This window comes from Manacus vitellinus, unplaced genomic scaffold (assembly GCF_001715985.3).
Source record: "Manacus vitellinus isolate BGI_N305 unplaced genomic scaffold, ASM171598v3 scaffold_15_pilon, whole genome shotgun sequence".
NCBI classification, from domain to species: domain Eukaryota; kingdom Metazoa; phylum Chordata; class Aves; order Passeriformes; family Pipridae; genus Manacus; species Manacus vitellinus.
The window spans coordinates 14854345-14971108 of NW_021939122.1; the positions used below are offsets into that span (position 1 = coordinate 14854345).

At 41.1% G+C, this 116764-nt stretch overlaps 1 protein-coding gene and 1 long non-coding RNA gene across 2 annotated transcripts in view; one reads left to right on the forward strand and one right to left on the reverse strand.

Annotated features, from left to right (window-relative positions):
* LOC108639036 overlaps positions 1-3401 on the reverse strand; it is a 9089-nt gene extending 5688 nt beyond the window's left edge. Inside the window, exons 1-2 of the long non-coding RNA XR_001920226.1 lie at positions 3328-3401; positions 712-771 (exon numbers count right to left, since the gene is read on the reverse strand). This is a non-coding gene — a long non-coding RNA (uncharacterized LOC108639036). The remainder of the gene's footprint in view (positions 1-711; positions 772-3327) is intronic.
* A 36504-nt stretch (positions 3402-39905) lies between these two features.
* Positions 39906-108983, forward strand: RBM20 (RNA binding motif protein 20). The gene is given in 15 exon segments (XM_018069304.3): positions 39906-39943; positions 81563-82542; positions 82545-82747; positions 84395-84456; positions 84613-84704; positions 85047-85138; positions 88981-89124; positions 90029-90160; positions 91973-92052; positions 92870-93557; positions 95386-95484; positions 96919-97588; positions 99997-100116; positions 100849-100970; positions 104875-108983. Coding segments are annotated over 15 exon segments (3618 nt in total). The 5' UTR covers positions 39906-39920; the 3' UTR covers positions 104986-108983.
* The last annotated feature ends 7781 nt before the right edge of the window (positions 108984-116764 follow it).

The following is a 116764-nucleotide window of genomic DNA, read 5'->3' on the forward strand; positions in this document are numbered from 1 at the left end:
TCATTAGCTGGCTGCCCCAGCATATTTGAGAGTCTCAGCCTCCCATGGTTGAATGTCTGATAGCTTGTCTCCAAAGCTTATCCTTCTGCATCTTGACCTGCTTGAATCTTGAAGGCACATGATCTGCACACTGCAGCAATCAGTCCAGCCCTGGAGTTCTGTCTTTCACCTTTCTCAGGTCTGTAACAAGGCTGTCTCTCTCAGTGCATCATTAATAAGCTTCATTTTCTGATTGTTCAGGGGGTGATTATTTTGCTTCTAACCTTTGCTTAGTCAAATTCTTCAGGTGATGCTGTTCTCCTATAAAACCATCTGCTTTATAGCCAAATACTTCTAAAGGACTAGATCTCCCCTGTATTTTCCTTTCAAACCATTAGAAAACTTTCTGCTGCTTTCGAGTGTCAGAAAATTTAGTTTGTTTGCTTGTTTGCTTATAAAGCAACTTGAGCTGAATTTTACCTGGTCCTTTGTAAATGTACCCTGAGTATTTCTGTGCACCAGCATTCCACTGACGTGCAGTCATGGGCAGCTCAGCCCACACAGGTGCAGGAAAATGCAAAGCAAGAGCAACTGCAAAAGAACCTACCACTTTTAGCCACCTGTTGCCATTCACACACAGTGAAAAGAAAATCACTGAAAACAAACAAGTGAAAAGTGGTGCCGACTGAAATATTTTTTAGGAGAAGCCAATAAAAGTAAATAGAGACTTACCCAAAAGGCAGATTTCATACACCCAGGCACTGTGAATTTCTGCTTCAGTCTTCAGTTTCTCTATCCAAACAACAATCAGAGAGAACAGGAAGAAAACATGTACAGCAAGCTCCAGAAACAAAAGGGTTCAGCATCACCTGGGAAAAGCTAATATGCTAATAATCATAATCTGCCAGGTCTGAAGTTTTTTTCATTTTTTTTTCTGGACTTTGTAGGTATTTTCCTTCATTAGTTTTGGAAGTCAAGTAAGAGAGCGCTTTCCTGCCGCCTTCCAGTGTGTTAAGGAGTATGATGTTGCCATTCTTCCTAGATGAAGTCTTTTATTCCTGCAACTGGATACTTATATTACTTCAATCCTATTTAAGAGATGACATCTCATTCTATATGAAATCATGTTTGTATTTTAATGACTATTGCTTCTGCAGAACCATCACAACACTATCTAGATCACGCTTTATAAATGTGAATTAAAATACCTGTGCACTGTAGTAACAGTGAAAAACAGAGTTCATTCTCTGCTTTGTCTGGGTGCCTCACCCACTTTGAGGATAAGCCATGTTCCACATGCAGTGGCACCTTGGCTAGCTCTGCGCTTTGCAGCTTAAGCGAGCAGGGCACTTACACTGGGGAACAAGGCTTGTGGCCAGGCCAACCCTGGCCCAGAGGTACTTGTGTTACCTGGGTTTTCCATCTTTTTTTTTTTTTTTTCAACCACATCTTTTCCCTGATAATGGAGAGATGATTACATATTAATTTTCAAAGTATTACATTTAAGGTAATTGATTCATAAAATATTACATTTCAGGCCACAGAATAGCAGGTTCAGGCACGAATCAACAATAGGTGTTACTCAGACTAATAGGCAGATTGACTTGCTATAGTCTTTTATTCTTAGATGTGGTTCCTTGCTGCTGTGTAATTCTATGGTTAGTTGAGCTCTTAAAGCAATGAAATTATAGCTGATTTTGTTATTTGATGCTGAACTATTTGGGGACACAGTATCCTGTGTGTTCCCATCTCCATCCCTTTTCTAATTTATGCTTGTCTTCTTTTTCCTGGGTTCTGCTGTTAATCTACCTCCTAAAAATGTAGTATTCGGGATGTGAGTTCATTTATACCAGAGACCTGCTTTTGATTTGTCCTCATGCAAATTAGAACAGCAATTAGATCAGGATTTCAGTTTTAGCATGCAGACTCCTACAACTGGAAACCTCAAAAAGGCATTATAAAACATGGGGATTATTTAGTTGTATTTGGAGATGCAGTAAGCATATTAATCTCAGCTGAAATTATTTGCTAGGACTGTTTTTTTGCATGAGCACTCACCCATGGCATAGATACTTTGGAAAAAATCAACAGTTTTAATCTAAAATCATAGATATTTAATACATAGGAAGCCAGCAACAGGAACGTCAGCGTTTTGCCAGTATCATTGACAAAATTCCCATTAGCTGACAGTTACACAAATACAGAATATGACTCTAGCTGAGGGAAAAAACATACAGATACAATTTCTCTATGTGCATAAGTAACCATGTTCACTATTAGGAGAATAGGATCTTGTGTAGCAGTTTGCACTTGTTCAGTTCTACTGCCAAAACCAGACCCTAAAACTATGTTGTTTGGCCCAGCCACTGTTCTTATGGCAGCGTTCCAGAAATACTGTAAGTCTTGGACAGAAAACTGCTTATGATGATTTCTTGAATAAGAGGGTCCGTGGACCTTACTCAGACTGTGCTTGCTCACACCCTCCCATTTATTTCACCGTAGGACACCCTCTGAGTGAGCCTTGTGCTGGTGCATTGAGGTAAGGCAGGGACCAGCTGGCAGTGAGGGGTCAGTGCTCCTGATCTGCCACAGCAGATCATGCCAAGCCAAACACTGAGGCATGGCAGAAAAAGAGAAAAAAACCTTGACAAGAAGCAGACATGGGGATAAGGACTGTGGCATTAGAATGAATGGAGAAAATCTTTCACAGAGTTTTAGGACCCCATGCTGAGACTGAATGCTGAGTTGTACACTGGATGCATTAAGTGCAGAAATAGTAGTGCCTAGTAAAACACACTCGATCCATTTTTACAAGTGATGTAATATGTCTGTGCGAAGTAACACGTTCTTGTGACTATCCACCTTCTAATCCAGGGCCATGCATTAGTGTCATAGCTGTGCTCCTGCTGCCCTCTGAGCCATGAGTCACCATCTTTCACTTCCTCAAATAATTACAGGCAGCAGAAAGGGCTGTCACTTGGTCTCTCGAGAGCTTTCTCTGCTGCTCAGGAAATTCACACAAAGCCGCTTTTTCTGTGAATGATCAGTGAGCACCTGAGATTTGCTTTAAACTTTGGGCAGAGATGGCCCTGCATCCTAAATTTTTGTTCCCAGGCATTGCCTCACCTGTCTGTCAGACCTTACTGCTCCTGTAGCTACACAGTGCTGGCCACCATTTGGTCCTTACTGAACCAGAAAACCCATAATATTGCAAAATTTCCTTCCTTGGGGAAAGAATGTGAAGCCTCATTGTTTGTATTTCTCAGAATATAGTGTGCACAAGTACATATGTCTAAACAAGTACTAATTGCCATTCATTTTTAGAAGGTGCATTTGGTCTTACGTTACCATTAAGTAGCTGTGCAGCCGAAATGCAGCTCAATTCTCCACTGCCCTGCACCTGGTTGGTGCTCTCCATCTGCAAAGTGCAAAGTACGTGATTAATGCAACTAACTTAAAATTTTCCAGTCACCGGAGGTGGCATTTTGTTCCCATTTAGAAGGCTACATACTTGTAAATGACTATGCCAGGTGCAGGGGGGAAACCTGACCCCCTTTAAAATTCATCTTTCCCCTGAATTAGGATTAATTTTTCAAAGAAGCCAGGATGTTTCTGCTTTCCTTGGTGCGTGTGTGAGTCTGTGTGCCAGGGGAGGGTGTGTGGCAAGGAGAGGCAGAGCAGGAGCAAGAACTGAAATGGTCCTTGACTCAGCCCTCTCTAATAGAGCACGTTACAAAGGAAGCGGGAAGACCTGGAAGGAACATTTTCCGTGTTACTTATTTGGAACAAGTGTACAATTTCTGCTTCACTGGGCACCTGAAATTTCCTCCCAAAACATGGGCAGGCAAAACTTTTCGTCCCACTGTCATCATGCTATGCAATTCCACTCCTTAATCCTGTGTTATTACAGCAGTGGGTAAAGCCTTCCCGGGTAGGTCTTGATCCTGCTCATGTATGTGTTTGGAAGGGGGTAGCCCAGGATAGACATCCTTTATTAAAAGCCCATGTTAGTTGGGCCCAGACTTGGGGTTTGCTACAGAGATGACTTGTTACTCGAGAAGGTTTATATTGTTGGCTAGGGGACACTCTCCCGTTTTGTATCAGCTGACAGAACCTATGTCTGATAAATGACTAATAACATTTCTGCAGAGGTGCTACCGGCGAGGGATTAGAACCATATGCGTGCTTCTCCCCCTGCCCTTGGGAAAGGGAGAGATTCGATGTTTGTAAACCGCTGCCGGAGCGCGCAGGGGCCGGTGCCGCTCGCTCTTCGCTGTACAGTCCGTCCTTTGCTACGCGCGTTCTCGCCCCCGGGCAGGGCCAGGTGCCCCGGACAGGTGCTCCCCGGCCACCCCGCCCGGCGGGGACAGGGGCAGAGCCTCTGGCTGCCTCGGCGCGGGTCCCTCCCTCCAGGCAGGTGCTGTGGAGGAGGAAGGGCACGGGCCCCGCGCCCAGGTGGGGCCGGGCGGGCGGGGGGCACGCACCGCCCCTCCTCGGCCCGCCGGGGCCGCGCAGCGCCGGCCACCCCCGTCGGTGGCCGCAGCCCCCCCAGGCGGGCTCAGCGGCAGGGGCTGCCTGTCCGCCGCCGCCAGCCCGGGGGGGGCGGCAGGGGAGTGCGGTTGTCTCCAGGGCCGCTCTCTCGCCCCCTCCTCCCTTCTCCTCCCGTCCCTCCCCTCCCTCCCTCCTGCGCCGCGGCCGCCGAGGGTGCGCGGCCACCCGCGCTCCGGGGCCGCCCCCGCATGGTCCCGCCCGCTGCCATGAGCAGGCCCCGGCTGCCCCGCGGCGCTGACCCGCCGGAGAGGATGCCCGCAGCGGGGCCCCCGGCGAGGGATGCCGCCGCCGCGCCCAGCCTGCCCAGCTCCTGCACAAGTAAGAGCCGCCCCGCGTTCCGTCGCGCCGGAGGGCGGGCGGCAGGCGCGGGTCGCTCTCCCTCCCCGGCGGCGGTGGCCCCCTTCCCTTCCCGCGCCCAGACTGACAGCCGGGCGGAGGGTCGGCCCGGCATCGGCCCCCGGCCCCGGCCGAGCGGTGCCCGCGGGGCTGAGATCTCCTGGCCGTGCGGGTGCGGGCGGGGCGTCCACTCTGATGGGGCACGAAGTGCCCAAAGACCGGCCCCGGCCCCGCTCCCCAGCAGAAGTTTTCTGCCCGAAAAGCCGCCCGTGTCGGTTTGCCGAGGGTTCACCCTGGCACCGCGTCTCTCTCCCCGGCCCGGGAGCTGGGCCGGGGAGGTCTCCTCCGCCTGCCCCGGGGCGGTGTGAGCCGCCGGCCCGCACGGCCCAGCCCCGCTCTGCTGCTGCGGGTCCCCCCGGCAGGCCTGGGGCGAGGGACTCGTGCTGTGCCAGGAGCGATCGCATCCCTGCAAAACTGTCACGGGAAAAGTAACCTGTATGTGCGTGGAGGACTTATTAATGGGCACAACGATGCGAGTGGCATTTTGCTGTTTCGTTTTCCATCCAGAAAGAGGGGGGAAAGCACTTCTGGTACACAGATGCAGTGGTGCCAGCGATACTTTTCTGGCTAAACGAGAAGCTTGAAGACAAGCCGAATGCTCTGTAGTTAGTACGTGAAGCATGAGTAACGCCTAAGTTGATCTGTGCTGATTCAAGGTGGTTGTGTGCACGGTATCTGACTTTTCCCAGGTCATACTGTATTAAAAGAGGTAAGGGCTTTTAACAGAGCGCTTGATCTACTAATGAGCGCCCAGCCTAAGAGCTGTTAGAATTGCCTTCTATTACTTTAAGATTTGCTGCTTGTGTTGACGGGCAGGACGCTGGGTGCTGCGCAGTGGTGAAGCGCTTTCGATATTATGTCCCAGACCACCAACTGGACTGAGCCCGTGTCCGGCCGTCAAGCAAGGCGCGAGTATGACAAAGCACTGTGGAGCTGCCGCGGCCTCGCCGCTGGGCTTGCTCTGCTTCCCTGCAAAACCCCTTCACGGAAGGCGCTGGCTTAGGCATCTCCGTCATCAGTTTGTTAACAAAACCAAACAATGTAACTAACAGCAAATTATTTCCATTCTCTCACTTACATTTGCAAAATACATAGGTACCTCTGTATAAATACATACGTGCGTGTATGCTTTTGCATTACAGCAAACTTGAAGTCATGAACGTTTTTTTAAGCTGAGAATCACATCAACTTTTATAAATATGTGTGTAGCTGGGCTTTTAGAGTTGCTGCAGAGTGAGGCCCATAAATTTGATGCTTGGTTTTATTTTAGTCTGTTTGCTTTTAAATCTTGGTTTATAACTTAATCGTGAAAACATTCAAGGTTCTCATTACCTACATTTTTATTTCTAATTGGAAGTACAGACTTGGGGGTTTGTACTGAAACTGAAACACTAATGGTCTCTTCCTAAGTCCGCTGGGTAGCTTCGGCGGCACATATGAATTATTGTGCAACTATTGTGCAAGGTGATTTACACTTACTCAAAATCAGTCTTAAATTTTAAACTACAGTCTCTGAAGACAGCCTTTATTTTTTCATGTTTCTCAAGACTTTATGTGGATGTGTATTGCGAGTCAGATAGGTAGAGCTGTTGAGAGCGCTTCACGATCGTATTTCTGGCGTGGCGCGTGTTACGTACGAGGGCATCACGTTTTTGCCGGTCACGCTTCCTAGCAAATTATAGGTAGGAAAACTTGAAATGGTTTCCTTTTGAGCCTATCTTTAATGGAAATATTTGAGAGAGGTGCCATGTTCTGACCGTTCTTTGTCATGGTAATGTGACGCCGGATGGCAAACATTGAACATCTCCATCTAAGGTCCTGCAACTCGATCGTATGGTTTTGTAACCGCGTGGTGGAAATTTGGTGTGAGTCTCCGTGCTTACCTGATAATTAGTAAATGCATTGCCTCGGAAATGCAGGCAATTTGTGTTTTGTTTTGCTGATAAGAACTTGGTACTTTATAATCTGAATTGGATATCAGTGATTTTTAGGAAGAGATATGTTGGGGAATGTCCAAAATTCTCTTTGGAATTAACTTCTAATATGCCGGAACAGGTATTATGACTGGTAAAATAGGATGATAAGGAAAGCAGTGATTCTTCTACAAAATGAAGCCATGGTTTCATTACTAGGAAAGAAAACATTGACCTCACTTCCTGAGCATTTTGATTTTCTTGCCTTTTTTTTTAATAACAATTGCTATCCTTTTGTTTTGCAAGCTGCAGTAAACAAGTGTGCAGCTGCAGAATGCTAATTCAGAATCATGTAGATGAGAATATTCCATGGTGTTTAACAGAGCACCTCTCTGTTTCAACATTTTCATTATAATATTGTATAAAATATACCTTTTTCATTATACCATTTAAACTTTAAGAGCTCTCTGGAACCTTTCTTCCCCCCCCCCCCAGTAGTTTTGTTAGAAAGTTTAACAGATTTTAGGTGAAGAGCAATGTAATTCTAAAAAATGGCTTCCTAGATGGACAGCTGGTAAACATTCACTGTGAGTGCTGAGTTTGAATAAGGATTCAAATTTAGCAAAACTGAAGATGTGAGATGTTTTTGGTAGCTGCTACATTGGCTAAACTCATGAAACACGGTAGCATGTACAATATCCATTAAATGTTTCTTTGCTTTAACATTTATAATGTAATTTTAAAAGTATTACTAAATCCTTAATTAGAAATTCCTTGCTGATAGTACCCAAAAATAAGATATAAATTGAAATATGCTGTGTACATTTTGTACTTTCCCCTCGAGTGACAGTGTCAATTCAGTTGATAATAAAGGTCCAACGATAAGATTTACACAGCAGTTAAAGCATTCTATCTATGCAGGTCTTTGTGATGTGTGATGGGAACATACTTCTTATTTTCTAAAACTGAAAGCTTTATTGCAGTCAAAGCCTGCAAGTTGTGGAGCTGAGAATTAGAAATTGCTGGAGAAGGGAGACCTGAATTTACATGTTACAGAGGATGACTTACAAAAACCTACCCTTGCACTTGAAATAAAGCAGAAGACTAAGAAGAACAGTTGTGGTGGTGTTGGCCAGTGTTCATCACTGCTTTCTACTGCAGTTGTGTGGAAGGAGTGGAAATGCAGGGTAGGGGCTGTAGTGCCAGCAAGTGAAACATGTATGGGAAATCTCTGAAAAAAACAATATGTGGTTGGAACTGCTGATTTGGAGGTTTTTTTCCCTCCTTTGGTAAGTCTACTCTTATGAGAAAATTGTTGTTTATGATTTGGAGGTTTTGTTTATAATTTTTGCAACTGAATTGCAAAATGTATTTTTTAGATGACAGGTTAGTGGGTGACAAATTTTAGCACCTGCTGTTAGATTGGTTGGAGTGTCTAAGCAGCATGAGAGAGTGGAGACTCCTATTAATAATTCCAGGTGTGTGATTCATTGCAATCTGAATGAGCAACTTGCTGGAACTGAAAGAAAGGACTGAGTGGCTGCTGTGGGTTAACTATAAAGATGTTGTATGAGGAGTCCTTTTTGTGAGAGTTCTTGCTTGAAACATGCCACAATTAAACTCCACGATTATAGGAGACCTAATTGTATTGAAATGTAACTCTTTGTATGCTTTTGGTTCTAATGATTTGTCAGGGGTAATATCTGTCCAGTGGAAATGGAGCAGTTTTTAACTGCCTGTGTTGATATAGAAAGATATGTTTGTTTTACAAATTTAATAAAGATACCTTAAAACAATGGGGGGGAACCAAAGTTAATATTTTTTTTCTTAAGGGGTTTTGCCCTGGAGATTTTGAGCTCCTCTGGAAGGAAGATGGAATTTCCAACATCTGTGCCCAAGTTGTCATCAGTTTGTGCCAGGTCTGGGGGCAGAGAGGAGTAAGCAGGCTGGTGCTGAATGCTTTGAATCCTTTATTTTCTATAGCAGCAAGGAGGAAACTTGTCAGGAAAAATTACCTCCAACTTATTTTTGTGGTGTTTTTTGGTTTTGTTTTTTTTTTTTTTTTACTTAAACGCATTATGTTAAACTTGCTATTTTTATTTGCTTTCTTGTCTGTTTGTTTTCTGTAGTGTGGGATTTCCTTTTTCTTTTTTCTTTCTTTTTTTTTTTTTTCCCCTCCAGCTCAAGGTCTCTCAGGAGAGATAAAATATGAAATGTACTCCCATTATATACATTAGTCATGGCAAATAGTTTGGCATATATGGCAAAGGCTAAGCTGATATTTAACAAGGGGACATTAGGAGAAACACTGGTTTTACTGTTTCTCTTCTTAGTTACTGATACAGGCTTTCAATATTTATTTACCTTTTAAAAAGTACATCTCCAAAATCCAAATTGCTTCCCTACCCGACAGAGCCCTGAAAACTCAAGGAGTTTATGTTGAAACAGCTGTAACAGCCCTGAAAGGAGATGAAAACAAAACAGAAAGGGCTGTAGCTGTCTTAGCTGAGCAGCTTTACTGAAACAAGGGGCAGGAGCTGCAAAAGCAGACTGGGTGGTGTGGGACTTGCCAGAGAATGTGGGAACTAAACCTGCATTATTAAACTCCTCCTTGGGTTTCCCATTCATTGTCTCCGTATGTTATGAAATATACAGTGAGGGAACTGCAGTTTTCCTGGAATTGTCTGGCTTCTTGCTGTGTAACTATTAAGACTCTTCTTAAACCTCACCTGAGGTTAAAATCAGGACTTAAAATGCATGTACCAAATTTCTGTGTGCATGGAGGGTGCAGGGACAGGGACCCCACGAGGGTGCTTCACTTTTAAGTTTAGTTGTTTTCAAAAAGTAGAAGCAGTGATGATGATGATGATCTTCAAGTCAGCTAATTAAATTTCTTTTTTATTCATTTATATTTTATTTATTTTCTGTTTTGATGGAAAATATTGATCCCTCCTGTAAATCAGGTGTGACCCAAAGCTTAAAGATGACTTAATCATATGGATGTTCTCTGTTCTAACAAAAAAGAATGAAAGTGAGGGGTTTGAGTTGGTTTGTTTGTTTGTTTTCTTTATCTCTCATTTAAAACCAAAATGCTTGTTGTAGAAAAGCACAGTAAGATTGAATTTAAGGCTTGAAGAGGGAGCATAGAGGTGCAAAGTGGAAAAGAGTCAGAACAAAAGAATTCAGAAGGAATGCTTTGCATGCAAACATTTCCATGTAATCTGACTTGTCTTATCAGTTATCATTGAATTCTTATTTGTCCAGAAATGTCAAAACTCTTTCAAATATTTTAGTGGAGAGACAGATAACAGTAGTGATACCACCTTTAGTAAAAAGTTAAATAATACGTAATTTATAAGAAGCAATGTAGTAACTGGCTTTTGGAGTACGACACATGGCAACGGAGTTCTCTTTAATAAAACTCAGTTGCCTGGATATTACTCTTTTATTGGAAATTTAATACTACTGTTCCCATCAATGGGAAGACTGGAAAATATGTTCTTTTGGTTTTCCTCTTAATTCAGCCCTTGTCCATCCAAAGCTGTGTGTGCCTAGCAGCGAGAGTTGTGTGTGACCTGCTGAGCCACTGCTATGCTATAGTGATGCTTCTAAAATCTTGTTGATCTCATTTGGAGGAAAGGAAAATTAGAGATGGGTAAAAACCTCCATAATTTCTAGTTCTGATCTGTTATGGGGGATGTCAAAACGGGATGAACTAGATCTTCAAAGATGTATTTTTAAAATACTCCTTCAGATAGAATCTGCTTTTTCAGAAGAGTAAGCTGTCTTGATTATTTTTTTGTTTAAATGAATTCATTGCATCTGATTTGCAGCTAGACGCTTTATCAGACTGACTTTATTTCCCTGAATATACTCCCCCCTTTTTTCCTCCTCTTCATCCTTTGTAACATTTTATAGTTGATTTAAGGATGTAATCTCTCTGTTAGCCTCTGCCCCTCTCTATGTCCAGCTGCTTTCTCTTTGTCACGCTAATGACCCGTCACAGTGAAGCTGTCACTTGACAAAGAGGGTGAAACCAGAAAACCTGCCCCTTTGGGTTTTAGAAACGTTTAATATCTGTCCTGTTCTGACAGCTCAAGCCTAGCCTATTTTACAAATGCCTCTTGCCTATTTAGAAAAAATGCCCAATAAAAGCCTTGGGTATTCTGTTGCAGGAAGAGGGCAAAGGCTTGTTTTCTTAAAGGATCAGTGTGAGCGCACAAGTGGTTAGTTTGTACCAGGCTAACTGCATTTTCATGTGTGGGGATGTAAACTTCTGAAATATGAGTTTAGCTGATATTAATTGTACCACGAGTTGTGTATTTGTCTCATGCATCTGAGGAACCACAAGGAAGATGAATTTGGTTTTTTTTCTGCCTGTCCCTGGTGGGAGATGAGCTGTGCAGGACCAGGGTGCAGCTGCGCCATGTGGCTGTTGCACGCAATGATGCTGTTCGGATTTGTCCTTCGTCAGCTCCATTGTTTAAAAACATGCAATTTTCTCAACAGCCTTTGCAGAATGCTCCAAAGATGCCATGAGCCCTGCCTGACTCTGGAGCTCTACTGGTTGTGAGGTGTAGCCCATCTCCTGCATGGTTTTAACTCCACAGCCTGTGTTACTTGAAACGCTAATGATGGTGACTGCCTTCAGAGGGATTCTGCTCCACCACTTCTGCATTACTTCTTCCTGGGAAAAGATAGGGACAGGATAAGGAAGTGTTTCACTCCCATTCTCTTGAGTAATGTCTTCTGCTGGCCAGGATAGACAGAAAAAATGGTATCGTGGACAGGTTATGAGCAAGCTCCCTGGCTGATTTCTGATCCCCAGGTCCCTTCCCTGGCTTACTGACTTTTGAGATAATAAAATCATCTGGTGTTACCTCATCTCAGCTCTCCTCAACTTGCTGTAAATCTTGTTATTTTCTCTGCAGTAGGATGCAGAGTATTAGAATTCAGGCAGTGGTAAATGTCTTGAATTTGGTAATGTCAAAGGCTACAGTTTTATAGATTGTGGCGCTTCTTTTTTCCTGGGTGGGGGAGATGTGTGAGTTGATGGTGTCTGTGAGCTAGGGCTACTTTGGAAATGTGCAGGAGTTGTGCTTGCATTTTTACTTTAATATTTGTTTCAAGAAACAGATTTTAAGTTCCTCTGCAACAAGTGGCTTGATGGCTGATGTTGCCTTTATTGAGATAACAAATACTCTTCTGTGGGCTTTTGCATGTTGTATAATTGAAAAGCATCAGTAAGTTGACCACATTTTATTTGTGCAATAAGAAATCTTATTTCTGTCTCTGCTGAATAACATGTTCTCCTCTTAGGGAAAGATGTGATAAATAATTTTATTAGATTGATGACACATACAGTTCATTACACTGACCAAGCTTTATTGTTCTCTTTTTGGCCTCGTTTTTTAAAAAAACTGTGAGATAAAATTGCAAAATATTTATTGAGAACAAAATGCCATACAGTGTTTTACTAGTGTCTTTTTCACCCTTCTTTCTGTTTTTCTTGGAAATAGAGTGAGAGCAGATTAACTTGGACACAGAAAAGTTTACTCCAGTCCCTGCAGAGCTGTGCATACCTGTGTGTGTTTGTGTGGTTTGTAGTCTGGATGCTACTCCAGAGATTGTCAGAGATTTCCTCTGCTCCCCCACATAAAATTCTGTCAAAGACTGTACACAATTCAGACTGAGGACAGGATCTGGAGCAAAGATGGCTCTTGTCTGCTGAAACCATAGAGAGAAATATTAGCAAACTAGGATGAGATTTTTTTTCCCCACCCCTAGGCTCTTCTTATCTTCTGAAGTCTTCCATTAACACATCTTAACATTCACACCCTTGCTATCCATGTACTCTGCACCATCCATTTGTGTCCCACTCGTGGCACATTCTTGTAAAGTCATCTACAGCTTTCCACCATCCTGCCAACTCACAACCAAACACTGGGCTCTTTTCTCTGTTTACTCTTTCATTCAAGGTCACTGTTCCATTATGTAGCAACACATTCTCATGGTGCAGGCAGGGCTTACCCTTTGGTTGGCATCTTTCTGTTGTCTCTCTCTGAGACGGCCCAAGAGCTCTGCCTCAAGTCACTGTGATGTGCATTACACTTAGGAAGGTGTCACTGATGTGTCTATAGGTGAGCATGTTTTTAAGTACTGTGGAAGAGTAGTGGTTGACTGGGATGGTGTTTATAGATACCTCTGTAGGCAGCATGGGCAAACAGGTTCACAGGTAAAGTGCAGTAAACAAAAGAATAGAAGTTCTGTGGTACTTGAATCCAGGTCAACTCCTGTCTTTTCTGCACTGGTCTGGATATTATTTGAACATATCTTCCCTTTTCCAGCTTCTGGAGAATTAAAAAGTGCTAACTAAATACTCCAAATTTGGCAATGAAATTTAAGTTCATTGCATACCACGTGTCTTTGGTGTATCAGGCTTCTAAAAGATATGGGATCATTGCTGTTTAACCTAGGTTTTGTAGGTTTTCTGCTTTGCAAAGTATTAAAGGATTGAATTTTCTTCTAAATAAAAAAAGGAGTTAAATCAAAATTTGCAAGGGCTAGAAGTGATTTTTGTAATTGTATGTAGATGATTAAAGTGCATCTGTGCAGAGTAAAGCAATGTGTCTTTATGTTATAAATTTATAATGTAATAAATAACATAAATATGTTAGGTGGCCAAGACTTTGCTTGTCAGTGGTAAATAAGACTTGAATTCCTCTTTGCAACTCATATATACTATGAGACTTATCTTGTAAAGCCTTATTCATACACGAGGATTATTTATGTGTATAAGGCTTTAGAGGATCAGATCCTATCATCTGAGTCTGCAAGGCTTCATGACTTTACTGCTTGGTTTTTGGGATAATTACTAATAGGAGAGACCTAATGGAGTAGAAACCAAAGAAAATAGTAGAAAGTTATCTAGTGTTCCAGCATTGAAACTTCTCTTTTGAAAGAGAACATGGATCTGTGTAGGGAGAAATACAGATCCGTGCTCCCTTGTGGTGCTTACTAGCATATTAGTACTCTGGAGTGTTGAAGCCTCACTAGCTGGAGGCATTTGTAGAGTCAGAGATGGAGAGGGGTTTACAAAGAGCCCATCAGCTCCTCTGCACAGCGCTGCACTTACAGGTGGCCATCAGTGCTGTCTTCCAATTTGTGCTGAGCATTTGGGAGAAATAAGGCATGGCCTTACATCTCTCATCTAAGTTTGGCTACTTGCTTTGTTTTCCCTGTAAGTTCTCAGGACTTTGTTTTGTTACATTTGCTGCAGTTTTTGAGGGAAAAACATGAAAATAAAAGATATAATTTCTCCCTATATTCAAAGAAGCTTTTATAAATTTTATGAAGATCCCTTTTTATCCCCATCCATACGGCAAGGACATAAAATATCAGCAACTAATATTATTTACTGGATTGCTGGGATAATTTATGGGGGGAATCTGCTCTAAACTGCAAGACAGCAGTTTGTAGCCTTTTCTGTACAACATACTGTCTCTTAGTGTTTATATTGGCAGTGCTTGTCATCTCCTCCTGCTCTGTACAATATAAGACTCTTTTACATAAAGATATAAACATGCAGAAGAGAGTCCCCACTCATTTCTTATTGATCTATTTAGTATGATAGATTTTTTTCCTTGCATGTCCTCCTCTAAAGCGTGAAAACCTACTATTTTGCTCTGATGTTTCTGTAGTTTCAAGCTGTATTATGTGGAAGTTGGTAGCAGTGTTCAAAGCCAAGGACTTGATTGGCAAGTTTTAGCTGTGAGTAAATTTTCACAGCTGATCCATAAATCCCCAACAGACCATTAGGAGCTTCAGAGCGGCTCTGGCAAACTCCCCTACAATAATTGTAGTTTTAAGTTTGTTATATTTAGTTTTCTCACCTCTTAGCTGGATGCCAGGGGGACCTCACTAGAAGCAAACCAGCTCTGTATCTACTTTTTATTCCAAGTTAGCAGTTTGCACAAATAGCACAGCGTGGGAGGAGGGCTCACTGGTTGGCTCCCAGTGGACAAAGCAGAGACTGACCAAGAGTGTGACTTGTGACAAATGGACCCCAGATCTGGGGTTAGACATTTCAGTTATTCAAGGAGACTTGGAGTATGTAATTTTTTGCCCTCCACCTCCGTGCCCTGTTCTCAAGAAATAACAAAACCATCAAGGGAGGCAGAAAAAATGCTTCTTCAATCTTGAACACGATAGAGTTCAGTATATAACCATGTGAGACAGAGAGGCAGCTCTTAATTTAAGTTCCCTGAGGTAATTGTACTTATTTATCTGTAGCAAAGCTGGCAGAGTGACCAGCTTTTAGGAGTGACCACTGCTCTAAGAACAGAAGTGCATGGGTGGCAGTGGTGAGAGCAACAGGCGTTGGTTTTGGGTGCCAGGGTTTGATGGTAGCAGTGTTTCTGAACCAGCTGGAAGCCTGGCTTCGAGAACACATCCCTCTTGGGTTCATTGCTCTTTACACATGCAGTAAAACCAGTGCTATAGTGACTATATTGCATTTTCCATAAGCCCTGGAGAATGCTTCTTATGGAGTAGCGCCCCACCAGAGAGCCTAATAAAGCTGGAGGAGAAGTTCCTATCATTCCCCCGGATTTGGATCCTGCTGTGTGGGTTCTGGAAGCAAACTCAGACTTGGCTGCTTGTTTGAGCAAGAAATGAGTATTTTGTACTTTTCCTTCTGAAATCTGAACTGCTTTGCCAAGGGTGTACTCACCACTTGGTGGAGTCTGGTGTCTTACCTTGCTGAAGGGACAAGGGGGCTGTGTAGAAGGAAAGACTGTATCTGCATGGGAAACTCTTTCAAAGGGATATTTTTCCTTTTCTAGAGGATGGAAAGATAAATTGAATCTCTTTATCCTCTTCCAGCCTCTCATAACTGTAACCCATAAATGGTTTGTTTACACAGGAGGGTGAAAGAGAAGCGTTATCTGAACTACTTAGGAAAGGAAATTAAGCATATCTGGTCTTTGAAAATTTTCAAAAATTTTTTTGAGCAGGAAAAGCAGAAATTTTATTGATATTAACAACTCCTTCAAACAAAAATGACTTCATGTTACAATTTTAATTTAGGAGGATCAGAAGCTTTGTTGATTAGGGTCTTGTTAGGATAAGGATAGAGTAAGTAGCTATAAATAGTGATACAGTGAGTGATGATCTCTCTCTACAAACTTTATGTTGAACTTAAGTAGGAGAAGGTAAAAATATCAGCCAACAACCTTCTTGCAAGGAAGCATCTCTGACTAAAATAAAGGGATCTTCAGTAAAACAAAAGGAATTGGTCATTTCTTCAGTCTTCAGTTTCAAGTGCTTGAACTTCATTTAATGCAATAAGTCAAGTGGAAGTTGTCATTCTTGTGGTGGGAGTAGAGTGCTCTTGATGCCTGGGCCAGTTTTACTATCTGACACTTAAGCTAGAAATGCTAGGAGTGATAAGAGTAAATGAGCTAATTTCATGTGTACAAATGAAATGCAGAACATGCTTCTGCTGGGAGAAAAGATGGTGCCCTTCATTTATATATCATAATGAAAAAAAGTTTTTAGAACTATATGGAGCTTCTAACATGGATTTGGGATAGGTTGGATTGTAGAAAAAATACAGTAATTAAAAATGCAAAGCGGTGTTAAGATTAAAACCAAAAGGTATCAGTTATGTGAGTGTGAGTGACAAACATCTTCCTGGGGTCACCTGTGTGAGTGTTGTGCTCTGCTTTATTTCCTCACGAGCTGAATGGATGAGAAGCAGGTCACTAAGCATGGACCTCCTATGCCTTGGGATACACAGTTCACCAAGATAAGGGGTTATAGATTAGAATGTCAGGGCATCCTCACCTAGGAACTGCTGACCAGCAGGAGGTTAATGCAAACTTCCACTAATTTGCTTCCACTAATTTCCACTTTCCCCTAATTTCACCTCCCTGGCAAATAAAATTTGCAAATGCTTGTTTCACAGACATAGGTGGAGTGAACCAATGACCAGTATTAATGTAGTATTCCTCTTTAGATGGAGCCTAAGGTGAATCTACAATTAAAGGCTAAACATAAGAGGGGGTGGGTGATTTTAGATTCTCCTGCTGATTGTTGCTCCAAAATACAAGCAAGAAAATGTAACTGTGGAAGATGAGGGGAGACTTTAGCAGGCTTGTTTTCACCACAGGATTAACTCCTGCCTAGGTTTTAACTGTTGCCACATATCAAGAAAATAAGCCTTAATTTAAAAAGTGCTTTTGAGGCAGTTGAGGATTTGGGGAGAATCTGATCTTCACTTGGATAGTTGACACTTTGGGAAGAATGTACCAGAAAAAATAATCTGCAAGCTGGTTATCCTCCATTTCCACCCTTCCCTGAAGGACAGAAAAGTTCTTTGGGTGATGCCATTGACCAGGAAGAGTTTCAGTTCTGCCCCACTGTGAGAATTTGCCAGCCCCAAACAGTGTTGGATGGGCAGGGACCTGCTGTGGTGAAGTGTGTGAGGGAGCCATACCCGGGGAATGGCTTTATGGGGGAGTACCTGTGTACTTCTCCCCAGCTGCTTTGGGAGAGCCTAGGCATTGTGCCAGGATTAAGTCAAACAACTTTTCTTCCCCCCACACCCACATGCCTTTCTGGTTGGTATTGACATATTTTTTTCCCAGCTGTTAATTAAAATGAGAATGAAGTTAAACTTATCTCAAGGTGCAAATTCAGTCATTTGCTTTTCCCCATGCTCATGACAGAAAATTACAGCTTTAGTAATTGCAAGAGATGACTGATGGGAAAACTAAGTGTTTTTTCCTGTGTGGATGTTATTTACCTGTGAAGTGGCCAGGGCAGTCGGGCTGTTCTCCAACTTTGTGTGTATGTCTTTGAGAGTGCAAGTGATTTGAAGAAATAAACCAGAACTTTTTCCTGTTTGAAAGGGTGCCTAGACTTATCTAGGGCTACAACAGGATATTAATAGAACATACTGCATTTCCTTCACATAAAAATACGAAGGGCACTTTGCTGAGAAAAAATCCTGCTGTCCCTTTCTGTCTTTGGGACCAGCTCATCACCCAGCTAAAATTAAAACGTGAAGTCAGGCAGTTCTTGCTCTCTATTTTTAAACTGCTTCAGCATATGAATGTGAGTGTGAAATCTTTCTTTAGGCCTCTCTTAACTTAATTACCTACTTATTCAAAATATTCTCTTCTCAAATTGCGGAGCTATAATTATATTAATCTTTTCTGTAGACACTTTAGCTACTTGATGTTTGTTTAATTAGTTTTATGCTTAATTTGTAATTCTGTAGTTATTTACAGAGATGGAAATCTCATGGTGTTTAAAATTATTTTGATATGTTAAAAATTAGCAAGTAGATAATGTTTTTGTATATCTGTTCCATGTTTTCTTCTGGAAAATATCATGAGGAAGTGCACTTAAAGTATTCAAATGAAACAAAAACAAATGTCTTGTTAGTCTTTTGTTTATTCGAGTCTTTTCTGCAAGCTCATTCCGATTTTATTTTGGTTTTCTGTCTTTTGTTTGTGTGGAAGGGGTGATGTGGTCCCAGTACAGGAGGTGCAGTGGAACTGCTTATAAACCGTAGATTTGTACCGTTTTTCTGCTGATTTGGATATCCTGAATTCTTCCTGCATTTCAGTCAGTCTAAGAAAAATCCCTGCAACTGCCTTTCAAATTGAGCTGTCTTTGCTTACATACAGCAGTCGTGTTTTCCAGCGCCGCAGTCTCAGCCTGCAGAGGGTGTGCTTCCTCCTGCAAACCCTCCTCTGCCAGCTCAGCTCCCTCAACACACAGTCCTATGATCACTGTGCTGCACCCAGAGGTACCAAGGGTGTCTGTCCACCTCTGTCCCCTGTGGCATCTGTCCCTTGATTTCTTTGACTATCAGCTGTTTGGATCACAGGCTGTAAGACTTAATTCCTAACTGACCCCTTTCACTGAAAAAAGACACTCCTGAGAGAACGCAGTGTTCCTTTGCGTACTCTTTTGGGACTGGCTGTTCCTCCTAACCATAGTGCAAAATGGAAATGGATGCTCTTTCCTTCTCAGTGTTTCCCTGGTTCCTTTGCTTTTGTCAGTGAGGAGATCTTGGGAAGAATTCTCCCTGCAGTTTCCCATGTCTGGTCAAGCAGTGTTCAGGCTCCACTGTGCTGGGTCGTTTGTGTTCTGTCAGGGAGATGAAGCTGGGTAAGGTGGGAAGTTTTGAAAGGCATTGCCTTCAACATCTGCATTCTCCTGGGGCATGCATATGGGACTCTATTTGTAGTCCTGCCTTTGATGTCTAAATGAGTAAATGGCCTGCTGCAAACTGTCTTTAGGGTGGCTGGTACCTGAGGAGGACAGTAAGTGTGGTTACATCTCCCCAGGCAAATCCCACCTGCTGTTCTGACTGGTGTATTTCCACATATTTCCTGCTTACCAGAAATACTGGAGATTTCATAGATTTGGGTATTAGATGACATCGCATTTGTATCACTGGTGAGAAACATGTTGCTATTCACGGTGTTTAGTGGCAGTATAATTAGATAGCTAGACAGTGATGTTAAGTAACACAAACCTGGAGCCAGTCTTTTGGACACATCTTCCCATGCCAATCTTGGTGCTTGGAACAGTTTGCTCATTAATTTGTTCCAAGCTTCCACCCCCGCCCTGCCCTCTCCAGAAAACCCTTTGGCAAACCATCTCTTCTGTAAATGCTTCTGCCTTGGCTGGCCACTGCCCCTCTGTTCCATATTCTCCCGTCCTGTTGCCCATTTTTTACTTCAGATTGAAAATATGTCAGCACAAAGATTTATATGAGCATTTTTGCATCCTGTAAAGAAATACACAGACCCCTTATTCTTTCAAAAATGAAAAGTTTCATATTAAGACTTAAATACAGATGTGATGTTCACCTAGACAATGGTTTGGGGTTTTGTTTATAATGATAATTATATTAAGAGATTGGCTTTTCTCCAGCTGGAGACTGTAGTTCCATATTAGAAATGCTAAGCTAACAGTGTCTGCAGAACTTCTGCTGCTATGATCTTTGTCTGCATCTTCTGCTGCCGTTTAGCTTTCAAAACTGATTGTTTTGTATGTTTGTTTTTGTAAATGGATTAGTGAAACACATTCTTGACAAAAGTATCTTGGCAAAATCAGTGGGTTTTAATGGTGTTCACATACTTCTGTGCTTGAAATGAAGCCTGAAGAATTTGTCCTCTGGAATGTTACATTATGTTTTGGCCACTGGAAATGAAGCACCTGACAGCATTAAGCTATCAGAAGGATTTCCAGTCATGGGCAAGCAGCCATTATGTATGTGTTGATCCACAGTAGGAGAGTTGGACAGCTTTTGATTTACTGGCGCTCATCTGTTCAGTCTGAGCTGACGATCAGCACAGCAGTTATCTTTAAAATTGATTGAAGAGTACTGAAAGGGAAAGGAGAATCTCATGGGTATGATGCAAATCTAGAAGAATTGCTGACTGTTCTTCTAGATAATGTTAAAAGTGCACTTCTCAAGGTGGCAAAAAGAACTGTTTTGTAATTTCTATGCCTGGTTAAAAATAACCTTGCCAGTTTTGTCTTATTTTAAAGCAGATGCTTTAAATTCTCTAATATCCTTTTCAATAGATTGGGTTAAATAACTGGAGAATTAGAAACTGTATCTGGTTTTCAGCAGCTCGAGCATTTATACGTTTGTTTGAATGCTGCAGAGTTCACATGAAGAGATTTATTAGCTGAGCTAAACATTTGGTTTTAAAACAACTATAAAAATTCTTATGTTTTCGTAATATTATGGCTTTAAATAGTTTAAATAGCTGTAATCTGAAGAATTTGAAGCATCCTCATTTTTATTTCCAAAAATGACGCATGAAATGTATTTATTTAAGTGGATAGTAAAACTAAAGAGCCAGGTCATAAAGTAGTGTTCACTGAAACCAACAAAAATAATGACAAGATTCCTGTCATGTGATCTGATAAGGAAACCAGAACAAATAATTTTCTTGTGTAGCATATCATTCAGATGGAATAGAAAACATCTCTTTCAACATTAATAATTAAGATGTATGTAATGTATTAGTATTTTTATGTGTGCGTGTGTTTTTTGGTGTCTATGTGTGCGTGTGTTTTTTGGTGCACTTACATACAGTTCTATTTATTTAAGGAGCTCCTGTTTTAGAGATTATGCAGGATTTTAGCTATTAATATTGCTAACCTTTCCCAACATATAAATACTCCACTGTGGTCTCCCACACGGCTGATGTGTCATCCAGAAAGGCCTGTGCTCCTTTCACCATGGAATTGTGTAAAAACAGTGTTAGGATGGTGATGTATGTGATAAACTATATTGTCCAAAAAGTCTGTGGATTTCTTACCATATTTCTGGGGCAACCTGGCTCAAAGCAATGGGATGGTGGAAACTGTCTATATTTCCAGGGCGTGATTTTAAAAACAAACAGACCTGAACTACTCCAAATCCCCTTCAGTGATCTGGCTTTTCTGTCAGTTGAGATTTCAGATTATTGCATGGCCTGTGACACGACCTAACTTCTACAGCAACTTCTAGAAGGTGCTCCTTCTATAAATTTTACCACATTATTAATACATTTGTGATGACGTTAGCCTGACCTGATTGTTTGGAGCGTTGGGGATTGTGAAAGAGTTGGGAATGTTGTATGAACATGGCTTTGTGTAGAATAGATAGATAGATAATGTTTTCTTGAGCTGTGGTTAATAACTTTGTTGCATATCTCCTCTGGAATACTAAAGTCTTGAAACTAAAATGAGAATGGCTGCCTGGAAAAGCCAATCCACAGTTTTCGATTACTGAGCTCTCCGTAGGTTGCCCTGTCAAAGGCTTGGCTTTGTCTTCCTGGAAAAAGATATCTGAAGGAGCATGGTGGGATGTGTCAGCCCAGGGCTATTTGTAAAGGTGATCCACTGTGAAACTAAACTGCTTCGTGTTGTTGACCCTTGTTGGCTTTCAGCCGTGGAACAGGTTTCACAGAAATGGATCTAAGTGGTGTTGTATAAACTTTGCTTTGCATGTCAGAAGCAGTGCTAGTCCCTTGCTGGCAAGGAGGAGGTCTGGCTTATCTTGTAGTGAGAGTGAGCCCTGCAGCACACATATCACGGGCCAGGAATAAGCTAGGATGCTGTGCGTTCCTACTGGGAAAAGTGGGTGATACTAAAGGCAGCTTTAACTATACAAAACACATTGTTTGTCTCTGAGTTGCTCTCTGGTGCGTTCTTAGGGTGGCATTTCTCTTCAGCAGTTGACCATGAGCGGTTTTTTCTGCCCCTGTCAGCACAGGAGCAGTGTATAGCCCAGGAATAACCTATAGCCCCTGTGACTGCAGTGGCTCTGCCTGCTGCCAGCCTGTCCCACCCACTCACTGAGCCGTGACCGAACTTTGTGTTGTCTAATGCCATCACGCCTTTGAATCTCGCTCCATACCTAATAGAAGGTGCTAACCAGTGACTAGGGAATCTTCCAATCACCTTGCTGGTCCTGGAGAGCTATATCCCAGTATGGTTTCTCTGAGCTAACTAATCCACCGCAAGAATGGATTTAGCAAGACAACTTATCGGTGGAGATTTGCATTGGTATATAATTGGTTAAGGATATAAACTGAAATTCAAGTTTGTACTTAGATATGGTTTTTATTAAGAATAATATCCTACTTAGGATTTCAGTAACATATTTTACAAATCACTCTTCAGATGCTCTTTCTGAAGCTCAAACAGTTACGTTATAAATGAAGAACGGATTCAGGAGGCTTCACAGTATTAGTGATTATCTTGTAATGTTTTCCAGATGGCAGAATATGATGTAATCCATACTGCCCAGTTTGTTTCACTGCACTGTATACTGTTATACCCAATAAGTAACCAAGAGACTTTAAGAAGCTCATCAGGCTGTTATGACGATAGCTGGTTAATCCATATGTTCTTTTTACATTAGGAAAACTGCAGAATAACAAATCACTTGTTGGTGAATTCAGGAAGATTGATTGCGACTCAAAGCTCTGAGAGAACTGGATATGCAACTCGGATTAGCTTAGCTCAAGCTACACACTGGTGAATGAATTCCATTTTCCTCAGGGCTATGAAGTAGTTTACATCTGCTCAATTGCAGATTTCCCTAGCTGCACTGGGTAGTTCTGATTCCTCTCTAGAGAAGTGGCAGGAATGTTTATTTGTTGTTGTTTGCATTGATCTGAAATAAAACCACAGCACTAGCATCACTGGTTGTGTGGGCTTGGTGGCTAAGGTCAAATTAATTGCAGCTTGCAGTTGCTCATAATTCTGCCAGTGTTCGTGCAGTAATGTTGTTTACTAACTGGTGCTTTTATTAGGCTGACAGACCATTATTTGAATGGCAAACCCATCAAATTTAAGTAGGCACTTAACTCAGGATTTTCTCAGCATTAATTGAAGGCGCCAGAGGTACTGTGTGGGACAGGTGCAGTCTTGCTGTGCAGAGGGAGGATTTGAGGAGTACATGGGGAACGAAAACTCCCTGTGCATCCTGACATCCAGCTGTGTAGGATTTCTCACTTGAACCCACATGCAAGAAGTCTTCAAAGGAGATTAGAGCTGGGGTTGGAGGTTTCGGTCTACTGGCAGCTATTCTGCAGAGTGGGTTTTGCAGGCACATCCTGCCCTTTGGTTAAATCTAGAAAAATGGGATGAAGAGAATAAAAAAGAGTCATAAATATATGGTATTAACTGGCTTCTGGAAAGAAGAAAATTTCCTGAAGTGGGTTTAGTACTTTGTGTCTCATCATCTGTGGAGCAGCTGCCTGTAGGTTGCCATAGGTAGGTACAGATCACTGGGCTGGTTGATCTGCTCCGGCAGAGCACTCTCTACTCTGTTTGTAGGCATTCAGGCAGGGAGGGTTGGAACAGGAGCTGAGAAACACTGGAAAGGAGAGCAGTTTCCAACACAGTTGTCGTTTTGATGGCTGTGCTGTGTTTGCTTGTGTTGCTGTTTTCCCCAGTGACTCCCTCATCTGGTTTTTATCATGTATGGCATTGATTGACTGGTAGCTTTTTTTATTTTTCTTTTATCATGTCTCTGGGGAATTCCACAGTTCAGTGTCAGAACATCCCCTTGTAGGGAGGGAGGGAAAGAGGAGAGGTTTGCATAATGTACCTCTCATTTTACAGTTTCCTGATGATCTTCAGTTTGGCTACTTGTAAGGAGCATTTATTGTTCATAGTCACTCAGCTTGGACTTGTTTATTGATTCAGGCCATCTTTGCTCACTGCAGTGTTGCTGGTGATTAACGTGCTTTGCCATTCTGATTGCTATGGCTTGTCTTGTGAAACAAAATTAATAACAGTGGCTTATGGAATTGAAGAATAGCAGAGACCTAATTACATTTTTCATTAAATATTCCTCTGAGACCAGGGGAAGAGCTGTAATGCTCAGTTTAAGGTAGCCTCTGCCTCTTTCTCTGTATCTTTTGAGTATGTGGAGAATCACTAGGTTGCTAGTGATTTAAGGGCTGGGAGAGGGGACAAAGAAGGGGAAAGAGTCCTGAAAGGATGGTGTTTTTATGCCCTTCTGCCACAGCCCTTCTCCCTTTCTTCCTCTTCTCCTTGGCACCTTTTCTTTCAGGTTTTCTCCAACACAAAATCTTTTAGTCTTTCTGATGTCCTGTTGTGTCCATGATCTGCCATATCCCTAATTTCTCCTTTACCAAACCTTCTTTGGTTTTAGCATTTTTTTGGTGTGTGTGTGTAATAATTGACTGCTTCTTCCTCAACAGCTGAACCTTGTATATAAAGCACAGAGAAATATCCATTGCTTCTTCCTGTTTGCAAGAAATGCCATAGAGAATCACAGCAGATTTGACACCTGGAAGGGTTTTTGCTCAGAAATCCAGCCCACTGACTTGGTTTGAGATGGTGGGAATGGAAATTCAGCATTTGATGGACTGAGGCCAGAGATTTTCAGACTTGAGAGAAAGAGAAAACTTTATCTTCTGGAAATGTAACATTTACCAGAAACCTGAAAATGCTCTATTAACAACAGCTTTCTAGCACTATAGGGTCTCTACTCAAAAAAATGTTACTTTCTTGATGAAGGCAGTAGCAACTGTAAAAGACATTACCTTCCTGGGGAGGAGTAGGGAACCCTTTCCTGTGTTTTAAAGAGACTATAAAATGAGTCGAAATGCTGCCTGGGAGGATTTTTGGCGTGCAGGGCGCTGCTGTAAGCATAGATTTTGTGTTGGCTCAGCGCTCAGACTGCAGGTCTCATAGCCATGAGCGCAAAAGGTCAGGATCACATTTAGCCCATAACTATCAACTCTGTGATACACTATTAGTCATAGAAACTTGAGAAATTTGTTAAGAAACCCTGAGTTTGGTTTTGATATCTCAGGACAGCGTTTAAAATTCTATCACAGTTTAAAGTGGTACTCCCAGAACAAAAGTTAGTTGATTAAAATACAATGTTTTTAAAAGATTTTACTCCTCTTATGCTTTTTTTCTGAATTAATAGTCATCTTCTAATTTTAAAAGAAAAAGATTTTCTCTAATTGTAAAACCTGTGTGTCTAGAAGTAAATTTTTTAGGCATAATATGGTTAAAATACTTCAATGGAATGATTTAGTTGCAGGAATAGTACAAGATCATTTTAGCAACAATAGGTTAAAAAATTTATTCAGATACAAATAAGATTTTTTTTTTTTTTTTAAATTGTACATTTTCCCTTAGCATTCTTAATTACATTTTGCATCTTACCTCAACCCTCGATTTCTAATCAATTCCAATCAGGCAGTTTTTGTTAATCAGTTGTGTGGTACCGTATTTTGTCATTGTTTCTTCGGAGCCGTTTCGTTAAGAGCCGCTCTTTATCTAAATCTGCTGTGCCAAACCGTAACTTTTATAGGAAAGCTACAGAGCAAACCATAAACCATGTCCTCTGCATAAATCACTTTAGTCTTTAAACATCAGGTTGTACATATTAACCTTGCCCTTTTGCCGTTTAAAGGTTTTATGAAGCAGTCATGTGACATGGTCTGTTCAAGACTTTTGTTCTAATAACAGAAAAAAAATAATTCTTGCAGAAATAACAGAACAGGATATCAAACTGTATTGTTTATTTTCTTCTCCTTGATAATAAGTAAGATCAAACCTATAACCATCAGAAAGTCTTGTCCTGTGCAGACAGTCTTTTGAGTAGGTTCGTGGGGAGCGATGGGGCACTGCAGTGGAAAATCACTCAAGTTTATCCATCAGTAAATAGTAATATACTGTGGCACATCAGATAATTTTACTGTAATTAAATATTTTCTATCTAGGTAGGTTAAACAAAATAGCATCCCACATTTGTTCGTATTATAGCTCATTCTTGCATACTACATCAGTGTATTTATTCTTTCCAAGGCAACTGCAAAAAGGTCCCATTTTTTTGCTTATTCTCCAGATAGGTTGAGCACAACAATTTAAATCATTAGTTCAAGTTACTTTATGAGAGATACTGGATCAGTCTTATTTTAAATTGTTTAACATCCATGTTTATATATGTAGGGCAGAAGGAAAATACATATTTTGGTTTCTATCCCATGAAAAAGATTGTGTGTCATATATATATATGTGTGTCACGTATAGGAAAAGTTTTGAAACTTTCTCCATTAAATGATGTTGGGTGTGTTTGGTTTTCATTTTTTTTTTTTTTTTTTCCAGATCAGGCTTGGAAATAATTCATTAATTTAATTTATGAATTATATGTGAATATGTGAATTTATGAATATGTGTGAAAAATATGTGAATACAAATCTTTTCAATAAGAGAGAGTGCACATTCAGGAACAAATTTAATGTAATAATGCCAATTTCATCTGGTTTAGTAGTGATTTTTATCCTGGTCTGTATGCTAATACTATGTCAAATGTGACTAGTTAAGTATTACTAAATAATACCCATCCTTTCAGATACTATTTACACATCATTTCCCCCCTTGATTTAATGAAATTTTTGTTCTCTCTGCAACCAGTCAATGCTTTAGAATTCCACTAAACCAACAGGTTTTGAAATGCAGATATTAAATATTTTCAAAAGCTTACTGATATTGAATTTAAAACACATTACGAAATTGATGTTATTGTGTATTCTTGAAAAAAAATCTGTCAGTACTCAGTTTATAGACTCTAGAATATATGATTTTAAAATAAAAGCAAAGATTGTCCTTTAAAAAGAAAAAAGCTTCTTACACAAAAAAATCTTTCACTGGGAAAAGCTTTGTTTTGTTGGTTTGCAAAGAAATCTGAATGTCTTGGCTTAAAAGCAACCCACTACCTTTTTATTAATTAAACTGCAAATCTCAGGAGCTGGTTTATTTAATTTTATTATGAAACTGTAAAATTCTGTGGTGGAGAAAGTGTGGGTTCAAAATCTGCCTATTTGAAACAGATGAAATGAATTGATCAATAACTGGTAGCTTCCTGGTGGAACCTGGCAGACAATCTTGTTGTCAACACTTTTACTTGGTCATTAATCTACAGTTACTCAACATTAACTTACAAACTGTCCTGGCCTGAAGTTCTGTTTCAAGCACCCTGTTCCCTTTCAAAAGATAAACTTTCCATAGACCAGTGCTTATCTGCCTGGCTTCCTGGCTGACTGAGTTTTAAGCTACACGGGCTCGGACAACGCACGCAGTCGAACTGTGCGAACTTACGTGAGTGCTCAGCGAGAACATGGGCAATTACTGATTTTATATCACAGGAAAGCAGACAAAGTTTTATAAGAGGAAAAACTCAAAAGCAAAGATAATGAATCAGAAAAGGTAGCGTATTTCATTTAACTTGATGATATTGTTTTGTTATAATTGCTTAGAGTAACGTGGTAGTTAATGCTATTTCTTTCCATGGTACTTAAAAAGGAGGAGAACACAGTGTATCTCACTGCTGCGTGTGGCTGTCCAATCGTTTGTTAGAAGCGTTTGTGCCTCCAATGTGTAATATTATTGTGTTAAGTAACAAAGGCAGAGGAAGGTCTATGTGTTTTGGTTTAAATTTTTAGCATGAATGGTGTGCTGGTGCTTTTGTAAAGAAGACACCTACTTTTATTGAAAGCCTAATGCACAGACACAAGAAAAAGGACTTCAGGGTAGGATTTATTTTTCTTAATTGTTCCTATTGCTCTTGAAAAACATGCTTTTTCTCAGACATCATTCAGAGTTGTTGTTCCCAAATGATTCCACAGCAGATATGGATGCTGTTACATGAAGTGCTTAATGCGGTTTGAAAAACAACTAAGAATGAGATAACTGTGGAAATGTTCTCTGCTGCTTTCAGATGCAGACAGTCTATTTTTGACCTGGAGACTAGTATCAAGCCCTGAGTTTTGCCAGGTCAGGGGGGTGGGCACCAAAGACCTTATCTCTTTTTTTCCTTTGTTGACAACATATCATTATCCTTCCTGGGTCCTGGGGTGACTGCTTGATAGTGCTGGTATTTAAAACACCTAGATAGGAGAAGTCACAAACTTTTTTCTATTTTTAAAGATGCACTTTTTAAAGTGGCTAGCAAGGCTCAGTGAGCTACAGGGCTGTGGGATGGGACTGGAGCAGAACACTGCTAGTGAGGCCAGGAAGCCATAGGAAACCATGCTGCCTTCAGCAGTGCTTTGTTAAATAGAGATCTATTAAAAGCATGAATTAGTGCTACATTAGCATTAACTTGAAAGTACAAAATATTTTATAAACTTCTTAATTAATTTATTTATCGTTTCTATTTATTAGGTCTACTTTCAGGAAGTGTTTCTCTGGTGCATTTGGAATTTTTTAAATTAAACAGTTAATTCTTCTGGTTGTTTTTCAGAAGGGCTGCTGCAATTGCATAGTGTTTTACATAAGGAAAACTTATTTATATGTGCATTGTTTTTTAAGATTTATTGTTATATAAGCAGTCAAAACTCAGTTCTATGCCTTCATACAGGTAGGCATTGAAGGAAGCTTTAAAACAACAAACAGAAAGAGGGCATCAAATTTCGTGCAAACCATTAGAATGCTCAGTGAAGGATATGGTCTGTGCTGGAGCATGCTAGTGGGCAGATTCACTCACATTATGTTAATTGATTGGTTTTAACCATTTAGTGTTTTGGGCTGACACTGCTCTCCTGCCCCAAATTCTTGGACCCTGCAGTGTTGAAAGAGCAAAGCAGTTTAACTGCAGAATTACTACTCTGTCTCTGTGGGTTAGTAATAAAGAATTACATAACTAAGAAACTGTATGTTTTAACTGGCTTTATTTATGTTGGGATTTAAAACCAGAACAAAATAATGTAAACAAACTGTAACTGTGAAAATTTATGAAATCTGCAGCTATAAATAATGCCCAGTTTTTTGGGAAGAAATTATGAATATTGACTTGAAGAAAATCCCATCAGAGACTGTGCAGAGCTTCTCATTGTTATGGTATCACTATGGATAAATATGGGTGGGTTTGGCAAAATGGTAGTTTTTCCTCTGTTTTCACTCTCTTTTATATCATAAATTCCTTTACTGGAAAGAAGGGAGCAAAGGGAAAGAGAAGGAAGAATTTATTCAATATAGGCATTTAGCTGGCAAATGGTTTCCTATCTAAAGACACATTTGCAAAATCTAAGCAGAATTTTGAAGGAGGAAGTGAAAATGCATGAAGTTCTGTGCTAACAGAAAAATGAAATGGTCTTTAGTGTGTTCAGACTGTATAAAAATGTAATTATTAATAATCACTAAGTTACCTCTATCTTTTCATCTTAAACATCCATGGAAAATATATTACAGGAATATTTTCCTCATGGAAAATATGGAATACTCTTTTCACTGGTTACTGAGGGTTGCTTATGCCATTTGTTGACATGCCTACTGACATGAGCAATCCTTGTGTAATTGGCAATAGTGGTGAATTATACCTGAAAAAGAAAATGAAGGTGACATATAATATTTGAACTTGTGTTAATGAAGCCTGACAGAAGTTCCTGTTTAATGCCTGCACGTGTATAATTTTATTAGGCAATGGATGCAAGTCTCTGCATGAGGAGAAAATACTGCTGTGAATGAAAAAAACCTGAAATTCTTTCTAAATAAATTCTTAATCAGAGAAAACATAGTCATGATTGAGACAGTTCACACAGTCCAGTAACTCATATATAAGGTCTCCCCAAACATCTTCAGTGTGTTAACTGCTGTATATATAAATATTCGTTATCTGTAGTATTAATCTCATGGGGTTAATAAAATGGTTGGAAAGAGTTTTATGAAATCTAACTCAGTATTTGTGTAACAAATGAAAAAAAGTGCTATAAGTTGGTATTGAGTAGGATTGAAAAGTAATTAGAAGAGCTGAACAGATATTCTTTGATATCATACTTCTTACTTATATCACTGTATATAGTTTCTCAATTACAATGTGGTGTGAAAACCAGGAGTTAAAACCACAGAGTAAATCATAGCCTAATTATGCTCCTGTTTTTCCTGAAGCAACAAAGATCATCATATCCTTTAGGGGAAATTTGACAGCCTATCTTCTTAATTACAATTACAATAAGTGGTTTCTGCTGTAGTCATCCTCATGAGAGATGCTCCTATATTAACTACAGTCCTAGTTATTAACTAAAAAAAATCTGAATGAGACAACTTGGTCACTCTATGCCCTGGGAGTTTGTAATTCTGGCTTCATAGATTTGTTACGTGATCTTCTAAAAATTATAAATTTAGCAGCACAAACCTCTCTGAAGCACTTTGTAATCCTATGGATTGTAAATGTAGATTAATCCCCACTGACTCCTAGGACTAGATGAGTAGATACAAAAATGTTTACCCGTTAAAAAGTGTACTGTCTGTTTTTCAGTGGATTGTATGTGGTTTCTGGTTAGAGATCTGTGGAGTTGTTGAATGGAAGTTTTTATCTTTTTTAGTGTCATTCACCCATTGTGCATTGTTGAAGAAGAAAAAGAAGTACTATGGTAAAGCTGGTTTGGTCTCAGCCAGATCCTCTCTACCTCTCCAGTTAGAGAGTTGGGATTTCTTCTTTAAGCCACATCTTTTCAAGGATTTTAACAGCCAAAACACTCTGTTTGAGTAGTAGAAACGGCTTAATATCTGCAACACACTGATATTTTCTATGTTAAAATTTGTCATGGTGACTTTTTAAATTTCCCAAAGCTCAGCTTTCAGCCTCTTTGTGTATCAAACAGGTAATACAAGTCAGCAGGGTATTAGAGCCATGCTGAATGTAACCGATTCCTTCAGTGGTATTTTGCTGTCCTTCACTTGGACTTTATTTCTAAAGCAATGACACCTTCTTTTTTTTTAATTGTAGTCAGAGTGAAAACTTGAGACGCTACTTTTTATCAGATCTTACTGCTGATCTTCAATATGGTTTGAATAAAATGTTTCCTGGTAAATGAAGTGGCAAAGAAAACCACCAATCTCGTAGCTGTTGCAGCGCTGTACGTCCGAAAAGTAGAGTTGCTACACTAGGAGCTAAACTTTTCAGTCCTGGCTGCAACCTGCTGTGTACAGCACTGTAAGCAAACCTGTGAAGGAGTTTAAGCTGCAAATTACTCATTTACACAATACCACATTAATGGGATGTTAGGTTTATTTATCTTCTACAAATACTCCAAAGCCATTGTTGAAGTACACTTAATAAAATCAGGATGGAATTATATTCCTTAGGAATAATTAGTTCTGGAACAGTTCTTTACTTGTGCCTTTTTACTCAGCGTTTATACATTATAGGCATAAAACTAAGCAAATCATGCAGTTTTAGAAATCTATTATGCCAATAAATATGTCCTATCCTGTTGCCCCTAAAGAGCAGCAGAGGCAGCATGAACTCTTCTGTTTCAGGAACACATGAATACTTTTTATATTCTTTTCTGTATCTTCAGCATATCTCACAGCAAGTTTGTACAAAAAAATTAATGTTTTAGAGACTTCTGTTCAAGTCTCTCGGAATTTTACTTGCATGCAAAGTTGCCAAAACCAGTTGGTTTGCGCTTTTCTCTCCGTTATTCATTAGTCCTCCTGGAATGTGAAAATTTCTTTCTTAGGATTAGCAGTTCTTTTTCTGAATCTTTGTTTGATGAAACCTGTCAGGGAATCCTCCATGTGCTTTCTGGTATCTAAGCAAAATGGATGTTAATGTCCACTATTAAGCTTTGTTAAAGAACCCACAGAATGCATAAATGCTGTGTTTCTCAATAAAAAAGGTAAAGAGAGAATGGGAATCTTGGCTTTGTTGAGCAGGAAAATTATCTCACTGTGTTCAGTTAGTGATTCCAAATACTCCTTTATGAATAGTTTATGTGGAACAATTTGAAGCTCAGGCCCAATTAATTCTCACCAACGGATCTTAAATTTTAGAGCTGTTTTTCATGGAAATTCGTTTGCTTACATTTTTGGGCTTGAGAGAAAACCAAAGCAAAAATTACCTTAAATTAAACCAACTGTCCAACCTGTGGAGATGTTGGTAACCTTGACCACTCTTATTGAAAAATGCTCCTTAAAGAGCCCATGGAATTAGTGACTTTTTTTTCCTTCATAACACAACTGGGACAGAGAAACCCCATTTTCCTTAGTGAGAATGCTTGGATACCCTCCAGTAGACTGGGAACAAAGAGTTGTCTGTCAGGGTCTCGGGAGCCCCCACATCTGCTTTTTAAAACAGGATGTGGGGAAGGGTAAAAATCCTCTCCATTTGTGACGCTAACACAGCTTTGAGAACACCTGGAATTACTAGACCCAGCATTTGATTCTTATCACTGGAGCTGGTTTCTGATAGACCAAATGCCTTTAGGGGCCAAGTTCCTGTGCTGTGTGTGAGATTGTTGTTCAGGCAGATTTTCCACTGGAGGATCTGGACTCTAAAATCTGAATCCAACCCTCTCTTGAAAAACTGTAAAATAATTTCAACAAATAGCTTCTGGGAGACTGTTTAGCCTGTTTCTAGCTTTTATTTAAAAAAAAACCCACAAAACCACAAACCAAAAAAAAAAAATAAAAAACCCCAAAATCATTGAGTAGTTTTTAGTGCATTTCACTGTCCGCTCAGAATTTTGTAAGCAAATGCATCAAATTTATGCCATTATTTTTGTTAATTGCATTCTGTTTTACTTGATTTCACTTGTGTAAATGTCCAATGGAGCGGAGAACATTAAGTACACAACCAGGTTGTTTAAGGAAGTTCCTTCTATGCTTGAAAGAGTGCTAAAAATTATCTGTGCATTTTCAGTGGAGCGTGAAAGTGTTTCCTCTGATCAGTGTGCAGTGAAAATGGCCCAGGTACATCATATTATCAGTCAGCTTTTAACAGAATTGATTTCAACTGTTTCCTTAGATAATTGGCTAGCTAATAAAAAGAAGAAATATTTTGGTAGACAATTTGTCATATTAATTATTCATCTGTCTCTGTTTTCTACTAAAGATGCTGTTGGTGAATTCTGTAGATTTGAAATAAGTAATGCTGTTTAATTTTACTAAATTTGGGTTTGGTTTCTGTGTATCATGTAAAAAAGATTTGTTGAGTATCTACTGTTTTGTTTGTTTCATTTGCAATGGGGAAACAATAATGGGCTTCCATTCCCTGGCTGTAACACTGCTACATTTAAGGAACAGCAATAACAAAACTTACCTGGGAAACTTATAAAAGACCTGCTTTCTATTTAAAATATTGTTTTGGTTTTTTTTAAATCAGTGGCCTAATTGCCTGCATATTAATTAGCGTAAAATTTCCTAATACAAAAATAATGAATCTGGTCCAGAATACGTGTTACAATAAATTTTACAAAGCAGTCATAATAAAAAAAAGTGGTTACAGTCATCTTTATTTCTGGAATTTTGAAGTTTACAGGAAGGCTCTGAAAGCAAAGGGTTGACAGTCATAATTGTCATTATGTGTTATTGAGACTAGTAGGTAAGTATGTTAACAAATGCTTTTTGTATTCCCTACTCATCATTTAGGATAGGACGTAATCTTGAAAGTTCATCAACTTGTGTTTGATGTTTTTTTGTGGAAACCCCCCTGCAATTAAAGAGGGTATGCAGTACTTAATGAGAGGCAACTGAGTGTGTTTTTTCTTGTTTAATTTTTATGATAAATACCGACAACTACAGATGTTTGCAGCTTTTTCTGTCAGGTGAGTTTCTGTTGGTTTTCTTGAGTACAAGTCTGAGTGATATGCTCAGAGTTTTAAAATTTGATTGTTTTAGAAGTCAGCTTAAGTTATTAAGAATGAATATTCAATTTCATCTCTTGTATAGTTTTCTCCTTAAAAAAAAATCTTTAAATTGCCACAAACTACAAAACATGTAATGTCTCAGATGGGTTAGATACATCTTTCTTAACACAAGAATCTGTGAAATATTGGAACTATAGAACTGGACATATCTATTTCTAAGTTAAAATAAAGATTATGATAGGATTGTTTCAAGGTTTAGTTTTAAATTTTAAAAATAGAGAATATTTTAAATGGAAAAAGTTAAGCGGTGGAAGGAAAATCCTGATGACAGCATTTGTGTTAATCTGGCTCACAGTTTGCCTTCACTCTCTTCCGACAGTCTTAATCCTCCGTAATATAAAACTGGCTATGCACTGCTTTTTTGTGAAATAAAATATCATCTAGAGGGAAAAAGAAAAGGAAGAGTGTAACAGTTATAAACAAAAAACCAACGTTTATAATAGAGGCTTTTCTAATCACTTGGGAGAAAGTATCATAGTCGCTATAACTTTTAGAATAATTTTCCATTACTGTACTGCTGGCCATCTATTCATCATTTAAGAAATTTGTATTTCTGTATTGCTGTTCTGAGAAGTTCGAGTTGCACATTCAGCTAGAAGCTGCTCTGCTGTTGGCTTGCTGGAATATAGTACAATATTAATTTCCCTAGTATTGGCTGCTATAGCAGTGTATAATTTCTGTTTCCTTGAAGTTAATATACTCATATTAATACTGACAATGAAGAAATTGTCTTGAAATCCTCACTGAGCTCAGTAAGTTCTGTACTGTCCAGAGGAAACGGGGTGGAAAAAGCAAAAGCATTTTGATGTTATAGTTGAATGTCAGTGTACTACAAAGGTTGAACAATATATGCTTTTCACATCAGAAAAATCTTCAATGTGTTTGGAACTAAATTTTGGGGGGTGGATATATATAACAGATCATTACATAAATGTTGTTAATTACTATTAGTCCACATGTTATGATAGACAAGTCAACTAATGATTGTTTAACTATTACGGTGTTTTTAATGTTGCATTTTAAAATTGCAAAGGATATAAATTTCTTTTCCTTTGCATGTGTTTAAATATCTTGAAGAGAGTTTAGTTTTCTTTCAGTTGTATAGCTGTATTTTTCCTTTCTGGAGCCATTTTTATTCTTGTAGCTTAGAAGGAAGTGTTTGCCACACAAAAATACCAAAGTGTGTTACCCCTTCACTTTAAAATGTAAAATACAGAGCTGTCTCATGTGTCATGAACTCCCTGTCTAAACACACACATATTAGGAGGTGAGTTTGGGAGGCTTGAAACTAGCTGACTTTTTTGAAAAATAGACTTTGTATTTGATTCCTTTCAAATTTTATTTCCAAACCATCTATCAGTGCTTTCTTTTCAAGTACTTTTTAAGGGATATACAAAACAAAAACATCTGAAAATTATCTGATAGCTCCTGTAAGATCTGTGTAGAGTAACGACTGGAATACAGGGAGGATGAAATTACAGACAGTGCAATAATCTGCCATGATACCACAATAACTAATTAAAAATGTAATAACTAAGTAAAAGCGTGAGGATGTTATCTTTCCCGTGATATTTAGGGAAGGCACGGTCTGTCGCTGCTAGGAAAAGAGTGGGCAGTTGCAGTAAACCTGCTGTACGACCCACCTGGCCTCAGGCATGTGGTGTGGGACTGGAGGTGTGAGGAAGGTTTGCCCCTGGCTCCACGGTGGCTCCACTCTCGAGGCTCCCACGGCTCACAGGGCCACGCGGCCACTTCGGAGCCAGAGCTCTGACCGTCGGTGTCGCCGCGGGCTGGACCGCACCGGGACCGAGTGGTCTCTGTGCCATTCCCCTTGGTGCTGTGCACATCTAACAGCAGTGGTTGCCTCTACCTCAAAGATTTTCTTAAGGATTAGGGGGCTTTAGCAAGGATTGTGTGGTTTCGTTGCTCTGAGCGTTGGAAAATGTGGTTGTGGCTTAACACGGGTAGAGGTTCCAGCCCGGTGTGAAAAATGAGCTACAAGAGGTCCCCTTAACACCATGAATTAAATAATGTGAGTTAAAGCACAAGAAAGAACAAGATAAAGGTGGAGAGAACAAAGGAGAGGAATAACACCAACGAGTAAACGGGGCACACAGGCTAGTTCTGGGAGTATGTTGGTTACCTTGAGTAAACAATTTAATAGTAATTTGCCAGTATATATTTGGCTACTGGAAGGCTCTGCAATGTCTTGCATCTTTTTTCATTTACATATTGATTAAAAATAGAACATATTACTCTCTCTCATGTGAATGAACTGGGATACTCCCTGAGTGCAGTTTAAGATCAGTATTATAATTTAAGCCATAGAAAACACAGGTGCAGAGAACATAAATAAGATTGCACATGCTTTTGCCATTCCATATCATGAACTGCTTCATTATCCTTCTTTGCTTGTAATTGAATATATCCAAACCAGGCTTGTGTTTATGAACAGCAATGGGTGGTATTTCTTACAAGATTCCTTGATGAGATTGCCATATTAACTGAGACTCTTGACCAAAAGTCATTTTATTACCTTCTAGTCCAAGATCAGTAGGTGGGGTTTTTTTCATGGATTGATGACAGATGAAATTAGTGCTGCACATGGGAATATTATTTGTGCTAAGATATAAATGAAAAAGTTTTATAGCAGAGAGTTAAGAAGGCTTGCGCCTTTTTCTTTTTAAACGAGCATGAAAAGCATTGATGTGCGTCATCAGTGGTAATAGTCAACTCCAAGGAAAAAAACACCTGCCTGGAAGCTTCATGGGGTAGTGAAAGACTGACTGTGTTCAGGCCCATTGTTGTTAGTATAAAGCCCACTTGGAAGTATCTGAGGTTGGACTTTTTGGTGATTTCTGCACAGCAAACTGATATGTCTGATTTGGATTCCCAGTGAATAAGCATCTATCTCACCAAGGCTGCCTATTGTTCTCAGCAAAGGGAGACTGCTGCATTACTTTAACCTCTGGAAGGAGCCAGCATTCTCTGTTGTGTGTCAGCTATGTGGGTTTACTTTATCCGTTTCTGGCTGTGTTGCTGCTGTTTGGTGCGTCAGTAGGATGCTGGTGGCTTGGGTGACTGTATTTTCTAGTAGTTTGGAGACCTCTGAATTTCAGCTTTCCTATCAGCTGGGGTTATGTGTGGCTTTCAATGGCCTTCTCAAGCTGCTAAAGTGGCCACATTTTGTTATGTGTTTGCCCATCTTGTCCAATTGCAATTGGGACTTCTCCATTACTCCTGTAGAAATTATGAGTGTATGGAAGAGGGATGAAACCCGCATTTAAACCAGTGGACCTCTGAAGTTAGTGTCAGAATTGCAGTCAACTTACTTATTAGTAATTAGGAGTGACATTTGAGAAATAACCTTCCCCCAAAACAGACAAGAAAAGAAACATCACCTTTTCTTGAAGCTCACTACATGGAAGCAACATACAGGCTTTAACACACTTTTTTCAATTTGGGGAGGAGCTAGGTTTGTTCAGGCCAGTGTTAGGCTGGAGAGAGAGGTTTGCAAAGAGGTTACCAAGCTGTTGGAAGAATTACTGTGACATTGTTGCAGTTAGTAAGTTTGTTGTGGTGGGGCACTGGAGTGACAACATGGCTGGTTGATCTCTTCCAGAAACCTCTGAACTCCGAGAATAAGTTTAGAGGTGATTATAGTAATGCTGTATCATTTACATAACTTATCTATCAGTAACACTTCCCATATTGTCAAGTGTGTGTGTTTATATATATGCCTGCTGAAAGGATCAGGTTCAAAGGATAAACTGTGACAGTGATGTGGACTCTATTTGACCTTGTAAAAAGGTAAGTACCTCCTCTTTGGCTGTAATGCTTTTCATAAAAGAAAAAGCAAATGCCTGCCTTGGCCGTTTCTTCTCCCCCCTACACAGGCAGTGCAGGACTTGCAAGAAAAAGGAGCAAGTCTGATTATAGCCCTTAAGCTTTTGATGACAATCTGGTTTGGTTTTTGTTCTTAAGCATTTTATGTTGTTAAAGACTGGACTCACATTTAGGATAAAGGGCTGAAATAACAAGGATTTGGGTCACTGTTGATAGCAACGTCCTAAGTGTGGCTTTTCACCAGGCTTCACGCCATATTAATCACAGTTTGAGAGCAGTGGTGGGACTTGTCTCCTCACCATCAGTGCCCAGCCTGTGTGCTGGATGTGTCAGCACAATGCTGCTGGCAGATGGAAGAGTTGCAGTAAATATGCAGAGTTATGGTTTAAATGAAAAAGCTGTGGGAAAGGAAATACATTAATCCACTGTGGCTGTTTTTTCTTTTAAGTAAGCCTCTGTAATAAATTGTGAGTTTTTCCTGGACTTACCCTTTAAATTTCTAGATTCCTTTCTTGAGCGGAGGACAGAATAGAACAGGAATTGAACTTAAGCATAAAAAAAAAAAAAAGCAGAAGCAACTGAAAATTAAATTAGGTCATGTATGTGGAAAGAAATTATCTTCCATGTGGCCTTTTTTCTGAACATACTTCAGGAAAACCTAGTCTAGCAGATCATAAAATATGCACTGTGCATACAAGTGCATCATCTGTTTAGGTCATCTGATGGTGTGGAAGTGATGTTTAGGAAGTGCTTTAAAGCCAGAAAAAAAATAGATCCCCCGAATATGAGAAGAGCTAAACTTGAGGAATGATTGAGTACAAGCTTGATCTTTGAAAGAATACTGGACGTTTGATCTTTTAATTTGTTGAGATTTAGGTACTTTCTTCCTACATAATCAGGAATTTCATGTCTGATTCTCTTTGTTCGATGTTCTCAGTTTTAAGAACATTTAGCATATAATTGCTCTCACGAAAAAGGAGAGGATGTTGAATATTTTACAAAACTTTTTTTTAAATTCAAAACTATTAATATAGTTTTGAAAACTCTCTTATGTCTCAGATGCCTAATTTTTGTTTTGATTCTTATGTCATCATTTTGTTATTTCCTTCAGTTGCCACAATTTTTGTATCCTGGAGGGACCAGATATGCTAAGAAGGCAATTTCATGTACCATACAAATGTGGAGAAAAATACTGTATTTTTCTCTTCCATGTCCCCATCTCCATTCGTTGTAAATCACCTTTGAGGTGCATGAAAACTTTATTCCTTACTTTTGCAGAGGCCCCTGCCCAGTGTGGCAGCAATGCAGGATGCTGTCTGTTCCAGTGCAGTGTCTCCAATGTCTCCATAGGGTTAGGAGGGGGAATGTTTAGGCTCTTGTTCTCTGTGCATGCCACAGCTGCTGTTGGGATATGTGGCACAGCCAGTTTGCCTGTTTGATGTCGATGTGGGTGTTGCTGCAAGGGCTGGTGACAAGTGGCTGTGCAATGAGGACATGGGTAGCAGGAGGCTAAACTTTCTGTGCAGAAGTGCTGTTAAAATGGAATAAAATGCCTGCTCAAAATGGGGTAGGAGTGGCAGAGCCCGCTCACAAAGCTGAGCTCAGAGGTGGGCACTGATCCAAGCCTAACGTATCTACAAGTTGTGCCAGTTGCTTTTGATCCTTATTGGGATAGATGAAGCTATGGCAGAGGTCTGTGTTGTTACATCTAGACCCATTTTTTGTGCTCAAGCCAGTTTATTTTAAGCTATCTTGAAATATCTCTATGCTGCACCATAGTGGGTAATGTATGCAAAGTCGTGCATCTCAGTGCTATCAGTTGCAAATTGCTCTTCTGTCACATGGAAGCCTTGTGAGGAAAAAAAGATAAATAGATGTAAATGGTGTAAAACTCAAACTAAACTGTTGCTGACTCTTAAATATTGGTCTCTTGCTTTCCAGAAATTTTGTGGAAGCTGGAAATACTCTAGGAAAAGGTGGCCAGCTAAGGACACTGCTGAATTAAGCCATGGCTTATGTGTGTTCTGTTGTGTGAGTAATTTCATATCCTCCTAAGAGCTTGTTGATCTTTTTACAAGGGTTTGATGTGAAAAAAATTGGAGCAGAGGATGATGCAAAATATGTATTACACAGCCAAGTCATGCACAGTGAAATGGGTAAACCCCGTGTGCATGTGCCCTGCAGGCACCTCCTCGTTGGTTAAATGTTATTTTGGTCAGGTCTGTCATGGTACTTATATGCATGATCAATTTTGTTCACCTTCTTGTGGCTTTTCAACACTGAAAACACATTGAAAAAATGCAAAGGTTACCTTAATAAGCTCACAGTCAGGAAAACCATAGCAGAACAGATTTTTTTTTTCTTTTTTTTTTTCTCTGTCTGGTGTTCTTTTTTTTTTTTTTTAATGTCACTGAAGTGCATTGTGAGCAGAATAGCTTCAAGTTCAGCTCTCAAAGCAGCTTTTGTCCTTAGACAAAATCCCTTCCAGAGGAAAGTTGTGTGCTGGCCAGCGCTAGCTCTGATGCAGATGGGGCACCTAATTCCCTTGTGAAGGAGAAATTGTAGTCATGTAAAAAAGGAGGAGATGCAGATGTTTTCCTTGTTCAGATCCTCTGCTCAGTTAATGCTGTACTATGCACCATGTGTGCACCGTGCCATGTGGATCCTGCAATTCTCAGAGAGGCTTTCCTTAAACATTCACTGCAGCATTCCAGAGCTGTGGCGACACGGATGCCCATCACAACCTTTCTCTTTCATGCTTCTTTTCTAGTGCTTGATCTGTGCCAGATACAAAAGTATCTTAGAAATTGGGCTTTTACAGACTAATTTTCCTTGTTGCTTGTGTTCTCATGTGGTCTTTAGTCCTTTTTCTTTCACAAGTTGCATTTGTTTGTTGTCAGATAAAAGGTGTGATTTTTTACTCGCAACCACAGGACTGCAATCCAAAGTTTCATTATTGTTTGCACAACTTTCTGCCACCGTTGCATTTTTGAGGTACAGAATGTGAATCTCTTCTACTCCACAAGTTGACAGATTACTTTCCTTTAAAGTGTTTAATTGTTCTGTAGCTTGTCAAAGTAAGATATCCCAGATCCTTCCACCCTACCAGAGTAGGTACTCAAGAACAGCCTAATGTCTTACTGGGACAGTAAACCATGATTCTAGCCTCTTGTTGGAGTGCTTTGAGAGCAGTGTACCTAGTGGAAATATCTGCTGACATGTATGGAGACTGAGAGGAAGGATAATACTATGTTACTGAGGCTATTTCAGCATCAAGGAAACAAATTCTTCAGCTGGGGCAATGAATTCCTCAGTCTGCTGTATTTTGGAAAATAAGCTTCAACTTAATTATCTAAAACATTTTAAAAGTACCTTTTGTTGCACTGGAAGAAGAGAACATAGCAATCTTACACCAGCTGTCTTTTTGATAAGTGTCCCTACATAGACTACCAGAGGCCGTGACATTCCTCTTACCCCATCTTGATAATCTGAAAATCTTCTGTGCTGGAGCATCTGCTCCAGGGCAGTAATGTAGGAACGTCAGATAAATTCTGTGTTTCATTCCCTGGTGGATACATTAGCCAGAAAGTTACACAATAATCTTGTGTGAGGAAAAGGGGTTACACCAAAACCTAATGGGATCTTTTCCCTAGGAATCAGAAAATTAGAAATACATTAATCACAGTACATAAAGATATTGATGACTAGAGGAAGTGGGACTGACCCTTGACATGGTTGCATTATCTAAGGAAGAAATTTTACACTAATCTTCAGAAAGAGTACTATAAGCCCAATGCTTAATCCTGTATTATATCAGAGCCCTAGCTTTGCAGCACTTGAACTGTAGAACTCCTTTCTGCTGGGTTAGTAGCAGCTTTTCTTGGTCTGTCCTGAAATTTGGGGCCTCATTGCATGACAGGATAACCCTTCTAAATTTGGGGATCATCTGCTGTTTTGTTTCCTGAGATACAGCATCCCTCTACTTTCTTTCAAGTTTTATTGCTTTTTTTTTATATGAACATGTGAGACTAGCACTGTTGTTCTGATCACGTCCCAAAAGCAGCAGGAGCATTGCATAGCATTGAACTCCCTTTATCTTTAGCAGAGCAAAACTGAAAGCTTGAAAATGAGTTGGGGGGACAAGAGAGGCAGGAATCTGATGTGCAGGAGATCCAGATTGCCCTACACTTGTAAGGGTCATACTTCCAAAAGGGTTTTTAGTCTCTCGGATATCATGAGTCCAAAGAGACATACATCAGTCAGTTGAACATGGTTTTTAACCAGCCAATTTCAGTTTCCTACTGATAGTTTTCTTGATGTGTTTTAGCATGTTCATCAGAGGGCTGTGAGACTTTTAGCCTTCCTCTGAAGAACTGACTATTGCTGCAAATACAATATGTTTGTTCATCACTAAGTTAATATTCATTGTACTGAATGACATTAAGTATGCTGATTAAACAGTAGTTGCAATCAGTAAGTTCTAACCAAATTAGCACCAAGTGCCCTGTTTTTTCTCTTGATGACTCAGATCTCTGAAAACCTGTTAGAACTCAATATCTTTCTTAAGAGTCTCCCTGTTTGTCTGTAAAGACATACCTCAAGACATCAGACATCTTGCCCTTGTTCACCTCTTCTGTGCTTTGTTAGTCTTCAGAAGCTCTCTAGAGCTGATGGCATTGCTCTTCAGGGGGTTGTTCAAGCGTGCTGGAATGCAAAGTGACCTCCGCTCTTAACTAATGCTATGGAGATCAGTGGGAATGCAGCAGCGTATCCCAGCAGTAAATCTGGCATCCTTAATTTCAATTACATGTATTTTTCTAAATCACTTGTGCAACCAGGCTGAAGTTTGGGCTCCATTTGGCTCAGCAGTGTAAGCTAATTCAAGGACTATGAACAAATCTTACTTTTAAAAATTGTCTGCAGTTCAGGCTGCGTTGTCAGGAACACAGATTTTGGAGATGTTGAGCTGCATCAATAAGCAGTTGAATGAAGCAGCCTAAAATTTATTTCCGTTGTAAGTTTTTTTTAAACAAATTTGACACCTCACACAAGAGCTCCATTGCACAAAAGTATGTGAGAATGATGCATAATTATGTTGTTGCACAACCCAAAGTGCTTGCCAAGGAGTAGATAACTATAATCTTCACAGATGTGGGAGATAATAAGGTGTTAATCTATTTATTGTCCCAGCTACTAATATGAGCAAACATCTGATTATTTTGAGAAGTACATATGTATGTGAATATATGTAATAAATAATTTCTCCCGCGTTCCATTCCAGGACAAGATTATTATAATGTGCTGGTTTTGGCACAAAATGTGAAATCATTTGGAAGATGAAGTCAGTGCAGAATGTGTCAGCTTGCTTTTTAGAGCAGTGTCCCTCTATGAAAAAACACAGCATGTATTGTATGATCTGAACTAATAGGCTCTTTCTTGCAAGCATATAAGATATAACATTTCTGACTCATGTTTTTTTTCCTCTCAGATGATCCAAGCAGGAGCTCCCTGCTTGAGGGGCAGTGCCTCTGCATCATTCACAGCTGAGATGTTTGAGTTGCTTTGGCCCTTTGGCTCAGGAGGCTGAGCTGGAGGAACTCCCTGCAGAGAAGCTGGAGTTCCTGATGGTTTTGGCAGCATATGCCTGGGTTCCTAGGGCACTCAGCCTGGGATGGAGGCAGGAGCTGACCGTCAGCTGTAACCAGTGCTTCAGGTTCCTGCCTCCACAAATGTGAAACTCAGTCATGCACTGCCCAGCACCTTGCTGACGATCCAGCAGACCAGCCCTGAAAGCCCTATCCACAGCCAGTTCTCCCAGGGCTTGCCAGGTTGGCAGCTGGATGATGGAGAACCAGTAGCCCAACCTTGGAGACTGCAGACTATAGTAATCTGTCAGGAAACCCCAGGAGACCTGCCAGTGTTGTCTTACCCAGTACTTTTGCACAGAATATTTTGATGGCAAATGAATTAAGGACTCAGAGACAACACTTTTAAAGTGTAAGGTTAAGAGAATTCATTCTTTTCTGTGGAAATAAGTAGAAATCTTTTTCTTGGCTTCAGCAAAATTTGGAATAACATCAGGATGGTTGTTTTTAGTTGCCCTGAGTATCCCAGGGAATGAAGTTGAGGAGGTCATGGTAGCTATTTATGTAGTAGATATTAATTCACTGTGTAAAATCATTTGCATTAGTATTTATCTAAGAATGATAAGTGATGCAGACTGAGCTTGGGTTCTCATGGACATTAATTGCTAGAAGACTTGTGTTCACACAAATAACAAACAAGAATTCATCCAGAATAATTTATATTGTAAACTGGAATTGGTGAGGAATGGAGTGATCATTCTGTTTTGAAAGTCAGATTTCAGAATTGTTTTCTGTGCTTAGAGAATGGATTCCAGGTGGGGCTGTTTACCTGATTTAGATGCAGGATGATCTATGCATTATTTAACATTAATTCATTATGAAGAGAAGAAAAATGGGTGTCTGTTTTGACTTAGGAAGCTCAAATTCTATTAATTAGGCTTATAAAAAAGGGCCAAACTTGTTTTAGTTTCTTGCGGTAATTAGAGAAATGTTGCATTGTTCCCAATCTAGGCAGTCCAAAATCCAAATTATAACCATCATGTGACTTTATTTGTTTATCATCAGTGTTATCTATTGACTGTACAGGACATCAATCAAAGGTGACTTAAAATCTAGGCTTATCGTATTTATGTTGTGATAGGCAAATATAACAATGCAGTATTCCCAGGGAGAATTGCTTTGATTTGGAAAAACATGCAATTCCTTCCTTTGTATTATTACCAGGTAGAACAGTAGAGCAGCTTTTCTGGGCTGAGCTGCAGTCACTGTTTAATAGAGCAGAAAAGACCCATCACAGAGCATTTGAGTCCTGATCCTGTAAATCATTACCTGTGATAAAATTCTTGTGTTTGCCCAAACCTGGTCAATTAAGATCTTGTTGCCTTTTGCAGCGTCCCTCAGCCTCCTACCTAAGGCAGTCAGCAAGGGAGAGGTGGGCCAGGGGACTTTTTTAGAAACTTCTTCATGAATTTGCAGTTGGGACGTAGAAAGAAGATGATAGACAACAGGAAACTAATACAAACATAATAGGTGATAGAAGCAGAAGAGGACATATTTGAAAATACTGTGCAAAAAAATGGCTTTGCATTTCATATCTGAATATTTCACAGGGATTTACAAATACATGCAGGGTTAATTTGAGGTGAAATAATATTGAAATTGATAAAATGTGAAGTGGTTGTTATTCAGTAATGTATCCAATTCTCAAGTCTGGTTTCCTGAATTCTTTCTTCTTTCTTTCTGCAGAAGGGCTTCTTATGTTTTCCAGATAACTTAATTACCTGCTGTTTCTGTGAGGTTTCTGGAGGGTTTTGGCTTTGCATGTCTAATTGGCACTTCCCACTTGAAGACCTGAGCAGCATAGAAAGCCTGTAACTCTGGGGGCAGCAAGTCCCCTGTATGTTTCTGTGGGCACAAGGGTTGAAAGAGGCACTTGAAAGACACCACAAAGGTCATTGCTGTAGTGTTCACTCAGAAACTTTATGGTTGATAGAGAAGGGTTAAATTTATTTGCCTGTTGGAGAGTAATAAACAGTTGTCACTGATCATAAATTATCTCAACTGCAGGTGGTCTTTGGTAACCACAAATGCAAACTTTATGACCTATGTTCAAGCTAGTAAACACTCCAGTGCATCTCTGTGCTGGCTGGGCTAAAAATAGGTCCTAACCCCAGTGAAATCTACTTTAAGGATTTCTGTGCTTAAATAACATTTGTGTTTTGCTATCTGCACTGAGTAAGAGGGCATGATCAAAATAGTTTAAATCCTTATGGAAAATAAGAAAAGTCTAGGGGAGGAGTGATTGCAGCAGCCGTGTGTGAAGGCTGATGGCTAACACTATAAAGATTTGTTTATATTTGTATCTTAAAATTATGTCAGTGCTAGAAGCAAGGAAGCAATATCCCTGCAGCATCTCTAAAATCTCAATCAGCACGACTACCATTTGCTTGAAATTGTTCCTCAGTGTTTAGATTATTTTTATGCTGCAGGATAATTATTTTTATGTGATCATGATTCCAATTAATTACTAGAAATCAGGACTTCTGCATGTGGTTATGAATTGTAGCTGCAAGACAAAGAAATACATCAAGCCTTAGAATAGACAAGCAGTCCTCCTTTCCTGGCGCGTTTCTGGAAGTTGCAGTTATTTAACCTGTGCAATGTTTCAACCAATACCTGGATAAGCTTAAATGAGCAGTGAACACCTGTGCTTTAGAGCACTATTGATTTAACTTGTTGAAGGCTTACTGAAGTCACATGGGTACACCTCCTGCTAGTTAAATGTGTGTGCTAACCCGATTCGTTTAAGAAAATGCCAGTGTCATGGTCCTGCTTATGGTGGGTTTGCTCAATTTCTCTGCCTTCCCTCTCACATGTAAAAAGTACATTACACTCAACAGTCAACAATCCAAAACCGCAAAACATAACTAAGCAGAATTACTAAAGCACCCTGGAGTTCTTGAAAAAAGAAAAGACTCTGCAGATTGAAACATCGAAGACTAATTTTGGGGAGGTAAGGCCAGCAATACAAATCTTTAATGCAGTAAATCCAGATTGAGGTGATTTCTCAAGCTCTTACAGTGTTGCAAGATGGGGAGGAGTTTGAACAGCAAGAATTAGTTCTGTGTATGTTTGCACAGTACATACCAAAACCTCTACATTTTGCTGTGACTGGTAGGCACTAAGACACAAAGTATTTTTCCTGGAATCTGTTTTATAATTTCCCTGGAAAGTGCTATCCCCATGCAAGCAAGGATATTAGCGGAAGGGGTGGGATTCACTTGCATCTTTCCTCAGCAAAACACTGAGGCTGGTTCTTATCCCCTGTCGAGAGTGGGAAGGAAGAAGGAAAGTTACTAAAGATCAGCGTGGTGAAGTGCTGATAGTATTTCCAAACAGTGTTTTTATTTTATTTGCATTATTGTGAATTATGATTGACCAAATTGTTTGGCCTCACAGGCAGGTTTGTCTACTTACAATTCCTTATTCTGAAGACCCTCTAGCTGTTAAATTGATGTTGTGTTCATTCCAATGCCCAGGAGTTCATCCATGCTGTCCCCTTTAACGAATGGTGTAGGATACCAGTAGTTTTGGATAGGTGTGGTCCACTGTCCTGTGGATCTCAGTTATCTATGCCTACCTTTATCCAGAGAGCTAAGTCATTATATTATAAAAAGAGAAGACAATAAATATTAGTTTGCATAGAATTAATTTAGTTTAATTTAATCACAAATGATTCACTATGCCCTGTTCTGAAAGCATGTGTGCACAGTTGCTCCAAGAAGGACCTTAAGACAGGTTATGGGAATAAAATTATTCCTGTGCTCTTTACATTGGAGGATTTGGCTCTAGGTATTGAACTACTCTGAGTTGGGTTTAAAATAACCCAAAGGGAAGATGGGAGGTATATTGTTTCTATTGTAAGGTTGGCTACAGAGAAATTTTTATAAGGGTTACTCATACTATATTATAGCACTGAGAGTAATTTCTCTTTCTGTAACTACTCTGAATGGGCAAATGGAGAGATAGAAAAGGGTTCCTTACACTCTTTCTTTGATTCATGTTTTTTCAGTGTACCAAATTAGCTTCTGTGCTGTGCTCTGCAGCTTGTAATAATCCCTTGCTGCCCTTTGTGTGGGAATGTGCAATCCAGTTCTACTAGGCCTGTCTTGACTCCTTGGAAACAAAAATAACTTACCCATCCACATGTAAATGTTACAAACTGCAAATTGCACAGGGGCAAGTGAATTCCTTTTTGCATCTGTTTCTATGGCAGGTTTGATGTTCCAGGTTATTTATATCCTGCAGTCATTGCCAAATATATGATGTAATTTCCTAACTTGTGGCCTCATGACTATTTGCTGATGTTATTCTATTTCACAAATAGCATGAATGAAATACAAACTTTGTACACCTAAAAGAAATCTTGTCTCATCTGCTTCTCCCACCTGTTGTCTCTCTGTATCTGTAGAAGATGCTGCTGCCACTGCTGCCTTTAGAGATCACGTGGCGAACTGCTCCTCCAAGGGCAGTTCTTGTATGTGCCAGTCTGTGAGAAATACAAAATACCTTTTCTGTCTTGTGCTTATATATACGTTGTAGGCTCAGGGTTCATATATATCCCAAGGCACTGGTGCCTATGGTTTTATCTGTTTGCATATGTATTTCGGCTGGTCCAATAGCCTCCCATTTCTTCATCTGACAGGCTTACGCAATTTTAAATCCACTGCCCTTGTAAAAACAATAATTTTATGGTTTATAGCTGTGTGGCGTGTGCACAGTAGGCTAAGCTGATTGGTAACACCAAAGTTTCCCGTGAAGCTGGTGGGATTGACAGCCACAGCTTGGTGATGAAGACAGATGGAAATCTGCTGTGTCTGCAGGCGGTCATGCCCAGCAGGTTTTAAGGCTGCAGTTATGTGAACACCAGTCACACAGTGAAGTCCAGGCCCCAAACCTCTGGTCCTTGGAACTGGTGGGATATGGAGGAATGAAAACAGCTTTCCCTAAATGCCTTTTATTGTTAGGCTTCTTGGCTTGCTGCTTTGGAGAGTTAACACAAGATGCTGGTAGTAAGACAAGCAACAATCTCGTTGAGGTCAGGAGTGAAGTCTAGATATATTTCTCCTGCTTTCCTTGGGGAGGACCCAGGCTACCTCTATTTCACTTCTGTTGTTGATGCATTTGCTGAGTATGTGTCAAGAAAAACTGCTGTCACTTGACATTGCTTGTGTGCAATGACTGTTACCTCCTCTGGTGAGCTAGGCCAGGACAGGGGATGACCAGAGTTAGTGGTTGTGTTTGGTGGTGTGTTGTGGTTGTCTCTTCTGAGACACTGGGATCTGAATGCTGGTTTTAATCAATATGAAGAAATTTTCCCTTATTCCTCTGTGTCTCCTAAGACAGATAACCAGAAGCGGCACTTTTTTTTCCAGCCAAAAATAGGAAAAATTTTGTTTCATGTCCATTACTCATCTGCAAGAACATTTAAAAAAATACATTGTTCTCATTTTCGTTTCACATATTTTTGTTTTTATTTTAAATCAAAGTATGGACCATTTCAATAGGAAAATGTTTGTTTAATTTCTTTATATTTGCCTCTTTTTTTTTACCATACAGATGCAGTCACTGTAAGTATGTGACAGTGGGATACAATTATTTACCTTTACAAAATAACATCCATGTTTTGGTAGCTGGCTTTAATCTCTCCATCATCATCTAATTTTGTGTTTACAGCTTGGACCTTTTTAGCTTTCTACTCTTACCTGCACGAAATGTCTCTAGATGTAGCTAAGAAAAATATCCTGTTGTTCATCTTGGTTCTGATCTATAACCAGAAGATAATTGTCAGGAGAAAGGAAGAAAGATATGCAGCATCCTATGAACCGTTGCCTTATAAACCAACAAAATTCATCCTATTAGTAGAACCCAAGCACAACTCTGGGCCAGGTTCCAGGGAGCTGCAGAGCTCCCTGCATGCAGCAGCTCATACCTCACAAACTGGAAGGCAAAGCATGTCTGGACATCATAAGAAGCAGATATGAAGGCATTGAATTAACATTTCATTTACAAGATTGAGTGCTGTTGCTAAGTCAAATGTACAAACTGAGCTCAGATTGCTTTGAAGAGACTGATCCCCTACTACAAAATACGTTAGAGAGAAATTGCTCACATGGCATTGGTGGGCTGTGGGAGACCAGCAGGAGGGAACTGATATTCTCAGTCATTTTAAGAAATGTTGCTAAACCCTTGGGGAGCTATTTGTGTGACTAGGGTCATAAAGCTCGTGAGATATTTCAATGGTCAAACCAGTGCCAGGTCAGGTTATTGTGACTGAGCAGTGGCTTTGAGCATTAGATGCAGCTCTTGCTAGGGAGCTCACCCAGCCCCAGTGGAAGCAAGTTTACATCTGCCTAAGCCAGGGCTCTGCCATCGTACTTTCTGGTCCTTGCCTTGCAATGTGGTGCCCATTCACTTCCCTCTCTGCTCACGTGGTCATCCAGACTGCTAGGAAAAAAAAAAGAGAAATTATGCTGGATGTTATAGTATTAAAGAATTGATGAGTAACTCATATCCACTGAGTTTTGACTACATAAGGATTCATTTGATAATCAAGTTCTGGAAAAGAATCCATTCAATAAAACCAGAGACTGATGGGAACTAGTCTATTGTATGGCATCGTGTGGGAGGAGAAGGAAAACAGATACGGAATATTTAAAAATGAGCCATTCAATATGCCAGAGATCTGATGCAGCCAACAGTAGCACACTTAGCATTGCTAAAAACAGATAATAATCTTTTAATGCAAAAACCACAGCACACAGTACCAGCTGAACCCATTTCAGACGTCATGAACAGGGATGCAGATGAATTGATCAAGGGAGTGAGATTTTGTGGTTGCCTAGGGACCAGTGAGCATGACCTACTTCCCAATGAAGAGGTTTATGTTGGTTTGTACGGGTAACACGCTGATTTGGTGTTTCTGAAATGCTGAATTCATCACTCTCAGGAAAATCTTTTGAGCAGAGTTGATCAGGAAGAAAAAATAGAAGTGAATAAATTAAATTGGAGTTTTGTTAAGAAACACTTGCAAAATATCTACTGCACTCTTCCCACTCAAAAACTGAAAAACTGACAGGGGCGTTCTGGCTGGGAAGTTAAAAAAAAATCCATGGTTGATGAAAGAATTAGATGTTTTAGGAGAAAGACACTAGAAAGGAATGAGACCCAGTACCACCTAAAGAGACTGTAAATGAGCTAGAATTAATAAAAAAAAAAGCAGAACTGCTTGATAAATACCTCACTTTTCAACAAATACTTCATTTTCTATTTGGAAAAGAACAGGATAACCTTGTTGTATCGAATGAGGAGGATGCAGTACACACTTAAGTCAATATTTAGTAAGGATATGGTAATGTTTTTCCTAGTAGAACTGCACTGAAAATCAGCCCATCTGGTTAGCTGCACCAAAGATCTGAGAAGTTGGATCCTGAAGTTCCTAGAGATTTTCACCCTGAGAACGTAATTAAAAAATCATGGAATGCGGGAATAAATTCAAACTGAGGAAGAAGGGCTAACTATTGAAAAATGATGACTGGATGGTCTGTATAGCTGTAGTGGGGTTAGCCTAATAAAAATAAGAAAAAATATTATAGGAATTTTTAAGGTGAATACAATTGATAAAGGCAATTGAAATAATGAAAGCTTAGAGGGTAGAAGTGTAATTATTTTGGTCAGTGTTGCAGTATCAGTTAGCTTGTCTTTCTATTAAAAGGAGTTAGCTGAACTTTTTTTTTCCAAATATTTTTGGTTTTGTTTGATAAAGGTAGATAAATAGATAGTGAGATTTCATGTTTGCAATGTATTTTGCTTCGTACCTCCCAGTCTTTTTATTTTTAGGGAAGAAACACGTTATCTGTACAACAACTTCTGACTGTATTTAAAAAAAAAACCAAACTTAGAACTATGTCTAAGAACCATTGGCAGTAGTGAATTTCCTTCAGAAAGGGATCTATTCAGTGTGATACTGCAGAGACTTGGAAACGGTCTTATTCAGCATTTTCACCAACAGTTTGGAGTAAATCTAGATGTTGTTCACTATGGAGGTATAAAGATTACCACAGTTTTGAATAAGACTGTAACCTCAGTTTGTACAGCAAGCCGAGTCCTTGTTAACACAACATATTTTGAAGCCAAATCCAAGTAATAAGTTCAGAAATGTGTATTTAAGTTGCAATAAAATTCCATTTCAATAGTAAGAGTAATTAGCCACTGCAGCACATCAAAAGGAGACAACTCCAATCAATTGTCCCTCTCATGACTAACCTAGATCAAGACAGTGGTGTTTTGCAGGAAGTCTTGCTCCCAAGGGAATGCATGTAACTGGATTAACGAGGTGAAGCATCCCAGGCTGTGGCACACAGGGCAGTGCAGGGTGACCCCGTGGTGTGTCCAGACTTGAGCTTTACAAAACTGGTTTTACGCAGCATTATGAGAGAAGGAGTGGAAAAGGCAGATGAGGCAGTGTCAGGATTGAACCAAAGCATGCAAAAGGAAAAAAAGCTTGAAGAAGCTGTTTCTAGATAGAAACAGGGAACTCAAATTGCATTTATCCAGCGGGGAGACAAGGAAAAGATTAAAAAGGGAGAAGTGGTAAAAAGTGGTATAAATCTCTCATCATCCCCAACTGCTTTGTCTCTCATTGACTTTGATCTCTGGCTCATGAGCAAAGATTTTTTCTGAATTCCTGTTTGTGTTCCTTTTAGAGTCATGGAAACAGCTTGATCACCAGTAGTCAGCTCTGAGTACTGCCTCCTCATGCCATGTCATCATATCCTGCTGTGTTGCCCACAACCATGTTAGAACTAAAACCAAGACGGGCTGGGGATGACCCCAATTTGTCTCTTGCTAGAGCAAAACAAGCCCCGTGTGAGGAATGCTGAGATATTTGATGGTTCAGGTATGCCAGTCTCCAAGCTCTCAGACAGGGGATAACTTGCAGTGGTTCCATGTTACCATAAATAGGGCTGTCCACACGCTGGTGAGCAGCCTGTAATGGGGTGTAATAAAGGTCACGAGTCTGTGAGTGTCTGGATCTTGTGTGTTTGCTGTTGCAGTATCAGAGGCTTGTCTTTAGTTTTCTCTCAAGCTGAAGATATTTAGGTTCTGTAGGGACATTTGTACTGGACAAGTGGACGTCACGCAAATACTGTATATGACTCAGCTGTTGTGTGTCGTCTTTGATGTAGAGGAGGCTCATAACTTAATGGAGTGTGAAGAGATGTTTATCTAGGTCATTTTGCTCATACTGAAAGATTAGCTCCTCCAAAGTGAGTGTGTACATGTCACAGCAAGGATTTTTGCTTTCTTTTGCTGAACACTTTATCCTACAGTGAGGGTGCAGCAAATGCTGCCCTGGAGTAAATATGTAGATATAATACCATACTACAGAGCTTCATTGACTTGTAGTGTCTGGGGCCTTAATCCACCAAATAATTTCAGTATTTCTTATATTGGAAGCAACAGAAGTGATTATTTGATTTATTCTTCTGCCTTAAACCTATAAATAGGCCACTGAATGTTAAACACATGCTTCAGTGGCCTGGAGGAATTAGTGGGAAAGAAAATAATTATGTGATTTTTAGTTTGTTTGTTTGTTTGTTTTTTTAATTAAAGTATTGCAGCTTTTTGGCAAATTTTCAGCTCTAACCATGGGTGGTAATGCCGCTTCAAAGATACTGGAGTATCTTTTGAGGGAGGTTTGTAAAACTTTGACAAGGAAATCTTAAGTTTGTGGCCCTGTTAGGGTGTTTAATTCAGTGTTTGAGAAGGGAGATAATTGTTCATAAGCTGTGAAACATCAGATTACAATTGGGAAGGTTCCCCTGTGCTTCACCTAAAGCAAGTTACGTTGAGCTGAATGGGAGTCTTGGGTTGGATTTGCTCTGCTGGTGTAGAGGAACCTGTGCTTTTACATGGATGTAGATGTTGTGAAGCCAGTGTGAAAACAGTGGGCTTTGCCCCGGGACCAAAAGGTGAAGTATTTGCTATTGGTTGACCAGTGAAGTGAGTTTTAATTCAGAGCTCTGAGACTTTTCACAGGTACAACCTCCATATTCTTGTTAGGCTTCTTGAAAACATTGAGATTTTTTTCATACTGCACTTCTTAATAAGGACTAAACTGATACACTTCTAGCAAGTTCTTCCTCTTCTTTTAACAATGCTATGAACATCTAAAGGAAGAAAAGAAGGCACAGGGATCTACCATAGTGGTGGTGAGTGGCTTAGAGCCTAAGTTGGGCAGGTTTGATGGTGAAGGTGCAAGATCTCTGACCTTCAGAGAACATGACAGTTCTACAAATCATTGCCCCTGGGTAAATTGCAGTGGGTGGAGCTATCTAGGAGGCCCAAGGTTGCCCATGAGATGTGGTTTGCAGCTGCGCCAAGTCGTAAAAATAATTTGGAGAATCTAGTTGTCTTCATGAATTTGGTGTATGTGTCTCTTAATGTGGGTATGATATGTGTAGTTGTTTATATTCACACAAAGGCATCCACATATATGTGTGTATTTCACCTCATTTCTATTTCATTTCTACAATTTCTAAGAGGTATTTGTTCTAATTTCAGTTACACATTTTTGTGTACATCAGAAAGTATTAAGAAAAAAAAAGGAAAGGCCTCTAAAATAACTTCCACTGTTTAAAACTACACAAAACTACATATATTGAACATTTTTAGAGTTTACTTTACCTGCACACATACTACTGATACCATCTCTAAGTGGGCTTATTCCTTTTCACTGCTCCAAAGCATATGTTGTTCTGGCTGATATCAGGTGGGTTGTCAAAATTTACAGGTTTTCCCCAGCACTTAATAATTTCCTCTTAACTTCTTTCCTGGGTTCAAGCAAATCCAGCTTGAGCAGATACTTCATTGCATCCAGCTCATCTGCATGGCGACTAGTATTCATAGGTAGCTTTCTTTTTCCCTTTTATTTCTGCAGTAAATGGCTGCTGGGCCTCCCTGATGAGTCTTTTAAAAAGTAGAAAAGGTCACATATGTGTACAGAGTACTTCAAAATTACAATAGAAATGAATCTACAACATTATTCCGTCGAAGAAAAGTTGTATTGTTTGTAAGCATTTTCCACTCCCTGCAAGCAAGTCCTGCTGGAACAGAGAGGGCACAAGGGTGGTATTGTCTGTGAGTCCTGGCATAAATCTCTGTCCTTGCTGCCCCAGCACCCTGGAGCAATGCAGAGGCAATTGCTTTAGTGCAGCAGGCAAATTACTTTTGTAAGCAATTCAGCTGCTGCTCATGAGAAACAGAACTGCAGGAGTGGTTTGACTGACTTTCATATAAATGTGGTCAGAAGATGTTTCTGGTGGGGTTTTGAGTCCCAAAGATTTCACACTTCCCCACTGCCCTGTGCAGGTGCCAGGGTACTGATCTTGAATGTTGGCCCAAAATTCCCTGAGAGTCAGTGTTCAAGTGCTGGATGCAAGTTATGAGACCTCTACAGATGGTTGCAAGGTGTTTTTTTAAAACACTTTTGGGAATGTGAGAGTTGGCACCAAAATTATTTTGGAATGCCGTCCGTCAGAAAGATGTGATGTAAAACAGATTTCTGTGCACTGTTACAAGTTGGTACAATATTGATGGGGTTTAATTAGTACATCTAATGTAGAGAGAGATTGTTTTGTGTTTCCTCCCTGCTTTTTATGAAAGTTTCTGAAACACAAGAAGACATAATAGTATTTTTTGAGATGAATTTTATTTGTATACTGGATGGTACATGAAGAGAAGGCACTTAAAGGGCTGCTTTCCTCACTGGTGTGAATTTTACAATTTCACTGGAATTATGGCCAATTAACCAACAGTAAACTTGATCAAAAAGCTGATCTAGCAAACCTTTGTTCATTTTGATGAAGATCCATGAACCAAGGCAGGGAGTTGGGAACACTTCTACCAGTTGGTGTCCTGGGACAAACCCTCTGTGAAAACCATTTCTTGGCTCAATTTTCATGGCTTCATGTGCCCTATAAATTTCTGGAAGCTGACATCTGTATATGTAACATTATTTAGCAAATGCACCTTTTGCAGATTGGGACATGGAGTGTTTTGAGGCTTGAAATGGCATCTTTGGTAGAAGAGGTTAAATGATGAGCATTTGAGAATTTAAGGGAGATTCAGGGCTTTGCAAAGGCTTGGCAGGAAGAGGATGCTTTTCTGTGACAGAAAATCTAAATCGAGATATATTTCTGTATCCCAAAGTGTCATCCAAATCACATGCTGCAGCTTGCTCATCTTTCTGGTAATGCTGTTTGACATACTGTCAGCAACACTGAGTGTGTTTTTTCCCTTCCTCACCCTGTGTGTGTGTCAACATATTTACGGTTGTGATTAAGAATCCTCTGTTTTATGTTTCATATGTTTTTGGATTACATTACACTGAAATAAGCCAGTCTTCATGTGAGGGTGCTAAAGAGCATGTACATCCCACTGCTTTTCCAGAATAAAAGAACTCTGAGAATGAACCATGGGTGAAATAATAGAATCATGTGTGCAGACCTAGGGAAAAGGCTGGTGAGAAAACTGAAGACGTGTAGTTGGGCGGGAGTTTACTTCTACAGCATGTTGAAAAAATGTCATAAATGTATCCACAGATTGTTTACATTCTGAAGGAAGGCCAGAGGGTTTCTAACATGGCAAGTGAAGATTTACTGCCATCTACTGTGCAGCTGAACACTGGTTATATATAACACATTTTTAAAAAAATATGATGAATTGGGTCAGTGTATGTTGTTTTGAAGGGAGGGGTATGGGTTAGGATTTGAGTTATCCCAACCAGATGGTGGGGTTTGAAGTTCTGCTTGAGCAATGGCAGGGTGATGGTCCAGAGCAGAAGCCAGTGCATCAGCTTTTGGACCGTGTGTGACCAAGTGGCCAGGTACAACCCTGGGCTGTCCCACAGGGCCTTTGGCTACAGATGCCAAGGGTTTCTTTAAAGACATCCTTCAAGTGCTAGAAGAACATGCAGCCGTTTGTAATGGATCTGATTTTTATTATCTTCATAAGGTAGGTAATTAATTTAAAAAACCCTACTACCGGTGGTACCTCTTAGCAGATTTGTACTAAAAGGACTCCTTTCCAGAGGTAGGGATTTCTTAAAATTTCTACCTGTTTTGTTAAGGTAAAAGGCAAAACACTGAGTGAGAAATATTTAAAAAGTGTCTCAGTACTGTGGCAGGGAGGGGAAACTTAGTAAGTAGATTCTTGTTACTGCCCTCCTACCTGTAACGAGGAGCCTTCTGAACTTCTCTCACACGTTTTGCCATGATATGTGACTTTTTACAGCAATGTAAATCTCTGCTTGGTACATAACTGAGTGGACTTCTAAGCACTTGCATCCTGCAGCTGGGGCAGTAGGTCCCTTCACAAGGGCCGGGAATGCAGCCCTTTGGATTACTGAATTCCTGTTTGCCTCCTTAAACCTGCTTCAGGCTCTGCCCTGCCTCCTATTACTGCAGGTTTGTTCCAAAATGTGGAAGATGCAGTGGCTGGTTAGGGTACCTGTGCTGCCTGCTGAATCCATAGCAGCTTGGCCAGTGGAGAGAAGCAACTGGGTGTTCAGATGTGGATGCTGCCATTGAGACTTTCCTTTTGGGATCTTTATTGTGCTTCAGACTTTTGCTAGACAAGTCTTTGTAATCTAAGAGAGATTAAATGGTCTTCCAATATTATTGCATCTTTTCTTTACATCAAACCCATGCACTTATTTTAATAATTAATTAAGCCTAGAATTAGAATTAGAATTTGAGGCAGTTCTAGACAATGGGGAAGCTATAGTGAAATAATCAAGGAACTCAGGCTGTTGTTAAATCCTTTTCTCTCCCAAGCACACAAGTCTAAGGCCTTCTTTTCACATGTCTTCACCTATATAAGTTCAATGTTATTTGGGATCAAAACTTAAAACCAAATTTAATATTTTGGAAAAAAATTCTTGTAGGTTTATGTTCCTGCAGTGGAAGCACAAGAATCATTTAGGAAAGTACTGGGAAGGCTTCTTCTACCTTTCACTTCTTGCAAGATTGTAATTTCTTCTGGAAAATTCTTATACATAGGATTGCAAGTGACTCAGTGCAGTACCTTGTAGTGTTTTGACAGTGTGAGGAGTTCTAATTTTCTGCTGTCTAATATTCTTCTACTCTACAGGATCTGTGGTTCTGGTCTTATTACACCCATGTACTACCACAGCTCTATTGCATCTAGTTTTATGTCTTTTACTGTAAAGATGCAGTAAATTCTGAGAGTAATAACGGTAATTATATCAGGAAGGAAAACAAACAGCACTGGCATTAATGAGTAGTCCTTTTTCACACTTTCAAGACACCATTACAGAGAGATGAAATTTCTTACTGAATTGTCTGAAAAAAATTGCGTCTCTCTTCTCTCACCCTTTCTACCATGTTGTGTAATCATCTGTTTATCATAGTTTTTCTTGTAGTTTGCAACAATTGGAGAAGATTTCCACAAGGATAGATATGTCTGGTTTCTAGCTGAGGCTGTTCCCATCTTTCTATAGAATGTCATATGATGTAGGTGTGATCTTTGTAGTCCAGTCACTGAATATCTGATGGATATTTGTGCATGTCAGTTGTTAGTTTAATTTCTATGAACTCATTGTCAAATTTCTTGATAGATCTTTCCTGAGGCCTGTATATAAAGCATTATAAAGCATATATAAAGCATGTTAAAAAAAAATCCCACTGCCTACAGAAAACAGATCCTGGGACACTAATTCAGATTGCTGTGAAGGATGAAGTGGAAAGATAGATTTCTCTGCTTGTTTTTAAGAGTTCTGCTCAGCTTTATCATAATTAAGGCTTTTTGGTACAGTATTGGAGTTTGGTGTGAAACTGTACAATAACTGTTGTATTATTAATACAGTTTGCTCTTACTCCATCAGAACACCTCAGGGTGCCTACTGTAAATGAGTTCCTAAGATCATAGTATGGCTTGTGCATTTTCACTTATAAACATGTGTGACCCAGATGTGTTAGAAATGCCAATATGTATTTTTTGCTAGACTACTTAATATTCTGCTACTTAAAATAGTGGTACTTAAAACTGACAGATATTTTTAATGGCATTTTGGGTTTTCATGTTTGAAACACAGTAGTGTGGAATTCATTCATTTGGAGGAGGGATCTTACAGCATCTGCTTCTCTTTTCACCCTCGCTGTGCACCCTGCTGTTGTAAAACCTGTGATTCCCTGGAGCATATTGGGGTCACAATATCCAGATGTAGAAGAGGGACAAGGATTCTTTCCCCAGAGGAATTTGGCTTTTTGGCAGTCACTATAGGCAGACAGGTGTGGACAACTTTGGAGCTGGCTTTAGGTCTGTCACTCGATAGGGCTGCTAATGAGCTGTTTTATGCTTCCTTGATGTAGTGGATGATGTTGTAATTCCGAGGATGGTCTCAGGTTTCCTTTTGGGAGTATTGTCCGCAGCTCCTCAAGAGATCTTTGCACAGGATCTTTCATGGAGCTGTAGTTAAAGTCTTTTCTGATGTGGACATTATAGTTATTCTTTTAGTAAATGGGAGTGCCCACCCAGACACTGGTATGCTCGAGCATAATGTAGTGAATTACTTTCTTCATGCCTGATGGGAGGGAATTCCACAGCCTAATTGGCTACACAGAGCACTGAGCAGGACCAGAACATGGGGAACACCATGCCTTGCAAATGGCAAAATGCCCCTTTCCAGTCAGATGTGGAGCGTGTCAGAGTCTATAATGAGCTTGACTGAACCTTCACCAGTGAGAAGGTATGGAAGTTTTAGAATTACATGGAAAAAATTTATTCTGTCACTGTGGTGTGATAGAATTGTATTGGAAATGCACTGAGGCTCCCATGTGACCATTAACAGCATCTTCTCAGATCTCAAATATGTTACATAAAATACCCAGAGGGGGCTGAGTCTGTACTGCTGAAATCAGTAAATATTTTATCTTTGGCTGAAATGAATGGTAGATCAAGAATACAGCCTGCAGTGCTTTTTGTATTTACCTTTACTTTTCAGTAAGTTGAAAGTTATGACAAAACATATTGGACATTAACTGTTTCTTTTGTTTGTTTTCTCAGAGTTTGAAAGCCTGATCAAATATGTGTCATCTCTGAAATGCAGTTTTAGAAATAAATTAAAGTTTTTTCGCATTAAATTGAAGAAAACTTTTCTAATACCCATTTTCCTTATTTTTTTACCATTTTTCACTCTTACACAGTGGTGTTTAAAAAGGAGATGCCCAGCTACTTTCAAAGCAATACACAGTGTGTTTTGTTTGTAATCTTCTTCCTTTGGACAAGGAAAAGCAATCAGTGAAAAGTTTAAAAGACTTCATGTCTTCTTCAGTGTGAACAAGTATTGGTTAGAAAGTTTTTATGTGAGTAAATAGTTTTCAGCTGTGGAAAAAGGAAGATCCAGTTTGTTTGAAATATCCCCAAATCCATCTGTATTCCTAAAAGGTATCTTCTGTGGGTTTGTTCTTAATGTGAAAGCTGTTGTGAATCTCTCACATACTCCTTCAAAGAGAGTGCTTACATTCAGATATGTGTCATTCCTACATGTGATTGTCTGCATCTACAGGAAGGTATAATCAAATTCTCTTGCAATTATGAGCCAAGACCAAACATAAAAGAGTCTGACTTTGGTGTGCCTTCTTCTCTTGACATATACTAGAATTTTAAAGTGATGTATGAAATTTTTTAGGTATCTCTGAGTAGTTCCCCACTGCTCACTGCTCTGCTTCTCTGTGATTATTTGGCCACTTGCTTTTAGGGTCTGGGGAGAATGGTGGTATTAGAAGAGGGGGGTTTGAAGATGGAAGGAAAAGGGGCCTTGGATTTTAATGCAAAAGGTAATGCACTCTTGAGGAGGAAGAGGGACAAGTGAGCCAGTGGTCCACAAAGCTGATTAAGTGGGAAGGAAAAGTGCTGTGAAGAGGATGAGGACTAATAACAAAGCCTTCATGCCCCAGGACCTGCAGAACCATTTGAAGAGGAAGAATGTAGGTAGGTGCAGGAGCTCTGTCATGGACTGAAGAGGTGAGGGCCATGCACATGTAATGAAGGGGTAGGTTGCATTAATTTAGACAGATGCATGTTGAAGTTCTAGCTGTAACCTGGAAAGAAAAAGGCAGGGATAGAGGATCAGCAGAATTTGGCCACCAGCTGCTGGAGGGAAGAGGAGGGGACCCATAAGGTTATCAGGGTGGAAAAGAGGACAAGCAGATAAGAGGAGGATAAAGAGCAGGTGAAACTACAGAAGATCCCTTGTCAGAGAAGAGAGATGGTCTGAAGGGTGAGAACCTGCCGGGAGGTCAGGGGAGATGCATCAGCAGTTTGCTCTTGTTTGGATATTTGTTGAAACTATTTTCAAGTCAGTTTGGGAATGAATACACATTGATCTGATACCCTTTTCTACCCGTTTTCTCTTGTACTGTTTATCCCTTGCACAATATGAATCAATTCATTGGTTTTTCGCTCAATCCAGAAAAAGACATGGAGAAGGCAAGTGCATGGGCTCTTTGCTTCTCTTTTTCTCCTTTTTTTCTTTCCTCTTTACTTCGTAATACTCTGAAAAGGCTTTATCGCAGTTTGTTGCGCTGTTTCCCACTCTTGGTTCTGTTACATTCTGAAGCCGGACATCCCCATCTAGTGGTTATTCCACCTTCACTCACCGAGTACCAGTTTGGGGAGACAGATGCCAGCAGTAAGATCAGTTGTAGCCCCTTAGTGTTTTCCTTGTGGATGTCTTAAACTACTGTAAGTACAGAATAAAGTACTTCACATTTTTTTCCAAAAGGAAGGGGTTTTTTACTATTTATAATTTGCATGTGGGAAATAATTTACTGCTATATGGAAGGGAATTGTTTTACTACTGTTTCTGGCACAGCAAATACACATGAGGATGTTTGTTGTTATAATCATATATAGAAAGTAAAGCAGGATCAGTCTTATTTTGTTAACAAGAAAATGACAAAAAGAACTAGTTACTAGACACTACTCTGAATTAAATTATTGCATTAAAGTAAAATCTTTGGGACCTCATAGTGTGTATAATAATACAGAATCATATTTCTGCTGCACATAGCCCTTTGTGGCCTTCCAGAGAAAAACATAATCCCTTGTTTTTCTTGTTGGAACCCTGCTCCCTGCAGGTTTCCCCACAGCTCACTGTTATGTTGCTGATGAGTGTTGCTGGCTGGCTGTGAGTCAGGAGCAGTACAAGGCTGGTGTTTGTCCCAGAGTTGCCCAGACCAGGGCTATAGTGCAACCATACGACCGTCCCTGGCTGCGAGGGAAATGGTGCCAACAAACAAAAAATTTCAGGCTTTCACAACCTGAAATGGGGAGATGTTTTCAGGACCACTTGGGATGGGAGAAAGAAACAGGCAGGGAATCCCCCCCATTATACAAAGGCAAACTCAAGATGTGCATCAGGTTGGTGATGGCAACCCCCAGCTTATTCCTCATAGGAAACTTCATATTGCTTTCTCCACCATGGGGTCACCTCCCCATGTGGGCAAAGAAATCTCTCATGGACTTGATTTCAGGAATGGAACCAGAGTTTTCTTTCTCCTCAATCTTTTAATTAATTTTGTTTCTCTTCTTGGAGGCCCTTTTACTTTTTCTACATAGATACATATTCAGAGATCACAAGACAGTTTGTTGGATCCTTCACCCTCCCCTGAATTAAAACCTCTCGAGAGCCATTCAGTATTTGCTTTATGTCCGGAAGGGCTAAAGTGTAGCCAAGGCTTACAGCTACCTGCAGGGTTTCCTTGGGTACTACCCACACAGCTTCCCCTGTCTGAGACTCAGTGCCACTCACTGCGCCTGGGAATAAGTATTTTTTTACTGTATAAACTGAGTGCTGAGGTTCTCCCTTTTAAAATCTGTGTTGGTTTTTAAATGTCTGGGGGAGAAAATTGCCCATAGGCAGCTCCCATTACTGATCAGGAACTGTGGTTCAAGGGGAAGGAGAAAGTGGCTGTTTATCACTTCTCCTGCGGGGGGGGGGAACATAATCACAAATGCATGGCTCAGTACTGGGTGCAGGAGCTGGTGTCCACATCAACTGAATTGTTCACTCATGTTTATTGCTGGAAATGATAGTAAGAATATTCACCTGAAACTCTGAGAATTCATTCCATTTCCACCTTGCTCAAATGAGTATTTTTAACATGTAGCTTATATAGTCATTTTTCAGAAGGTCTCTTTACTGGAAATGTCCTACCCAGGCACTTTCTGTTCCCATAGCAGAAGCAGAACTGGTTCTACATTACATCTGATTTTATTTTATGTTATTTTATTTTTGATAAGCTGTTAATGACTAAAAAGCCATTGGGTGGCAGTATCAGCCAGCAGACACCTCCATTAGTTGCTGAGCTAAATGCAGAAGTCTAGGTAGGAAAGATTAGAAATGACAAGTTTCTTTAGATTGAAAACATGCATCAGTTTGTATTTGAAGAGGCTGAGTTTAACTCCATACCATATAAGTATTGAAAATCTTTTAAAATTAAGTGTAATCTCTTTGCTTTAATTTCTTCAAAAGCAGAAGTCTTCATTTGTAATATTGAGTTTGTTTTTTTTTTAAATAAATACCTATGAATGTAGAATAAAATTAAGCAGGAGCTCTGGGCCATGCACTGTGTGCCTTTAGGGTGTGCTTGCATAGGGGCTTAAGTGCTGTTTGAGCTTGGTGGTCTTGAGCTGTGCACACACTTCAGGGTAACAGCATCTGGGATTCATGTCATACATTTATTTTCATTTTCCTTTTGTTCACTTTTCAGCTAATAAAAAGCTCATATATGTGTTCAGCTTCATGTTTGGAAAACAGCATTTGTGATGACCTACTATATAATTGTACATTTGGAAGCAGTAGACTTTAAATATCAGTGTATTTGTAATGATGTAAAACTTGCAAAACTGACTAAGAGTGCCTGCTTTAGGCTCTATTTGTAGCTAAGGCTGTGTTTTCTGTGATAGGAGTTGTAGTTATATTTGTCATAGGGTATGGTGTCAGCTTGATTATAGGCATTTTCACAGAACTACTGTTCTTTATGTTCATGCTGGTAGCTCTCAGCACTCTCTCCAAAGTTCAAGGCTGGCAAGACTATGAAAGCTGCAGGCAAATATTAACTTGTTTGTAATATCCTTCACTACACAAACCCCATCTGAATAGGAACATTTTTTGAGTGGTACCATAAAAAGCCCCCCGATCATGTTCTTCACATCTTGCTTTCAAATGCACCAGATAATGCCACTTGTTTAAGCTTAGTCATGTCTGGGGGAATGTCAGGAGTTTGCATCACATGAGCTGCTCCTCAGATTTCCCAGCCTGCATCAGCATGTTTTGCTGGGTAGAAGCAGAGTGGTGATGTTATTAAAATGGCTCATCCTAGATGTTAGTATTAATATTTAAGTATCAGGTTTATTCCTGTTCATTTTCGTGCAGTATTTCACATTTACATTCAGCTGCTTTATGTGAAAACACTTTAGTATCTTTCTTTCCTTAAGGTATATGCATCAAATAGAAGAACACACATTCTAACTCATTGCCCTGTTTCCATTCTTGTTGACAATTTCATTTTCTACTTGCTGCCCAGACTTACCATCTTGGGGCAGCTTTGAGCCCATCTTTAGATTAATTTGAAACACTTCTGTCATTTCCACGATCTGTTTATAGACCTGGTATTGCTTGTCTTCTTTACCTCCTTGGAGATCAGGACAAAAGGGTCGTTGGCACATTCTTGCTCATGCTACAGATCAACAACCTTCTCCAGAGCAAACACAGCATGCAAGGGACGGGGGAAGCACCCGATACAATCTGGGTTTGTTCCCTGTTGTCTCCTGCCTTTGTGGCATTGGTGAGAAATGCCCCACACCTGGAGATGCTCCAAACTGGGCAGATCATTGAGCCTTTACTCCTCAGCATCAGTTTCGGATGCTCAAGGGCCACTGTACTCACCATGCCAACTGTGCCAGCTCTGGAGAGAGTGGGAGATGAGGAACCAAAAAAGGCTGGAAGCACTGAAACGCTGGGCTGTCTTACACCTTGCTGTCGGGGGACTTTTATTCAGGACAAAATCTGCTCAGCGTGTCTGACTCTGCCCCAGGGCTCTGTTCCCAGGGCCTCTGATCCTGTTTCAAGAGTCAGGAGTTGATTGGCTTTGCTTCCCAAGGCTTCAGGCCTGTGTTTTGTCCATCCCATCCCCACAGTCCCTCCCCCATGATGCACATGGAGTTGGACGCCCCGCATGTGCCCATGTAGGGAAGGGTGTAACTATCTTGTTGACATCAGCTAATCCAGCCAGGCATGTGAAGGGGCAGCAGAGTGTGATGCTCACATGTAGTGTGGCAGATGGCACTTGGGACTGGCTGTCTCCATCACACCCCTCAAGACCGACATATAAGACAGGGAGGGAGCTTTTTTGCGTACCTCTGCATACTCCAGACAGAGCTGCTGAAGAGCTGGGCTGTCCTAGACCCATGTACTGAACCACACTCATTCCGAGAGGAGAAAATGAATGAGTCTTTCCTGTGCTGCAAATTAATGGCAGCTCTGCAGTACTTTTAATTTCTACAACATCTGCGCATTGCATTAGATGAAAATAACTGAGCAGGACAAGATGGCCTGCAGTAAACACTGTTCTGTATTAGTGAAAGCCTTGCTGACTGTGTCCTTTTCCAGAGGTATGGTCAGATGGGACAAAACTAAATGCTTTGTTAATGAGTTTTCATCAATGACATCTAGGTAGCCCTTGGGAAGTTATCCTTATGCTAATGGTGGAGTAGGCAGCAGAATTTATCATGCATATTATTCTCTTTCAAGCTCCAACGATGAACAAAGACTTTGCTTTCAGTAGACAAGTCAAAAGGTGAAAGCTTCTGTGAAAGTGTTACGGACACAGAGACCACGGGCCAGATCACAGCTAGAAGACCTGACTGAAGGGTTAATTAATCTGATGAGAGACTTCGAGACTGATCCATTGTGCTGGAGGATTTTAGGTAATTCAATTAAGTAATTGAAAACCAACTCACCTATGGAAACTGCTCAAGATCCCTTTATAATTTTGCTGAACACTTACACTGTCTTCAGCTGCTGTCCCATCCACCAGATTATTTTCCTGTGTGATAATGAACTACTGCATTCACTGTGGACTACAATACAAAACCCACTAGGAGTAAGAGAAAGGTATGAAGAACACCATAAAAGCAGGTGACTGTCCTGTGCCCTTAGATGGGAAGCAGCTGGCAGTAGTGCAGAAGCCCAGCGTTTCCCTGCAGTGAAAGTTTTTCAGCTTGTGTTATACATACGGGCAACTGTGGATTTGCTGTTCCTGCTTAAAATTTAACTATTTTCTCTGGTAAATCATATTTTCTATGGAACTAAAATACTTGTGTTAGAGTATTTGATTAGCATAGTACTTGCACCAGCTAGTAGAAGTGTGAATACTGGACACACGAGGAAATCTCAGCTCAGTAGAGGTTTTCTTGGCTAGAAAAGGCCACTAAGCAATCGACTCTGTCCTTAGGTGTAACACAAGGTGTCTCATCCTTGGTCACCCAGAGAGTCCTTTGCCTTCCCCAAATCAGGTTTCACAACTCATCCTAGTGGGTCTGATACCAGGGAGCAGGAGTGACCCTGACCCTGGCAGCAGCACTACACTGTAATCTTACTATTATATATGGGCAGTTAGATTTGATGCTGCCAGTCTCTGAAGACTTACTCTACAGACACTTGAGCAATTTAAAAAAAGTTAGAAATACTGATGTGGACCTGTTTTAGTATTTAACAGTAGTTACACCCATAACCCTAGAAGACTATGATAAGGTTTGTCACTGTTTCTTGATGTCATGTTAAAAAAGTATTTATGAACTTTGAATGGGTTTGCTAGTGGTTGTCAAAAATTGTCAATGTCCAGGCACCCCAGAATTTTGGAATCACAGATCTCTGGAGTATTTCTGGTCTTCAGTTTATTAGTTGAGATATAGACATTTGAGACAGATGTTCAGTTTTCCTGTCTGTCATAAAGAAGTTGTAGATGAAGTTGTCTGATTCTAGTCCCAGTAAAGAAGCTGGTTTCGTGTCCTGGCCAAATCAGGCTGTAATGCTGCTGCAAAAAGAATTGCAGCTGCCTTTTTTTAAGATCATTTGTTTGAATATTGCTATATGGAGCAGGATGAGAGCTCAGGAGGAGTGACTGGCTGCAAGTAAGAGCAGAAAAAATATATGTGAAGTTTTCTGCATGCAGTATAAAGACAGCTTCTTAAGCTCTTCTTTCTTGGGTGAATAAGATATTGTACTGTTTTACTGTGCATTACATTATAGAGGTTGAGATGGATGAAGCAAACTCCTTTTAAAAGAACTTATTTGATTATTACAGAAATACAGGAATTCTTATAGCAGATCCAACTGCAGTTCTGTCTTTGAGCATCTCATTTCTTGGGTATTATAGAAACATGACTCTAAAGCTCATTTTTGTGGAATATGGAGATAAGCTTCTTCAAAACTCCACCCTGTAGATGGTGGTTTATTCCAAGAGATCTTCAGGCTCATGTTCCATCCAAATATCATAATGTGTCATTATTCAGTAATATTCTCTGAGTGGGGATTCTCCCATATCTGGAGATCTTGGTCTGTTTTTTCTTCTGAATTCCACTGTTTAAATATTCAAATTGATCCGTCACATTCCTGCTTGGCTTGCATTGATGCATCTGACTTCTCAGGATGTTTTCTAAATGACGTTTTTTGTAATAGTAATACTACGATGCAGAACCTCTGGAGATAGAGGCAGAATCTGATATTTTTTTTTTGTGCTTGCTGTAATAAAACGAGATTTTTAAATTCATGAAGAGACATCAGAGTCCAGAAATTGTGCTGGGCAATTTATATGAAAAGATTAACCTCTCAAGTAGAAAACCATTCTTAAACAATCTCAAATTAGAGTGTTAGAGAGCGAAATTTCCTGAAAAGCTGCATCACAGGACTTAGAACTCCTCATCAAATATGTTATTGCTTTTGACTCAATGATTTCTCAACTGCTCAGCTAAAATCTGTTCTCAGCTGCATTACTTCATCTATGGTTTGGGGTTTTTTTTCGATCCAAGTAGTCTGAATGATTTTTTTTTCCTTACCCATACTAATATTCAAAGACTGCCAGTGAACCTTTCTCATCTCACCAGCCCCTGGGAGCATCGTATTACCTTAAAGGAGGGCGTCAGGCAGTTGGGAGACCTTGTATGTGCCGACAGGGTGGGTATTGAGACTATCTGAGAACAATGAAGATGCTCCCAGCTGAAATTTAACCAGCTGAGTGACTTCAGTGTCTCTCTGAAGTACGTTAGCTTTCAAAAGCAATATTTATTTTTGATCACTTTTAAGGTTGCAAAAAGAGCTGAAAAAGCACATAATAGTGAATGTTAAGTCATTTAATTTGAATGGCAGGTCTTTCCTTGTGAGGAAGCAGGGAAAGGACTAGCTGCTGGTTTCTTTCTTTTTTTTGTTTTTTTTATCCTCCAGCTCAGCAAATAGATGAGGCAGGGACATGCCACAGGGATGAGACTTGCTAGATTGCCTGGAGTGCCGTTGTTTTGGGGCAAGATCTTTCCCTGGGTGTGAAGGGAAACTCGAGTATCTGATGACAGATGAAAATGCAGGTTAGGGAACACAGGGAACTGAGAGAGTGAATTTTTTCCCTCTCCAGAGAGATCAGCGACCACACAGCCCATGAGTTAGGTAGCGTTTTCTGAAATCAAATCGCCCGTGTTACTCGCCTTGCTTTCCGTCATTGGCCTGCTTTGACTCTGTGGAAAAAGTGCAATTCCATCTGCTGACACAGTGCAGTTGGCCGGCACTGCCCGTGCCGCCGATTGGGCCGGCAGCTGCGGGCAGGGAGGAACCTGCAGTGCTCGGTCACGAGCCATATGCGGGCAGTGGGGAGGATTAGCTCTGCTCCCAGCCGGAAAGGTCCCGACACAGTTCCCAGGCTGAACTCACCACATGTGTTTCGCATGACTGTCCTGAGGTTGACATGAAATGGAGAGTTCAGATTCAAGTGAAAGTTGGTTTGTGTTTCTTCGCTCTGTTTAATGAAATGCAGATGCAGAGCAGAGCGTGAGGGCGTCCGTGCCGGGGGGTGATGTGACAGGCTGTAGAAAAGCCCTGTAGCTTTTACTAATTCCTTCTACTTCCCCTGAATTTTCTACTGTTTCCTGATGGGAGTTGTATGTAGAAGGAACCCCCTTGGACCACCTGTTAAACGCCTTTCCCCTTTCAGTCACGGTCCTTGCCATCTCTCAAACATTGCGGTTTTTTATTTGGAGAAAAGCCAGAAACTTGAACAATAGTTTGCTCCTTTAGAGGGATGGGGAGAACTCTCTGACATGGCACAGGAAGGAAGAAAGAAGGCAAGGAAAAAATTAGAAAACGTGGATGGAGACCCCTAAGAGGTGCATATTCACGGGCTGATTTAGTTTGCCTTACTGCAAGGTAATTTTGGAAATGGCATCTTCCATAGAAGGCTCATGTCACATACAGAATGCTACTGCTATTACAAAAGACTAATTTCCAGACTAATGCTGGAAAAAGGAAGTTTAAGAAGCTCTTGCTGTAAGGAGCATCATCTGATGGACTAAAGAGGCTAATGTACCCTTGGCAAAAATAGGAATATTGGCCTTATTTTGATCTTTGGATATGAGAGAACAGCTCATTTATTTCCTAATAACAGAATTTATTTCTTAATTCACATATATACTTTTGCATGTTAGAAACAGGAACAGGAAAATATCAGGTTTTCTGTCTATGTTAATTTCTGAATAGTGTGAAATATGGGAAGGATCATTAATTTTGTCACCCAGATGTAAGGCACGACATGTTTTGGTTTAGAAAAGTGCAAAACTTATCCTGAAAAGCTTTGGTTTACGAGGAAAAGGTGGATTGTGACAAGAAAAGACCTGCTGAGATAACTCATCAGACTGCATTATGGATGTGCGGGCTCTGTGTTGCCTCTTGCCCTTGCTTTAGAGTCTCAGCAGAATGTGTGGCACAGGTCAACACTCGTGCGCTTTTGGGGCAGTGGATTAGCGCTGGATGAGGAGTTTCCTTCTCGCCGAATGTTTCCAAGCAGGCAGACAGCTGACTCGAGCAATAGCCCAAATATCAGCACTATCTCTGCTCAAAACCTCAACTGTCCTTAGGAAGAAGCCAGCCTGAACATGGGCAGGTTGCTCAGGGGATAAGATGCGATGTATTCGAGCGCGTGTTTTAAGAAATTTTTAAAACTTCGGCCGGGTAATGTTTCTTGCCTTCCAGAGCAAGGACTTGCTTTGTGAAAGTCAGTCCCTCTTGGTCTTCGTTAGTGAACTGTGTTTTTTCCGCAGTTTGCCTAATTAGACTGTGACCCTCTTCCCAGTAGGATCCCTACTGCACTGTACGGAAACAGGATTTTGGTGCCGATACGTGAAGAGGCCGAGAACATATGGCATAAACATCAACTGATATTGTTTGCCATCCACACTTGCTGCGTGTAATGCAACAAGACCGGCTCCTGGCGGTCACGTGATCCGCCTTCCAGTCCTCCATTTGGGGTGGGTTTTTTTCATTCCTAAAGTTGTGACTTTCTGGAAGGAAGCTTGTAAATAGCCAGGGCACAGAGAGCAGGTAGAATGCCAGTGGGATGTTACCAGGAGGCATGTGCGCCACACTGACATCGGCTCCTGACCGCGCTTGCTCCGCACCCGCTCGCTGCTCCCGACAGCCCTACATGTTGCTAGAAGGTAAGATCATGTCGTGTCATCCGTGTCCTCCCACCACCGCGCTGAAATGCCCGTGTCCCCCGTCTCCAGCAAGGAGGGACGCCGATCTGCCAGAGTATCTTAGCGATCTTTAAAGTTTAATTTTAAATACAGCTCTTTCCATAGCAAAGGGAAAAGACAGGCAAGTGCAGCTCTGGCGGCAGCGGCTAACTGGGATTTCAAATTAACGATACGATCTGGTTTGTGCAGTAGCTTCTTATCGTGCTTAGCTTTTTGTAATACAGGGCTTTTAGACTTTAAAAGACATTCCACACCCTATTGTATCCTATTGATTTGCCATGGTTAGCCACCCTGTAATAAGCTTCATAGTCTGTGTGAGAAGGCACAAAGCAGAACTATATTAATGTTGTTTACAACTAGTGGGCAAATTATTATTTACAAAATGTGAAAGAAGTCAAACCACCAAAACATTTCAAAGACGTTTGAATTTGGAAATGCCTTCAGTAGACTATGAATAGAGTTCCTTGGAATAAAAAAAAAGAAGAATCAGAGCAACATTACTATTTTTTGTTTGGTTTATCATCTTATTGTTTGGGGATTTTTAATGACTTTTACTTTATACTTCAAGATAGCTTTTTATTTTCAGAAATAAAGCCTGGTAAATAAATATGATAATTTAAAAGAATTTATTTTTTTTTTAAAAACCAATAGCGCTCATAACTTCCTTAGACATCTTTTCACACAAAAAATGAATCTGAGTCCCAGAGCGTTTTGTAGTGTAACCTTCTTAGACAGTTGGACAACAGCTACTGAGCAGGGCATGCTCATTATAGTAAAAATGGACAAAACCATCAAGAAAAATTAAGAGGAAATGGTGCAGTACTTAACCAAAAAGTAGTGGCCGGCCATCTCCATTGACAGTTCTGTCAGCAGGACTGGGCAAATGCCCAGCTGGGTGTTGTGGATGGGTTAATATCTTCACACTTTTTCCTTGCTCACAGCTGCCACATGCAGTGCTCTGAAACTTGATATTTTTCATCAAAATCTGATTCTTATTTTCCATCTTAGTATACTAATCAATTTTACCATGCAGAGCTTAGAGCATATTAACTGTCAGTTAGTCCTAATTAATACTGAAAGCAGACAGAAAGGGAGAACAAAATAATTGACATTATTTAATATAAAATGCCTCTCCCAATTTTGTTTCCTTTGTGGAAAACTCTTTGGTCACTGTTCAAAATTTAAGCATGGTCCTGTTTTATGTTTTGTTTCACAAGGTTGATTGAATGGCAGTTTATTATTCAAGACAATAAATTAAACTTCTCAAAGCCAAAGAGTTGCAGCAGTTCTGGCACAGGCTGTTTTCTGCCAGAAGGAACGTGTTCAGGTCTGATTCATACAACTGTTGCCCTTTAACGCAAGAAAAATAAAGAAAACCTCATATATATCTTTTAAGATTCACATTAAAATTTCTTTAGCATAGAAATTAGGGTGCATTAAAGAAAAAAGTGAGCAACATTCATTGCAAAACAGATAATGAAAGCTTCTAGGCTACAATATGCTGCATATTACTTCTGCGTATTATGGCCTAGTATTAAAGGCTGATTTCAAAGAGATCATGAAAAGTTTATTAGAGTTACAGAGTATTCTGAAGAGAGCAAACTTCTTTGATGTTTTATGTTTAAATTAAATATAACCAAGATACAGGAGTATTGCTCTTGCTACAGTGAAATCAGGAAAGGCTTTGCAGCGCACTTCAGTAAGAGCTGATTTAGGTCTGGGCTTCATAAGGCTCATGTGTAATTTATGTATGTCAGTAATGCGTGTAGGTACCTAAACAATAGGAAGTTATAACATTTATATTGTTTTAAAATATACATAAAAGGAAAACCAAAAAATAGGCCTAAGTATATAGTCATGTAATATATATATCTCTTAGGAAATCCACAGAGGTTCAGAGGTTCTGTTTTTCTAATCAGAAATCCGATTGAAAAATAGCTGAAGCTTTGAGGGGATTTTTATGAGGGTTTTTTGTTTTTTTTTTCTTTTATTTGTTTGTTTTTTGGTTTGGGTTTTTGTTGGGGTTTTTTTAGATTTATTGTTTTAAGTTGCCTACTTTTCAGTATTAGCGATAAAGTAACTCATATTGACCCCTTCAGATAGGAGCTATTTCAGCCTTTCTCTTTGTGCGCTCTTGTGTATGTTGGTTAGTAACACACAGCATAGAAACAACTTTTAGGGGAGATGGGGATCCTGGATTAATTATGAAATGACTGTGATGCTCCTGGGTGACTTGTAGTCCCAAGATGTCAGTTTTCGGCTGACCTGGGGTACGAACAGAAGAGCTCAGGTTTACGTGCGATTTCTGTAGCCTGTGGCACTCATGTTCCCCTAGAGATTTAATTTACTAATATGCTTTTTCATTAATCTTTCCAAGTGTATCATTGGGACTAATAGTTAAAAATCAAAAGTGAGTTTAATATTTTTGGTTTGTTTTTTTTTCCACAAATGACAATCCTTTGAGCACAAATGAAAATACTTTAGAAATAAAAATCCTTCTTAGTACTTTACCCCTTCCACAGTTATATGTCATTTTCCTGTCTACAAACTGAAGATATTACCTTGGTAAAAGGGCTTTTATATTGTCTTATGTTACTGTAAAATAGAAATGGCTTATTCAAATGAGGAATTATCCGCCTACCACATTATAGCTCCTACTTTAAACATACAAATGAAAACAGCTGTGCCTCCAGGCTCTGTGAGATATTGATACATTCAAACTTATTATTTTTGTAGTAGTTAACAATACTATGCGGAAAATACATTAGCAGGAGTTGTGGTGAGATATTACTGTAATATCTTTTCTAGTAAATACTATACGTCAAAAATTATTTTTCTGTTGGGCATTTGCCTACGTGCTCATGTAAAAAGCCTTTGAAGGGTTTCTGACTTGTTTTCTTCTTTTTTAAAGGCTGTGTTCTCTTTTTTTTTAATTAACATAAGCTTTCCAGATAATTTCTGCCCAGATTTCTTTCATTTTCGAGGGGAGGCTTGGAGCAGCACAGCGAACACCAGGCCGTGTGGCAAAGCAGCAGGCGCCGTCCCCAAAGCAGGGGTGCGTTTGGTGGAGCTGCTTGCCCTGTTCCAGCCGGAGTTCCGTGGCTCTTCCAACTCTTATCCTTGTCCCTGCCTCTTTGCTTGCCCTGTGGGTTTGCATTACAGTCCATACCACCTTTTCTCATGCTTCTCGCCCCACAAAAGGTCTTCTGTGCTCCTCAGCCTCCTGGCAAGTCGCCGTCAGTTTGCAGCCTGGGGCAGGAGCAGGAGGGTCTTGGGGCACGGACGCACAGCACCCGGACACCATCATCTGCACAGGGTCTGTGGCTGTTCGGGTGATGAGGTTATTGAGGACCATTCCTTACAGGAGCCCTGCTGGGATGCTGGTTGGCAAGGATAATCCGACCTGTGGACTTTGCCTGGTAAAGGGGTATTTGAAGCCTGGCTGATAAGAGCTGGAAGGGCGCTGGGGAGGCAGGCACAGTGTGGCACTGCCGGAATGTCGCAGCACGCCCCGAAAGCTCCACAAAACTGTGGCATGATTTCTCTGCTAATTTAGAACTTTGCAATATGTTACCAAGGGCACTGATCTGGTGCTATAGCTGTTTCTGGCAAGTTTTAGCATACATTTAAAACAATTTTTAAAAAATACATTTCTTTTAACTTCCGTAAATAAAGAATTTAATCTCCTTAGGAAGAAGTTGCAGCTAGATGGTTGCAGTATAACTAAAGGAATTAGTATGGCTGCCTATTGAAATTTAAAATGTAGACCAGTGTTCTGATGTGCACACTAATTCTCAGAGACACTTTGACATACTGTGGCACATCATCAAAACCAAACAACATTTAAATATCATGAAACAATATAGTAACTTTTGCAACTTCTGCAAATCATTACATATAGCCTTAGGTTTAGGTGGTACATTTGCTAGACTATATCCCTTACTTGAAAAGAACTGGACTTCGCGGAATTAAATATTTTTGGAGAAATGTGTTGCATGGGGTAAGGCAGAAATAAGCCTAGTATACAATCTGGAGTTATACACAATATAAAAGACAAATTTTCAGTTTGAAGTGTATACTGGGTAACATACACAGGAAGTGTGATGGCCAGCGCAGACTTCGATGGTACCTGGCATTGTTGTTCTGGCGTTGAAAGTGCCAACTGTTTTTTATGGCACTGTATTCAGCATTTGAAAGCAGCTAAATGCAATAGAAGCAAATGTTGTTGCAAAGAAGCCAGGACTGGTTTTAAACAACAATCCAAAGCAACTCTCTCAGAACTATAGAGCAAGAGTTGTTAATAAGAAATCAGTCTCACCAGAGATGATCCACCCTTTAATTCTTGCAAATGCATGTAGAACAGTAGCTTTTTTTTGAACAGAAGTGACTGTGAGAGAGGAAAGAGCATGGTCTCTTCAGCATGAAAAGCAAAGCCGAAAGGTGAGTAAGATATCCTTGAATTACTGATGTTTGGAGAGCAAATGGAAAGTACACCACAGTTCCCTTACTGGGAACACTCCTCAGTCTATTTGATGCTTTCATTGATAACTTGGATGAGCAAAGCATCCATTAAATCTGCAGCTGGTGCCAAGAGGAGAGGATTTACAAGTGCTCTGGAGGCAGCATGGGAATCCAGAGTAATCTTGACAAGCTGGATCCGATGTAACCCGGATGCAGTACTGATGAGGACAAAATGAAATGGTGGTACAATTAATCTGTTGGATAGTCAAAAGAAGCAAGGACTGAGCTGTTCTTTATTGTGTGGGAAGTCAGACCAGCTGAGCTCCAGAAATTCTTCCTAATCAGCATCTCTGGGCAATATCCTTTCAGGAAAGTGGCTGAGTGTAACAGGGAACCACAGAAGGAGCTGTGCTGTTATGAAGCAAAGCAATCAGACTGGGCATTACAAACAAACACAATACACAATACAAAATGTGCAGAGAAAGGAGCTGGGATGATTGTAGAGAAGATATGATAGCAGCTACAGGACAGTGAGAGAAGCCCTTCTCTGCATGCATGGGCAGACTGGTTTATGCTGTCAGCAGTGAGCCATCTAACCATCCTCCTAAGATCATTTCCTATTTTATTTCTGTGATCACAATGAACTGTTATCCAAGATAGAGCCATATGTTCTGCCCTTTTATCTTGTCCCTTTCTTGGTGAAAATTGCTTGGCAGAGAACATCTTGGATTGAAAGTTTCAAGAGTAGAAACTCCTACTCTTGGTAGGAGCAAAGCACTTAACTTCTATCAGCTTTGTAAACATCGAGGTTAGCAGCTCTGTGATAACATTTTACATTTCATCTTCCTGCTAACTGTTAGGCTGGGTAATTGTCCAGATGATAAAGTTTAGCATTGCCAAATGTATGCAAAACTCACTTGGCAAAGCGCATGTATATATTGGCTGATGTTTTATTTTCCTCTCTCAGTAGTATAATGGAGGGCTTTAGAAATCATTATTTGGGATAAGAAGGGTTTAACTTGCAGCTTATACATGTATTAAAGTAGCTTAAGGTTTTTAGTGCTCCCCATAATTAGCTGGGAAACATGATCTCTTTTTTTTAATAATTTCTAACCATAAGTCAGCACAAAAAAGTTTAGTAATAAATGATTTCAGAGCTCAAATTATAAAGGTGGAGGGTTTTTCTTCTTTCAGCAGTCTTTCCAAGCTTTTCTGACCAAGAAAGCAATTTTACTAAAACCAAAAGAAAATACTTCTGTAGAGCTGAAGAGAAAGTGAACACTCATTTAGTATCGACCAGAAACAGTCTAGAAGTATAGGAAAAAGTTCATGTATCCATTTTATAACCAGTGTTCCAGTCTTTGTTACATAAGTGCTGGATTTATTCAACAAGCAAAAATGAAAATAAACCCTGTGTTATTAATGGGATCAGCAAAACAACATAACATAAAATGTAATTATAATATAATTATTAGTAGTATAATGACTAATTACTATTATAATTAATATATGTTGTCGAGATGGCTGAACTTTGTCTTTACTCCTACTGGTGTTTGAAACATGACTCTGCAGTTTCCTTGTACTCAAGAGGCTGAATTCTGTCCTCACATACAAACATAATTTCAGTGAAGTACTGTCACTTGCTGCATTTTTCTTTGAAAACTGTCTTGCCAACTTTGTCTATCTAACAGTTGATCTGTATATTTTTAAGGCTTTTTCATTTGCTTTTTTAGTACAGCACCAATTGTTTTGGGTGAGTTTAGAGAAGGCAGCCTCGTGTGTTTTGCATAAATGATACATTGCAGGGAAGGGATATTCACATTTCTGCATAACAGAATATAATTTATTTTCTGCTTGGATAATTAGGAAATGGTTCTGTGGAATGTATTCAAGACTCCTGGATTACAAATTTATAGTTTACTCACTGTTAGAAAAATTGATTCAGAAACAGCTTTAGAAACCAGCACGCTACTGCAAACATGGTTTCAAATGTAGTACTGTGCTAGTGCAGGTGATGATACATGTAGAATACTTGGGTGTCTTAATGTCATTGGCCACTTTAATTCTGAAATTTTAACAGCCTGGGGAAAAAAAAAGTGTACATTTTGGAAAAAAAATATTAAAAATTTTTCTTGCAAAAATTTTGACAGGTAGGTGTAATTATGTATAAAAGCAAATGTGACATAGAGAAGGGAACGTAAAAATCTTAGAAGATTCATGGAAAATGCAAGAAAACAAATTCTGCACTGCTACAAATTACTTTTTGTGGGATTTTTTAAGTATTCTAATTCACACTCTATGCAGTATTTCAGATATCTTTGGGTCTAAATTCCTAAATAAATAGTTCCAGCTCAGATCATCACTTTATTAATTCAGATTTTTTTATTTATTTCTTAATTTTGAAAGGTGCTGGGCAGCACTTGAAAACTCTTAGTTTTAATACTTGAAAATCAAGCTCCAGGTTGTTAGTCTGTTCTGATAGACGTTTTGTGGTCAGCCTTTTCATCACTCTTGTAGACAGGATGGCTCAAATAATCGAGACATCTAGATACCTTACCTCTGATGCTGTGGTGCTCTCTGTTTCTGGATGCTAAAAGCATAATAAGGATTACAGGGATAGCAGATGGGCTGAATTGATTTATAGCAATATGACCTTGCCAATGTTTGCAATCTCATTGTGAGTATTGTAGTAGTCTATGTACCACTTCAACTCCTATCTCCCAGAGCAGTGTGAAAACTCCCCTGGATTATGGATTTCTGTGTGGAAACTGTACGGCAGCACTCCTGCCTGTGAGTATTTTAGCAAAGAAAGACCATTTCTGGCTTTCCTGGTTGTGCAAGAGATTGCTGGTGCAGGCCAGCTGTACAGTGGATGTTAAATAAATAATTGCAGAGGACAACTTCTGTTTACTTTTTACATTGCTGACCTTATAATCAGGAATGTTTTGCACGGGATAGAGCTGACTTTGTCTGACGCAGGCCAATTCCCTGAGCACTGGACGGAGAATGAGAGCTTCATTCAGCTGCTTTCAGTCATCTTACAGCAGAGACCCCCCACGAGCAGGTGGGGGCTGCGTTTTGGTAACCTGAGGACGAGCTGGGGTAGGAAGTGCATGTGTATGAGTGGTGTATGGCCCCCACAAAATGTTTACTAAAACTATCTTCACTTTGTGTTTGCACTTTGCAGTAGTTTAGTAAATCTCTGGCAGGGTTATTTACAAAAATGTGTTATCAAATACATAAACATTATGTTTGTAGAACAGAAAGAGGGAAAGAAACTTTCAAACCTGTGCATGCTGGCCTTGTGCATCTCTTATGTCGTGTATTTCGTAGCAGAACAGAAAACCTCAAATCTGGGTGTCTCTCTGAAAGATGCTTTATACACAGGTCTTCTCCCAACTTCCCATCTGCATATCTGGTTTTCCCACTGACCCATGAACAAGCCCTTCCTTCTTTGCCTTGATTAGATGATAAAATATTCTGTTTCTGCTGTGGGAAGCTAACTCTGCAACCTGAAACACCCTGAAATCTGGAAATTCATAACAGACATGGATTTTGAAGCTGTGGCTGTTCCCAAACCTATTGCTGCATGGGAGCCACTCTCCTCATTAATTCTGTCCCTCTGTGAGTAGATTGGAGGCTGTGGCTTCTCCTTACAGCATTCATTTTCCTGTAGGTGAGGTTTCCTGCAGTCCCAGACCTTCCCACTGCTGGTTTGCAATCCGGGGATGAAGCCGATGGGTGCTGTTCCACAGCAGGGCCCACAGACTGTTTGTCTGAGGTGGCTGGTGTGGCTGTGCAGGGCATTCCTGGCCTTGCCTTCCCCATGCCTGGCAGCAGATCCCAGGAGTGAGAGCTGGGGAGCAGAAAGCGCCCAGGCCTGCCCAGCCGGGGGTGCTCTGACAGGGCACTACTTGTGTGCTGGGAGGTTCTTAAAGGCAGCGCTCCAAATCTGGTCAAAATATGAGGCTGAGGCAGTTTCAGGGCTTGTGGCAGTGTCAAGTGAGATGTTCCTCTGGAGAGAAGGAGCCTGTGCCTCCATCCAGCAGGTAGCCAGCCGCCGGAGTTGGGAAGTGGTTGCAGCTGTTGGGACACGCTCGCTGCTGCGTAGGCTTGCAGCACAGTGGAATTGTATTGCTGGTAACAGGAGTCGTCTGTGGCTCCTGAGCCTGAAAACAATATATGCTGCTGGCTTTTCTTTTTATTTTAAGACCACCAGGCAGTTCTTATTTGCATGCTCTATAAAACTTTTTAGAAGAGTTTTGCAACTTACTTAAAGAAGAACAGGTATAGCCAGCTACAAAATGGAACAATCGTCAGGACTGTGGCAAATCCTTCCCAAGTACAACATAAGTCAGGACACTCCAGATGCTGGTGGCACAATAGAGCCCAGGCACAGGGTCAGACCATGTCCCCTTCAGCCATGACAATATGTGTCACAATGTGACATCCCCTGCTTGCTGAGCCCCTCACACCACATGGACTCCTTGGTAGCTTTTATGGGTCCTCAGGATCTCACAGGTTTTTGGGGCTGGGGGTTTCTGAAAACTTCCGTGTTGTTTTGACTGTCCTTGAACCCTGACTCTCATCCATAAGCAAATTTACAGCAAACTGTGTTCTAAGTGCAAGTCAGAGGGCAAGCGATGGAAACCACAGGGGAAAACAAAAGGCACCTCAGCTCTGAAGCTGAGCACTGGTGTCAGCTTGTGCTGGCAGGGAGTCGTGTCATTACATAATGATGCACTTATCCAAACGGCGGTTTGTATTTTGGGAGACAGATGTGCCTTGCAGTTGCTAGTGGAAGTTAAATGTTAAATATGAAACCCATTCATTTTCTCTTAGTCATACTTTGGATTTAAGCAGATGTTTTCCTAATTTGTGGTTTTCAAATGTAGCATGCTGACAAGACATTTATCATTAACTACAACTTCATCCATGCAGTTTAGCAAATTGGCCAATTATTAACAGTGAGGGTTGCGTGATGCATAGCTCCTGCTACTTTGAAAGGCCTCAATTGAAACCCAATATGTTTTTACAATATAAATTAATTGAGCTTTGGACCGCATCCCTGTTGTGTAAGTGCTCTCTGCTCTCATTGTCAGAATGAACAGCCATTTGTAATGCACTGAGTAGCTGTACTGTCTGTGAGCAGAGGTCCTAGTGGTGGAAAGGGAAAGATAACATTTTTCTGGTGGGGCATGGACATGGCTGATGGTATCCACATGTAGGCAGCATGACATATGGAGGGAGTGTGGCCATGGGGTGGTGTAGGTGCATGGAGACCAGGCTTGCTTTGCCACAGATGATGCAGGAGGCAACCTGAAGGGGTGCAGGGAGAGTGATAAAAGCAGGGTGGGTGCAGCTGCCTGGAAGTTATTGCTGCCTAGTATTTTCCATTTCGCTTGCATGTAACTTTGCTAGACTTTCGTAGAATCATAGAATGGCTTGGGTTGGGAGGGACTTAAAGATCATCTAGTTCCAACCCTCCCTGCCATGGGCAGGGACACCTTTCACTAGACCAGCTTGTTCAGAGCCCTCTCCAACCTGACCTTGAACACCTCCAGGGATGGAGTATCCACAGCTTCTCAGGGCAACCTGTGCCAGTGTCTCACCACTCACTTTACCCATATTGATTTATTTTTTCCTGGTTTATGTTTGCAAGGTTTGACAAGGTGGGAGGAGGAAAATTTGGTGGTGGTGCTGTGAAGTGGTGAGGTGTTCCAAAGGTGCTTCCCGAAGCAAGGAACCACCATGTGCCTGAAAATGTCATCTCCTATTTTCTCAGCTCTGGAATTCAAGCAGGCAATTTAGTAATCATTCATTCATCCCATGTATGGGACTTGAAGGAGAACACTGAGTGCACCTCTCATTTCTAGAAAGTATAAAGACCTTGATTTTTACCAGCTGGCACTGCAGAAATTTTGCCTTACATTCCAGCTGAATAGAGAAAACTCTTCAGGACAGTCTGTTCATAGTTGCTTCAGTTTCTGGCAGATAATTCACTTTTTTTTTCCTCTTCTGTATTTGCATCTGCTCAACAGGGAATCTATATACTTTGTTATAGAACAGGCTGCTGTGGAGATTAATTCCATGAGAACTTTAAACAAAATAAATGCCTGTGGTATATATCATTTTGCTTTATGCAGCCAGATGTGCTAGGTGTGAAGTACCTACAGGGCTGGCTTTATAGTCCCATTTGATGTCCTTTTCTTCACAACCTCCTGTTCTGCGGGAAAAGGGAAAAATGGTAACATCACAAAACCAGTCAGGAGCAGTGATGTCTCAGCAGGGAGGCTGGAGGTTGCATGAAGTGCAAAAAGGGGAAAAATTGTTGATTGGAGGATGGTGTGGGAGGGTCCGTGTGGCCTCTGTTCCTGATCTGCATTAAAAGCATAAGCCCCATGGGTACTGAAAATGAGCTGAAGGCCTTATCCAGAAGTTGATGAGGGATGCAATGAGGGCTTTAAAGTGAGATCTTCGGCATAGTTTTCTCCCCTATGAGCTTTGTAGCTTTTTGATTGAAAGGGATGCAGCAGCAGATGTGGAAGGGAAGATGGCTTGTTATGGATACGTTCTCAATCACCCTCTTGCTTTCCCTGAGTTTAGGTAAGCTAAATCTCTGGAAGCAGCTGTGTATCCCGTACTGGGCTTTAAGATGAGACAAATGTAGGTAGATGTGGGAGTGAATTCGGCTAACCCAAATCCTTATCCCTTGCAGTGCTGCCAAGCTCCTGGAAAAGAGCCCGTTCTCTGTTGGCGCCCCGAGCCCCCTGCTCCCCTCGCCGGCGAGCCTGCAGCTGGCCCAGCTCCAGGCGCAGCTCACGCTCCACAGGCTGAAGTTGGCTCAGACGGCCGTTACCAACAACCCAGCTGCTGCCACCGTCCTTAACCAGGTTCTCTCCAAAGTGGCCATGTCCCAGCCACTCTTCAACCAGCTGAGGCACCCCACCGTGATGAACGCCCCACAGGGCCACGCCGCGGGGCCGCCGCAGGGGCCCGGCATCGCCGGCACGAGGTTCCCCTCCAGCGGCATTGCCTTTCCTGCCCAGAGCCCAGCCTTAGCCACGCCAGGGAGCGGCCTGGGGCCTGTCCAGGCCCAGGCCCCCAATGCCATCGTCATGAGCCCCTTTGGAGGTGTCATGGCTCCAACCTCTGGCCAGCAACCCGTGGTGGTGGGCCTCAACAAGGCGGGTGCCTCCACGTCCGCCGCTGCAGGGGGCTTTTATGAGTACAACAAGCAAAATACCGCCACAGCGACCCCTCAGGCGTACGCCTCAGAGGGCGACCAGTCCAACCAGCACAGCTTCCTCGCCGGTGGGACCCACACCGCTGCCTCGGCAGCAGGACCACGCTACGAGGGTCACTTCGGGGCTCCCAGCCAGCTGCAGCACGAGGCATCAGCAGCATTTCCCAAGGAGTCCTACGGGGCGGCAGCACAGCACGGGGCAGCACGGGCCTTCCCCAGCGACCCACACACCAGCTCCCATTCAAAAGGAGATCCTGGCCCCGTCTTGCATGGCAGTGGTACAAGCAACCAGTGGGAAAACATCCCTAATTTCCCCAGCCAAAACAAGCCTGACCTCATGCCCAGCGACAGCCTGTGGCCGGTCAGCGAGTCAGCAGCACACGTATGAACTAAGAAAACGCAGGCTGTACAACCCCGAAGACCGACACCTGAACACAAAGTCAGCGCGGCCGCCCCCCCGCCTTCGGCCGCCTCAACCACAGCACACAGAGCTTCGGCAGCCCTCGCATGAGGCAGAAGGAGGAGCAGAGCAGCAGCGTGCCCGACCTGACCACTCGCTCCCTGCCGCCACACCAGCTGGGTGACCTCCGTGGCGTGGCCCCTCTCCACTTCCCCCACGTCTGTGCCCTGTGCGACAAGAAGATTTTCGATCTGAAGGTGGGTGGTTTTAGGGCATCCCTGGGGCACAGCTCAGACCCTTGAACAGGCTACAAGGTGGCTGATCTGGCCATCAGCTCCTGCCACCCCTCGCTGCCAGTGTCCATCACAGCCGAGGTGCCCTGAGAGAAGCAGAGACAGAGAGTCATAATTCGGCTTAGGATGTTGTGCATCTGTTTCATGGCAGTTACTGGGGTTTTGAGATCTGGTTTTGTTCCGCATCTTACCGTGAAAGATGGTGAGATTACAGCGCTGGCATGAGGTCTGGGCTGAGGTCACAGCTCACCTCATGGGCCCAGAGCGAGGTGGGGAGGAGCTTGAAGCTGATCCCCCAATTCTCAACCCACTGTTGTAACCCCACGTCTGCAGTTTCATCTGCTTCTCCCTTTCTGATCCCAAGGGCTTCTCCCTAAGAGCTTTGTGGAAGCAGCTTGCTTACACAAATCAGCACATTTTTTGATAAAATTATTTTAATAATTCCTCTGTTGGGATCTCTTCCTCCTAGTACGTCTCAGGAAAATTTAGGGCTCAAGGTCCGCAGCAACTTTGGCCTGGAAGCAAAGAAGCTGCTCAGGACATGTGGTGCACACCGTGTTCCTACTTCTCTGTTACACTGCCAAGGGAGCTCCAAGTTCAACTTCACCCTCGAGAAGCAGCTTCCCAGATCCCCAGAGAGCCTGTGTGCTAAGTCATGTTATATAGATCAGGTCTGGAGATGACCACTTTTGTGGCCCTCTGAGCCCCACAGCTATCCACGGGCTTTGGCTGGTGTTGTTCTGCTTTCCTGGTGAGCCCTGTACGAGTCCCTGTGACCTTTTCTATCATATCACAGGACCAACACCTAACCACAAAGGCATGTATTCTCATGCTTGTGGTGGCCTGACAATAAAATGACAACAACATGTATGTAGAAAGGAAAATGGACAGCAAATGAAATAGTACCTGATACTTACACACCCTGGGGCTTTGGGATATTTGAATATATTTGCTTTCAGCTTTCCCTTTTACTCTTTTAGCAACTGCCTGCAAAAGGGTTTGCTGTGATTACTGCAGCTACAGGGCTGGGCTGAAGTAGGGTGTAGGGCATACTGGGCATTTTCTTTTCATTAAACATTTAGAAAGAGCAGGGGAGATGTTATTACAGTGAGTTTCAGTGGGTCTGTTAGGTGGTGTTTAATGCACTGCCTCAGTTGGATCATAGAAGTGTAAATAGCTGAATGTCCCTTGACAAATGCTGCTAATCTATTGAAATAATAAGCAGCGTTGTGGCTGCCCTGAGTACTGGACACCTTCTTTATGGACATTGCAGGAGTTGAGGGTGCTTAGCACCTTGCAGGATGAGCTCTTCAGCTAGAGTGAAGTAACTTAATTAATTGAAATATACTGAATTTAAAAGTAAATACAGAGAAGCTCTGCTTTTGTAAAGTAACCTATAATTTAACCTACAAATAATGAAAATGCATTGGATGAATAATAATGCATTGGATAAATAATAATGCATTGGATGCTTGGCTCCAGCATCACATGGTTTGATTTTCAGCATCTCAGTATTGGTTTTAGAATAAGGTAAACTGAATAGAGGAATAATCTCTTTTAAATTTGTCTCAGGATTTTTCCTGTGCTCATCATTTCTTTGTTTCAACATAGGACTGGGATCAGCACATTAAGGGAAGTCTTCACATCCAAAAATGTATGGCTTTTTCAGATAAGTAAGTATTATTTTAGAGTCACTCTTCAAATTGAACTGCTAACAGAGCGTCGCTTACTTCAGTGGCTTTACACTGGGAATTTGCTGCCTAATAATTAAGCTTGAATATTTATGGCACATTATGCATGCTTCTAAAGTTCTTTTCTTTCTTTTCCAGCACTGGTATCCGGTGTATGTTAAGCTCAGCAGATGGAACATTGCATTTATCACCAAATAATGCAGCAGTTTTCAATCCACCTAGTATCGAAGGTAAATGGTTGTATGTGCAATAGTTAAAAACAATTCTTTTAGTTGAAAGGGAATTCACTTTCTGGGGAGAAGTGGGCTTTTTAAATGAAAAGTGATAAAAGTTTCCAAGGAAAAATCTTGAGAGGTTGTGCACAGAAAGGTTAAAAGCCAATACTGTGCCTTTCTAAGTATGAATTTATTTTTCTTTCAAACAGTGACTGTTTTTTACAGTACAACAAAACAGTGTATAATTTGGTGTAGAGGCTATGAAATTACTTACTATGTAAATGGGGCACTGCTTATTGAGCACATTAATGCAGTTGATATTAGTCAAGATTTTCATGTGTGTAATCCATTATTTAGATTATCCACCAAATGTCGGCACATCTTTTATCACTACGCCAGCAAGATCCTATGGCCAGCCAGGTCCTACATTTTCTTCTCCTCCATCAGGGGTAAGAGTGAGTACCTAAGCAAACTGATCTCTGTGTCAAGGTTCTTGTAGAAGTCACTTCTGCTTACTGGAATTTAAACCCCAAGGGCTTCCTTTCAAATAATAATCTGAATATTCAGTCTGTTATTTCAACTTCCCTGCAGCTCTTTTATGCTTTTGATTTTGGCTAAATATGAGTTTGATTGTAGTTTTTGTTTTGTTTTGTTTCTTTTCCAGTGCTAAAAGTTGTTTTCTTATCAGGGAGATTTGGGCAGCTGGGTGAATGGTTTTGTGGGTATCCCATTGACCTTTCTCCCTCATTTTCTGAGTCATTTCAACCCAGGGAGGTCAGCTTCAGCTTGGAATGAATATTTGGATTAGTCTTTAGTTACTCTCAGTATCTATCCCATTAAGCAGCCTTCTATTTCTCTGGTTATTTATTTATATCAATTGCTCTCTGCCTCTCCCACGCTGGGGTCCTTCTCCCGGGTTGCAGCAGTGGCAAAGATAGTGGCTGCAGCTTCGCTGTTATTCACCTGGAGGTTCCAGATCAGTTCATTATACTGGACTAACTGTTCCTTAGCTTCTTTTAGTGTAGTATTTATAGCATCTGCTGCCACTGCTGGCCTATCAGCAAGTTTGCTTTGTTGTAAAGCCTTCCATGGTTTAGGTGTACTGGTCCCCACCCTGCATTCAATACAGGTCCCCAGTTATATTGCTCTAATGCACGCTTGAATTCCTAGCTCTAATCAAAAAATACCAGAAAAAAAACCCCACAACATTAGAAGTGGTTCTTACACTAACAAAACAGAAAGATTTTAGAAGGAAAAAAAAAAGGCAAATAAAAGCAAATCGTATTCATAATGAAAATACAAAGTTGTTAGGTTAAAATTAAACTCATCACATATCAGAAAGCTGCAGCTAAAGCTGGAGACACCAAGAACTTATGTTAGGGCGTTCATGGAATAGCAGCAGTAATCCAGGGGTTCAAGTTTTCACCTTGTTAGCTTTTGTGTATATATCCTGATGTGGTCTCAGACACTCTGAAAAGCAAGGCTGAGTTGTGTCCCTGTGCCACTCCGGTTTGCAGCAGGCATTGCTTACAGGAAGGTCACCCAGATTTCCTTAATCCAACCAATTTTCTACCATGCAGTTTTACTGTGCAAGAGGTTGTTTGAAGGGGTTTTAGTTTCTGCCTGTCACAGACACTGTGTGTGCAGGGGAGCAAAGAGCAGAGCTGCTCATGACAGCTGCCTCCAAGGTCAGAGGTGGAGTAGCAGCGGGTGCAGAGGAATGTTCCTTTTCATCATGTCTGTCAGCTTCTCAACAAATGAAATTACTGCTAATACCAGTGTCATTTCTCCTTAGAATCTGTCACTATTTATCATTTAAGCTGCCTGCAGAAATCCTCCTCCTGAATGACCTGCAGTATTATGAGAGATAAAAGAAACAATAACTTTGATTTTCCTGTAAATCCTCTTTTTCTTCAGAAGCTCATCAGATGAACAGGGAGCTATATTAGAGGTGTTAAGACCAAGTTTGCCAGCTGTCATTCACTCTGCAACCCAGGTGGCTTATAATTTATTGCACCTTTGCACGGTAGTATTCACTTTCAGCTAAGCTGCTGCCATTTAACTGAGCAGTGGGAGATTATACTTGACCCTGCATGTAATCATAAACAAAGTGTTCAGATTTCTGGAAGGGCTTGCTCTGTGCTGTCCATCTGCAAATAACTCTATCCGTCTTTAAAAGGCAAATGCTGCCAGTCTTGACTCGGGCGTGGAGAGACATTAGCACTGGGGAGATGAGATTGGCCATTTCTTATTGTCTTTAAAAAAATTCATGTGAAGCTTAAGAAAGGGATAAAGAACTTGAAAAACAAGAAGTAAACAAACAAAAAAAGCTGTAATAATTTGGTGAAATAATATTACAAATTATATGAGGTGCATTTCACTGCTGTGCATCTTTTTTTTTTTGTAATATCATTGGTAAAAGCTGCATTGGTAAACCCCCATAGACATCAGTTACAAAGCAAGTTAACTTAGAATCTTATTGAAAAATGCATTCAACACTTGTCACGCAACAGCTCCTTTAACTTCCCGATTGTGGATTTGGAAGCTGTATATTCCTTTTCTGGCTGTGATTTACAGCCCTATTTAATGAATAGATCCAATTTAACTGCAATCAGCTGACAAGATCATTGCTTGATACAGCCTGTTGACTTCTGGCATGAGTATGTGACCACTTCTTAATCATGAATTACAGCAGGTTTATGGCATAGCATTTTAATTTAAGCCATTGCCAATTGTGGGGAAGTGGTAGCAACTTACAGTTGTTTGATTTAATGTACTGAGGAGCGTGTGTTGGAACATGGGCTCTGGAGCCAACGTAGAGAACAGCCAAGTCTAGTCCCATAGACTCTTACACACTATCTTTTACCAGATCTAACAAAATAAACAGAAGATGCCCAGTAACCTGGGGCGTTTGTGCACTGGGACTGCATTTGCTGTTTCCTTTTCCTCTGCTGGCTATAGTGTTCTTCTGTTCTCTGCTACATGCTGCCATGCCAGATACATACAGACATCACTTCTGTTCAAGTGGAGTTGAGTTGCTTCATCTTTTTCTCGGGATCAGATCTTTGTTATTTTTCTGCTAGAGAAAATATCTTACTTATGGACGTTTGCACTTCTTTGACTTACCTTACACACCTGGGCAGGCTCTGTGAGATGCAAGCTAAGTAGCAGACCACTGTATAATGCAGGGTCTTGCTGCAGCAAAAATACACAAATGGTTAAGTGGTGAAGCCTGGAAGGAAGGCAATGAGACGAAGGTGTAAATAAGATAACATTAGCTCTGTAACTTGTGAACTTGCTGACAAGCCAAACATTTGTGATGGCTCTGGTGAACTTGATCCCACAAGATTACGTGATTTGCATCTTCCTTTGAATGGCACAATTTTAATTGAAGGTAGAGTTACTTCTCCAGCAAAATCCTAACAGCAGAGGTCATAAACATGGCAGTAGTCTGGAAAGATTTAATCCCATGTGACTGATTTGTTGCTTGTCATTAACTGGGGTAAATTAACTTTCTGTCTGGGTATACCCTGATGCCTCTTTGCATAGAGAGTGTAGAGCTTGCTTTCCATGTCAGAGAGATGGGCAGTTCTCTGGGAACTGCCCCAGCACTCTAAAATAGACTTCCACCCTTGGAAAGCAATTACCACTCTGGTGCTATGGGCCTGTGCCAGCCCAGTTTGGGAGACGTGGTCACTTGTCAGTGACCAATTTGGGAGACGTGTCCAGTGCTGACTGTGCCCCCAGGGCAGAAGTCCCTCCTACTGCATGTTGTTGCAATGAGAGGGGAAAGTAGAAGGTTTTCTGACTCGAGGTAGAGCTGTGTGTCCTCTCACGAGTTAAATGAGATCACTTTTACCCCTGGCCCAGTCTTTTCCACTATGGCAGAAGAAAGATTTAAATTCAGCCCCTGCCATCCTGAACACCTCTGTAGTCACCTAAACTGATTTCTGACATCCATAAATTCAACAAGGACTGCAGTGAGCAGTTAGTTTTTACAGCAATATCATTAATCCTGTTTGAAGGGGAGCATCTCCTCTAGAAATCCTCTCTGAACTTTGTAAATATCCAGGGATGAAGACTCCATTGCAACCTGCACTGCAGTTAAACATGTATTTCTAAACATTTGTATTTCTAAACCAGGATGTTAAAATGCAAGTTTTAAAAGAAGAATATTTGTCCTTAATAACAGGTACACAGAGCAGAGCATTTTTTGCAAAAATGTAGTATCTAATCTAGTGGATTGAATATCTAAGATAAAAACATTGGTTTGAGTTGGTTTTTTTCCCAGTTTGCCCAGCGGAAATCTACACTGGGTCGAGTTGTTCACATCTGCAACCTCCCTGAGGGAAGCTGCACGGAGAATGATGTCATTAACTTGGGCCTCCCATTTGGAAAGGTCACCAACTATATCCTCATGAAATCTACTAATCAGGTACTGTGCATTTAGGGCACCAGTATTGACATCTATTGGCTTGAGACAGAGTGTTTGGGGAAAATCTCTTATTTTATAATAGAAAGTTATATATATAAAGCCTAGTCCTAAAATAAAAAAAGCAGTTGGTGTTCACAGAATGAGATGACAACAGACACAAACATGGCCACTGCCTCATAGTTCTTGTTAAAAAAAAACAACACAGAAATCTCAATGGAGAAGTGTTGTAAAACTGTGCTTTTAATAATATTTTTAAAGGGAATAGCTTGGCTGCTTTCTCTTAGCCATTTAGTAGGGTTACTTTCAGACTTGTCTTATTCTTCATGGTAGCTTAAGTCTGCCCTAAGTAACTTAAGTGTACCAGTGGTGTAAGCTGGTAAGAGTAGAATATCTTCTCTCACATACCTGCAGCAAACAATATGGTTGGATGTAAAATCCACACCAGTGGTCAGTGTTTGAAATTGTAATGTTTCAAAATAACTGTATCACAGAATGGTTTGGCTTGAAAGGGTTTCAAAGACCATCTGGTTCTAACTCCCCTGCCATGGGCAGGGACACCTTCCACCAGACCAGGTTGCTCAGAGCCCCATCCAGCCTGGCCTTGAACACTGACAGTCAAGAAAGATTAGATACCAGTCATTCAGTTTTTAACTAAACTGGCTTCTAAAGTCGCATATTGGCTTTAAGAGCTGGTTTGAAAACATTTCTTGCAGTTAAAAGAAGGCTGAGAAAGGGACCAAATGTTACTGTTTCAGCTTCAGGGCTGGAAAGCTACCCAGTTTTGTACTATCAAGACGTTTTGCATAGGAGGAATCTAAAGGAAGCTTATTTTGCTGCCTTTTCTCTCTTATACTTCATTTTTTAATAATGTAATAGATTGTAAAGTTCTCCCCATTTGTGCTAGGCCTTTCTGGAAATGGCTTACAGTGAAGCAGCTCAAGCCATGGTGCAGTACTACAAAGAAAAACCTGCTATGATAAATGATGACAAGTTACTTATTAGGATGTCTAAAAGATACAAGGAATTGCAGCTGAAGGTAAGACAGTTATTCCTGATCAAATTTTCTGAGTTTCTGTGGCATGTCCTGGAGAATACATCTAAAAAAAAATCTTTACTGATTACTGACTTCTAATTGAAGCTTTATTATTATGGAAAAAGAAATTAAGAAAGATAAATTAACAAATATATTTTAATGATATTTTATACTTAGCTGCTTGGTTTTGTTCTAAATTTTAACTTTTGGAAGAGACCCCATTTTCTCTAGTCCACTCAAACCATTTCAAAAATCCCTTCTGAGCTTCCCTCCCCACATTGCTTGGTCTAAAAAAGGTCTAAAACACAGCCATGTGTTAGATACAAGATGTCAGCAAAATAAGGTTGTCTGGTCCTTTTAGTCAGGCATTAAGCCTGAAGCAATGTCTTTTTCACTACTTGCATGCTTGAGCCATAGTACAATCTTGATACCAAGCAGTAATGGCCAAACAGCACATTGATTTCTTTTTATTTCCTTCTTGTGAATGACCTAAATTAAAAAACACAATTTTCTTTTTTAAAATAGACTCAGAACAGAGCAATAGCCTTTAGACTTTATCTGTAGAGTGTGTGACACTTCTGTTGTAGACATCTGGGTGATGTCCAAAAATCACTGCTCTTGTGAACATATTTATGAAGGCTTATCTACTGCCATGTGTAATGCTAAGAGGGTGTTTTTATTTCATGGTAACTTGGACCAGAACTGGTAATGCAGAGCTTAAAAGCTCCATATTGTATTTACTAACATGGCACGAAGTTATTTTATAAAACAGCTCTGTAATGTTCCAATTTAAGAGGCCTTTTATGAGCCTTGAGATAAAACAAGGAACTCAGATGGTTTGGTCTAACCCTTGGAAAAGTCTCTTTCTCTCTTGTATCTGTATAATGGTTTAAGGAGACAAAGGAGTTGCCAGAAGTTCATAAACCAGGGCAGTCTTTCTAAGTGTGGTACATTGAGGGATTCAGATGTTAGGTGGTGGAGGCTGTGCATCTTGATGTAGAGGCAGGAGTTACCAAGGAGAGGTGGTGGTTTGCCTAGATTTCAGGAAGATTTTTCTGCTCTTTCAATGGCAGTTTTTTCAGGTTATAGAATTACTTTGCTCTGCATGAGCAAGAAAGCAAACAAATAAAAGCACAATGTAGAAGGGGGTATATGCATGAGCTATTTACCACTACAAACTGCTGAGTTCCTGCATGATTATGTTGCTCAGCTGTGCATGCTCCAAGTGTTTGACAAATTGCATGCACTCCAGCCTGTGTAGTGCATTCTTCGTAAATGATCTTGAATTTTGAGTAATCAACACTCCAGTACACATCTTTCTTGCACTTGGCTTTTCTGAAGCTCTCCTATCTAAGCATGGTCTTCTAGAGCTATACCACAGAATGAACTGACTCTGAGATGAAGATAAAGCAGTTCACTCCCAGAGGATGAGAGATAGGCTGCTATACATATTTAATTCCATACTAGAAAAATTGTCTGTTTTGTTTCCTCTTAGATCCAGTTCCTAGAAAATTCTCTGTAGTGATTGTGTAACAGGGAAGGACGAGCCAGTTTTCAAAGCCTGTCATAGCAGCCAAGTATGAGGAGACAGTGCTACAACGTAATGGAGCAAACTTTCCATTTGTATCATTTTACCGCTTTGATCGTGTTATTGAGAAACCAGCTGCAGAAAAGAGTGTAACCACAACCCTGAAACTAAATATTTCTGAGCAATAGTATAATTGAATGCATGGATACTGTTTCTTGAAGGACAAATCACCTATATTAGCTTGGAGAGTAGTGCAGCATGCTAAGCAGTTTCTTTGTTTTTGTTAGAAACCAGGTAAGAATGTGGCTGCTATCATCCAGGACATCCATTCGCAGAGGGAGAGGGACCTGCTGCGTGAAGTGGACAGGTAAAGTTTCTCCACAGTTTGGAACTGGAAGTCTGTAAACCTGTAGGTAGAAGCAGCATTATCCCTGTGCTTCCCTCTCTTATTTCATTTGCTTTCCTAATTTGGATTTCACTTATAGAATAGTGTGTATTTTTATATAGTCCAATGGTAGGCACAGGACCTGTATAATGAGATCAGATTGAAACTGTGCATGTTATGAAAATAAAAGATCTCTTTCCTGCTGCTGATGATGACTCAGAAAGTACGCCTGGCATGTGAAGAACGCAGAAATGAAACTGTTCCACTTTCTTCCCTGCTGAGTGAAAAGCATAAAGGGTGGGGGTGCTGTGAGACCTGCTGGGAAGGAGTGGATTCAGATTAAAATGTATTGGGGTACATTTCTGATCTGCCTGATTTCTGGACCTTCCAGCAAAATTGGAGAGGAATTACAGTCCTAAAACATCTCTTTTAAACAGGTGGCCATTGTCACTTTTGTGTCAGAGATGCCCTAGCTGAGTGAGTATTCAGGGTGCAGACATTAGGGTCATTGTAAAGGTATTAACATATTATAAGCTTTTAATGCTAAACCCCTATGAGATGCTTTTAAGAATGAATGAATGTATTCTTGACAGTTCTATGGAGATTTGGTTAAGCTCTGTGGATATGACACTGCCTTTTCTCCTATTCACTGTGTTTGCAGCTGTGCAGTGCATGTCTGTGAAAGGCCTGGGGTCTCAGGTTCACAGTCCCCAGGGCAGTCCCCATGAGCTTCCAGTGTACAAGAACTTGGTAGTCAATAGTGGGTCAGCCAGTTAACAGCTGCCTTTTCCCTCTGCAGCAGGTATGGAATGGACAGGCCCCGCTCTCGCAGTCCCATCAGCCGCTCTCTGTCGCCCCGATCCCACACTCCCAGCTTTACTTCCTGCAGTTCACCACACAGCCCAGTGGGGACCAGCAGGACTGACTGGGGAAATGGGAGAGAGGCGTGGGATCAGTCCCCGTATTCTCGACGGGAAGAGGAAAGAGATAGCAGAGAATGGCGAGAGAATGGGGATGAGAAGAGGGACAGGACTGACACGTGGGTACACGAGAGGAAACATTATTCCCGACAGCTGGACAAGTTTGATTTGGATGAACGGCTTGAAGGAGGCAGAGGATACCGAGAAAAATACTTACGGACTGGTTCCCCTGGCTCCCTTCACCCTTTATCTGGCTACAAGAACAGGGAGGATGACTATTACCGAAAATCCTCTAAGTCAAAATCTGACAAGTTTCAGAGGCAGCAGCAGGATGTACCTGGGAGATCTAAGAGAAAGGAAGAGGCAAAGTTAAGGGAACGCAGGCATTCTTACAGCGACGACGCTGCCAGGGAGGAGGTGGCTGAACAGAAGCACGGCAAAGCATCTGAGGGCTCCAGGCAAAAACAAAGTGAGAAGAATAAGGTGAAGAAAGCTGAAAAAGACCAAGAAGAAGATGCTACTGCTGAAGGCAGTGATGTGAAGGAAACCAAACCACCAGAAAATGAGGTAAATAGAGATCTAAAAGTGTATTTAAAAGAAAGTAAATGCTGAAGTAATATATTTTCTGAAATATCTTAGAGCATATGTTTTAGGTGTTGTGCCACTGACATGAAATGTTTTGCCATGATAAAATCACAGAATATAGTCCTAGAAGAGACCTTTGGAGGTCCTCTTGTCCATGTCTTTGCCCAGATCATGCAGATCTGTTAATGCATTGCAGTGTTGGGTATACTGTCATTCTGTGTCAAGCACGGAATCTTTGGGTAACCACTGAGGGGATAGGGACAGACAACTGAAAACAAAACCAAGTGACAGTGTGCTGTTTGCATACAGGTTGTATGTGCAGGGGCAATTGCCCTCCTGCTCTCTAAGTCTGTGCAGAATACCCCATAGCTGCTCTCCATAACCTCCTTCCACTCAATGAGGATTGAGTTATCTGAGAATTAAGTGATATTTTACAGAGGTGCACAATATTTGTAGGCCGATACATGGAAATGGTTGTTTCACTACTAAAATGGGGAATGAACTTTCTATGAGGACATTTTCTTTCTGGATAACTCAACAGAGGAATTGGTTTCCATTAATCATATGTCCCTACTCTCAACCGTGGTAGGGATAATTCACACCACTCCTTTCAATGTGCTGGCAGGAATCTTCTTCCATGGCAGAACCACTGAATCAGCTTACCTATAAAATTACAGGATCTCTGGAGAAATACTTCCAGTTGTAAGGTGGCAATGTTTGTGGATTTGATTCTCCACTGGGAAAAAGTGGGAGGGGGAACAGATCAAGATACCTCATTTGCTCAGTCTCAGTACAGCCCATACTCATATCCCCACCCTGTGGGGATCTGGTTACTGGCTCTTGGCCACCTTGCCTCCCCCAACTCCCACTCAGTGATACGCTGCTGCCATCCACCCCCAGGGCTGCTGGCACGGGAGGCTGCAGAGCTGCTTGGCTGACCAGGGCTCCATTGTCGGTCGTTTTCAGCTGACCTTGTGTTTGTTCTTCTCATGTGAGGGCAAAGTTGATGGAAATCTCTAGATTTATAACTCCGCTGGTCTGTACCAGCTGCAGCACTACCTCATGCCACAGATATGTGTGTTTGTACCACCTTTTATCATCTTTCTCCTTTGGCTGATATTTCACTGTGGCGTATGGTTCCTTGGGAGGAGATGTCAGAGAGAAATGTCAGACAGCATCCTAAATCACCAGTGTTGCACACTCCTCTGCATGTTTTTCAAGTTATTTTACAGTAGCTTTGCTAAAGGCATACCTCTCCAGGGACTACTGCTAGTAATTTATTTCATAAGGAAGAAGTAGTTTTGAGTGTCTTGAACTCACATGTTGCTTTGCTCCTCTTTTACTAACTGCCAGGTAGTGCTGTGGTTTTGTTCTTCCAAATTATGAACTGAGCAAGCAGTTGAATTCTCAACTGATCCTACATCAATGAACAAAACTATTAAGGTCTTCTGCAGAGTTTTAACACTGCTGCTCTCCTTACCAAGTCTGAGCCAACATAACAGATATGTAGAGAACAGAGGAGTGGAGGCTGGAAATTTTAATGAATTGACATTCTCCCCCACCTGTCTTCTAGCCAATTCTGTGATATAAATTACACCTCTCTAATTTTATTTAAAATTCTTATTCTTATTTGTGCAGCTCTACTAATGGAATCTAATTGTCATGCCTTTTCTCACAGCCTAGTTGACTTGCATAAACTTTAGAAATAAAGAATATGACCTTGTGAGTGACTTTGATTCTCTAAACCCAGAATAGAAACATACTAGAGCACCACTGTGTGTTGCTATACATGTATATGTATTTATTTTAGCTTGAAAAAGAGGAGCAAGTTCCAGAGGAGAGCTCACCTTCAGATAATAAACAAGGAAAAGAATCCGGAGAGGTTCTGGAAAACACAAGAAAAGAGAAGGTCGGTGACACATTGTTAGTGCAGCTATATGACCAAATGAGTAAAACCCCAGGTTTGGTAGCACATTTTCCCAAATGAAATATTAACCCCCCATGAAGAAACATGTTAAGGGGTTGTAGAAGGAGGCTGTCTAAATTAACTTGCCTTATCTTGACCTCTGCTTTAAGGGACAGCTTTTCCTGAAGTCTCCAGAACTCTTTTTTTAGTTACTCTTTGCCCATGTACATTGCTTCACATGCACAGCCCTTGGCACTGGCAGCTGTAAGGAACGTATGCCCAAGTGAACCGTGGAACTTTGCAAACCATGCCCAAAAATAGGAGATGGAGTCAGTTAGTGGAGAAAGAGGGGACTAATGATGAATACTTTTCAGAGCATTGGCCCTATGAACTATAGATAGTAGCCTCTTCTGATTGTTTCTGGTTTTAATTAAATAATGCCTTTACAGAACCCCTGCTACTGCATCACGGTCAGGGAGAGCAATGTCCTTGGAATTCCTCCAGCTTCATATCTGTAGGGTCATGGGTTGATGGTCAGATATGGAAGCTATTGATATCTGTTGCTGTAGAAAACTGATCTCCTGGCAAGAACAGTGTCAACTCCCAGAGTTTTCATGCTGTTTTAGGATTCTAGGAGGGGAAGTGTGGGAATGGCCAAACAGGAGGAGAATATGGATTATTAATAGATTATGTGTACACAAGGAGTCTGGGAGTTGAAATCTAAGCTACAAGTGTGTCTTAGAAGCAACATATACCTTTTAATTCTAAGACTTCTGAAGTCCAGTATTAGTGTCTGAGTCCTACAAGTCCATAACTGCATGAATGAGGTATTTCAGAATATGTACCTTGGAGTATAATTGTAAACCTGATTTTTCTGAAGGCTTAGGCCAGTCTCTACCAGCACAGTCCCTGGCAGAGGACTCTTGCTGGTGGAAGGAAATGACTGCAGAAGGAAGCCACATCCATAGGAATTTAAAGGACCTAGTCCAGCCAAGTGAAAATCCCAGCGACTCGACTGGGGTTCAGTATGTTTTCATTGCACTGATATGGAGGTAGAGGAAAGGGAGAGGTTCTTTTCCTTGAGTATCACACAATAGCATCAGTTGCATAATAAAGTGTAACAGGTTGTGCCTTGCTCTACTGCTTACAGAAAAGTAAGAAGCAGGAGACTGGAGAGAATGTAATCCCCAAAGCCGTTACAGAATCTCCACAAAGTGAAGTTTATGTGTGATAATTCAGTAGAGATTGCTTGTCTTTGTGCATAAGGTTCGAAATTACAACACTCAGGCATATTGTTCTTTGAAATAATAACGCAAGGAGGGTTAGGCATGGCCAGACCAAGTTTCTTCCTGGTTTCAAAGCCCACTTTTTAACAGTGTTGCTCTATAATCACCAATCTCTCAAATGTTTGTGACCAATCTCTCATCTTTGTGACAGGACCGAGACTGGGAGAGTGGAAGTGAAATAGAAGGTGAGACCTGGTATCCTGCTAACATGGAGGAATTAGTGACAGTAGATGAAGTGGGAGAAGATGATTTAATTATGGAACCTGATATAACTGAGCTTGAAGAAATAGTACCAGTTGATCAAAAAAATAAATCTGCTTCAGAAATGTGCCCCTGTATGTCAACTGTGTTAGAACTGAAAAACAATCACAGCCACTTAACCAGGAGTGAAGACAAATGTGCCCATAAAGCTTTAGAAACAAATTTGAGAACAGCAAAGGGCAGTGCAGCTTCTAGCGGCTGTCAGGATGATGAGGAGGATGATGGTAATGATGATGCTGTAACTGAAGCATCAAGCCTAAATCTGGACCCTGAACAGAAGCCAGAGGAATGGAAAGAAGACCAATCTGCTAAGGAGTCTGATCCCCAGCAGAAGGAAGGAAAAATTGATAAGAGCTCTGACACACATTTAGAGCCTGAAGATCACCATATACCTTCTGTTCATCTGAAAGAAGAGACTCTCCAGCTCTCTGATGCATTTATAGATGATTACAAACAGATGGGATCACAAGGAGCTGAGAGCAGACAACTTACGGAAACGCTTGTTAAAAACACCAGTGAAGAAACAAGACATGGAAGCCAAGAGTGTCCAGAGGCCAAGGGTAACTACTGCTTTTTTTCTCTTCAGCCTGCAGAGAGCCTTGCATATTTTCTCTGACAGTAGACTGAAATTTATTGCTAACGAGAATAAGTGTTGCTAATAGTATCAGGACTTGTCCTTGGAACTGCTCAGTAAAAGAACCCCAGTGGCTTTGGCCAAGCTAAACCATTAGAGCCTCTTAGCTGAATAGTGTAAAGGAAATATGATAAGCAGCTTGCAAGCTTTCTAAAAGGCATAAGCTGCTATAATTGTCATGTCAAGGTTCACATGAGTTTAGCTGAAGTCTTTCAGTGCCTTGCTAAATTTATTTTGAATTGTCAATGAAATGAGTGACAGTCTCTGAAGGTCAACAGAAAAGTATCTGTAATGTCTGGCTGGCTCCTGGACAAGGTGGGTATTCTTACACACTGTACTGAAGCATTAGTAACATGGAAATCATCTGTAGATTGTTACTTCTCAGGCCCCGTTCAACACAAATAAATACCTTTTGTCAGGACTTGCCTTATCATCTGTTATCTACTGCATTCTACCTTTAATATAACTAATAGGACATGCTGTGAGGTAGTGTCAATAAATATAATCATAACTACATATTAATGTTTTAGCTGTCAAGAAAAGAGGGATCTTGAGTGTCTGAAAGTGAGTTCAGTTCCTCGTCACACTTTCAAATGATACTTGAGTGAATGGGCTGTGTATAGTGACATGAAGTAGAAAACAACAGACTGTGTTGGCCAGGAATGCTCTTTTGTTATTGCTGCCAGAGCCCATGTGATGGACAAGGGGTTGTGAAAAGAAGCTGATGGAAGATTTTTGAGGGTGCAGTGCTGGAAACATTTAATGTGAATGTCTGATTTTGAACTAATTTCTTCCTCCAGGATAAATTTCAAACTCACTTGGTTTTCAATACTTACCTGTTTTGCCTGAAGACACCTTGCCAGACTTGGCGTATTTGGCGATAACATTGCCATGCAAACTCCCTGGGCATGGCAAAGCTGGCTACTCTGGGCTGCCCAGGCAGCCAGCTGATGAAAGAGTTGGATATCTCAGGAGCATAGTTACTTTGGTGTTTTCAGCATCTCAGCTTCCAGCTTGTCAGCAGGGAGCCTGGAAGCTCCAGGGCATCTCATGCTTCCCAGGTTTCTGACATGGACTTGATATCTGGAATCTGCAGTCCAAGACTCCGAGACCTCTGCAAATGCAGCTGCCAGCTCAGAAGCACTGAAATCAACTTAAGTGGGACTTAGGTTTCCACAAAGGCCCTGGATGTCTTAAGAGCTTACTGGAGGTTTTCCAGTTCTCTGCTGCAGATTTGGAAATCTCGGATGGGCTTAAAATTAACTTGAAAGCCAACCAGTCGGGATTTTAAATTATTTTCTTTTAAAATCCTGTAATAGACATATTTAAAACAGTGAAGAAAAATTCTTTCTCATAGCCAGAAACTTCAGATCTTTGAACTACAGACCTGAAAGACAGGAAGGGTTTGGTTTGGGAAAAATGTTTGTTTTATGAGAAAATATATCCCTTATCTAGGTGAAATTTGCAATGCAATAGAAATTTTGTCAGGGTGAGGGAACTAATTCTTTGATCTAAGAACTGAAGAATAGGTATCAGATCAGTTTATCTGTAATTCTGTTGCTCTGTGATAACAAATTTCTCTTTTTTAAAATAAAAGTAATTCATATGTTGAGAATCACAGGAAGGGAGAGCATCATTTCTTTTCACTGGCTATATCTGCCTTAGCAAATCAATCCAGTGTTTTACACACCTTGAATCTCCTGCTGCATCCATTAATGTTGGTCAGCAGGGACCAACCATCCCAATCCTTCTAGCCAGGAACCAAAATCTTTTAGTGGGTAGGGGCCATACAGCAGAAACTGTCCTTTGGAGGGCTGAGGATGGGAGAAGAGTGGATCCAGGGAGAAGATGATAATGACGCTGCAGGGATCCTACAAGAGGCAGGTTTGGGGATTTGCTGTCACCAGGTCCTGCTGCCTCCACTATCTCAGGAGCCACTTTGTCAGCCCGGCTCCATCACTGGTCAAGCAACTATCACATGTGGTTACAGAGCTGCAGTCAGACCGTGCTTGTGCCGGAGACACGTGTAATGTTATAGCTCTACTTAGAGATTAAAATATGAAAAAAGACCCCAAACATAACAAGAAATTAGAAATAGAAAAATGGTGTACTCAGAGAAATATGGGTGACTGCACAGTGTAGTACAGCTGTTGGAGTTGCACTAAATAGGCCTCTGATTTGAATGGAAAAGCATTTTTTCCCAAAATTTACTTCATTTTTTTTCTCTTCAAATTTTACTTCATTTACAGATCCACCCAGAAAGTGCTCCCAAGAAGTTTACAAAAGTCTCTTTAATAAACTGCTTTCATTCAATATATTTATTCATTTGTTAAGCAAATTCTAGGTACCTGGAAATGAGATCTCTGGAATACCCGGAGGTGGAATCTAAACAAAGGCAGTCTCCACCAGGCTGGGAACAAGAGGACGTCTTCACCGAGCTCAGCATTCCCCTGGGTACGTTGGGCCGCCCACTGCAATACCCAGGGCTTGCAACAAGATGTCACTTTAAGGCTACTTGCTATATTTATTTTTCGGAACAGATGTGAGGAGAGTGAAGGAACAGGGTATATGACAGAGGGATAGCTGTTGAAAGAAAGGGTCTTTTGATTATAGATCATTGCTAATTTCATTCCAAATGAATGGCAAAATGTAACTGTTAATGTCACTGGTGAGGTGAAATAAGTTCCTTTGAATGATATATGAAATACATATGAAAAAATACTTAGTAATTTACAAGTCTTTGTCATAAAATTATTGACTATCCTTTCAATTTAAGCAAAAGTATTGGGTTTACTGTGTAAATACTGATTATGAATAAAACACTTGGAAGAAGTACATCCTAAAAAGCAATTTTTGTAATTTAAGCATGAATTTACTGCTCATAAGTACTATTGCTTTTCTAGCCCTTGAGGTTACAGAGTGAAGTTTCCAGTCAATATTATGTGTGAGAAAGTACATTTTAAAATATGTATACCTAAGAGAGAAAAGAAAGGTGTATTTGCAATGCACAGGATTTTAAACTGCAGCTCAGTATTGCAAAATTAGGGAAATTACAGAAGTGAATCCAGGATTCAGTCTTCCTGTCCCTGTCATTAAACAGCACCTTTTTTCTTTGAAAACAAGTTTATGGTGGGAGGGGTAAGGGTTTCAACTGGCACTTTAATGTAATTCGGAATTTTTCAATAGGTGTGGAATTTGTGGTGCCTAGAACTGGCTTTTACTGCAAGCTTTGTGGACTCTTCTACACAAATGAAGAGACAGCAAAGACAAGTCACTGCAGGAGTACTGTTCACTACAAAAATCTTCAGGTAAAAACAGACTTGAAGCTACCTACAACAAGGATTCTGTGTAAGGTAGAGGATGCAACAAAAAACTAGCTTTTACTCTGTGGACAGAATTCAGATGAAGTGAAATTCAGATAAGCAAACTTTTCAGTAGTTCCAAACATTAGCACACTAATTTCTCACTCACAGATCCTTGAAATGAACTTCTGAATCATAAGTAAAATGGGGTCAGGTGATAGTTTGGTCTTCTAATCTACATTTGACCCGTGTCACTAGCACAGCATGCAACTCAGATCTTTAATTCTCTGTTCTTGGGGGTCCCAGACGTTTCTGTTGCCCAGGAGTGAGCCCTGCAGCAATCTTCATTATGTCTTAATTTCAGGAGCACTAAACATGTCACTTGTTCAGTAGTGTTGCCAGACTTATTTTTGCCCTGGTGTGAATTTGTGCAGCGTGTCTCAGCACGCAGTGCTCCGTGACGCACAGGCATTTCCTGTGACCCGCTGAAATCGCCCCCGTGCGCTGCAGAGCAGCCACACAGAGCACCACTGCTGAATAATTTCTATAAGGACATGCACAAGCATGTCATTACTTGTACGGTTTCCATAAGAATATAACATGAGCGTGTCAGCAGTTGACACTAGCACGCAGAGAACACGTGTGCCTGCAGTTCAATGAAAAGACCCTGCCTTTATCGCTTTCTGATGCACTGTGTATAGGATCAGTCATGAGCATTCACTGCCCCATGCTGAGGACTCCTCAGAGAAGGTGACTCTGCCTCTCAACTCCAGTCTCTGCCTGTGAGCAGGGGGTGTACAGTGCAGAAGACACTTGTGTTGGCATTCTCACTCGTGTTGGCATTTTCATACTCTTAGCAAAAAGTCATGAAAGAGCAAAGCACAGCTGCTCCTCCTTTCTCTGTTCCTTCCCTCTGCCCACGGTAAATACTGTAACTCTGCTTCTCTTCAAGTAATAGCTCTCTTTCCTTAGCTGGCTAGTAGGCATTGAGTTTTCCAGTGATGCTCAGAGTCAAATAATTTCTCTGAGAGAATTTTCTCCATGACTTTCCAGAAGTTCCATAACTGTAATCATACAAAGACCTCTAGCTTATAAAGACTGGGCCTGCAGAGCTGTCATGCTTGCTCATAATGGATCCTCCAAGTGCAAGCTTGAAAAGCAGGTGCCCGGTTTGCATGCCTTTTTGATGTTTCATACAAAAAAATCCAGAGGGATGCACCAGAGGTGGCACCACTCAGTGCAGGCTGTGTATCCTATGCAAGTTTGTCCTGAAGAAACTCATACTAAAGCAAAGGTAGCAACTCCAGCCCCTGCCCCTGGAAACTGGTTCCATGGGAAGAAGAGGAATTTTTTTTTAATTTTCTAAGTTATTTTGTTTAAGTCATAAGAAAAAACAGTCCAACTAAAACTGACTTAGTGTGAAAATAACCTCTTTTTCTCCCTGTTATGACATTTCCCTTGAGTGCTGTGGTTGATAACTAACACTGAGTGGAGATAAAAAAACAAAGACTATAAAAGCTGTTAAAAATAAATCTGTCAAATGTGGTAATGAAAACAGACTGTTCTGTCGAGGCCTACCTCTTATCTTACCAAATACAGGAAGTAAATATCTCGGCCAACTTTTGCCTGCTCAAGTGGAAACTTAGCAAATTTTAAATAATTGTTCTGTGTTACTGGAGCCCTTTTAGTTGCAATAATGCTCACTTATGCACTCTGCAAGAAATGTCAGTCTTCTCCTGTGATGATGCAAGTTAATGAGTGTATCCACCAATATAGGAACTCGGAACTATGACTGTATGTGAAGCTATGGGAGTGCTGCTGCAGACTGTGTTTCTGTTCTCTTGCCTTCATCCAAATACCACCTTCTAGTGACAACAACAATGTTACAAATACTGTCACGGCTTTGAGTCTTTTATAGCTGATTTGCTACTTGTTGTCTTTTATGTGATCTCCTTGAGCCACATGCAAAATGTATGTTCAGTGTTTGGATTTGAATGCAAAACTAAACAACTGGTTTGCCAGTTTTCTTCTAAAAGTCTTTTTTATATGATGACAATTTTGTCTCGAAGTAAAATAGTCAGCTTCATCTGAGTATGATGTCTCTTGAAGAATAGCAATTGCTGACAAAAAATCAAATGTTTCTTTGTCAGCCTTGCAGACTTCTTGCAATTTTCATTCTCTTCAGCTTAATAAATGATTTTCCCAGTCAGTGTTTATATTCATAGATCCACTGTGTTTTCCATGTACAAAAAAATCCATCATTTGGCCATCACTACCACAAAAAGCTGTCAGATTCATCTGGTGGAAGCTACCTTGGCAACTCAGTGCAGCATTTTATCCTGTTTTCCAGGCATTCATCAGAACTTGAATTTCAATGAAAAAAAAAGGCATAATTTTTGCTTGACTGCCATTTTGCTACAAATTAATCTCAATCTGTGAACTTCAAAACTGGTGTTTGTGGTACTCGTGATAGATAAACATGGTGTATAAAACTCAGTCTTATTTTGGTTGGTAATCATTAAAAACCAAAACTGCATGGGTTATCTAATCCAATGACAAGCGTCAGTGATTTATTACAGTCCATGGTGTACAGAACATGTCTTCCCGCCTTTATGGACCCTATATCTCTGCATGATATTGTAATATTTACTCTGGCTTTCTGCCACATGGAATTTTGCACCCAGAGATCAAGAATGAGGGTTGTGTAATTTCCACAGCCAAAACTCTATATTCTGAATAACAAGGACGCAGTTGTCACTTTGTCACGGATATGTCCATTCATTAACAGAACTGAGACCCTTTCAGATGTACCTCTTACACAAAACTTGTATTTACGTGATAGAACCTGGCAGTCCTAACACAGCTCTTAGTGTTTTTACAACCATTTTACATTTCACCTCTTCCCCATGAATGCCAAAAAGCAAACTGTAGTCTGGGGGAATCCTACAAGTAGATAAAATTTTGCAGTGATGAGGGATGGTCTTTTCAAAACAAATCAGAATGGGTAATTAGCTAGAAAAGGGAGTTTTATTATCCTAATAATGTGCAGGTCAGTTATTCTTGCATGTGATAAATGTGTAAGTCATTAATAAGAATACCTCTGCATGATTATGCAGGAATTTCCCACGTGTCTCTACACTAGCTGCTGCTGAAGAAGCTTCTTTCCATACATTTCTGTGTCTGCTGACCATGAATAAATACTTTGAGCACCATTTTCAGACCCACACCCATTCATCATCCATTTTGTGTGCAGCTCTGCCAACTAAGAGCACTGCCGAAGGGCTGAAAGCCTCACTGGCCATGTCTGGTTTTTTAAATCTCACCGAGTACTTAAAGCAGTGAAAGGCTTTATCTTTGAGAAACACAATAAACGTAAATACTCCAGCCAAGCTGCTAAATTGTGTTAGTTATTACTGAGTGTGATTATTCCCTTAAAACAAAATGTACGAAAGGTGTATCTCTGAACTGGACACACTGAACATGTAATATATATGCTTTAAATTGTGACTCTGAAATTGCATCTGTTTTCTGACATACCAGTACTTTCCTAGCATAATTCAGTTGACTCAGTGGAGTTAGTTCCTGCTCTATAGCACATGGGAGTAGAGAATAGGTAAGGTCAAGTTACACAGTTAGACTGATGGGAAGCAGAGGCCCTCCTAGTTCTGTCACCACTTCCCCTTGTGGCACAGAGTGAACCACTGAATTTCTGAGGCTCTGAGTGTATTCAGGTAGTTTGCCTGACACAGCCATATTTCCTGGCTTGAGCTTTCACCAAAGTGGGGCTTCTGTGTGCTTTCTTCCCTTTTGACATGATGGAAGAGTGAGAGCTCTGAAAAGGTATAAAGAATTCCATGTTGAATATTTTCAGTTTTGGTAACAATGCTTTGGTTTTTTTATGTGATTGCAGAAGTATCTATCCCAACTTGCAGAAGAGAGCCTGAAAATGAAGGAAGAAGGCAGCCATCTGCCTCAGGACGACACTGGCATTGTTCCTCACTTTGCAAAGAAAAAACTATGATGCAGATGAACTGGAAGAGCTATAATGAGTGAATGCTGATATTTTATTTTTTTTTTAATTTCTATGATATAACTGTCAATTTGCACTGTACAGAGGAGGGGAAATAAAGAGCATGTTTCCATGCATCTATGCCCAGAGTGCCATTAAAAACCAAAATGCCTGAAACTGTTTCCCACGGTGAAGCAATGCTGGCATATCTGTAAGAAGTGGAGCAATTCTTTCTCACACTCTGTGTGCTGGGAGTGGTTTCCTAGATTAAATCAGAATTCTCAGGGATTCTTAAAGTTTTAATTCTGATGTAACACATCAGGTCAGGCGGAGTACTTAGAAGCACTCAGCATCCTCCAGTGGACGCTGGAAGGAAAGGAGATGTGACTATAAATAGGCTTTAATGTTGCTTAAAATATCTTCAGCCATTTCACTCATTGCCCCAGTGAGAAGTAGGATTTGCATAGGACATTTAAAGCCATTGTGTTAAAACTAGTGAGTAGATGGCATAATGTAAACCCCATCAGCATCCACCTCCATGTCTTAGAGCTTGGTGAAATGATAAAATGTTTGTGTTGTTAAGTACTGACTGTACAATGCAGGTATTGTGAACACTGAGGGAGCCACAGTCTGTCCCAGGGACCTCACAGCCTGAACCCAGTACTGCAAGAGCAGTTTGAATGCACATGCTGACAGCCAGCCCGCTCTGGTTTCAGCATTTTCCATAGCGTGGTCAGGATGTTCTCCAGGTACCACTGTGTTTGAAACTCTTGTTTTTGATAATTCTAAAGGGTGCCAACTTTGAGTCTTACAGACTTGAAACTCTCACGAGAGGCTTTTTAAAGTGCCACATGTTTGGACCATGTCTCTTTTAGACATTTTACTCAAGATCCTTGCTTTTGGGGTCTTTTTGTTTTCTTTAAAGCTTGCTTTTCCTCAGCTTGGCAACACTGAATTTTCCTGATTTTCATGGAAAGATGCCAGAATTTTAATATTGTTTTTGTATTTTATTTCCCTGAATTTTTTAAGGTGAATACAACTACTGATGGCTCACGGAGTGCTGCACTGAGAACACAGGATGCACCAGCAGCTTTGGCATTATTATGAGCTATTGTTTCTGCACAGTTGTTGCTTAGTATTTTGCGAAGTCCTTTTGAAATGCACTGTACAAGTTTCTGGTTCATTTCAATAGGGCTTTGTGTACTAAAGTGAATACTCATGCAAACCATTGCCAGAATTGATCCCAGAGTTTATAAAATGTCCCATGCAATCTGGGCAGATGGGGATTTGCAGGCGCATTTCCATTCTCTGCCTGACTCTAATATTCATCACGGTATGTTCTGTAAAAATTGCTGGTGCTGGATGTCCTGTTTAGATGTTGTGCAGAGGAAACAGATTCTATCCCTCTCTAATCATTCTATCCCTAAGAATGACATGGATGTTGCAAAATATTGCAAAGTGGCTAAATTGCCAAAACTGCTTTCACCAAAGTATTTGTGCCCTTATATCTTGTGCCATGCTTGTTCTCTGAGGTACCCTGTAGCCAGGCAGTGTGTCTCAGAGGTGCCTGGTGTTGTTGCCTGAAGCCCTGCTCCATTTCATGGCCTGTGCTTTCCACTCGTTTTTACCAGAGGTAGGTTCAGCTTTCATATTTGGAATTCCTGCTTCTTGCAAGTTGAGGGATTCTTTGCATCCCAGATTCAGACAGGGCCAATCCAAAAGAAAAGGGGAAATGAAAAACGTTACAGCCTAAATCCTCCTTTGTCCAAGCTCGAAGTATGTGAAGACTTGGGTCCATCTCTCATTTAAAACAACCTACATTTTTTTTTTGTTTTTCCCCATGGGGGAAAAAAAAAACAACAAACCAAAACCAAACCAATATTGCAAACCAGGTATTTTTCCTTCAAGGGCTGGGTTTTTCTTTGACTGTTTGTTTTTCACATTGCAGTGAAACTTGAGCACAGGGCTGTTAGGACAAGAGCTTGTATTGCAGGCTGTAAGATGATGAAAATGGCAGTAAAGATTGTGCAATTGTCTTCTAAAGTGCAGCTCTCATGCATCATCTGAATATGAAGTTCCCTTCATGCCCTTCAGCACAAACTGAGCACCGGGGAAGGAAATCACTACAAATGCAAGCATCAAATCTTTGAAGCTAACCCTGCTATCAGACCGGGGCTCTCACCGGCCTAATGGGAGCTTGTTAGACCATGTGGTTAAGCTTAATTGGACGTGAGACATAGCTGACTGTATATCAAAGTCATATGCCTCCAGCAACTTTATCCCCAGGTAACCTCAAATGAGAAAAGTATCACTGTTATTATTCTTTATTTGTATTGCAGTAGAAGCTACAGGTCCACTGCCTTTATTATAGGCAAGGCACAATTCCACAACAAAGACTTTCCCAGGCCAAAGAGCTTTAAATCACACTTTCTGAAAACAGACAACAGGTGGATACAGGCAGGCAGGGAAAGCAGCAGGTAACCATGAGATTTTGACTGGCAGCAGAAAAATAATTAAAATGAGTGTTTACCCAGGGGCTTATTTTTGGATTTACAAGAGATGATTCAAACTACTTTTCCCCTTCTCTAGTTCTGAACCAGGTTCATTCCCATTATTCAGAGCTTGCATTTAACCTCCTTTTTTTTCCTGGACAGTTGCATTAGAAGTGCAAAATCCCATCTTGATATAGTGGGTCTTAGAAACATTCCCTATTCTTAGGGATAGAGTTGCTGTTAGGGTCACTTCAGTTTTGGTCTCCATCTGGAGCTCCAAAAGCTGGAGTCTTGACCAAGCTCACCAGGAGCTGTGTGGTCTCCAGATCCCCTGCTGGGGTCACAGGTACAGGCCCTTGCTTGTCACTGAGGAAGGAGGAGGCTCTGGATGGCATCTACGCCCTGTGCAGTTTCCTCTGCTGGAGGTAGATGACTCAGATGAGTGATGCAGAAGCAGAGCCCAGTCCTGAAGACGTGATCAGACCCAGACATTTGTAGAAATAGATTGGACACCCTGTCCCTTTGAGTTCTGTCCTGATACAACAGCAATCTTTAAAATCCTGGGAATGGCCAAACAGGCAATTCTTCTTTCTGAGAAGGTCTTTTCTCCCCCTAAACCTCAGCATTTGAAAGCAGTTAAAAGCAATCCCAAATCTCAACGAGCTCCTAACAATCCCCATGTTCAGTTTTCAGCCCGATGCACTTCAAGAACTCGGAGATAATCTCCTTCCCTCTCCAACAGGCCATCATGCAATGCTGACAGGCACTCAACTCCTCAACTTCTCTCTACTACCTATTTTGCTGAGGAAGAAGGCTACTGTAGGCAGCCCCTTACCTTCCTCAGCTTGTGTAAAAATGTGTTGTTTCTTTTGGTTTATTATATTTAAAATCTTGACTTTTTTTAGTTGGCATAATTCTTCATCACTATAATCCATGCTGTTTATTTATATATCTATATATCTATATATATATAGCACAAAGAAGGCTCAGGTCTAGCCAAACAAATATTGATATTTAAAAAGGAGCTTCCTTAATATATACAAACCATTTCAACACATCTCAACCAAAGATTGCACTTTTTTAATAGGGACTGTGTTTTTCAACTTTGTGAAATCTGTATTGATCTCAAATAGTCTTTAATGTCAATCTGCAACTTACTTTCTTTGAAGTAAAAATTGAAAGAATTTAACATTTGCCCCATAAGATTAGACAAAGTTTCATATTGGCTTTAACACTAAATTAGTGTTAGGCTGGTTATATTCAGGGTTTTTTCTATTCTCTAAGGATTAAGGCTGTGATTTGTTGAATTATACTTGAACTGGACCAGATGTACTATTTATTGAGCTTATATAATCTTGTTAATTTAAGTTTTGGCTTGTAAACAGTTGGAATTTGTTAGTACTTGTTTAATTATGTAGGAACTGTCACCAGTATTAACTGATCTGTGTAACTGATTGCAAAGTGTTTCAATTTGTGTTTCTTAAAAAGAAAGATTTTAATAAAGAGAATAATAAAGCATATACATTGGTGGGCAGTTGTCCCAGCAACAACTTCTAGCTTCCCAAGGGATCTATTAAAAATCACAAATGAATTAAAGATAGTTTGGGGGGTAAGAAGGAAGCAGGGGGACAAAAGGTTTGCTTTTAAATATAATTTCTACAAGTTGTGGTTCTTAGCAGGCAGCTCCCACTGTACAGATTGAGAGTGATTGCCATCATCTGGTGCTGAAGCTGAACACATCTCAGTGGTTCACTCTGTAATTATTATTAATTGTTATTACCCACTCCTGTCCCTCTAGATATGTCCTCACTTCCCTTTTTCTCTTAATTTGTGACTGAACTGGGCAAGCTGTGTGTCCCCACTGGCTTTTCTCTGTCTCCATCCAGGTTATCTTCTCAGTCTTCTGAAAGCGCCATATAAAATCCTCCCCAGCCAGGCACTTTCTCCATCTCATCTCAGCCTAAGTCCCCTGTTTGCCCAGTTACTCTGTTTCCCTGTGCTCTCCCTCTGCCTTTGCTGGTTTTTGTTCTTTTCAGCAGACCATCCTCCCTGGTGTGCCCCCAGCTGTACAGGGACCTTTCCCGCTCTCTGGCCTTCTCTCTGGCTCACCTCCATTGCCACTATCCAGAGCTCCTGGGAGGAAATAAAGCTCAGTCAGAGTGATGTAAAGACACACTTGTACTAAATATTTAAAGAATGCAGTAAGGACAAAAGCTGAGGGGAGTCTTTACTACGAAATTTGCTGAATTCATTCAGTGGAAAACACTGGGAGGAAAACTGAGACAAGGCAAGGTCCAGTCCTTGTGAAGGCAGGGTGTAGGGCACTATCAAAGCACAAACTACACCTCCCACCACCCACTGAGGGAGGGAAATGGATCCATCTGCCCCACTGAAAAGCTAAGGAAATCAGTCATGGGCAAAAAGGCTGGTACTTGGGTTTTCTGGCTCCCCAGTTCCTTAAATCAGTGTCTCTTGTTTTGCAGGTGAGGTACACAGGTAACGTATTTTAAGCACAAACAGCTTCAGTTCTTCTGGATATGTTGAAACCTTCTTTTATGTGATACCATCTCATTGGATCTATGAATCCCTCACTCTAGAAATCAGGCAAATTGACATCATATATCCATAACAAAAAAATTAAGTTGAAACCATGGTGTTCAAACATAAGGTTTCAAGTCCAGATTTTGTCACACTTCATTTTCTTGCTGGAGAGGGGAACTCAGGTCTGAAAAACTTCACAGGTGAACACCAGCCCGCACCCAAACACCAGCCTGGCCTTTTGACACAAGGCTGTGACTGACCTCAGTGGGACAGCCAGGCTTTAACCCAGCTGTCCTGCCTGACCCACAGAGCAGACCAGGTCAAGGCTGTCTGAAAACAGGAGCCCTCCCTGGGAAGCTGACTGGAGGAGGGCAGGGGTGTGCAAGGAGCTGAGGACAGTGCTGCCTGCTTTGGATCAGGCTGATATGGGGTCAGCTGGTGGACACTGTCCTGGCACATCAGCTGGGCTGATCGGCAGCTCCCTGCAGCACATGCTGGCCCTGTGTGAAGCAGCCTCCCTCTGCCTGCTTTCCAGCACTGAGGCAGCCTGGGACTGTGCTGTGTTTGTGCAGGTGGCAGCCAGGGCAGCCCCAGAGAACAGGTTTGCCTCTGTTTCCTTTTCTACATCTGACTCTGCCAATCTCCGCTTATCTGTGTCAATAGGTTGGGCTCTCCTCGTGTGCTTGGCTCACCTGATGCAATGCTGCAGCATGAAACCATGACAGCATGTGGTATGTATTCATGAAGGAAAAGTTCTCCTGGCTGTGCACAAAATGGGAACCAGGGATTCTTCCTAAAACATCTTAGTAGAACATCTTAGATGAAACAAAGTGTCTCCTTTTCCCTTACACGAAAGAAATACCCATAAGGATCAGCATTCAATGGCATGAAGCTGTGTCGGGTGACTTAGGTTTGATACTAGGGAAAGGTTCTTCACCCAGAGGGGTGGTTGGTCACTGGAACAGGCTCCCTAGGGCAGTGGTCACAGTAGAAAGCCAGAGTTCAAGAAGCATTTGGACAACAGCACATGGTGTGAATTTTGGGGTTGTCCTGCACAGGACTCGAGGTTCCTTGCGGGTCCCTTCCAAATCAGGATATCCTATGATACGATATGAAATGATTCTCATTGCAGGGCCCGACTTAGTGACCTGGTGACCAGGAATCCTCTCCCAGCTCCCCTGCCATGTCTCACCTCCCTTTTGCTTGCTTTAGTGGAGCTGTGGTGCATTACAGCACTGTACAATCTTTATGAAACAGTCTCATACTAGCCTGACATATTCACAGCACCACAGAAACATGACTTCCCAGATGCTGAAGTGAAAGAAGCAGAGGTAGTTTCCACCTCTTCCTTCCTAACTGTCCCCATTTACTGCAAAATGAGGGTCAGTAGGGCCCTGGTGGGTGTCACAGGGGATTGGGAGCAGGCAGGGGAGTGGTGGGGCTATCAGGATCCTTCTTCCACACTGTGAGAATGGTTTTCTTAAAGCTCATCTGCACACAATTGCATCAGCCTACTGCAGAGTGAGTTTTCTAATCAGATACCCAAGGGGATTAAAGCCAGCAGCTGTCTCTTTTCAGTTCACATCAGGCCTGTTCTGGTTAGAGCATCATTCAGAAGCAGCGTTCAGCTACCTAATGTAAACTGAACACTATTTCTTTAAACTGAAATAGAACTGTATGTCAATTGTTAATTAACTGGGTCAGATCTGAATGAGTGGACATGTCTGAAAGCTTTTTGGGAATTAGAAAGCTGCATAAGGCAGGTTGAATCCAGCCTATTTAATGTTTAAATAATTGCCAGACAGAGTTTTGGCCACTATTTCTCAAGGTGAGACAGAAAGTATCAGCAGCACAGCCCTGGGTCAGGAAACAGCTTTTTCATCCTATGCCTTAGAAACAAAGTTTCTTCTTTAAAAGGTGTCCTCCCCTTGTTCCTGAGCCTTGTTTGAGAACATGTATATTAGTTCCACCTTCCTTAAACACTGTCTTGGTGTCTTTAGAGAACACAGGAAGTCTGTTTTGTTTGTGGGTTTCTTCTCTGGCTGGGCTGTTTTTTGCATTGCAGCTGGTTTATCTTTGGCAGATAACAACGTGTTCTTGGCAGCAAACTTTCACCTTGAGCTCAGGGGGCGTAGCCACACTGTATTTTGCACACCTGTGGTGGGGAACTAGGAAAAATTTGCCTGTTTCTGTCGCTGCTGAGATGTAAAAACCAGTTTCACAGCAGTGCTATTAGTGTTTTATAGAGGCCCTGGCTCCCAAGACTTGAGCACACTGGAGGGCTGTGTGTGTGTGCATGAGCAAGACTCTTGCTGCCCTGCATGGACTTTAGCATTCAGCATCTGGCAACTGGGCGTACTTCACCAGCAATACAATCACAAGTAACATTGTTTTGGTGTGTGCCCCAGTAGAGCTTCTAAATCTCCTTATCTACCCTGCTCACTATTACTGCTCATAACACTGTCTGTAGGTAGGTGCTGTGATGATGAGCTTGCTGAGCCACTCCCTGCACTGAGACATTCACAGGGACTGGCGTTGATGTTCCCCGAGGTGCCCTTGCCACCAAGTGCAGGGTCTCTGGAAAGAAGTCAGACCTTAAATAGGTGTTCTCGCAGCAGAGTAAAAAGAAAGAACACTGAGACCATCAGGAAGAGCAGCCCAGGTCTGTCCTGATGCTAATGGGGATCAGCACCACTCCAGCTGAGCTATTCCAGTGCCTATTTCCATCTGATTGCAACTGGGAAAGATTGACTCAGGTAGGCAGGATATGCTAGATATTAGTCTTCCAAGATATCAGTAAGGCATCCAGGATACTGTAAATGATCCCAGAAGCCTTCTCCTTCCTTTTCCCTCACAAATTAGCCTGTGAGTGGGGTGGGGGACCCCTGAGGGTGGGGCACAAAGGGGTATTTTAGTGAGTCAGAGTAGATTTGCCATTGGACATCCCCCTCCTGTGCTGGGCACAGAAGGCAGCGCAGCTGCCACAGGGGCACAGAGACCTGGCAGTGCCTTGTGTGACTGATGCCAGGCTGTGTATGAAATAGACCCAAGAGATCTGAAATAAATGGGTTGGGCTGTGTTCTTGGGTATTTCCCACCACCAAACTGATGTCTCTCTGACTGGATGTTCACAGGCTGTGTGTTACATGCTCCTCTGCTTTTCTCTTCCTGCAAAGGCAGATGCTGATTCACAAGCTGCTGCTGTTGTTCAGCCAAAACCCCCATCCAAACCCCCTTCTGTGGGGTCTGATCTCAAAACCAGAAACCAGTCTCACTGAATCAAAGGCTACTTGAGCCTTAAGGTAAGTTAAAACAACATCAGATGTAAGCAGTGCCTAGCAGTGTGAGAAAACACTGTGTTCTGCCAGCCCAATGAAAAGAGAAAAAAAAATCTGAAGTGAAAGAAACCCATCAGAACCACAGTTTGGATATGTTCCCCCCAGGAGCTGCTCCGTCTCTCTGCACTCAGGACATGTTCACACCATGGCAAGGAATGGCATGAACTCACTTTCATTAATCACTTCTTGTCAGCCAAGCAAAGTGGGAAGTAAATTCTGTTTGCTGAAACCACCATGCAGGTGGTCTAAGCGAGTGGATGTCAGCTCAGCAGGAGCACGGAGGGGTGTGCACCAGGGGTTACTGTGGGTCAGCTGGTGTCCTGATTGCTTGTGATTGTGTGAACTAGCCTGAAGATGCAGACAATATAAAGCAGAGTGATGCTTATGAGGTTTTTGAATCTCATATCTGCTCTTATTTGGTCCTGGAGGTTTTCGGCAAAGATCACCCTCTGAAACAAAGAAAAATCACTTTGCTGAAACACAAAGGACCAAGTCGTATTCAACCTCTTTCAATGCTTCTATGATCTTGCAGAGCCTTTGAATTCCTCTTTACCTACAAGAGGTTTACTACAGTGCAAAATGAGTTCCTGGAACAAAAAGATGCTCCTTTTCAAGGGGATATGGGTTGTTGAGGCTTCAGGTAATGCTTTGAGGTGAGTTGTCAAATGTTGCTAAAATAATCTTTTCCCACCACTTTCCTCATGTCAGCATTTCTAGCTCCAGTGCACTGTGGCTGCTGTTGTTATGTAAAAATTTATGAATGGCTGAAAAGTTCAAAGGCATATTGGCAACCCCAAGTCCCGAAAAACCAGGAGTCATCCCAAGCCCTACCCTGTTTCCCAAGACAAAGTTGTTTGCCAGCTATTTCTTTTCTTAACTTTTTTTTTTATTAGCCCACAAACTTTAGGAACTCTTTATTCACCTCCCAGTTTTTTTGAGCTTTTAGATTGCACTAGTTTCATGGTTTCAAATCTTTCATCCACAAAACCTTGAGGGCTAGGGACATACTTTGTTTACAAATGAAAGCTGAAATTCCCTTCTTTCAAGGAGCTGGGATTTTAGGATATAATACCCAAAGCATAAAAGTTGTGATAAAATCACAGGAGTTGCCAGCAGTGCACAGAAGAAGAGACACTGGATTGCAGTGAGCTGCAGGCATCACTGGCTACTGTCATTTTAGGGAGTCAAATAAAAATAACATTGTGGTTAAACATGAGCTCTACAGGCCTAACTAAAGAAGATAACCTCATCTCTTTCTAGCTACAGTGCTTCACAAAAGCATTGCCTTTGTAATCCTCTGGATTAATGTTCACACTCAAGCACTCTGCCCCAGAAGCCTCTGCACCCCTGGCAGAATGCGTTTAAAAGGATAAAGCCTCTCTGGGATGCAGAGGAGGCTGGTGCCAGCCAGGCACCTCCTGGGACACGTGGCTGTGGCTGCTTCCAAACCAGGAGCATTTCAGCCCAAGTAATCCTCCTTTCTTCCCTCTCATTCCTCTTGACTGTTGCTTTAATTTCAGTGTCGTGCCGCCTTTCACGTAGCCCCCTTCAGCCTGAATCGGATCCCTATTGTCTGTGTTGTCAACACAGCTGTTTAAATCCCTTCCCCCAAATACCCCAGCTTTCCAGAAAGCTCCTGCCTGCAAGGCCCAGGCGATGTTCTGAGTTTGCAGCTTTCTGTCAGGTCCTGGGCTGAGCTCAGATTCCTGTTTGGACCAGCATGAAGTCAAAACGGAAACGAACTCAGGAAAACCCTCCACTTCGGCACAGCCTGATGTTCACTGACTGTGCTGGAGGCTGCTGCAGCGCTCCAGCCTGGGACTGGCAAGCAATGCAGGGCAAAGCGAATGACTAGCATTATTAAAAATGCTTCGCAATTATACAGCACCTTTTCATCTGAAGATTTCAAAGCTTTGTAGCACTCACACAAAGTTACTTATTATCCCTGGCGTTTAGCAGAGTCAGGAAAGGAAGGAAAGCAGCAGCTAAGTGACTTGCCTTAGGACATACAGTGAGTGAGTCGGCGTCAGAGGTGGGAACTCAGCCCGAAGTGCTGACTCTGTGGCTCATGCCCCAACGCGAAGACACACCTTGCCTTCTCCCAGAGTTAGAGTGCCAGACCACCTCCTTGGGGGGTGCAGAGATGGGGCAAGCACTCTGCCCACCCAGAGGGTCAGCACAGCCCGGGCAGTGCACTGGAGACACCTGGCTGGGAGCAGCACCCACCGCTCCTAAGCCCTGCTCCATTCCCCTGGAGCCCCGTGCTCACTGCTGAGGGGCTACTGTGGCACCTGTTGTGCCTGAGGCTGCAGACCAGCTTGCCATGGCATGGTGTGGCTGAGTGTAGCTAAGTATACCAGTGACCTGGAGGGCCTGGAGGGCAGGGTGTGGTGTGCCATGCCCCAGGGCTAAGCATGGCTATTGCAGACCCCAACTCCAGCATGATCCCTCCAGCCCACTGGCTATATGCACACAGGAAAACCACAGGGACCTTCCTTGACAGGGGACAGCTCTAGGGACAATTCAACCTTGATACCCCAGAACACACTATTGAGGACCAGAGATGGTTTTCCTTTATCAGCACTGCAGCCAGGTTGCTACTCTCCCACTAGCCAAGCCTTGGCTACAGTGAAGGTGCAGCAGCACTGGTTTCCTTCAGACCAGGCGGTCCAAGCGGCCAAGGAGCCTGGATATACACTCAGTCACCTGCCAGGAGATCAGAAACACATTTGTAAGATGTTACACTCTTTGACTGGCTCAACAGGCTGTGCTGTGGGAGGGACTGGGTGCCAAACCTTTGTGGCTTTGCAGCAAGAGAGCTGAAAATGCCAAGTCCTTGTATACCAACACTTCTCTAACTTCAGGCAAGTGGTGGGATTTAGTGACAGTGTGCTGCTTCCTGGAGGTAAGTCAGAAGGAGGGAGAGGATAGAGGGAGAAAAAAGCAGATGTGAAATGGGGTGAACAGAGGCAGGCAGACCTCTAGACCTCACTAGCCAGGAGAAGGCCTTGGCTGTGTGTCTAGGCCCTGCTGAGGTAAAAATTCTTGTTGATGTTTACCACAAAGGATGACTTGCATAGTTTTATTTATCAGGTGAAAAAAAAAATTCAAAAAAACACCAACTAATCTGCTTCTGCTCTTCCACTGAGCTACTTGCTTTTACCCTAGAACTACCAGGAAAATCCCCTTTGGTCAAGTTTTTTCTCAGAGACTTGAGATGCTGCAGGTTTTTTAATGATAAACAGTACCCTGTTCAAAGTATTACATCCCTATTATGAAGGCAGGCATGACTGATAGAGCTTCAGACGTCAAAGGGACGCATTTAAATAAATAACAGGAACTAATCCATATAGCCAGCTTTCCTTAGGAGCTTGGGGATTTACATGTCTAAACTTTACTGCGATGAGACTCCAGGACTGGG